The sequence below is a fragment of the Heloderma suspectum genome, chromosome 3, assembly GCF_057233095.1.
Source record: "Heloderma suspectum isolate Gila_16-S chromosome 3, 16-S_ref, whole genome shotgun sequence".
Classification (NCBI taxonomy): Eukaryota; Metazoa; Chordata; class Lepidosauria; order Squamata; family Helodermatidae; genus Heloderma; species Heloderma suspectum.
In genome coordinates this window covers 267704882-267826777 of record NC_139460.1, presented here as the reverse complement: position 1 = coordinate 267826777, position 121896 = coordinate 267704882, and the positions used below count along the sequence as shown (strand labels likewise).

Below are 121896 nucleotides of genomic sequence, written 5' to 3'. Positions count from 1 at the left end.
TGCCCCCTCTTTAATGAGCTTCCGTCGTGCATTAAAAACGTTGTTGTTCAGGCAGGCATTTGGGGTGGGTTAGGGTATTTTAGAAAATGTTTTTATTGTAGAATTTTATTGTTTTAAACTGTTTTTATTGTATGTTGTACATCGCCCAGAGTGGCTGGGTGACCAGCCAGATGGGCGATTAATAAAGTTAATAATAAATAAATAAATAAAATAAAATAAAATAAAAGCATGCCCCAGCCAGCCAGGCTGGGGTAACCTGCCCCAAAGGCACTGTGTTTGCAGCACTATGGACAGCTCCTAGTGAGAAACAAGGTGCAATCCCATTCACATTTAGGCAGAAAGAAGTCCTACATCTCACAGCATTCCCCAGCCAGCATGTTGTTGGACTTCTTTCTGTCTAAACCATACAATAGTAGGGTTGGAAGGGGCCTACAAGATCATCAAGTCCAACCCCCTCCTTAGTGCAGGAATCGAAGTCAAAGCACCCCTGGCAGATGGCTGTCTAGCCTCGTCTTGAATGCCTCCAGTGCGGGAGAGCCCACTACCTCCCTAGGTCATTGGTTCCATTGTCATATTGCTCTAACAAGTCAGGACATTTTTCCTGATCTTCAGCCGGAATCTGGCTTCCTGTAACTTGAGCCCATTATTCCGTGGCCGGCACTCTGGGATGATCGAGAAGAGATCCTGCCTTCCTCTCTGTGGCAACCTTTCAAGTACTTGAAGAGCGCTATCCTATCTCCTCTCAGTCTTCTCAAGGCTAAACATGCCCAGTTCGCCTTCACTCTGACAAAGACCTCTGCCTCCAGTCCACCCTTCTGAAGTGCCACCCTCTTTGCCTGGAGAAGGTAGACCCTTAAAGATGGCCATGTCTCCCTGTGGCCTCCAATCTGGCGTGCTCACTGGGCAGACACAGCAGTGTGAGAGGCATGTGACTCCTTCGGCTCAGGGGAACATATCCAAGAGGGTCCCAGCTCCAGTTCTATGGATTCTGGCTCTCTTCAGGTGCCCAACCACCAGCTCCAGGCTCTGTGGGCTCCTGACAACTACAGTGTCAGGAGCCCAGTCCAGTTCCCCAGTACAGCTGCCTCGAACTTGACTGGTTCACCCTCCATCTCTGAGCTTGAGGTTGGGGCCATGATACCACATAGCTAACGATACTGATGACCCAGCAGCCTGATTCTGTTATCTGTTCTGTTCAGTGAGAGTTCTGATGCACACACAAAGCTTTCCCACCCACGCTAGATTCCCCATTTGTTTCAATGGAGGGAGACAATCTGCAGATACATTCATTTTTGTTCATGCATCAGCTCCCTCTGTTGAAGTGAATGGGATCCGTGCATGTAGGACTCCCACACGTGCATGCTAAAGTCTTGCTGGTGCGTGAATCTCCATTTCAGTGGATGAAGGTGAATGGTGTGTGCAAATAAATTCACTTGCAAATAAGCTCCCACCGCTTAAACAAATGTCTGCATCAGCACACTCTGAATTGTGATTAAACAAATTATTTATTCACTGAAATATTTAGAGCATGGCATTTGGACCCCAAGGAAGCTTACAAAACATGGGTTAAAAATGATCAATTTAAAAATCCTTAAAAAACAACAGGATCAACAACCAAGATGATAAGAATCAACAGAGTGGGGACAAAAAGCAGACCCCAAAGTGTAGTGGAACAAACAGGTCTTAACAATAAAGAGGGGGCAAATCAGGGCCCCTTGGGTAGACTATCCCATCACCTAGGTGCTGGAGCTAAAAAATCCTTTTCCTGTGTCCCCGCTGGCAGCACTCCTGATGGCACAGAGATGCAGGGCAGCACTTCCACTGATGACCACATATCCTAGTCCCAAAGCAGCTACCTAGTCTGCTCAAAATCACTCTGAGCTGCTCAAAAAGCAGCTGGGGTTAGCATTTTGGAACAAATGGCTGGGAAGGAAAGGGTTAAACATTTCCTCTCTCGCTCAGCACACTGCTGGCTTATATCATCATCCCAGAAAGTTTGCAGGTTGCTCAGATGTTTTGGCCTTCAACTTCCATCATCCCTCACCATTAGCTATGCAGGTTAGGGCTGATGGGAGTTGTAGGCCAAAACATCTGGAGGGCCACAAGTTGCCCATCCCTGTTCTAGATGGTGCCCACTACCTTTACAGATAATTTCACAAGCATTTTCCTAATCGCAAATGGTGCAGGTCCATGTTGTTATGTACCATACCACTAATTCAATCCGTGCAAAAGTTATTAGAAGAGACTGCTTTCTATGTCTGCTGAAAATGCCATCACTGAAATGTTTTCACTTCTGCATTTGCTCTTGACAGCAGCGCTCCCATTCATTGTATTCCTGATATTCATTTTAATACTTGGGACTTCTGGTATTTTAGTCCAATGGTGCTAATGTTAATGGAATCTGAGCTTATGCCTCATGTTAGTCACTGCTTCTCAATAAAATGCTCTGCTTCACCAAGTGTTGGTCTATCAGTGCCAGAGATTCCATTGCTGCTGCTGTTATTTATAGACAGGAGAATCGTACAATAAGCTTTGCATTACTAGTAGGAGAGCAGCCAAGGTTTCTTCAAAGATTTAATTCTATATATTAATCAGTAGCAAAGTAGCTTGATTACTGTTTATTCCTAGTTTAGTGTAGAAACATTCTAGAAGCCTGAGACACATAATCTGGAAAGTTTAATGGAAGATGACAGAACTTCCAGACATGTCTTTAATATAGTTGTGTTGATAAGATGGCCCACAGGACAGGAAACAGTGGTGGTGTATATAATTTTAGCAGGGAGCACTCCATGGAAGCACAGTTGTGTAATTTGGGCACGACATGGACCACTCGAAGAGGGGGTCAGATAACTCCCCATATGTGTTAAAAAACACATGCACCAAACCCTGTAAGCTACCACAAATTAAACTCCGGGAAATGTGGTTTTCAGTAAATGCCACATTACTACATGCTGATTGGTTGGATCCTTCTGTAAATCACAAAGCCACTCCCCCTACCTCAAAATGTTTGCTGCTGCTTCTTTTTTTTTTTAACGGTAGAGCTTTTTCAAAATGTTTATAAACTTTAACAAAATAAAGTACCAAACAAATGTTTGGTGAGATAACCATGCAAACCACTGGAAAACCCCCAACAAATGGCATTCAGTTTAGAGCAAGGTATGCATGTCCTTAAAGGAGTAAAGCTAATAGGGAGACAATCTCAGTCCACAACAGAAAAAGTTGCCCTTCTTCATTGCTCAGTCTGTTCACAGCCTTTTTATTGCACCAGCTTTTGTTGCTTAGAGTAGCCAGGCTTGCAAGTCCCAAATCAGACACTTAAAATGTTACCCATGAGGCAAATTCCAACCATCCTGCCCAGAGCCACATTCACAAAGGGAGCCTAATGCATGACTTGGCCCAGCCATGGATAAAGTGACAGTCTCCCAGGAATTATTTCCATTATTACAGTGGCACATTTTTTACCCACAGCAATTGTGGGAAATCCTTCTGGGAGACTGCAGGATCACACATCATGTTCTTTAATCCCAGCCTCTGGACCCGTGTCCTTCCTTGGGCCAATTGGAGGAAGAGGTTTGACCCAGCCTAGAAGGTCCAGGAAGATCCCTCCATCCCTGTGTGCTGTGGAGGCACAATGCCTCGCTAGCGGTTCTTCTTGTTTGGGGCGCCAGCTTGCCGAGTGCCGATCATACAGCTGGACCTTTAAGCCTTGGATTCCCATTTGGCCCAGTTCTCTACCTGTGTATCAGCAGAACTGAAACTGTGCACATAAGGGCAGTACTTACACAGTTCAAGAAAGGGTGGGCAGGCATGGACCCCAAACCTAACCACACGGAGGCTCCGGTAGACCAGCTGACTGCCAGGCAGTGTCACATTTATATCATATATCAACCACAGCATAATGTTGTTTTTGTTCCCAAGAGAGAAATGCGGCCTCCTACTTGGGTTTCCCCCAGTCCCCTACAGCTAAATGTGCTTTTTGCAAAGGATAAACAAACACAGGCACAATTGCTGGAAAGAGCTCACGCTGGCTGAGAGCCACCTCTTCCTCCCTGCATCAGTGGCTGGAGCCCTTTCCGCCACAGACTTAGCAAGCAAAGCTATGCTAGGGAGAGGGTGCCAGTGAGGGAGCGATGAGTGTTTTGAAGGCCCTTTAATATATGTGCTTTAACGTATTTGGGCCAGACAAGTTAAAAGGCTCACACCACGCAAAATGATTAAGGGGGGGGGGCATTCATAGTAGGCCCAATGGTGAACTTCATAATATTGCAAGACATGCCTGCAGGTGCATGTTTGGGGCGTGCAAGTGTGCAAAACCCTTTCAGTACTGGGGTGCTCACCTTCGCCACAGGGATGTGAGACATGCTGCAAACCTCTGTCCGGTGTTGTGTGCAATGGCCTAAGATGCCGCCCTTTAAGCTCAAAGCAAAAACGCAAGCAGGAGCAGAGGCCCTGAGCTGAGACGACTCATGCTAGGGGAAACGCTCTGGAAGTAGCTTCTGGGGCGAGTGACCCAAAGCACTCTTACCAACAGACAACTGGACTCAACAGCCAGCTCAGCCTTCCCCAGCCTGGCGCTCCCACCCCGACCCCCGGTGTGTTGGCCTACAGCTCCCCTAAGTAGAGCTGGCTGGAGGACGATGGGAGATGCAGTCCGACACATCGGGAGGGCCCCAGGCTGGGGAAGGCCGAGCTTAGCATTTGGGCAACAATCGGAAGCAAGCCAGAAGGGCCGCTTTCTCACCTGCTCCCAGTTATTATTATTATCAGACGGTCTGATGAATCCCGTCCGGATATGCGGGGCAAAAATGCACAAGCCCCCAGCATGCAGCGCGGCCACCAGATCCGCCCTCTCTGTGGCCCGCCCGGGCAGAAGCAGGCGCCTCTTGGCAAGCTGCCGTCGCTGCCCCTTTAAAAATCCAGGGACGCGCTGCCGGGATGGCCGTGACGAGCAGATGCTCTCCAATTACAGCCCGCTCTCCCCACGAATGGCTCGGCGTGCGGCGGCGAGGAAGGGGGGAGAGGGCGGCGGCAACAAGTGCGGCGCGCAGCCCGCGAGTCCCCGCTGCTGCACCCGCGCTCCGCGCAGGGTGTGGCGAGGCGGCGGCGCGCGCGTGCCCGGGGCTGGAGGAACTTGGGGCGGGCCAGCCAGCAAGGGGGGCCCCGCGGAGCTCCGCCCAGGGAGGGCGCCTTCGTCCTCAGACCGGGTAGGAAGGGGACATGGGCCCGCGGCACGGTGGGCGAGGTGTGGCGCGAGGGAGGGGGGGCGCGAGGGGGGCGCGCTGAGCGCCCTGCGAGAAGCGCAGCAGCCCCCAGCCTCTGGCGTGCGCAGGCCGGTTTCTGCCATCGGAGGGCGCAACGGCGGGACCTCCGGGAAGAAGCCAGCGCAGGCGGGGTGCTGCCGCTCGATTTAGTGTCATATTTACACCCTCCCGGAGGAAAATTCGAAAGAGCGGCGCCCCCTCGGGGGGGGGGGCATAGAGCGGGCCGGCCGGCCCATCGACGTTATGACTCGTGTACCTTTAAGAGGTGGGGGAAAGGCGGCTTGTCGTGTCAGGGGACTCCCGGGCTTGGAAAAGCTGCGCCCGGCCAGAATTCTCTCGCCTGCACAGCTCTTAACGGTGAAGGAGCCTGGATGGGGAGAACTTCATCCCAGGCAGTCGGGGGTATGGGGAGGCGGGGAGTAGGAGGAGGGATTCTCGCAAGGGTGGAGAGGACCCCCGCGCCGCCGCCCTCGCTCTGCCGGCTTGATAAGGCTCCCTCGATCGCAACAGCCCGGCAGTGGCTGAGATGCACAGCCGCGCGCCCCTCGGCCCGGACTCCCAAACCCGAAATTGATGATTTCAGCCGATCTTTGAAAGGGCATATTTCAATACCACGGACTTCAACTGGTTTACTAGTCATTCCCTTTCCCTGGGGAACTCTGGGGATTGTAGTTCCGTCAGCGTGGGCTAGGGTTCGGTGACAGAATTCTGTGTAACCTCAGCAGACTACAATTCCCAGGATGTTTTGAAGGGAGCTATGGCAGTTAAACTGGTATAAAAACCATACAAGTTTGTAGATGGATTTTCATCCCCCAGAATGGCAGGGCAAGGCTGATCGACAAATGAATAAACAAGAGCCAGTGTGGTGTAGTGGCGAGAGTGTTGGACTGGGAGCCGGGAGATCCGGGTTCTAGTCCCCACTCAGCCATGGAAGCTCACTGGGTGACTTTGGGCCAGTCACAGACTATCAGCCCAACCCACCTCACAGGGTTGTTGTTGTTAGGCTAAAATGGAAGGATTATGTAAGCCGCCTTGGGTTCCTGAAAGAGGAAAAAAGGCGGGATATAAATGTAATAAAATAAATAAACAACTGTAAAAGCAGCCGTGCATACCGTTGCTGTTGCTTACTGTGTGGAGTGTTCTGCCATTTTCGTCGCATCCATTTTCTCAACAACTCTGTGGAGTAGGTGATATAGAGCTGGAATAAGCCCCCCCCCCCCTTTCCTGGTACCTGAGGGCCTCGGTGGGTGTTACAGCAAGGTAACCTCAATGGCCTTTTGTGTTGTTGTTGAGGGGGAAGGCTGTGTATGCACCCCCGATCCAATTCAGAGGCCGCTTCAGGGCTTCCAAGGTGGGCCTGATTCGGCTCAGGCTGATTCGGGGGGCCTCCGACTCGCTTCAACCTATGAAGCTGAAGCGGGATTCAGACATCAGAATCCTGCTTCGGCCCCACAACACACCACCCAGCCCCCAGTTCGGGGGGTCGAGCCACCACTGCTGCCAGTTCTGCTGGGGGAGCCGGCACCAGGGGAGGCGCCGCTGCTGCTGGGGAAGCCGCTGCCAGCTCTTAAGCCCTCTGGTGCCGGCCAGCAGCTGTCTTGTTGTTCCGGGGATGGGAAGAGCCATTTTTAAAATGGCTCCCCTCCTCCAGAAGAACAAGATAGCTGCTGGTGCATGGCCGTAGGACCCAGGTAAGGAGCTGGGTGGCAGGAGTGGTGGTGGTGTGGCAGCTGGGCTTCCGGATTGTGCCAAAGTGCGCTGAAGCACTTCAGAGCAACCCTCTTCGCTTCGGGCTGCTTCGGCGCCCCTCTGCCTGGCTCCAAGGCTGAGCTGGCTGTTGAGTCCAGTTGTCTGTTGGTAAGAGTGCTTTGGGTCACTCTCCTTGGAGGTAGCCTGAAGTGATCCGCTTCAACTCAGAGCTCAGACTTCGGGCTGTAGCGGTGCACAGCCCTGGAAAAATGCTTTTGGAGGAAGTGGTTTAAAACGGAGAAGTAGCAGAGGGAGGAGGTACTTGACCCCGTTCCCACCCCTCACTTCACTCCAAATTGCACCTCCAGATGCTCCCCCCCCCCATGGGCTTACACATGTATCTTTATGCTCACAAGAATTATTTTGAACCTCGGGGAAGAGGGGGGAAAGCACCTTGGAATGGCAATTTGAAGTCAAGTATTATGAAGTGGGGAAAAAACCCTTCCCTCCCATGGACTGTCCACACTAAGGGCAAAACTGGATGTTACAAGGAAAAGGCATGATTGCCAAGCCTTGTGTATTTCTCGTAACAGTAATCCTCCCCTGCCACCCCATATGATGAGTCTCCCCTGTAAGTGTGGCCCTCTCCAATAATTGTAGAACATTTCCCCCACAGCTGTGCTCCAAAACTGATAAAGCACCCCTTCCTCCTCTGCCCCCATGTAAGTGTCACAGCTGCATCCGTATTATCTTAGCCAATGTGGATTTGGGAACATGTATTTGCCAAGGGGACACGTGCTAACTTTGGCCCCCGTTTGTTTCCTCCCACATTGGAGTTTGAACTAGGGAGAGAGGCAGGGAGGGACAAGAGGAAAGCTAACTGTCAGGGCTTTGTTGCATATGTTTGCTGGTTACATTTAGTTAGGTCCTCTGACTGTGTATGATTGTTGGTGCTAGGCCAGCCGTCATGTGCTGAATGAGCTTAAACATCTTCCCGTTGTCTGCCCCTCTAGAGGATGCTTGCCCACCTTTCTCCACTCTGAAAGAGAAGAGGAATGAGTGAATGGCTGGGCCACACCTGAGCTCACTGCAGGCCAACCGCCAGCTGTCCGAAGAACGCATTGTGGGAATTCCCAGTTCAAACCAGTGCAAGGAAGACTCCCTTTCTTTGCTTTAGCAGCCATGCAGGACTGCAGACGGCTGATTAGATGACCAGCATGTTTCTGGCAGCCGAGGTATCTTGGCCTGTGCTATGGTTGTGGTCTCAAGCTCTCTTCTGCCTCCTCTTCTGCACCCCTTCCGGTTGTTGCACCTCCTGCCCTGAGCAGTGTCAATGTACCAACTACTCGGGAGCAACAGCTGTCCTGTGCAGTGCCAGCAACCTGGAAGAGATTCCCAAGGATATTCCCAAAGACACCATGTTCCTGAAGCTGGATGCAAACAAAATCACTGCCGTCCCCAACAGCACCTTCAGGCACCTCGCCCACTTGCAAGAGATAGACCTCTCCAAAAATGCCATTGAGAAGATTGACTCGGCAGCGTTCAAAGGGGTTGCCGATGGCCTGAGATTACTTGATCTCTCTGGCAACCATATTCAGAGGATCCCAAAGGAAGCCCTGGTCAACTTGAATGCCATGATCCGCCTATCCAACAACCCCTGGCATTGTGAATGTACTTTGCAGGAAGTCTTGTGGAAAGTGAAACTAGACCCTGAGTCGGTCAATGAGATCACCTGCCAAACGTCGGTACAAGAGGAGTATGCTGGCAAACCCCTGCTCCATATCCTTGATTCAGGCATCAACTTTTGCAACATGCACCAGAAAACCACCGATGTTGCCATGTTTGTTACCATGTTCAGCTGGTTTACCTTGGTCATTAGCTATGTGGTGTACTACGTTCGGCACAACCAAGAGGACACAAAGAAGCACCTTGAATACCTGAAATCACTGCCTAGCACAAGGGTTCCTAAAGAGACCATCAGCACAATCCTGTAGCCAGCCAGGAATGCTGACCCTCAGCTGGACATCCAGTTTTGTAAAGGAGAGAATGTTGGATGGGATCTGGAACTTCTTATTTCCTACTAGTCTGCAAGGACTTTTCTAATTTTTTTTAAACAAAGTGTTTAGTAGAAAGGGAAAACTTTGTTGCTGGTGGTGTTGGTGTTTATAAACGTAGAGGTTCCCCATGTTCTGTGTTCTGTTATGAACAGTGGGGTCCCAGCAGAAACAAGAGAGCTTGTTAAGAGATAAAGAGAGATCCGCTTTCCAGGAGAACATTTGGACAGTGTACGGTTGATTGTGGACACAGAAGTTTACAATCAGGACTTAACTCGGAGAGATCTAAAAGCCCCTGAATGGAACCACCAACATCTTGACAAAGACGCTCATGATCTCAATAGGAAGTATGTACATGGTTGACTTTTGCGCGATACTTTGAGCTACTGCAAAAACACTCTCAGGAGTTTTCAGAACCATACAAAATCCTGCCTCCAAATTCGTAAATTTTGCAAGCATGCACACACATAGTTTGGTGTAATTTAACATGATGTGTGTGTGGTGGGGAGGGCTGCTGCAACTCTGAAGAGGATATGTACTTCTCTTGGACTTGTCCTCTACACTGTATCTGAAGCCCACCTCTTCACTCTGTTACTAACCTGCGTTCAGTACCACCACCATTACAGTGGGCATAGAAAAGGACCGAAAAGGATAACTTGAGCATATATTATATAGTGAGCAATGCTGAACGGGTTTCATCCTAGGTAAGGGGGGAGAGGAAGCATGAGAGTGAAATTGCCTATTTTGAAATATGCTTAGTTCTCATATTGTGAACTCACCCCTTCCTCAAGAACTGGTCATAAGATGTACTGGGGCTGGAGTTCGATAAAGCTGAAAAATGGCACACGAACTCTATGTATAACTACAGTTAAAAAAGAATATAGCAGTGGCAACTCCCAAAGCCCAACGTCTTTCTAGCTGATAAAAAAATCCTAAGTGACTGACAGCTCCCTTCAGGGTTTGAAAATAAATAAATAAAATAAGAAATGTTTAATGAAGGAGTAAACGTTAAGAGAAAGACATAAAATTCCAAATGATTTCTTTAACTAGCTTTCAGAATCAGGATGTCAGCTGCCACAGATTCCCTGTGTATGATATTATCACAGTTGACAACTTTCCAACCCTTGCTGACCTTTTTGAAAAATGGGTATAAATGCATGTTCTCCACCCATCCTATTTTGATAGTGTTTGTGGAGATTCGGGATGTCTACACAGAGCATTTAATTAAATAGTGCTCTAACAAATAACAGCAAAAGCCAGGGATAGCACAATGCCAGAAGAACAGTCTCTCCTGGACACTGAAAAGGACAGTAGCTCAGGGCCTTTTTCAGATGATCATTTTTATAGCACAGTTTACACACCTTTGCTATTCATTTGTGGTGTGGGGTGCACATGTCTTCCTTCAGGGTAGCATTTGGGCTGTCAGGATATCACTCAATCCAATACTGAAACTGCTACATTCTGATGCTTGGGAAAATATTATTCTTCCTCCACCCCCACTGAGCGCACACACATTGCTATTGTGAGGTTCATGTAGCATGTGGTTGCTTATCACAGATAGAGCTCTTGGCTGTGACATCACTCACGAAGAGCTACACAAATGCCTGAATCATTTTGTAAACTTAAAAAGTGGTGGCTGTGCATTCAGCCCAAGGGCCCCCAGCACCGGATCCATTTCCCAGGGCCTCGAGTATCCATTGGCACCAATGGAAGGTGTTTGTGTGAATTGCTCATGAAAAACCTACCAGCTACTCTCCTTTTTTTTGGCATATTTTCATACCATTGCAACTAACTAAAATGGAAGAGGAAGTACTGATTTGGGATGATCTAGGGCAGGGTGCAAAGTAATTGAAGATTTGGATGAGAAATTAATTGGCTGGCTTTGCCTTCTGTGAAGTTTAAATAAATAAACCCTAGTAATTATTTCTGAATTTGCCTATATAGATATAAATTAGTATATGCAAATTTTATGTAGATTTATGGCCTGTGAGCCTGGGCCACAATTTTTCTAAGTGCCTAGTAACACCTCTGACTGGAGTGCTCATCCAGGGCTACTTTAAAAAAAAAAGTTTTAAAAGCAGAAAGGTTATCCTCTTGCTCTCCTATTTCAAAAACATCTTTTTATTATCTGTAAAATTTAAGTGCTGTAAAAAGTTTTTTAAAAAAAACACAGCCTCTGTTTGCAGGCTTACAATCTAATAGACCTTTTACAAAAAGAAAAAGGGATGGGGAGGGAACAGGAGAACAAGCAAATTTCGGGCACTCATTCTCCTCCCATGGCATATTTCCTCCATGGGGATTATACTGCCCAACCTGTGGGCTAGGAAATGCTATTGTTACTACAAGCCCTGCAAGCTGCTCCAGGCATATTCCGCTTCCTACTGCGCCTATATCCTCCTATAGAACCTACTCCTCCATTGCCCCCTGCTGGGCTTGGCAAGGAGTAGAGCCCCTTTTAGCCTGGGCTGAGCAAACTGGATTGTATTAGTTTAACCCCACTATAGTATTAATGACATGGTGATGCTTCCAGATGAGGCTTTTATCGTGCTATCACTTTGCCTCATTCACAAAATGTTATGGTGGGTCTAGACGTTGTCATCTTCCGGTTGTAACTGTCCTGTGTTCTCCCATGACTTCCATCTTTTTTCTTTCCTCAAAAAAAAACCTGCTGAGGGAAAGATGGAATAGCTGTCTTTTGATTGGTCACACTAGAAGCCCCCCATCTGGAAGCACCCCTGCAGTATTTTTCTTGTTTGGGAGTGTATTAATTCCAAGGACAAGTAGAGGCTAGTTATATTCAGAGAAGTCAATGAGTAGTAGAGGATTAATATAGCAGAGGAGAGGGGGACATTTGCAAAGAAACAGTGCAAGGAGGGTGGTGGTACAGCAGAATATGTGGTGAGGAGCATTGCTAGGACAAAGGCCTGTCTGATGATGTAGGAGCTGTGACTGTATATCAGATGCTTTGGAATGGGTTTATATCTCTCATTCTCATGCCCTGTAGCCTTCATAGTAAACACATCCCAAGCACTGTGTAATGTTGCTTTTGTTTCTTGCCTCCAACAAGAGTCCTTATTCACCCATTACCATAGCACCCAAGACATTTTTGGAACATGCATGGAAATGGTGGCATAAAGATAGGCCATAGCTGGTTGGGCTGGTGAGTGCCAGTCCCAGCTTCCTGTCTCTTCTCCCAGCTGGCTCCCCACCTTGCTTGCCATTGCTTATTCTAGTCCTTAGAGCAGCCTTTTCCAACCTTGGGTCCCCCAGATGATGTTGGACTACAACTCCTATCACATCTGGTCATTGAATGTGCTGCTTTGGGTGATGGGGCTTGAAGTCCAACATCTAGGGACCCAAGGTTAGGAAAGACTGCCCTAGAGGCAGTGGTCCCTCCATCCTTTGGGAAATGTACCTCTGCCTGCAGCCTCATCTACCCCCTTTTCTCCGAACTCTATTGCTTCATCATCAGCCTTCCCAAAACTCTTGCCCTCCAAATGTTTTGGACTTCAACTCCCATAAGCTCCTGCCAGCATGGCCAATGGCCAGGAATTCTGGAGGTTATATTCCAAAATACCTGGAAGGCACCAGATTAGGGAAGACTGCTCTACATCCTTCCTTTTTGGGGGTGGCATTGGTATTCTGAAGATGGAAGAGTTCCATGTGACTTGGTTGCCATGAACAGATGTGGTTAGTTTTGGATTGGCTGCTGGTATGGACCTCCTCGGGGTAGAGGACCTATTAGAGTGGTCCACCCCAGGTGCCTGAAGAATCAAAGTGGTTTCCTGAATGCCCTTGGGGAGTTTCCTACTCCATTTGTCAGCAGTATGGTCAAAACCTTAGCTGATCTGCAGAATATGGAAACAGCTCGGACCATTGACACTACCACTCCTTAGCACCTTCTCCCTCCTTGTGGAGCCAAAGTTGAGGGCAATGAAAGGGGAGGGACATTGGCTAGAGCACTGCTGGAGAAGAACATAGGATGACTCTGACCAAACACGGATGAAAGGCCATTTAAAATCCCATACTGTGGTGGTGAGGGCAGCCACCTGTGTCTCCCAAGGCCAACCCAAGACATTTTGTCACCGGAGGCAAACGACAAGATGGTGTGCACACACACACGCATTCTGGGTTCAGAAGTCAACTGTAGTTGAAGCTTACTTCAACACAGGTCTTCTTACATTCATGTTCTTATGTTTTTACAAACATAAAATTGGATCTAACCTAAGCATCCCCAGTAGCCACATAATGTGGAACTAGGACTTAGGGCAATTGGAGCTGTGTCCGTTCATGTATTTCAGTTGGGATGGTGTTGAATACACCAACAAATAAGCCTTGAAACAGAACTAAATTTCTGGACTGGCACAAGTCACTCTGCTGGTTTTATTGGGGATTACTTTCAATATTGCAAATAGCCACCCAACAATAAATAATTCCATCTCCATATAACAAATGTGATTTGTCAATAGTATCAATTTATACAATATAAACACAATTATTTATAGACAATGACAAAATCCTTTGCAACAACAAGTAGAAAATATTATTTGAGGGTTATTCATGACAGTAAGGATTGAGAAAGCACCAATGACGCTGGGGTGGAGTGTATTACACAGATCCATATGACAAGGGATTAATAGTCTTTCCCAGCCATTAACCCACAAGTGCTGTTTTCCTAAAGCCTAAACATAAAGTCATTAAACATTTGGTTTTCCATTCCTTGTAGTTATGCTGCAAAATTGGAATACCTGAGCATACCCCAAATACCTGAGCACAGATCATAGGCACTTTGTAGGTACAGGGCCTTCACTACAGCCCACTGACCTAAGGACTTGTTGGAGTGACATCCTGTGTGTCTATGGTTTATATGTCATGCAGTCTGCTGTGACCCCAGCACTTTGTACTAACTAGGTAACTAAGCTCCTAATTTGCTCAGCAAGGCTCAGCTGTTTCCCCTTGAAATCCTGAGATCCAAAGCCATAAATAATTTCTAAGCTAATTTGAGAGCTGCAACACTTTACAAAAGCCAGATAAGCAGCTGGGTCTTTGTAGTTCCACAAAACCCACACCCTACAGCATCTCATGTTCTGAGGAACCTTCTTTCAGTTCTTCTGGCATCTTTAGCAGGGCTCCAGCTCTTTTCATAAAGTCTCTGACAGTGGAGTGAACTGCAAGCAAATGAGTTGGACTATGCAAAAAATGGTGCACGCCCATGCTCTTCCCATGAAGTGATGGTAGCAGAGGCATCCATACATCTGGGGTCTGAAAGGAGTCATCACAAATGCTTGTCTTTGTTCCATATTTCTGAGGTTTGGACCAGTAGCCCATAATATGGGCTTCCACTGTCCTGCTCCAGTGGCAAAACATCCTCAACTTTATACACAGATGTGTGGATTACATTAACAGCTCTTTAGTGTGTGCATGTGGTGGGGGAATGAACCAAGGTCCCTGTACTCATTAGCATCAAAGACCAGTTCTAATGTATATTCCTAGCCCATTCCCGGACCACTATAGTAGAAAAAGGGCTTAAAATCTAACCCCCAACAGCCTATCACTCAGCCTAGTGGCACTTATCCTAAGGCATCTATGGCATCCATTGCAGTGACTCCAAGGTACGTCATTCCTCATTCTAGACCTGAGTGGCCAGCGCTGTTATTCCCAGGTTGAGGCTTGCCCCCAGTTTGCAGCAAATCAAAGCATCTCTTTCCAGGTCAAAAGGTTTTCAGTTTCAGCACCTTGGAGAGTGGTTCTCTTGCACTCGAATACATGAGGTATGAGCCAGCTGTAGTGTTGAAAGCTTCCCAGTCCCTACAGCCTAACGTAGGAAGATGGTGAACTGCTACAAAGCCTTCATATCCTTGCCATCTGCAATAGAGACAAAAAGAGTAACTCAATGCCCATGATTTCCAACCCCACAGGATCTGATTCTCTCTCTCTCTTCCACCACCTTCAAATAGTTTTATCTCTGACCCAGTAAAATCTCTTGTGTGGAAATGCACCAAAGAGAAACACATTTAGCAGAAGCGCAGACAGCCTACAAATATAGATATTGGGCATGTCCTCATACCCATATCAATGTCACATTTGACGATGCTGCTGCTATCATACCCTAAGGTGACACTGAAGCCAGCCTTTTCCAGACTTGGGTCCCCAGTTCTTGTTGGCCTACAACTCCCATCAACCCCAGCCAACATGGCCAATGGTCAAGGATGATGGGAGTTGTAGGCCAACAACACCTCGGGATCCGAGGTTGGGAAAGACTGTCTAAAACCTTTATTGCTTGATTGATTTGATTTGTGCCCCACCTTTTCACCAAGAAAATGGGACTCAAGGCAGCAACAATTATAGGAACCAAAATTTTAAAATAAAAACTTCCTTAAAACAATTAGAAAACAAATACATTAAAAATGCAGTTAAAAACATAACAATAACAGAAAAAATCAGCATCCAACCCAACAGAGCAGCTTACATGCCAAAAGGCCTGCTTAACTAAAACATATTTCCTGCCGGCAGAAGGTCAGCAGAGAGGAAGCCACCCTAGCCTCCTTTGGCAGGCAGGTCCATAGCCTGGGAGCAGCCACTGAGAAGGTTCTTTTAGGTAGAGACTCACAGAACCTAGTGCTATTGTCTTCTGATGACTCAGAAGGAAAGGATGATGTTCCATGGCCATGAATTGGGAATAGTACACTAATGTTATAAAGGGAAGGAACCACAACCCCAAGGAAAAAGGACAATGCATTGAGTAGCTATTGAGCCACGTTTCCCTGATGGTGGACGACTACTCATTTTGGTGAAGAGTGTGGTACCTTAGGAAGTAGGATTGCCGTTAGTTGAGATAGGAAGGAATAGTCCAGCCTTTACGTCAGCCTTCCCCACCCTGGTGCCCTCCAGTTGTTTTGGGCTACACCTCCCATCATCCATGACCATTGGCCATGCTGGCTGAGACTGGTGGGAGTTGCGGTCCAAAACATCTGGAGGGCACCAGGGTGGGAACGGCAGCCTTAGGTCTACCACTGGAAGAAAATCCAAGCAGGTGAGAGATCAGTATGAAGTATGAGAAAAGCTCAGATAGCGTTGGACATGAACCAGGGAGATCTCAGCCATAAAGCTCACATTCAGCCTGATCCTGTGGATGTTTACTCAGAAGTAAGAGCTACTGAGTTCAGTGGGCATAGGATTCAGCCCAAGTGACCATGGGCATGCCACTATTTCTTGGCTAAAACCACCTCACAGGGCTATTGGTAGAATAAAATGGAGTAGCCCCATGTTTGCTCCATTGTGCTTCACAGAAAAAGAATGGGACACAAAGGTGATTTTAAAAGAAGTAAATATGTCCATCAACGTGAGTTCTAATCCATCTGTGGACACATACAACTGCTAGGACTATGCATGCAATCATGGTGATCAGGAAATCAGCAATTATACAGCTTAGCTGGTTTGGCAGGGGAGAAATTTGGGGGCTTAATCCAGCCCTTTGCTTCCTCTCCTGAACAGGTGATAGATGCAATGGCTGATTTTCTGATGAGGGCTAAGCATGCATAGCCCTGGTCACTGGATTAGGTGACGAACTGCATGTGCAGCAGCCATCTGTGTACATGAATCTGTGTGCAGAGGCCTGCTTCTGCATATGGATACCCCCTCCCTGGAACAGTATAATGAAATCCAGAATCCACTGATGCAAGTAAGAGCCTCTCTCCCTGACATTGTGCATCATCCATGTTCGTCTTTTTGATTGTGTTATCAAAAAAGGAAACTAGATTGGTCTGACTTATCCCCCAGAAATGGAGAAAAGCAAATACAATATATAAATTTTTAAAGGGAGAAGAAGTAAAACTGAGGGAATTACAGGTGAGTCAGCTTGGCTCCGATACTTAGGAAGATACTGGAGAAAACAACGAAACAACAACAACAACAAAAAGATGGGTTGGATCCAGATGGAGTCATACTTAGAGTAGACCCACTGAATCAGTGGAACTACAGTTAGCTGTAACTAACTTAGATCCTATTGGTTTTGATGGGTGTACATCAAGTATGACTAAATCTGGATCCGACCCAATGCATATATTCCTAGAGCAAAACTGAGTGATTATTAACAGCCAACATGGCTTTATTAAGAATAAATTATGCCAGACTAACCTAGTTTCCTTCTTCGATCAAGGCTTAACAGAGAAGGGGAGCAACATTTTACAAGGCTTTTGGACAAAATCAAAATGTCCTCCCTGAAAAGCTTCTGGAACATGGACGGTGATGGGGGTGGGATAATATGGGTACTCAATTAGCTGGGAAATTAAACTCAAAAGACAAATTAACTAATCAATAGAGGAATCTAGTGGCATTGTAGACAGATCATTTCTGCATCTGATGCTTTTCACTATCTTTGGGCTGGCTCACAGATGTACTTCCCTTGATTACTCAACAATGAATGTGTGAATAGATTCTATTGGGAAATATTGCATTTGAGGTGAAGTGAGCAGGTGATAAGAAAGTGCCGTCTGTGGTGTTTGATCTGTGATAGGCATTCACACATGCAAATCATCACTTGACACTGCATTTGACACTACCTAGTTCTTAGTTAATGATTTGCAAGAGTGAACCTCTCAAGAGTGATTTGTACAATTCATGGAGTATACAAAAGGAGAAGGTCTTGGTCAGGGAAGTTTCAAGAATAGGGAATCTTTGGACTACAGCTAGTCACCTCATTTCATCCCTTCCAATGATTCTGTCATCTGCCATTCAATGGCAAGAGCAGAGGCTGAAGGCATAGTAATTCCATTATATGTTTTCTACCCTGTATTGGTTACCTTCATAAGATATCCTAACAGAAGATACCACAGTGACAGTAGAGGTTAACCCATCCTACCTTCTGAACAAAGCGACTAGCCATCTCTCTCATTTTTATTTGCAATAAAAAGGTACAGGTATGAATCAAGCTATGATAACCCAGGAGTTTTGTTCCACACTTTTTACCTGTAAATAATACTGTTTACAGAGAAGGTCACTCCATCATAGGAATTCGCTACCACCAAAAAATGATCTTCTCCCACTGAAAAGAACTCCCAGTCCAGAGCACTGCAGCAGAAAGCAGCCAAACATGAAGAGAGCGCAACAAACCTAGAATCACTGGCAAATACATCCTATTTCCATTTAGCTTTCGAACAGAAGGGTTTTTTTTATCATTTTCCAAACGTAGTGTAATTTCAGAAAAGTGAGCATTCTTGTCTTTCTACTATACATTTCTACTGGCAAGAGCAATTTAAGAAAGTATTCTAGGATATTCAAATCTTATAATTTGTAAAAGAATCAAAAGATTTCTGAAGACAAAAACACATCCCTTCCTCTATCAGAGTAATACAGTGTCGGTGTTTTGAGCAATACAGAAAAGAGGCACCTGTAAGTAAGAATATCTTGGAACTTGACAAACAACTGTGCAGTGATGTTAAGCTCATAGATGGAAGAATTGATGGCAAAGTCGTTGTCTGGGGCAACAGGGCTGCTGTCATAGCTGTGACTGTTTGCCACAGCAAGGAAGACTCTGTCTCGGATGTGAAAAACCTCCCAGTCGGCAGCACCAAAAGTCTGGACAAAAAGAGAAAGCAAAAAGAAAAGCCTTGCAGAAAATGAGTAACAACTGCAGAAGGATGTATCTCATCTGACCCAATACAATGTACTGAATATATGGAGGAGACTTCTACATAATTTCTCTTCCCTCTCAGAAAAGCAATTCAGCATAAGCACCAGTCTGCACACACAGGCTGAGCGTCAGTTTCTATTAAGAGCATGTACAAATAGTATGATTTCTGTTAATAAACCTTTGGCTATGAAGAGTACAGACATCTTCTTTTCAAACTGCATTTCCATTACTGAGAAAACTGATTTTACTGGCATTTGAACCACAAATCATAACTGCTCGCCTACCTGATTCTTCTCTCCTGAAAAGGGCTACCAGCACAACTACTGGTGAGGTGGTAATAAGGTGATTGTGAGACCATTGCAGGCACACATTGGCATATTAGACAGTGTCTGGGTTTGCACAACATGTTAACCCACACTCAGTGGTTGAATGTGGGTTGTGGTTGAACCATGGGTTAGCGTGTTGTCTGAACCCACGACATTTTCTGTGGAGTGGCTTGTTCACTATGCAGAGTGGCTTATTCTTCTTGAACAAGCCACCTTGAGAATCCATGGTTTGTTGTTGGGTTGTTCAGGGTGGTTAACAAGACACACTGCATGGTGAACAAGCCACCATGTGGAAAATGTCCTGGGTTCAGACAGCATGCTAATCCATTGTTCAACAGCCTACACTCAGCCACTGAGTGTGGGTTAGCATGTTGTGTGAACAACCCCTGTGACTTCTACTCATGATAAGGAAAGAAATTCCAACCCAACCCCTCCCCCCTGCATACACACAAGCATACACCAAATGCCTTATCCATTTCTGGAGGATTGATCGGTTGTTTAGCAGTGAGTGTTTCCCTACCTTTCCACATAAATGTTCAGGTAGCCTTTTAAAAGGGACACTCCACAGAAATTAGGAAGAACTACCCCTTTCCCTTGCCACCCCCATTGAAGAACACTTTCTTTTTAACTGAAGTAATGACTTCTTCCTCTCCAGCACTAGAAGAAACATATCCTCATTATTTTTTTTAAGGAAGAAAGAAGCTTTTCTCCAGCAGCAAGGCTTGTACGTATGTTTGAATGGTTGTCACATGGTATTGTTCCAGAGCCAGGCCTAGCAGTTTCTCTCATGGTTCCTAATTTAAAAAGCCATCCCAACAAGTTAGTGTGTCCACTCTCTTGGTTTTTATGCAGAAATCCATATGCGTAGGGTTCGCAGTTATGAGGAAAGCAAAGCCACATTCCACTCTGCAAAGCCACATTCTACTCTGTTTCCCTCAAAGCTGGATTCTACTCGAAATATTGCTAGGAAAACGTAAGGCAAATGCTTCTTTTTACTCTCTGTTTCATGCAGAAGAAGAGCCATGCTGGATCTGACCAAAGGCCTATCTAATCCAGCATTGTGTTTGCACAGTGGCCAACCAGCCCATGGAAGACCACAAGCAGGACATGAGTACAACAGTCGCCATTTCCCTGCACATGTTTCCAACAACTGGCATACAGAAGCATATTGCCCCTGATACTGGAGGTAATAGCCATCTGGACTAGTAGCCATGGATAGCCTTATCCCCCATGAATTTATCTCATTCCATTTTAAAGCCATCCAAGTTGGTGGCCATCACTACATCATGTGCTAAATGCTCTACATTCCCATGCATTGGGTTCACTAGGCATTATCCTAGTAGCAACTCATCACTAGGGATGGATGTATCTCAGGCCCACCCTTAACTACCAGCGCAATTTCCAAGCATGCATTAAATACCAAGGGTACCAAGAACCCATCTAGTTACATAGCTCATGTGCAAATAGACTTACATTTGCTGAACTACAATGATTTCAGGTTTTATTTATGCAGGGAGTAATCCTATGGCTGCTAGTCAGTAGCTAGATGGCCATAGGATATGTGGTTTTCCAGGAACCAACCTCAGAACCCACTCTCTGAGGTTGGTTCCTGGAGAACAGACCTTCCCTCCCTTCTATGCTGCCTCGCAGGCAGTGTGGAACAGCCCCGCACTCCGTGCTCGGAAGAGGAGTGCGGAGTGGCCAAAACAGGGCATTCTGGGAATGTTCCGGGGCAGGGGACGCAGAAATGCCGGTACGGCACATCCTATGTATTGTCCGGCAGCATCCTCCCCTGCTCCACCTTCCCACGGCTAGACAGCTGAACTTGGCTGTCTAGCCACAAATACTGGGCACGAGAAGTGCGGAGGGAATTATCCCCTCTGTGTTTCTCCTGCCCTGCATTGGATAAGCTGTCGCCTCTGAGTTCAGAGGCAGCCGCCAATCCCCATAGGATTGCACCCACAATTAATGTATAGCCTGCCTTTCTGCCAAAGAAATTGTGCTCAAGGCAGCTAACAATAAAATGTAGACTAAAAAGAAAAAAACTTAATTAAAACATAATGTAAAAACAAATTAAAAACACACACACAATAAATGAAATAAAGAGCACTAATGAATTAAACCTCCTTTCAGCAACGGACCAGCTTATATGCCAAAAGCCTAATACAATACAAATGTCTTTACCTGTTGGCAGAAGGACAACAAAGAGGGGGCTAATCTAGCCATTCTTAACCTCATTGATACAACTGGAGGGAGGCTTGTTAACCACTCCGCATGTACTGGTTGTGTGCTGGGGGGATTAGCATACTTACCCTTGGCAGCCTGGCTTCGTGTGTCAGGCAAACCTGGCCAGGGTGGCTGTTGCCATGATTAACAAGCTACCCAACACCCATGGGATGTTGTAGGGTTCTGGGGTAGCTTGTTACTCACGGCAACAAGCCACCTTGGCCGGGTTTGCATGACATGATGCTAATCCCCCTGGCACTTGACTGGCATGTGTGGTGGGGGAAATAAGCCACCATGGCTTATTTCTCCTGCCGTGATCATGCAAACAGGCCCATTGGGTCAAAAATCCATGTAGTTTCTTCAGGAAAGCTCCCTGACCTGGGTATTCAAGTCCTTTAGGCTTCTGTTCATGTATCTTGCTTGACTGAAAAATCCATGCACATTTTTAACACTGATAAAATGTATTTCAAGTGTGTTCCTTCAAACGGAATCATTCCAAAAGCAGCACCATAGAGAAAAAGCAGGGCCAGGATCAATTTTTGGCTGTAGGTGATGAACTGCAGCAGTCTCTCGTATGACCTTACACACACACACACACACACACACACACAGAACCACCAGCAGCCAAGTGGCTACTTCATGCTGTTGTGGCAGCTATCTTTACCCAGCCCCAACAGGTCCTCCTCACCACTTGCCTGAGCCTGCATGTCACAGAAATGGTGAGGTACCCTGCCCGCCCCCCCCCCCGAGGGGAAGACATGGCCAAAATTGCCCTCTTAGGGCCACTGGGATGAGCGCTGCAGAATGGCAAGCCTAGAACAGCTGTGGCAACTAGAATGTACTATAGCACAGCTGCCAACTCCATCTTAGTTGCCAGGGCACCTGGGATGTGCCTCAGTGGTACCACAGCTTCAGGCAGCCCTGTGGGGGTTCACAGGAAGAGCAGAGATTGTGCTTGGCAGGTCTGGGAGGCATACGGCCAAGAAGGATACTGCTGAGACCACTGGAAATGAGTGCATGTTAAGTGGCAGTAAATCCTTTCATCTGATCTGTGGCTTGAGGTACAGGCTCATCCTGACCAGGGACATTGCTAAGCTCTTAAAAGATCCAGGGGACAGGCCCATAACACAAATTTGCATCCATCCATCCATCCATCCATCCATCTTTATAATATATCCAAGTCTAAGTGCACCTGTAATGTGTGTGTGTGTGTCTGTGGTGTGTGTCCGTGTGGTGTGTGTCCGTGTGGTGTGCTTGTGTGTGTATAGATTACATACATACATAAGAAGTGTGCACTGACCCCCCCCACACACACTTCAACTCAGACCCCGATTCAGCATTTTGGAAAACATCCCGCTTCTGCTCAGGCCAATTTGTAGTCAGACTACTTCAGCTCAGCACCAAACCTGAGTCAAGGTTTGGAAAAATGAGTCTTTATGCTTCCTGTTGACTACCATTAGAGTTGTTTTGAAAAACTGTAACTTTATCTCTTGGTCAGAACTGGATGATAATTTCAGGTATAGTAGCCCCCTAGAAGGGGATTACACCTGCCCAATGTCAGAAAAATAGGTGCAGGGTTTATATTTTGATTTTCTTTTAAAGGGAACTGCCAATAAAAAATTTATTACTTGGAAGAATTGGATACACATTTCAGGATTCATTGCCCCATCAGAGGAGATCATGTCTCCAAATTTCAGAATGATAGCCACAAGGCTTTTGTGCAAGGGTGGGCTTGACATTTTGAGGTCTCCAAAAAAGGACATACTAATCTCCTTATTTTCCTTGTGGACCATTGTTCTGAAAATTACAGACAGCCTAGAGTTGTCCCTAAGTAAAAAACCAGCAAAGTTTCAGAAGGATGAGTGCAGCAGTTCATGTGGAAGGGGAGTTCTCCAGTTTGGGGGAGGGAGTGATTTGCTTTCCCTTCATCCCTTTCCCAATAGTTTTGGGGTAAATTTGTATGAAAATGCATAGGTCATCAGAAGTGTCTCCCAGGCAAGAAACCTGCAAAGTTTCTGAAGGATATACATACATGCAAATTTAGAATGACTGCAATTTATTTACATTTCACCAATATTAGCAGCAGGGGAACATGGGTGGGAAGGTGCTATTGCACTCATGTTCTACTTGTGGGTTTCACATGGGCATCTGATTGGCCGCTGTGTGAACAGAATGCTGGACTAGATGGACCTTGGTCTGATGCAGCATGACTCCTCTTATGTTCTTAAATAGAGAGTGCCTCTGAGCATGTGCAGAATGCTTTTCTTTCACCACTAAGCACTTACATTCTCCCCCTACCAATTCTATTCCCCTCCATGCAACCATCCCTCCTCATCCTACCATCCTCCAGCAACTCTTCATAAAAACGGATGTCTTGTTTTGTGCAACTCCTCTCTACCTCCTCCTTCTTATGCACAAGCTCTCATTGTATCTTCCTCCCCATAACTTCATTTGTGCCAAGACTTCACCAGGATTCAGCCAATGAGTCTGTTTTCAAAACCAGGGCTAAGTTATGGAGAAACTCTGAGCATGTACTAAGTGCCTTTCCCTCACTATTGAAGCTAGAGTTCATGCAAAAATAAAAAAACCCCAAACCCACAAATGACAAAATATGCACAGGACTGAGCTGAAAGGGTAGTCAATTCATTACGTGGAATTGGGTAGGCACTGTATTAAGCCTGCAGTACCATGCTCACAACTCAGGACTTATTTCTGAGTAAACATCCAGAACATCAAAGTGCAAACGTCCCTGCAAAAGTAACTTATGCTGAAATCCTATGCACACTTTCCTGAAGGTAAACCTCATTAAACATAATGGGGCTTCTGAGTAGGCATACATAGGATTGTATAAACGAGCAGTATTTATCTCCCCGCCACTTAAAAAACAAAACAAAAACTCCTATAATTATTAAAGCTTTCTGTTCATAGGAACATAGGAATAGGGATGTATGAAAGTCACTGACCTTTTTGAAGGGTGACATTTGCGGTGGGGGGAGACGCTCCGTCCCTTCCCCCGAAATTCTCTCCGGCCAGCTCCGCTCCATGGAGATTCCATGGAGCCGCCGGCTGGGGCCGCCCACAGCCGGACATCCGGCTGCTGGGCAGCCTGAGGGGCGCAAATGGCGGCAGCCGTAGCTGCCGCCATTTGCGTCCCTGTATTTTGCCATGATAGGCTACATAAATATTTACGTAGCCTATCATGGCAAAAAACCAAAACAAAACAGCGAACGCAAATGGCGGCGGCTACGGCAGCCACCATTTGCGTTCCCTTTTTTTTTGCTGTGATAGGTTACGTAAATATTTACGTAGCCTATTATGGCAAAAAAAAAAAAAAGGGAACGCAAATGGCAGCCACTACCATTTTACTTAATGGTATTTACGTAGGCTATCACGGCCAAAAAAAAAAAAGGGAATGCAAATGGCGGCTGCCGTAGCCACCGCCATTTACGTTCCCTTTTTTTTGCTGTGATATGCTACGTAAATACTTATGCAGCCTATCAGGTCTTCCGCAGGGACGCAAATGGCGTCCCTGCGTTAGCTGTGATAGGCTACGTAAGTATTTACGTAGCCTATCACAGCTATAGTGATGAACCGATTGGCGGCCGTGGCCGCGGCCGCGGCCACCATTCGCAAGTCAGCACGAACAGCAGCAGGTAGGTGTCTCGTTTTGGGCGCCTTTAGCAGGGCGGGGTGGGGTGGGGTGGCTTTGTTCCGCCACAGATTTCGGGGGGCTGAATGCACTGGTATTTGGCCTCACTGAGATCCATGGTGGAATTCACTGACATCCCTACATAGGAAGCTGCCTTGTACTGTGTCAGACCCTGGGTCCATCTAGCGCAGTATTGTTGACACTGACTGGCGGCAGCGGCTCTCCAGGGTTTCAGGCAGGATTCTTTCCTAGCCCTCCTGGGGATGCCGGGGATTGAACCTGGGACCTTCTGCATGCCAAGCTAGTGCTCTGCTACTGAGCTACAACCCTTCCTATTTCTGGATAATGGCAACTGACAAACAAAACAGCTCCAGATTTGTTTCTCTGCAACCATGTGAACCCACTTTTCTCAAAGGCTTGAGTGAGAAGGAGAAAAACCAACCCTCTTGTCTCTTTGTATAAAGTGAAATACAGTTCAGAGCTTCTCTTGCCGACCAAAGAGAATTCTCTTTAAGAATTCCCCAAGATATGCTGTGGGTGGAATAAAGAAGAGAAAGAAAGAAAAGGATAGGGGAGGGAAGAAGAATGGTGACGGGAAATGGGGGGGGGGGAGAGAGAGAATTCCCTAAGCCAAGTGGCTCCTTTCAGAGAGATAGTACTTTTCTGTGGAGGGTTTGTAAGGATTACACGTACTTAAATGAGCTTTATGAGGTGAGGTGGCTGAGGGCTTTTTCTAGCTTTTTTAAAACTGTAGAACCTGTTTAAAAGCCCCAGCAGTTTCTCTGTCATGACACCACATAGTCCTAACCCTCCTTTTGAAATAATTTGAGTCCTACAGCTATTTAGGAGAAATTAAAGTGGAGGGGGAGAACCAAGTTTGTGGAGGCTGATTGGATCCTTTGCTGTATTGAAGCTACTAAACTTCTGTAGAAGCCAAAGGTTCCACTTTGGGGCAGTAAAATCAGGTGCTGTGTGAAATACCAGTATTTCACATGGAGCTCTTTCTTCCCTTCCTTCTCCCTCTTCAAAATTTCATTGCAGGCAAGCTCCCAACAGTGGGCATGTAAGAGCAGAAAAGTAGGGGGAGAGAGGTTTTTTGCACCTAAAAAACCTGCACTAGAGATTAGGGATAGTGACCTCCTAATGGTCACTGATTAGGATTTCTAATCCCCTGTGTAGCTTGGCAGTTTTTATTTTTTGTTTTAATCTTTGAGAAAAGAACATTTACGCATGGCTAGCACAAAAGCCACTGGACCTAACTGTCTGAAATTTGGCTGGTTCAGTCAGCTCCATAGGGGCTGCCAGATCTCCAAATTCCATGCATGTATGTGGAAGCACAAAAAATATATAGCTCTTTGCTTTGAAATTTCCTTGAAAATAGCAAATTTTACCTGTGACTAACATAAAAGACAGTGCACCTAACTGCTGAAAATGGGCAGGTTCAATCAGCTCCATGGGGGCTACCAGGTCTCCAAATGTCATGTATTTATCTTATAAAAGAAAAAAGTTATGGCCGTTTCTGTTTTCCAATGCAAGTCCATGGGAAAATGTAAAAAAAAAAAAAATGAAATGGCAATTAGGACAGCTCAAAAGATCTGGGGCACTGCTCAAAAAAAAAAAGATCCGGGGCCCATGCCCAGGTGGGCACTCTCCTAATAATGCCCCTTATCCTGACACATGGGGAATGGCAGCAGAGTACAGGAGCCTGGTCCTGGCAGGTGACAGGTGACAAGGTGGGTTTCTGAGGTGAGCCAGTGCCTTAGACTTTAAAAGAAGCTGCTGCCATCCCATCAAAGCCTTATTCCTTAACTGGCTGCCTGAGACAGCTGGTCTCTCTTAGCCTTAGAACTCTTTAGCAAAGATGATGCAGAAAGCACCATGTTTCCTGGTGGTTCATGGGTCCTCACCAGATGCTGGACCATGCTGACTGTTCATGATGGGCCTGGAAAAGCGCTGCATTGGAAGAGGCCCAAATGGCCAACCTTTCAAGTGTTTAGAACATGCTTTTATTTTACATCATTTGCATCTTCCTCCCCATCACCCTGCCCCCGCCAGCATGAACAATCTCTTATGTTGCAGATTCCAACAGAACTATTAAATTTTTATTATTATTATTTGCTACTACCAATTTGCATACTCAAAGTGATGCTGTTGATCTGCACTAAGACTAAAAATAAAAATAGCATGACCCCTTGCTTGTCTTTTGCAGTCCCATTAAAGCAGGGTGTTGAATCTTAGGCCCAGGGGCCAAATCCAACCCACCTGAAGTCCCAGTCCAGCCCTTTGGGGTTCCCCGGATGGCCATGCCCCCTTCCCCTGGCCCCACCCCCTTTCCCCCAACCACTGATCATTTGGTGGTTTCCCAGCTATTGTGCCGTCGTTTCCCCATTCTAAAAGGTTGAAATGCCTTTTCTAAGGCTTAGTTACTGTCAGTAGGAGCTTTAAACTACAATATTTTGGCCCCGCCCCTTTTGTCTTCAGCCCCGCCCACCACTGGACTGCAATCCCTGAGAGCTTCTCTGAAACTGTATTTGGTCCTTGGGCCGAAAGAGGTTCGAGAACCCTTGAATTAAAGTCAATGGCCCTGCGCCAGCCATAATACCACATGTGTTTGTGCACATGTGGGCTAAAGCTATGTACAGTGACTCAAGACAGTGTGTGAGGGTGTACATTCCCATCCAAATTAAGAGATGTGGACCTTTAACTGCACTATGCAAGGGCAAAAGACAAGGCATTGGATGATCCAGCTCCTTATCTGTTGCTCTGTAATCACGTCTGCATGAACAGGTAGCATTACCTGTGTGCAACAGCCTCTGGTGCCAACACATATGTACAAGAAATCAAATCATTGGATATATATCATTTTTCTTTATTTAATTAAGTAATGTATTAAAATGTTTGTGCCTGACAGGGACCCCAAGGTGATATACAAACTTTCAAACTATCTCATATAAAACAAACTAATTGAGGACAGAACCATCTTTACAACATACCAGAGAGTGGAATTAATCTCATTTTAAAACCATCAAAAGCCAAACAGAACAAAAACATTTTAATGGCCCACTGAAAGCTTAGCAGAGATGGGGCCAATCTGACCTACTTAGTGAGGGAATTTCACAAGCAGGTTGCTGCCACAGAAAAGGCCCTGTCCTGTGCTCCCACCAACCTAGTCTCTCTTGGTGGTGGGACATACAACAGGGCCTCTGAAGAAAATCATAGTAGTAGCAGCATCCAGTGCAGATTTGTGGATCCAGAGCTGTTGTCTTATGTGTACAAACCAGGCCTGCCCTTCACACAGGCACACACTCCTATATACTGTGGATACAAATTGATTGCTTGATCAGATCAAGATATCTTGCCCAAGCATTCAGACAAGTTGAATTCATTTTCCCATTATTGTACCTTACCAAGATTGACTGGAAGAGATGGAAGGATCCACTGAGCCAAATGTAGATGTGGGAGTAGATTTTGGTGGATGTTCCATTAAATGTGTTGGCCACCACCAGGAAGGAATAAGGCCCAATACTGAAAAATTCCCAGTCGTAGGCTCCTGAGGTAGGAATGGTCTGGTTGGCTTCAAAAAGCCCCGTCCTGGAGTTCCACCTGTATATGACACTGTCTATATTGTGGTTATCCCCTGGGAAAGAATAAGGAAAGAATGGCATGTACAAAAATGGTATATAAAGATGGTAAAACAAGATGAGATGGGGAATGTTCAGGCGACAGGAATGAGATTGACTTTACAGATGTCAAGGATTTACCTTATCTAGTTTGAGTTGCTGGCATTTGCCTGGCCAGGAAGTTGTCAGAGCTTTTTACAGGGTTTTGTCTAGATTTGGACCATATAAAGAAACAAGAAGGTGCTAACAATTCAAATCGTCTTCACATGTAATGCTAGACTATGGCATAGTGCAGCCTTTCCCAACCTGGTGCTCTCCTGATGTGCTGAACTACACTTCCCATCAACCCAGCCAGTATGGCCAATGGCCATGCTGGCTGGGGTTGATGGGAACTGTAGTCCAGCACATTGGGAGGGTGCCAGGTTGAGGAAGGCTGGTTTAGTATTACATGAATAAGCCTGTACAAGTCTGCGGGTCTTGTATTCTTCCCTCCCCTTTCCTCCTCTGGCTGTGTGCAAAGAGGAGATTAGAAGCTTTTACTTCTGCGTTTAAACTAAACAGGGTCCCCTGTTACCTCTGAATGTGATGGAACTCTGAGTAGCTTAAACTGTGGTTTGTTCAAACTATAGTTTCTGGTCCTGGCTTGCTCACTAGTTTAGCCGTAGTTTAAACTAACTAGAGTTCCCCAAGTTCTGATATAACAAGGAACTCTGGTAAATCTAAAAGTGTAAGTAAAAGCTTCCAATCTCCTTCTTGCAACTGTGACAGAGAAAAAGAGGGGAGTGGGGAGAGTGCAAACCAGAGGCTTGTTCATTGAACTCTAAACCATAGCTCAGTGTTACGTCCAAACCGGGCCAATGTGGAGCAAAGGGTTCTGAAGTGAAGGACTGCACTCTGTAGATTTCAGTTCTTTGTGAGTTTTTCTAGTTTCTACTGGCAGCAGCTTTAAAGACCAGGGGAAGGGGCAAACGTGGACTATCTGCTCCTTCTTAGCTGCTGTTCTCTTTTATCTCTTTTATATTCTTTTAAACTGTTGTATATTTTATATCTTAATATTTTAATATGTGCTTGGGAGGACTATTGGACAACTCAGGGGGTGGGGGAGGTGCCACCATAACTGTGGTCACGGGCAGGGGGAGGTATGGCGTTGGGGGATTAACAGGCCAGCTGAGGAGAAGAGGGGCTAGACACCTTACAGCTGTCCCCTCTTCTGGTTCTTCCCCCAACCTGATGGTTCCTGGCAGCCTTACCAGTCTGCCCTCGGGTCTGGTGCTGCTGCTGCTGAATGCCAGATCGGCCCAAAATAAGACCTCCCTCATCCATGATTTGATTGTGGATGAGGGGGCTGACCTGGCATGTATTACTGAGACCTGGGTGGGGGAACTGGGAGGGGTCACTCTCTCCCAGCTGTGCCCTGCTGGGTACTCAGTGCAGCACCAACACCAACTTGAGGGTTGGGGAGGGGGGGTTGCCGTGGTCTATAGGAATTCAATCTCCCTCTCCAGGCTTCCTGCTCATTCGAGTACAGATCTTGAGTGTCTGTACCTTGTGTTGGGTACCCGGGACAGATTAGGGATTCTGTTGGTGTACCGCCCACCCCGCTGCCCATCGGACTCCCTGCCTGAGCTGACGGAGGTGGTCTCGGACTTGGTGTTGAGGACCCCCAGGATGATGGTCCTGGGGGATCTCAACTTCCATGCCGAGGCCGCTGTATCTGGGGCGGCTCAGGACTTCATGGCCGCCATGACAACCATGGGGCTGTCCCAACATGTCATCGGCCCAACGCATATAAAAGGACACACGCTTGATCTGGTTTTCTCGACTGGGCAGGAGGATGGTGATCTGAAAGTGGAGGAATTAACATCTGTCCCTTTCTCATGGTCAGATCACTTCCTGCTGAGGTTTAGACTTCTGGCGGCCTTTTCCCTCTGTAAGGGTGGGGGACCTATTAAAATGGTCCGCCCCCGGAGATTAATGGATTCCGATGGATTCCAGAGGGCTCTGGGGGATTTTCCTGCTGGTATGGCTGGTGCTCCTGTCGAAGCCCAGGTCGCTCTGTGGAATGCAGAGATGACTCGGGCGGTTGACACGATCGCACCCAAGCGTCCTCTCCCTCTGAGCAGAGCCCGGCCAGCTCCTTGGTATACACCTGAGCTGAGGGCAATGAAGCAAGAGGGGAGATGGCTAGAACGCAGGTGGAGGAAAACTTGTGCTGAGTCTGACCGAACACAGGTAAGAGCCCACTATCGAGCCTACTCTGTGGCGGTGAGGGTGGCAAAGAGGCAGTTCTTTTCCACCAGCATTGCATCTTCTCAGTGTCGTCCGGCGGAGCTTTTCCGAGTGGTTCGCGGCCTGTTACATTCTGGGCCAGGGAGAGAGAGGGTGGAACCCTCGGTAGCATGCTGTGACGAGTTTGCGCAGCACTTTGAGGATAAAGTCGCTCAGATTCGTCATGAATTGGACACCACCATTAATGCAGTTCCATTGGTAGAGGCGTTCAGAGCACCATCTGGTCCAGTTTTATTGGATGAGTTTCAGTTACTGAGGCCTGAGGATGTGGACAAGGTGCTTGGCCAAGTCCGATCGACCACTTGTGTGCTTGACCCTTGCCCTTCATGGCTTATTAAATCAAACAAGGAGGGGTTGTCCGGCTGGGTCCAGGAGGTTGTAAATTCCTCCTTGAGAGAGGGAGTGGTGCCTGCTGCTTTAAAAGAGGCGGTAATTAGACCACTCCTGAAAAAGCCTAACCTGGACCCAGAGGATGTTAACAATTATAGGCCAGTGGCCAACATCCCCTTCCTGGGCAAGGTGCTTGAGCGGGTGGTTGTAGGACAGCTCCAGGCACTGTTGAATGAAACGGATTATCTAGATCCATGTCAATCGGGCTTCAGGCCTGGTTTTGGAACGGAAACTGCCTTGGTCGCCCTGTGGGATGACCTCTGCCGGGAGAGGGACAGGGGGAGTGCGACCCTGTTGATTCTCCTAGACCTCTCAGCGGTTTTCGATACCATCGACCATGGTATCCTTCTGGATAGGTTGTCTGGGTTGGGAGTTGGAGGCACTGCACTACAGTGGTTCCGCTCCTACTTGGATGGCCGATTCCAGAAGGTGGTGCTGGGGGATTATTGCTCTGTGCCATGGCAATTGTGCCATGGGGTTCCACAGGGCTCTATTCTATCCCCCATGCTGTTTAACATCTACATGAAACCGCTGGGGGAGGTTATCCGGAGGTGTGGGCTGAGGTGCCATCAATATGCGGATGACACCCAGCTCTACCTCTCTTTCTCATCAAAACCAGGTGAGGCAGTGGCTGTTCTGAACCAGTGCCTGGGCACGGTAATGGACTGGATGAGTGCTAATAAACTGAAACTCAATCCAGACAAGACGGAGGTACTGTTAGTGGGTGGTTCGTCTGCCCGGCTAGGTGATATTCAACCTGTTCTGGAGGGGGTTGCACTCCCCCTAAAGGATCAGGTTCGTAGTTTGGGGGTGCTCTTGGATCCAGAACTGTCACTTGAGGCACAGGTGAACTCAGTGGCACAGAGCACTTTTTATCAGCTTAGGCTGGTATACCAACTACGCCCTTATCTGGACAGAGATAGCCTAGCTACAGTTATCCATGCTCTGATAACTTCTCGTCTGGATTACTGCAATGCGTTATACGTGGGGCTGCCTTTGAAAACGGTCCGGAAACTTCAGCTGGTCCAAAACAGGGCAGCAAGATTGTGAACAGGGACTGGCCTGCGAGCTCATATTACGCCAGTACTTTTCCAGCTGCACTGGCTGCCAGTCCATTTCCGGGCCCGATTCAAAGTGCTGGTGTTAACATTCAAAGCCCTTAACGGCTTGGGGCCAGGTTACCTGAAGGATCGCCTCCTCCCATATGTGTCTGCCCGGACCTTAAGATCATCATCAGCGGCCCTTCTCCGTGAGCCCCTGACAAAGGAAGTGAGGCGGGTGGCTACTAGGAGGAGGGCTTTTTCTGTTGTGGCAACCCGGCTCTGGAATGAGCTCCCTAGTGAGGTTCGCCTGGCGCCTACATTGTACTCCTTTCGGCGCCAGGTGAAGACCTTTTTATTTTCCCAGGCATTTTAGCTTCCTAAATTTTTTATCTTTGCTGTTTTAAATCTGTATTTTAAACTCCTGTACTGCAGCTAGGTTTTATTGTGGTTGTATTGTTATATTGTGGTTTTAATGTTCTATATATTTTAAATTGTTTTATTGTGTGTTGTTTGGTTTTAGTTTTTGTGAACCGCCCAGAGAGCTTCGGCTATTGGGTGGTATAGAAATGAAATAAATAATAAATAAATAAATAAATAAATAAATAAATACTGCTTCTGTGTTTAACTTACTGCACAATGGATCACAGTAGCTGGCTGAGCTTTTGTGAGACTTTTGAAATTAGGTTTTTAAAAAATAAACACTGATTTTAAAAGGGAAAAAAGTTCAGCTCAGCTCAGCAGAAGGTTTAAATCAGGGTAGGCAACCTGGTCGCCCTCCAGACATTTTGGACTGCAGTTCCCACAGTCACTTACCATTGGCCACGCTGGTTGGGACTCATGGGAGTTGCAGTCCAAAATAACTAGAGGACATTATGGGCAGTATCTAGTGCTGCCTGTGCACATTGTGCTGCCTGATCACATTGTGCCAGCAGGACCCACTCCCAGCACAGCAGGAAGCTCACACTCATTTCTGGAATGGGGCAGGTCAGCAGAGCTCCCTTCTGCTATCCAGTGGAGACTGATGGCTCCGATGTCAGTGGGGCAGTGAATCTGCTCTGGGATTCAGTCAGAGCCAGTCAGAATTCTAAAGGAACTATCCAAAGTGTGAAGCAGAAGCACCTTGGATAGCTCTTTAGAGTTCTGACTGGTTCTGACTGAAACCCGGACCAGATTTACTGCCCCACTGACATTGGAGCCACCAGCCTCCACTGCTGCTACCTCCACTGACCTGTTCTGTTCCGGAAATGAGCATTTTGGCTTGTTTCTGGTTGTGTTAGGAAGTGCTCATGGGTCCTGTTGGCACATGGGCAGCACTGGATTCTGCCCCAGATTGCCTACCCCTGGTTTAATTCATATTCCTCCATCTTCCTCCTCCCCAACCTTTTTGCAAAAGCAAGGGGGAGAACCCAGTAAGAAAATGACTGATATGACATAATTTAAGTTCATATCATCCATTATTATTAAAGCCAAGACCAAGAACATTGATGACACTTTCTTCCCACACAACACTTGTAACGTGAGTAAGAACTAAAGTAATTTAGAAATGGCTGTATGGGGGGGAATCAGTTCGGGGTGAGACCAGCAGGGAAAGGAAGCTAAGGAGTATCTGACTACTTTCAGTTTAGTATATAGTTTGATGGTAGCACATTAAGGGCACAATCCTATTTAGATAGGCAGCTGCCTCTGAACTCAGAGGCGACCGCCTATCCAAAGCAGGGCAGGAGAAGCACAGAGGGGATCATTCCCTCCATGTGTCTCCTGCCCTGCTTTTTCTGCTAGACAGCCAATTGTGGCTGTCTAGCCGCAGGAGCACGGAGCAAGGAAGGAGGCTGCTGCATGACACGTTGGATGTGTTGTACAGGCAGCTACGATTTCCCCACCCCGGAACGCTCCCCGGAACGCCCCTTTCCAGCCCCTCCGTGCCCCTCTTGCGAGTGCAGAGGACAGGGCTGTTCCACGCTGCCTCGGAGGCAGTGCGGAATTGCAAGGAGGTCGGTTTTCCGGGAACCAACCTCGGAGTGCAGGCTCTGAGGTTGGTTCCTGGAAAACAGCATATCCTATGGCCGTCTAGCCGCTCACTAGCGGCCACAGGATTGCTCCTTAAGTAAAGTTTGTTCCCTCTAAATCAGAGTCTGTGGTTCATTTTATAATCTTGCAAATACTACAACACTGAATAGAAAAGTGAGTGTAACCACATATTTCTTTCCAGAAGAAATGACTGTTCTAATGGGCTCCACTGGGTGGCAGTATATGGCCATTTCATGGACGCTCAGAATGTCCTGTTTCCCACAAAAGTCCAATGTCTGAAGATGATTATGGTTCCCAAAAAGCTTTCAAGAGATTCCACTACCTGTCAAAGCAACTTTAAAAGGCAATTAGACCAATCCACGGAGGATACGTCTATCAATGGCTATTAGTCATGATAGTAATACACTTACCCTCCAGGATCAGGGTACAAAGCAGCTGAATGCCAGTTGCTGGGGAACAGCAGCAGGAGAAGACGATTGCCCTCACATGCTGCTTGTGGCTTTTCCAGAGGTATCTGGTTGGCCACTGTCGGAAACAGGAGGCTGGACTAGGCAGACCTTTGGTCTGATCCAGCAGGGCTCTTCTTATTTTCTTAATTTGAACCTAGATGCCCACAACCTGAAACTACAAGCCAGATTTTCAACAAAACTTTAACTCCCGATTTGTTTGTGGGAATTTGAGAATCAACTGACGGTTTTCAAAGCCTGGACTGAGGAGGCCTAGTGTCAGGGGTCGGACTTACTGGGGACTTGTTGATGCCCACACCTTACCAGAGGCCCACTGCTGGCCTCCAGAGTGTGTCTCTTAACATGTAGTTTGTTTGACACACAAAGGGATCAGCAGATAGCTGCCAGCAACTAAATATGTAGAACATGGGTGCAGAACTACTTTGGGGCAGGGGGAAGGTAGCATAATGGAACCACATCTTGCACACACTTCAGACGTGGATTTGAAAAGTCTAGTGTGAAATGAAAGGAAGCATCCATTCCTGCGCAAATGTGATCCGTTGTTAAAAACCCACTACAAATCCATTAAGTTCTATTGACTTAAAGGTGGCACAGGGCAACACTATACTTGACCTTACCTGCTAACCACCCTTGGGAGTGTGGAGGGTGGGGGGGATAGTTTTTCTCTCCCTGCTATGGTCCCTACAAAAATTGCCTCTCCAAGGCTGCCATTTTCATTTCAAGGGAAGCCTCCAATCAGTGGAGTGTTGATTAGAATAAGAAAGGCAAAAATACCAATTCCTTGAAATGCCCCTCTTGGTTGAAGAGCTACTCTTAGTTGCGTCATAACGTGTGCTTTGCTGGATCAGACCAAGGATCCATCAAATACAGTATCTTGTTTCCTAAAGGAACCAACCAGATGCTTCCAGGAAGCCACAAGCAGGACATGAAGGCAACAAACCTCCCATACTTTTTCTCCCCAGCAGCTGATATTCAGTGGCTTTAATAAACTACATCTGCCTCCCCCAACTTGGGGCCCTCCAGATGTGTTGAGTACAACTCCCATCGTCCTCATCAATGCTGACTGGGGTGATGGGAATTGTAGTCCAACACATCTGGAGGGCCCCAGGTTGCGGGAGGCTGAACTACATTAACAAGCCTGTCCTACACAAATTTATCTAAGCCCCTGTTAAAGCTAGCAGCCATCAGCACATCTTGCGGCAGTGAATTCTGTTAATTAATTACGGGATTATTACAAGTTAATTATGTGTCATGTGTAGTATTTTCTTTTGCCTGTCCTGAATCTCCTCTCCCTAGGTTCACTGGGCAATCTCAAATTCTAGCATTATTTGTGGAGTGGGGGGAACATTCCTCTCTCTCCACCTTCACCACACCATGCATAATTTTTTATGAACTTTTTAATTTCAACAAAGAACGGGCCCAGGGCTTAAGCTTGTCTGGAAACTGCATCCTCTCAAATGGAAACACTACTCCTAATCTAGGGAGTAGATTTTTGTACGCAGGTATGGCAGGGTTCACGTACCTTTCATCAGCTTCATTACAGTCTAGCTACTTTGGGTCCTCCATAGGGTGGAGAAAAGCAGGATACAAATTCAGTAAATAAATGACAGGCATTAATTTACCAAGAGCAGCTTTTCCCTTATAACTGCTCCTCCATGCCAGACATGCATCTGTTGACTTTACAAACATCAAGCAGGTGTTACAGGCACAGAGCCAATGTCAAGAAAGAAGGTGCAACCCAGATGGTTTGTCCAGTGACAAGGAAAGGGGTTTTGCTGATCAGCGTCATTGCCCATCATCATCTAGGTACCTTTCCTGTGATTAGCCACTGCGAGAAAAGCCTCTCCATCAATGATGAATGCTTCCCAGTCCCGAGCACTGTATGTGGTGATCCTCTGGTACACAATGAATTTCTCTTTTCTGTAGTTCCACTTGTAAATTACAGAAAACTCCTGGCCCCTTTCATCCTGTTCAAAATTAGCTACTGCAAGGAAAATCTGAAACATAAGAAGCCACAACAGCTCAGTCTCTCTTCTGGCACAGAATGATCAAGAGCACAGAGTTTGTTGGCTTCATCCTCAACAGGATATGAATTTGTTTTGTGATAACAGGCTGAAGGATGCTTACATATAGCGATATCAGTTCTTTCTAAGTCTATAGTATCACCCTTCATACTCTCCCATCACCAGTCGCCATGCACAAATGAGATCAACCAGAACTGCAGCAAACAGGGGGCGGGGGGAGCATATCATCTGCATGCAGGGTGAGGAAGGAGCTCATGCCTAGGGAAGGGGAGAAATTAGTTTGCTTTGCATTTTAATGCGAAATTACCCAATTTTGCACTTTTGAACCACTATGTGAACTGAAACTCAGTTATCCTTTGAAATTTGCATTTCTCCAAATTTTGCAATTGAGTTCTCCACTCAAAACATATGTACAAAAATGTGTATATTAGGGGAAAGTGTGAACAAATGTGCATGCATTTGTGAAAACTGCTTGCAAAAAATGTGTGCCTCGGGCAAAATTGCATACAAAATGCATGCATTAGGAGAAATGGAGACAAAAATGTATACATATTTTCATGCAAACTTAAAAAAAAATTCTCAAAGTTCGGGACGAACTGAAATTAAGATTGGAAAAATTGCCAATGTTTGGGATGAACCGAATTTACGATGGGGAAAATTAGAAATTACACCTTGTGTCATATCCCATCGTAGTGACACTATATTCCTCTTGTGGATTGTGATATATCGTAGCACACCCAATGGCATCTGTTGCAGTGTGGATAATACTGATAAAATACCAATAAAAAGCACTAGTGTGGATCTAGCCTAAGAGAAACAAAAACTGACAGATTCGTCCATCACTCGTTATGCCTCCCTTAGCTGAAAATATGAACCAAGCAGTGGTGGCTGGTGAGGTGGTTCACCTGATGAAACTGCCTGCAGCCACTGCATGGTGATCAAGTGAGGAAGGGAATCCCCATTCATACCTTTAAGCACCAGGAGGTGTCATGCCAGACCTGGGCCAGGATGACTCTTCAAATGAAGACCCTGATATTGCAGAGTCCCAAGACCCCATGAGACCCTACAGCTACCCCAGGCACCTCCTGCATCTCCAGAGGCCCTTCAGCAATGGTAGACCTCAAGGAACCCATAGATGGGACCCCTGATGAATGTACCCCACCCATGGAGTCAGAGGAAGAGGCCAAGCAACCACCTGGCCCCACAGAGCACCAGCAGTGCAGATGTAGATGGCCTCCTGGCAGCAAAGTGCTTGCCTTAGGGCCCAGGAAAGCTATGTTCCCTGGGAGTACGAGGAATCCCCAAGAGTAGGGGATTCCTCAGGAGCAGGAAGTCATGAAGGCTGGGTTAACTGCTTGCAGCTGGGGCTCTGGAAGAGCAGGCTACAGAAGCTTCTGATCTAGCCATTGGTGGAATGACACAGGTCCTGTGCACTCCACCTATGTGCTCAGTACAGGGGGGGATGGTGGAGGTGGCAGCAGATGCTGAATTCAGCATCAGGTAAGCACATGGCTGCTGCCTGGATGGCTGCCCTGGCACAGACACAGACTGCTGATGTCAGCAGGGGCAGCTCTCCAGGCAGCAACTGTATGCTTGCATGGTGCTGGATGCAGCACCACTTCCCACCACTCCCATCTCCAGCTCCCAGGGCTGAAAAGGATGGATGGGAATTCTCCCTGCTCAGTAGTATGCAGCAGTTGCCGGCCGTTTCATCTAGCAGACTACCTTGTGGGGTGCCAGTGTCAGCAGGTGAGGCTTTTTCCAAGGAGATAAAGTGACAGAAAAAGATGTCACTTGCTTAACTTCGGCCACTGTTAAAGGTACAGGAGCGCTCCTAGGAAAAAAAGTTGGTAAACCCAGCAACCCACCTGGCATTCCTGCTGTACTTAGGTTACCTGAAAGACCGCCTTCTCCAAGACAAGCCTGCCTGGTTCTTAAGATCTTCTGGAGAGGACCTTCTTTCGAGACCACTGCTTTCAGAGGCACATTTGGTTGTGATGCGAGAGAGGGCCTTCTCGGTGCCTGCTCCCAGGCTGTGGAACTCCCTGCTAAGGGAAGCTAGGTTTGCTCCCTCTCTGCTGTGCCTCCACTGGTAGGCAAAGGCCGCTTTATCCAAGCAGACCTTTGGCCTGTAAGTGGGTCTGTGGGTTGGGCGCTGTTTTTATTCTGTTGTTGCTGTGCTTTTATTGTATTTTAATGCATTTTATTATTTTATTAATGTTTTTATTATTGATTTGTAAGCTGCTTTGAGTGCCATTTTTTCTTGATAGAAAGGCAGGGTATAAATCATATTAATCTATAGTTTATTACAAAAATCTTGCAATCCTGCTCTTCAGTCAAAGAGTTTTCAGAGTGGTTCACACTAGTTAAAATTATAGCAGTAACAATGAAACCAATACTACATTCATAACAACCAGCAGCCTCCTCATCAAGCAATAACAACCATCTGACCTAAACACTCATAAGATCTAAAAGGCCTGGGCAAATAAAAAACATTTTTTATGTGGCGCCAAAAGCCTATCAAACCCAGGACTAGGTGAGCTGCCCTGCACAGGGTATTCCATAACCCGGGTGCCACAACCAAAAAAGTCCTATCCCCAGTCACCAGCTGCCTCACAGCTAAGGGCAGGTTAATGCAAGATCTAATGCAGATCAGGGAAATGGTAGAGAAAGCACAATTTGCAGAATCCACATAGTGGAAAGATGTACAACACTCAACAGAACATGATACCTTTTCCTGTTGCTGTTACCTCTGATGGAATAAAATACTGAAATTGGAGGCACCAGAAACAGAGAGGTTGAAATCCTATGCACCTTTATTTGGGAGTGAGCCAACTTGGTTAATTTATTTCCAAGGAAACATGCATGGGAACAGGCTGTAAGAACACAGTTCAGAGACCTGTGAAGTCAACAGCAAAATTCCGATTGATTTTAGTGGTGCTGAATGGCGTTATGTATTATCTTGTTATCAGGTGTAGAGTGACTAATTTTCTAGCACTCATCTAAAGGATATGTTGGGCCATTATTCAATTATTATTTCAGCACAGTTCATAATATTCCTGTGATCCAGATGTCTGGAACCAAAAGCAGAGAAAGGGGCTGTTTGCCACTGAGGCACAGAAATACGGACCTCCCCACTCAGAGCCTTTGTTATTCGAACAGGCCACCCTGTTCCTGCCTTTAATAAAATACAGACTGCTGAACATCTGCAAGCCAAACATGCCAATGGGCTTTTTTTAGAAGGGTTGGGAATAGGCCCTGCTGTCAGGATTCCTTTAGCCCCCACTTTACTTCTAAGCTCAAACATTCACAGAGGAGAGGCTTCAATCTACAACTTTTAATCTATTACTTCACAGGGTCATACAGATGCAAATTCGCAGTGACTCTCGTTCTACCAAGGAATGCCTTCAGGAGATTCAAAAGGAAGTTATGAAAGTTGTCCGCCATTTGAAGAGGGAGGCGGTCTGATTAGCCTAACTTAAGCAGGGGAGGTCCCTCTCTTCTCATGAGGCCTCTAAGCGCAGCTTTTCACACAAGGCCAATCGAGTAGACCATCTACGTTCCACCCCTGCCTTCTCTCTCTTTGCTCTGTGCCTGCGTCTGATGTCTATTAGGTCATGCTCCCCACACCCCGCCTCCTCCTGTTTGCTGCCTCTCACAGGAGTGTGTGTGTGAAGAGGGACCCTCATCCTCAGCTAGCTGGATGTTTGTAACCTGGGAAGCTGGCCTACTCATATCTGGACTAGCCTGGGAAAACACCTCCCCCATGTCTGACAGTTCTCCTTCAGAATCTGAACTGCTATCCCACTCCCTGCGCTCAGAAACACCCCTGACACCTACTGCTCTTGGGAAGACCCTGGTGTTTGGCGGTGTTATTTTGACATACTTCGTGTGTTTTGTACATTAGCCCAATGTTGTAGTTCATTACTTTCTGGGGAAAGAACTGAATGTGTAAAAAAAAAAAAAAAGCTCTCAGAGATTTGGAGAAGTGGGGTAATTTCAGTTATTCCCCCACTCCCCATGACACTAAACAGCTCAAGTCAAGATGCGCACACCCTTCATAGTAACCCTAAAAGCACTGTTCAGATCAGTGGAGGCTGATAGCTCCAATGTCAGTGGGGCGGTGACTCCACTCTGGGTTTCAGTTCTGGCTGAAACTGGAACAGATTCACTGCCCCACTGACATCGGAGCCACTGGCCTCCACTGGTTCAGAAGTCTGTTTGAATGCACGTAGTGGGGGAGGGAGGTTGTGACTGTTTGCGCCAACTAGCCTCATCCCTGCCCGCTACAAGCATTTGGTGCAATGTCGGTCTCTGCGATCAACCCCCCCCCCCAAATAGGTAGAATCTCTGATCACGTGTAGTAAAGCCCACACATATAGTTCGTATGCACAAAAGCTCCTTAGGGAACACAGGAAGCTGCCTTCTACTGAGTCACTGATCCATCTAGCCCAGTATTGTCAAGACTGCCTGGCAGTGGCTCTCCGGGGTTTCAGGCAGGGGTTCTTCCAGCCCCACATGGAGATAATGGGGATTGAACCTGGGACCTTCTGCATGGAAAGCATGCGGCTCCACCACGAAACCACAGCCCCTCCTTCAGACATTACAGCAAACGTTCATATGGGGCTGGGCCAGGAGGTACAAGCCGATGCAGTGCCTCCTCCTCACCCCCATACGTATTCAGATGAACACCTGAATAGGGCTGTGATCTCTAGGAATGATAAAAAATGTCTGGGGTAAAGGGCCTTGCTCCTAGGGCTGCTGGGCTACAGCGTAAGAACCGTCCTAGGGCCACACCAAGCAGATGGGGGCCAGGCCTATCGCTGGCAAGAAATCTGGCTTGCTGTTGCCTGCTCCTAGCAGAGATGGAGGTTGAGAACTGAGGGAGTTCAGAATATGAACCACAGTTCATAAATCACACCCTGTTAGGGGTTGGGCCCAGATCCCTCCAAACTGAGGTCTGGCTAGTAACAGGATTCACCACTGCACCCCACCAGTAGTCTGCCCACCCTGCCAGTCCCCCACCTCCTTAGCAAACAAACAAGTAAATAAAACAACCTACCACTGAGAAAGGGGAGGGGTGAGTGGCAGCAGAAAGGGCTTGCTAGGCAGAGACAAGGGAGATCCCTGCTTGCCGACCTCATTCGTAACTGGAAATGACACACCTGAGGAGTATCATTTCCTCCTGAGGAGTGTTTGATTTGTAGTTTCCTCGGCCTCCTGAACTGAAGCAGGAGAAGCGGTAGACAATACAAATCCCATGCTCCCTGGCCATCACTAAAGCATGAGATGTGTGGTTCTTTCAAGCATTCCCCAGGAAAGCTCAGAAAAAGAATGGCTTCAAGGCCAAGGGGAGCCCACTTGCCCTTTATATACCTTGCTCCTGATAACTAGAGAACTTCAGCTAGTGCACAATGCAGCAGGATGGGTCACTCCATGTTTGGACAGAGCACCAACAGCTGCACTAGCCCCCTATCCTCTTCTGGGCATAATTGCACCTAGAAACAACTGGGGGCCCATAAAAACTTAAAAGGCTGCCTCCTCCCTTAGTTTTCCATAGGAATCTTTCAGACTGACCGGGGAGCACCCTCTTGGGAAGCCCTCTTGGTAGTACTGTCAACGCACCAAATGGAAAAGTGTTGCACAGAGGTGTTTCTGCCCTTTCCCACAGCTTTTGAACATCCTTCCCTTGAGGATTTGACTGAGCACATTGAGGAATGTCATAAGGTCTTCTTCTCTGGGCTGGGACGTGATAGCAGGAGTTATGCATAGAGGTTTATCATTTACTTCTTTTTAAAAAAAATCTGTGTTACCATGAATGTTCAAAATGGAGGATAATTGACATTCAGCAGGGAATTCTGACAAGCTGTAATGATACAGTGCAGGAAGGACTGTTCTATGTGGTGACAGAACATGTAGCTCACTTCTAGGAGGACTGGCCAACAAGGGCCGATCTACATTGCACCTGCCATTGCAATGAATTCGGTGTCCCGTCGGGTTAAACACTCTCGCATTAAAACATGATTATTCACACTCACCTATTTTCCCTGTTGCAGAGCTTCATCGAATGCGCAAGCTCGGTTCACACTCGAGTGCTGTGCTGTTTTCCTGCGTGCTTGTCTGATCTCGGATGCTAAGTGGGGTCGGCCCCGGTCAGTAGTTGGATGGGCCACAGCCTGGGAATCAGGCTTCCTGCATTGAGCAGGGGTTTGTTGTATCCCTTCAAATGAGACTAAGTTTTACCCCCTCCTATCCTTCTCTCCGGATGTTTTTTTTTTAAATTAAGGCGTTATCCTTGCAGAATTGGGTCTTCTCCGCGATGTTTTTTTTTCTGATTCAGGCATGATCTTCGAAGTTTCGAAGTTGTGAAGCTTCACAACTTCGAAGCTTCGAAGATCATGTCTCAATTAGAAAAGAAACATTGCGGAGAAGCCCCGATTCTGCAAGGATAATGCCTTAATTAAAAAAAAAAACATCCAGAGCTTAATTAAAAAAAAAACATCTAGGTTAATTGCTTAGCATCTAGCTGAGCCTTATCTTTACTTTAGGGTAACTGCACATAGTCCCAATTTGGAACAGGATCAACATGCACTAGGAGAGGATGATTAATCTTTCTCCTCCCACCAATTTGCTTCCCAAACTTCTGTTCACCACACACATGGAAAAATTTTTTTTTTTAATTAAAAGCATGCACTGAGTCCAACTGAAAGTGTTTTTTTCTTTTGTAAATCCCCACATGGAGAGTTGAAATTTCAGGTAGCAAATGGGCAAGGGGGAAGGTTTAATCCTCCCTTCCCTGCATGCTGGCCCCAGTACGATTTGGGGCCACACGCAGTTAGTAAAGACAAAGATAAGACTCAGCTACATGCTGCGCAAGTAACACAACATGTAGTTTGATCATGTGTGTGTTATGAGTGTGTATTTGAGATATGCTGGCTGGGGGGATGCTGGGAGTTGTGGACATTTTCTATCTAAATATGCATAGGGTTGTGCCCTAAGTGTTTTAATACTTCTTTGTGGCTGTGAATAACCTGGCGTTGGATTGTTTCAGTTGGAGGTTTAATTTGGGGGATGGGTCACATAGGTTTTTTCCCTGGTTTATATGTGATGACAGGCTGACTGGGAAAGGGTGTGCACGCACGCATGTATGTGACACCTTGCCACATACATAATCATGAATTTCTAATGGCACGTTTGTTCTATCCCTTTTCTGGAAGATCATGTATTTTATGCAAACAACTACTTGGTTTCCAGTGGTGCTGTAGCATGAAACATAAAGCTCAAGATACTTGGTTAAGCTAAAATGTCTGCAAGCTGCTTCACATTTGACATAGTATCATCGCTACACTGGAGTTGGATCAATGTTGGAGGTGTGCAGACATGTGCTCCCTGGGTTTGGGGACACATTTCTCCCTTTCCCACTTTGTACGTTCATTGCCACAAGCACTGGTCAAATACTGGTGTACTCTCGATGTTAGATAAAGTGTTTTACACACACAGTCCAGAATTAGCATAAAGATACAGCATCATATTTACCTCTGAGGTTTTTTACATTCTCTGGAGGCAGAAGAAAACATCCTGAGGCAGGAGATTGTACATATGCCTCATCTTGAGATCATGTGCATTTAATCTGTGAGCTAAAGCATCCCAGATGGGATCACCCCTGGTGGTGGCAAATCCTGAAAACCAACAGCTGAAGTAAAATCTCTTTTGCTCATTTCACAGGAGTTCTGCTGTCAAAATGCCTCCCACATGGAGTTCTTCCAAATTAGGGAGGCAATAAAAAGAAAAACTCCACTCTTAAACTCGGTTTGGATATCGTCAACAACCAGGGGTTCAAACTCCTGGGTGTTCGTCGCCCAAAAACCCACAATCAGACATCACCATTAACAACCCATGGATGGAGCACGGGTTGGAACCCAGACTACACACTAACTCTCACTGCATTTTCAACACAGGTGTTAACTGTGAGTTGTTGACAATGTGCAAACCAGGTTCTTCCTATCCTGTCACAGTGCTATCTCTCATTTTGATTTTTAGATAGCAGTTTATTTCAGGGAGAATTTAAAAAATGAATGATTTTTTAAAAATTAAACCTCAGATTAAAAAACCATAATTGGATTTTTCACATTTAAATCAGATTTTTAATTTTTTCAAAGGTAAATACTAAGGTTCTTTTATATACTAACTAGGATAATATGAAATAATCTGAATATAACCATGTTAGCCCCACAGTTCCAATCTCTAAACTGAATCAATGCCATTGCCATGTACAGAGTGGAACAGAAAGGAGCAATACTGGAAAGAAGAGAAGAGAAAATTGTCCTCTGTACAGAGTCCTATGCTCCCATACTAAGGCTGCAATCTTATACACACTTACCTGGGAGTAAGTCCCCTTGAACTCAATGGGACATCTCAGTAGACATGTATAGGATTGCATTGTTAGCTTCACAAACTGTCATGGGTGCTGGTCATAAGAAAGACCCCTATATAGAGAGAAATATTTTAAAAACATTCCCTCTCTAGGTTTAAAAAAGGAGTGTGTGCAAAATGTATACAGTGTGAAAAAGAGATGCAAGGTCTGGTTTTAAGAGTGAAACAATAGTGTAAATAAAACTCCATTTAGATGTAAATTAAGATGGTTTAGTAGTCAGATCTGCATCTCTCTTTCTCTCTCTCTCTCTCTCAACACACACACAGATACAGACACACACATATATACATACATACATATGTATCAATGGGCAACCTGCTTTGATCAATTATTTAAACTGGCCTTTTTTTCTTGCTGATTTCAATGTCTTAAAAATATGTTGATATAAAACTTGCCAATTTCTTTCTCTTTCTGATTTAAAACTTTTTTCTTGCCTTGATTTAAATCAGTCCAACATGGTTTATTTTGGAATAGGTGATTTGGAAGCAGATAAGAGTATTTCTGCAATGTTTAAACCTCAATACTGCCCCAGTATGAGCCTAGAGCAGCTGGAGCTCAGCTTCAACAACAACAAACCATGGGTTCTCAAGGTGGCTTGTTCAAGAAAAATAAGCCACACTGCATGGTTAACAAGCCACCTTGCAGAAAATGTCCTGGGTTCAGACAACGTGCTAACCCATGGTTCAACGAACAACCCACGGTTCAACAACAACCCACACTCAACCACTGAGTGTGGGTTAGCATGTTTTGCACACCCAGCCAATGATGGCATCATAGATGGGATGGGAGCTGGTCAAGATCTCCCCTCAGGAACCCCTCCAATCAGTGGAGGCTGGTGGCTCCAATTTCAGTTGGTCTGTGCATCCGCTCTGGGTTTCAGAACTGTTCAGAACTCTAAAGAAGCTATCTAAGGCCCTATCTAATCATTTTGGGGATTAGTTCAGCATCTTGGATAGCTCCTTTAGCGTTCTGACTGAAACCCAGAGCAGAGTCACAGCCCCACTGACATCGGAGCCACCAGCCCCCACTGGTTCCAGTTCTGTGATTCTTGCCTGTAAGTACATCGGTGGGCAACTTGTGGCCCTCCAGATATTTTGGCCTACAATTCCCATCAGCCCTAGCCAGCATAGCCAATGATGAGGGATAATGGGAGTGGTAATCCAAAACTTCTGAAAGGCTGCAAGTTGCCCACCCCTGCTTTATATCCTGTGGTGCGCAAAGAGGTCAGCTATCCAAACATGGTGAGAGAATGCCTGAAAAGAGGCCAAAGGCATCCTTTTGGTATAATGTGCATGGTCAGAAAGATATCAGCGATGCCAGTTCTCTGCCTTTAGCAAGCTGCCATTACGTCTGTCCGCTTAACTGTGTAACAGGCTAGTGAAGCCTACAATCCTAATTGCTCTGTTCATGCATATGGTAGTGCCATAATTCTCTAATGAACAGTCTGAGACCATAGGCTTTAGCTGCATCTGATCAGTAGGCTCTTGCTTATGAAAGCGCATGCCACAATACATTTGTTAGCTTTTAATGTGACACAACACTCTTTGGACATCTCTACACCAGCCTAAAATCCTGCATTTAAAATGGGGCTTTCTGCTTCCATTTTAAATGCAGGATCACAACGACTCCCTCTTTCACCCGCTTCCTTTCCCCCCTCCCCTTTCCCCCTCCTCCCCATATCTGAGTCTTCCATTATCTTTCATTGATCTCACTCCTCTTCTTGCCACTTTTCCTCTTTTCACAGAGGGAACTCAAGCAGAACACAACTGGGTAAGTTGATAGCTCATTATCTGCAATCTATTTAAAAATGGAACAAAAGGGCATTTAGTGCAGGAGACGCCCTGGAGATTCACGGCGTCATGTAAACAGCCTGCAAACTTCCATGAAGGAGCAATCTCAATCGCAGGATAAAAGCTCCATGTGAAGAAAGCCTTTGTTGTTTTTGCTGCTAGTGATTAATAGGGCTATTCTGCTAGACTTCAGTTGGGATCAGACAGGGTGCACATGTCAATTTTTTTCTGAACTAACTTTTTAAAATATCCCCCCACCCTTCAAATCCCCAAATCTCAGTTCAAAAAGTTCAAAAAGCAGTCTGAAGATCAGGTAGAACAGAGTTTTCCCAAAGTGGAAAATTACCAGCATGTGCTTGCTTTGCCCCCCCCCCCCGACTTTTATTTATTTTGAATATTTATAGGTCTCTTCCGCAAATGCTCTCGGAATGACTTACAATAAAATAATAAAATCACTGTTGAAACAATAATTCATGCAAACCACAATAAAACACAACACAGTGGTGTAATTAAATAAAACAAAAGCCAGCTCTGAACCAAACTGATGCTGCATTTCTATACACACTTCCCTAGAGTAAACCCCACTGAAATCAATGGGACTTATTTCTGAGTAGACATCTACAGAATTGCTTTCTGATATGAGCCTCCCAACCTATTAAGCCCCCACTTGGCTTCATGGACAAGTGGGGATTTGAACTTGGAGCTCCCCAGTCCTGAAACTCTGGAATGATCTTCAAATACAACAAGAGTTCTTCTTAGCTGAGTTCTCATTGTTTTAAAATGCAAGGCCTAATGTTTTGTGTGTTTCTGGAAATTATCTCAAAGTGTTTATCACTGGGACAGCTCTGCTGCTGCTATCGACCGAATCTGTAATTTTATTGTCTGTTTTATAATTCATTTTTGAGGCAGTCTTTTATTTTTTTTGTAGACCACATTAAATGATAGGAAAGGCATGATTTTAAAATGTTACAAATAAGTAAATGATACTTAGCAGTTTGGAATTTCTGGATGCACCTTGACAAGAGTGGAAATTTCTGAGACCATAAGTGGTTCAGGGTGGGGGTGGGGAGAAGCAGGTGTTTGCATGGCCCTTTGGGTCCCAGCTTTTGTGATTTAACAGTGTATCAAATAATACTGGAAAATAATTTACAATTTACCTTTTTCCCAATAGTGAAAAATTTCCAGGATTGGGCTTGGTACGTGGGGAGATTTTGGTAAGCCACAAATTTCTCATCTGTCCATTTGTAGATGGCTGAGCCACGAGGAGTATACCGATTAGCAGTAGCTGCAAAGAGTCCCACCTTGGGGATGATGAAGATCTCAATGCCCATGGTTTCAGAATTTGTAACTAAACTCTGATATTCTTCTACATAGTCCAACCTTTCTTCGACTAGAAAAGCGACAGACAGCAGGGGCAATCAGTTGTCACTTACAAGGACATTCTGTAAGCATGATAATCCAGTAGCCTTGAGTATTCCCGAAACTGACTTTTGCATTCCACTCCTGCTCCCTTCTGTGAGCCTGTTTCTTGAGATCGGTATATGCTCCAAATTCCCTCCCAATCTGTCCCCCAAACCTACCTTCACTGGTCATACCCAAACTTACCTCCCATGTTTAAATATAGCCACTCCTCTCACATTCTTGTAAGTCACCTTAAAAACCTGGTTTGAGCCAGTGAATCCCTTCCTCCTTGACAAATGCCTTCAGTCAAAACATGGGACAGTTTCTTGTCTGTCTCTACACTGGCAAAGAAATTGGAGGACTAACTACCTATAGTATGTAGTGTAATCCTCTGACGTATTGACCAAACGATATTCGTCTTATACCACTTTAACTGTCAGGGGTTTCCCTAGAGAATCCTGGATATTGTAGTTTGTTACAGAACTGAGAATATTCTGTAAGAGATCCCTTCCCTCCTGCCCATCCCCACCCCTGCCGCCACATAGAAATGCAATTTCCAAAGTTCTCTGGGAAGAGGAATGGCTCTTAAACCAGTATAATGGTAGTGTAAATATGCCTTCTGTATATAATAATAATAATAATAATAATAATAGTAGTCATTTATGTACATGGCACTTTACAAAATAGAGGTAGGATAGGTCCAAGCCCCAAGGGGCTTACAATCAAAACACAGCTGTGTTGGACTGCAACTCCCATAATTCCCACCCAGCATGGCCAATTATGGATGTCAGAGCAATCTGCAACAGGACCAAAAGAGTTTGGATTTTCATGAATCCAACCTGTGGATTCCGCAGTGGACCGGCTTCTCCCCTGTTGGGTGGATTCTGTGGACTTGCAGGCCAGTTTTCTAACTTTCTCAAATTTTGTGCAAATTTCTTAGAAAAATACCCAAAATAAAAAAAAAGCTGCCCCAAAATGCACATTTCCCCCCACAGGCTGAAGCGTGAAATGTGCATTTGGGGGGAATTTGCATATTTTTGCACATGCAAATTTAATCTGCGCCAATTAGGAAGCAAAAAAACCCCAATTCCCTGGATGGGCAGATGACAGAGCAAAAGGCGCCTGACAATCTGCGAAACACAGATGGAACAGATTTTACACAATCCATACATCCCTACAGCCAATGGGATTTGTAGGCCAATGCTAGCCGGAAATTGTGGGAGTTGCTGTCCAGTACATTTGGAAGGCACTAGATTGGGGAAGGCTACAATAAGGTATAACGACTAGAAGGATGATCCAAAGGCTTCCAGGACTAGGGTTTCAGGGTCAACACCTCTCTTCTACTCTCAGTCACAAAATTTACCTCCACTGCTGAGCTATTAAAAGCACCAAACAACTACAATTCAGAAGTGCCCACAAAGCATTTACCTTCTAGCATGGGAATCCACACACTCCCATTACAGACATACAGTCCTTTCTGAGCAGCATTAAACCAGAACTGGCCACTTTCACTCTTAGTGCAGGGAGGGCGGGACCCCAAAGTCACCTTCATGTCTGCTTCTAAATAATAACAAAAAACATGAGCAGCAGATAAATACTTGCTCTGGTACCATAAGAAATGTAATTTTATTATATATATATATAGAGAGAGAGAGAGAGAGCGAGAGAGAGAGAGCGCATTATAACAAGATTGTGGCAAACAATTGAAACAACTCTGAATGTACTGAATAGATGACAACTGTTTTTTTAAGTGCATCTTCTTCCTCTGCTTGTGATCTTCTACACATACAATTGGATCCAGATGGAAGGAGCAATCCTATGGCCCCTAGACAGCATCTCAGGGGCCATAGGATATTTTGGATTCCCCAATCCAAAATCAGAGCTCCGACCCCCTCCCCCTCGCATCCAGTGCACAAAGATCCATGCCAGCTGCTCTTCAAGCTTGGAAACCTGACCTCAGAGAAGGGGAGAAGGGGGTGTTCTGGTGGGCAGGAAAGGGAGGAGACTAGAGAGGCCAGGATACAAGCTATCCTGAGGCCTCTCCAACTTCCTTCCCTCCCCCTCTTCAGTGCAGAAGAACGGAGGGGGGGCAAAGTTTGCTTCTGCCGCTCCTCCCACCTTGCATAGGATGATCATAAGCCTCCGAGGTTGGGAGCTTACGATCATTGAGGGTGCAACCCATAGGATTGCCCCCTTAGTCATGTTTACAATAGACAGACTGAAATTAATGGGACAAGTTTGTCATGACTAATTTGATTTCGATGGGTCTACTACTCTATTATGACTAAGTCTGGATCCAACCATATAGTTCCCCTGCCTCATTTGCTGCTGGGCAAGTATGGTATTCATAGGAGAAGCCAATGAGTTTAGCCATCTCAGTAAGTTTAGCCACTGCAGTTACACAAATCCCCTAGATCTGTTATTTGACTGTTGCTGGTCTTTTGAGTGTCAGTAAGTAATAATTCCCCTTCATGGATCACTGCCTTGTTGTGGCGAAGGGGCTTGCGTAACTCAGTGAAGCCATAAGCTATGCCATGCAGGGCCACCCAAGAAGGACAGGTCATGGTGGAGAGTTCTGACAAAATGTGGTCCACTGGAGAAGGAAATGGCAACCCACTCCAGTATTCTTGCCAAGAAAACCACATGGAACGTATCACAAGGATAAAAGATATGAAGCCAGAAGATGAGCCCCTCAGGTCAGAAGGTGTCCAATATACTACTGGGGAAGAGCAGAGGGTATTTCCAAGTAGCGCCAGAAAGAGTGAAGCGGCTGGGCCAAAGCCGAAAGGACACTCAGCTGTGGGTGTGTCTGGTGGTGAAAAGAAAATCTGATGCTGTAAAGAACAATATCGTTTAGGAATCTGGAATGTAAGATCAATGAATCAAGGTAAGCTGGAGGTGGTCAAACAGGAGATGGCAAGACTGAACATCGACATCTTGGGAATCAGCGAACTCAAATGGACAAGCATGGGCGAATTTAATTCAGGTGACCATTATATCTACTACTGTGGGCAAGAATCCCTTAGAAGAAATGGAGTAGCACTCATAGTCAATAAAAAGGTGGGAAAAGCAGTACTGGGGTACAATCTCAAAAACGATAGAATGATCTCAGTACGAATCCAAGGCAAACCATTCAACATCACAGTAATTCAAGTCTATGCCCCAACCACTGAGGCTGAGGAAGCTGAGGTTGATCAGTTCTATGAAGACCTACAACACCTTCTAGAACTAACTCCAAAAAAAGATGTCCTCTTCATCATAGGGGATTGATGAAGACAAGAAATAACTGGGATAACAGACAAGCATGGCCTTGGTATACAAAATGAAGCAGGACAAAGGCTAATAGAGTTTTGCCAAGAGAACACGCTGATCATAGCAAACACTCTTTTCCAACAGCACAAGAGGCGACTCTACACATGGACATCACCAGATGGTCAATATCGAAATCAGATTGATTATGTACTTTGCAGCCAAAGATGGAGAAGCTCTATACAGTCAGTAAAAACAAGACCTGGAGCTGACTGTGGCTCAGATCATGAGCTGCTTCTTGCAAAATTTCGGCTTAAATTGAAGAACGTCGGGAAAACCATGAAACCATTCAGGTATGACCTAAATCATATCCCTTATGAATATACAGTGGAGGTGAGGAATAGATTTAAGGGATTAGACCTGATAGACAGAGTGCCTGAGGAACTATGGACAGAGGTCCGTAACATTGTTCAGGAGGCAGCAACGAAATCCATCCCAAAGAAAAAGAAATGCAAGAAAGCCAAGTGGTTGTCTGATGAGGCTTTACAAGTAGCTGAGGAAAGAAGGGAAGCGAAAAGCAAAGGAGAAAGGGGAAGATATATCCAACTGAATGCAGAGTTCCAGAGAATAGCAAGGAGAAACAAGAAGGCCTTCTTAAATGAACAATGCAAAGAAATCAAGGAAAACAATAGAATGGGAAAGACTAGAGATCTTTTCAAGAAAATCGGAGATCTCAAGGGAACGTTTTGTGCAAAGACAGGCATGATAAAGGACAAAGAAGGCAGGGACCTAACAGAAGCAGATGAGATTAAGAAGAGGTGGAAAGAATACACAGAAGAACTATACAGGAAAGATCTTATACACAGAAGAACTATACAGGAATGATCTTATGTCCCTGATAGCCATGATAGTGCGGTCACTGAACTTGAGCCAGACATCCTCGAGAGTGAAGTCAAGCGGGCCTTAGGAAGCATTACTAACAACAAAGCTAGCAGAGATGACAGTATTCCAGCTGAGCTATTTAAAATCCTAAAAGATGATGCTGTTAAAGTGCTGCACTCAATATACCAACAAATTTGGAACACTCAACAGTGGCCACAAGACTGGAAAAGGTCAGTTTACATTCCAATTCCAAAGAAGAGTAATGCCAAAGAGTGTTCAAACTACCGTACAATTGCGCTCATTTCACATGCCAGCAAGGTTATGCTCAAAATCCTACAAGCTAGGCTTCAGCAGTATGTGAACCGAGAACTACTGGAAGTACAAGCTGGGTTCCAAAGAGGCAGAGGAACTAGAGATCAAATCGCCAACATTTGCTGGATCATGGAGAAAGCAAGAGAATCCCAGAAAAGCGTCTATTTCTGCTTCATTGACTACGCTAAAGCCTTTGATTGTGTGGATCACAACAAACTGTGGCAAATTCTTAAAGAGATGGGAGTACCAGACCACCTTACCTGTCTCCTGAGAAACCTGTACGAGGGTCAAGAAGCAACAGTAAGAACCAGACATGGAACAACCGAGTGGTTCAAAATTGGGAAAGGAGTACAACAAGGCTGCATATTGTCACCCTGCTTATTTAACTTATATGCAGAGTACATCATGAGAAACGCTGGGTTGGATGAATCACAGGTCGGAATTAAGATTGCTGGGAGAATTATCAACAACCTCAGATACGCAGACGATACCACCCTAATGGCAGAAAGCGAAAAGGATCTAAAGAGCCTCTTGTTGAGGGCGAAAGTGGAGAGTTCAAAAGCTGGTTTGAAACTCAACATTAAAAAAACTAAGATCATGGCATCTGGCCCTATCACTTCCTGGCATATGGAAGGGGAAGAAATGGAAGCAGTGACAGATTTTATTTTCTTGGGCTCCAAGATCACCACTGACGGTGACTGTAGCCATGAAATTAAAAGACGCTTGCTCCTTGGGAGGAAAGCTATGGCAAACCTAGACAGCATAGTAAGAAGCAGAGACATCACCTTGCCGACAAAGGTCCGTCTAATCAAAGCTATGGTTTTCCCAGTAGTAATGTATGGCTGTGAGAGCTGGACTATAAGGAAGGCTGAGCGCCGAAGAATTGATGCTTTCGAACTGTGGTGCTGGAGAAGACTCTTACAAGTCCCCTGGACTGCAAAGAGGTCAAATCAGTCAATTCTAAAGGAAATCAACCCTGAGTGCTCCTTGGAAGGACAGATACTGAAGCTGAAGCTCAAATATTTTGGCCACCTAACGCGAAGAGAAAACTCCCTGGAAAAGACCCTGATGCTGGGAAAGATTGAAGGCAAAAGGAGAAGGGGACGGCAGAGGATGAGATGGCTAGATAGCATCACCGATGCAATGAATATGAACTTGAGCACACTCCGGGAGAAAGCGCAGGACAGGAAGGCCTGGAGTGCTATGGTCCATGGGGTCACGAAGAGTCGGACACGACTTAACGACTGAACAACAACAACAACAAAAGTAATAATTGGTGTGAAGTTCATCTCTATAAAAGCAATTTAGCTGATGAGAACTAGGCTTTTGTTCCCTCAATGAAATGTGGAGGACTCCATTCTATTGAGGCGAGGAAACACTGGCATAATTTCTTCTGATTTTCATATGGTACAATAACAGATTTTGAGGAAAATCTGTGGCCACCGGCCACCCACCACACAGCACTCTGTAATTCTCATCCAACTAGTTGTGACCACATCCTACCAAAAGCAACAGGACATATTCAGTTGTGACTATTTTAAGAACCATTGATTTCAATAAAGCTTAAGCATGACTAACTTTACTTGGATTGGGGCCTCTGTGTGACTTAGTGTGGACTGGGGTTTTAGAGATGAGGCCTACTCTCTGCTCTCAGTCTGCTGATTGTCGTTCTACCTCCCTCTAGTCCAACTGTCCCCAAAAGCTGCTCCCCCAGATATTTTGGATTCAGCTTCTTCCATCACTTCCAGCCAGCGTGGCTAATATACAGGAATACTGGGAGTTGTCTGGAGATTGGCTTTTGGAGTGCTAACACATTTTGGGAGGAGTGAATCAGAGAAAACCAAGTGAAAATGAACTGTAATTTATGGTAAGCTTGTGCCAGTTAAACTTGGGGGAAACAAACATTGTAAATGCATTTGTGTTTTCTCTTTCAGAATTTCTACTTTCAATACAGCACTGGAGTTTTCTCCTAGAAGACCTATCTCACTCACAACCTAGAAATATAATTGGCTATTTTGCCTTATTGACCCGTACACCATTGAAAATTCATTTATTCAGGAAGTGAAACAATCTTTTAACGGTATCAGTTATCAGAGTTTGTTATCGGCATTTATCATGTACCTTAGGAATTGTCTGTAGGAGTTCCTGATGAAGAGTATGCATAGTTGAAATGGAAATATAACGGTGTTCTGTAAAGTGATATGATTATGACTGATACAGTTGTTATGACTTTGATGTGATTGTTATAAGTGGTATATAGACATTGGAAAAATTCACTCACTTTATAATTTGATATGTACCATCAAGTGCTCTGTTTGTCATATAGGTTTATAAATGTTTTATAAAATTATCTCATTAGTCTAGTGCAGTTCTGTTAGATCTCTTGCAGCTTATGTGGTTGTTTGAGCTGTTATTGGGGTCTTTGTCTTTTCCGTTTTGCAGACAAGCAGAGTAAGCTTGTATTGCTGTTCATCAAAATATAAGCAGAGAACTTATTCATGCCATATATTTTTGGACTTGACAGCAATTATACGTTTTATGTGTATCAGGCAAAGCTTGGTGACTACAAGGAATGCACAGAAGAAAGGTTCATTAACTTCAAGAAATTAGTCTCTAAATGTAATTGAAGGAAGAGGAAAATTAATTAGAATAGTATTGTAAGAAAAAAGTGAAATTCTACCCTTCCTGTGCTGCAACCCCATTAGCCTGGGTTTACTCTGACTCCAGGCTCACTATTGGACAATTTGACTCAACTGACTTTTTTACCTAGTGCACCACCTGAAATGAATCTCCAGCTTGCTAATATAAGGACTGTTGTGTTTCTCTGTACTTCTGCTCTGTGCTGACTCAGAGTCTTGGATGAAATACACAGAATCTGTGTATTTCATCCAAGGCAAGAGGCAGAGCAGAGTTACAGCAGCCCTTGGGTTTTCAGAAATGGAGATCAGCCATCGCTTCTTTATTCCAAAATGCATTACATGATGTAATCTGATGCTTGCAACACCTACCACTGACTAATTCATTCAGGCTGCAAATCTCCACTTTCAGATTGGGTCTATCTAAACTGCAGACATCATGACCACAACATCTGGTCAAATGTTTTGACTTTTCTGTTTCTTTCCCCACTCCTTGCTTTTTGACAAATTCTGGATAATTCGAAAGCTTACACATTTTTGTGGAATTTTGGTTGGTCCTAATAAAGATATTGACCAACTGTGGATGGGGGGGGGGGCGGGTCCTCATGGATTAGCACAGCTATCTTTTAAAAAAACCAGACACTATGGGGCTGTTCACGTGACACAGCAGCCATGATGAGTCTGTGGCACGTGTGGAGTGCATGCGGATGCCATTTTGAATATGCAGACCCCATTCAGGGGTTGTCATGTTGTGCAAACCTGGCAAGCATGGGTTATGTGAGGGTTATACAACCCTCACATAAGCCATTGTCTGTTTTAGGACTATGTGAGAGTTGTTTAACTTTTTCATAACCCACATTCACCTGGTTCATATGACATGACAATCCCCGATGAGCAGGAGTTGGGTATGCAAGATAGATGGCTCCAGCAGATGCCCTGGCTCATCATAGGTTAAATAGTGAGCCATGGTGTGTCATCTGAACCCAGTCACAGAGTAACTACAACATTGCTCTCCTCTATTTTTTTCTAATACAAGCTGATGAACCATCTCAAAAACTATGTTCCATTTTACTGACCGTAAGGGTATTTCAGCAGCTCATTGTCCACTGGTTTCACAGGGAGATCCTGCAGAATTTGGGGAATGGAGAGCACTGCTAGATTAAAGTTCATGCCAGTGCACATCCGTGAGGTAGCATCAGATCCTGGCAACAGGACTAGCTGCCTTAACAAGCCCTGAAAAAGAGAGGAAGAAAGACTAGGGAATCATGTCTATCATGGTTATTCAGGGGCAATGGTTGCTGATGGGTTTATACTACATTTCATTTCTATAAATAAAAAAAGAGGTGCTGGGGCTTAAGCCTCCCTGAAAACTATACCCTCTGACCTTGAAGACCAGGCTCCTAACTCCAGAGGTGTGGGAATTAATTGTGGCTCAGCAGCCCTGAGTCATGTTCTATTTTGGGGAGATTTTCATGTTTCTGAACTGACTTTCTTATTGAAGCTTCCAAGGAAGCTCCTTTTTGTGAGAGGTCTTCTGGTTAAGACATTTTGGAGGATTTACATCAGATAACTCCTTGGAAGAGATATTCAAGAGACCAGAGGGTGTTTTTTTTAGCTTCCTTCCATGAGAAAATCTGCTCAGGTGGTTCTGATGAAACAATAACATGGGATATAATCCGGAGATCTCATCATCTCAGACCCAGCTCGCAGTTGAGATTCAGTATACATGTGCAGTTTGTATGAATGATTTCGGCTACAGCATGTGTTATTTTCACATGTTTTTAATGTATCATTGTAATACATTGTACTGTTATTTTCTAATAGTAATAAAACTCTCTTTGCTCACTTGCTACAGGTTCTATTGACTTTGTGGTTTTCTCTAGCTAATTGTGGTTTTTCAGTGAGGGGAGAAACCACTCTTCACATGGTCAGAGGCATCCTCTTCTTACTGCTTCATGTGTTTGAGTGCTAATCTCTGCTACTGAAAACAGATTCTGGGGCTGAGCTTATAGGTTCCAGGGCTGAACCTCAGCCAGAATTAAGCCCTGTGTTTGCATTTTCCTTTATCCTTGGTGTGATCAAAGGAACAGCTTCTTGCCAATGTGTACATGATGTTTAAACAAGTATAATACAGGGCAAATAGCTACTACCCTTTCATGCATGTTCAGGGCAATGTTCAGGAAACTGTGAAGTGATAACAATGGTTTCATTTCTGTTGCCCTAACTATTGCTGACTACATCACAATGCAGATGTGGATCAAAGCAAAGGTTCATGAACAAGAATTCTGGGCCTTCAGGAAAGGGCTGATATTAAGGTGCATTTGCACCTGCCTTTTCAAACAACAGTTCCACCCATATTAACAATGGTTTGTCATAAAATGCTTCACTTCTGTTATGTTTGTGCTGCTGTTTTGGCAGGGATTAAACTATTAATGGAGTTAATGTGGTAGAAAACTACTGTTAATTAATGTTACTACTGTAACAGAAAAATGGGGACTCTGCCATATTCCTTTGAATTAAGAATTCAAAGGAATATGGCATATTTAATATTTAATATTTAAAGGAATATTTAAGAATTAAGAACCAAGAATTCAGAACCAGTGCCAGTTCCAAGTTTTGGAGGGGCTTTGGGCAAGAGACCCCTATCTCAGTCATTCTACCTTCTCACCACCATTGTCACTTGCTGGCTTGACAGGCAGAGAGCCAGTGAGCAAGTAGGCAGTGTCATCTACTGCTCCTCCTTCTCACCACTGCTGTTGTCTGGGCCATAGCAAGAGGCAGGTAAACAAGGCAGGTGAACAGGAGGAGCAACTCCATGGCACTCTTGTCAGTGGGACCCTGCTGGGATGTGGACCCTCAACAGGTGCCCGACCATGCCTACCCTTGATGCCAGCTCTGGGTCTAACTACACGTTACATGCATTAAGTGTGTAATAAAAGCTGACAGCTTCTCCTAGGAAAAAAGGAGCATTCAAAGCAAGGTTAGAAAAGGTGTGTGTGTGTGTGTGTGTGTCTGTGTGTGTATGGTTTTCCTCCATTCCAAAGAGCCTTTCAGCCATCCCACCCGCTTTTATAGGATTCCAAAACCCCATGGGGTGGGGCGGGGCGGGGGGAGAGAAGTGGTTGAGGGAAGATTTGGAACAACAGAGTAGTGGTTAGGAAAGGGTCCCACACATGCTATCCCCCCCAACACACACACACACACACACACACACACACCTCTTCTAAATTCTCCTCCTAATGCTGCCACTAGGGGAAAAAAACATGGAATAAAGAACCAGGAACTAGAAGACAACTTTAGCCTCATTAGAAAAGTTGCTGTTGGGCTTTTCTCACACTGCATAATGTGAGAAAACAGTGGTTGGACTAGGTAACCTTTGAGGTCCCTTCAACCTCTACAATTCTATGACTATTAAATGAACAACTATTAAACCACTTAATGGTATAGATACACCCTCAGGGTCAGTTGGCCAGAAACATCGGTGCTTCTGAGGATTGATCGTGTCTCGTCTCAGGGCCAGCCCAAGACATATTGCTGCCTGAGGCAAAGAACAAGATGGTACTCCCTCCCAGTCCATGTACAAAAGCTCACTGGGATGGCGATTGAATCTTTTTTCAGCACTGGTGATGGGACAGTGTCCAGCACACCTGAAGGCAGCAGGCTAGCTTAGGGGGCACAGGGCAGGCTGTGTGATGCACAGTGTGCTTCTCCCACGTCTTGCTGCCACTGCCCAGCATCTGTCACCTGAAGTGGCCACCTCACTCTGCCTAACGGTAGGGCTGGCCCTGAGGAAAGGAAACACAAAGAGGAGGAAGAGATGCCCGCCGCATCCTGGGCTTCCAAAATGTGTCCCTGTATGCTGTGTGTCCACCCATCTGTCTAGAACACTTGCTTTCCCTGTGGTTCTCATTCACCTGGCAAAACATCATAAAACTTTTGTGTACGTAACCTGATCCTTTTTAAAAAAAAAATGTCTTTCCTGCACTAGAGTTTATCTCCAAATTTACTCCCAGCATCTTAGATACAATTTCCCAGACTCCCACCCCATCTTCCTACTATCTGCCCCCCCCCCAGCCATTTCTAGCACTCCCCTAAAACACCTCTTTCAGCCACCCATCCTGTGCACACACCCAACACCCTCAGTGCAAATAGTTTGGCTTTATACTATGTTTACGTTTGAGATGTATGCTTCAGGCTGTTTTGTCATAATCTGAATTTAATAAATCATTTGTAAGTGCAAGATGACAATCAGTCTAAATCACTTCAGCTAATGTCTTCTTCCCTACCTGTTTGTTCTACCTGTTCTTGCAAAGGTTCTGCCTGAGTAAGATTTTTTTTCCAATAAAACATTATTAAAAATGAATGGTCACTGACCTCTGACTACCACAAATCACTCACAGTGGAAAAGGCATTTTCTTGTGAAGAAGTATTTGGAAAAACAAATAACCTTTTCTGGGACACAAAAGAACTTGGTTGTGTACAAACCTGTTTTATCTGCTGTGTAATTCCATATGGGATCTGATATCAGATTCAGAATGCCAGTTTTGGAGAAACCCAGCTCACGGTTCACAAAACACCATCAAAGCTTTGTTCAGGAAGGTGAAAGTATGTCCACCGTACTATATCACTGTGCTGGTATTTTCACCTACAGTGATCCTATTATTGAATTTATTCCTCCTAAGGTTTCCAATTTATTTCCCTCATTGCCTGCCTCTTTTTTATCTGCTAGCAGAAGTTGATTATTATGTTACTTATAACTCAGCTTTGCATGCGACAGCAGCTGAGAAAATTAGAGACAAGTTTCTTAAATCTATTGCTACAGACTGTTAATGTGGCCAGTTGGTATAGAGTTATGACATTAAAAATGAAGCTAAGGTTCTTCATCTACTGATTGATTTATATGGTATAGCTTGTATTTGTTGTGTGAAAACTCACCTTGACATGTTTTTCTGTGTTACATTTTCCTCTCTGTATATGTTTCACAGTGTCTTGAGCCTCTTTTTGACATATGTTTGTCTCATAGCCTTTACTTTATCCTTTCTGTGGGTTTTATAATTGAGATTAGCCAAAAGGAAGACACTTCGCACCAGTTTGTAAACTACACTGGTTGTTAGGCCATTTCCAGGCATAATTCAAAGTGCTGAAGCTTAACTTCTAAAGTTTGAAATGGTTTGAGAGCCGGATATCTAAAAGATGGCTTCTCCGCATATGAGCCTGTCTGAGTACTAAGATCATCATTGGAGGCCATTCCTGAAAGTCCCCTGCCTTCTGGGTGATAACTAAAGAAAAGGCCTTTTCAGTTCTTCTGGTACCCCACATATGCTATGCCCTCCCCAGAGAGCCTCACCTGGTGCCAAATTTGATGTTGTTTCAGCACCAGGCAAAGTCCCTTTTCTTTACTCAGGCTTTCTAGCATGCCAGATGAGTTTAGAGCTTTTCTATACAAGGCATTTATTTTGCGCTCATTGTTCTTTACTCACAATTGTTTAAGGGTTCTTTAGAAACATTGTGACCCTCCAGTTTCACTTATGTTTTCTAAGAGCACTTTCACGGATATTTTTAGAATGGAGAAAATGCAGTATTATTCATGAAAGCAAAACAAAATGTATTTTCCTACTTGTGTAACTGCATTATTCTTCTATAGCACAGCGCCACCTAGAGGTTATGTATCAGAAAAGCAGGAAAGGAAAAGCTCTTTCTGTAGAGCTCAGTTCTCAATTCTGTGACAAAACCGAAAGTAGATACAGTGGATTAACATCCTCATGTAGAAAAGCTCAATATCTGATTATGTTCATTGGTTGCTGCTAGTTTTTCCCACTCTGTGTGAGGTTGTAATGTTCTGTCAATGGTTAATTGATATTGTTTTTATCATTCATATATATATATATATATATATATATATATGAATGATCATATATATATTACACAGCTGTGAGCCACATAGAAAGGTTTCAAGGAAATAATAAAATATCCAAGGATTGCTGAATTCTATTGATTATCAGCATTCCACCAGGTTTTCTGATAGCCCCAGTTTATTTATTTATTACATTTCTATGCTGCCCAATAGCCAAAGCTCTCTATGGAGCAGTTTGCACATAATGGCAAATTGTGGGTTAAGTGGCCTACGATTTGCTGCGCAGGAGTAAAGTAAGTGTGCTACCTCCCACACGCTCCTCACTTCCACTTTTAATCAACAACCTATGATCACCTGGGTCATAGGTTGCTGAGTGTGATGTGTGAACGTGGACCACTGGGTTGTTTGGGGCTAAACAACCCAGCAATTAACTCAACAACAAACCTACACAAACCTAGCCCCTAAACAACCCAGCGCTCTATGTTTGCACATCACACTCACAATCTACGACCTGGCTGATTGTAGGCTGTTGAGTAAAAGCAGAAGTGACTGACACACTGCAGCAGGGCACCCAGTCTCTCCCACCAGTACAGAGGAAATTGCAGGTTAATTAACCTGTGATTTGCCATTACATGCAAACTGGGTCTATATGTTCTCTTCTAACGTCAGCTACTCGGACTCACCTATCTTGCCTTTGAGGTTTCTTCATATGTCTTTTTTATGTTATTTTTTCTTTTGATTGGCTCTCCTGTGTCTTTGCTCATTATCAACTTCCATCTCACCCTCAAATTGAGGATGTGGCACTTTCAGATCATCCTCCCTAAAGGCTGAGTTATCTCAGACCAGATGCTTCTTGGCTCCTGTTGGTTTTCTTTCATAAGTCCGTTTAAAAGAAGGAGAAAGAGAATTTTATCTTTCACTCAATCCTGCTTCCCAGGCCCAACCGCACACCATATTCTGTATCTGTTGCAATGTCTGCTCAGGAAGTCTGCTGTTCCGTCCAACAAAATGGCTAACAGTTATCACCGGTGACCCAGAAATGAACAGAAGCTGTTCCATGTATGAAGCTTATCTGAAAATGCCACAAGGGAAAGAGGGAGCCAAAGCATTCCTAGTGGATTAGTACCACGGTTTCCATTGGTGTGATTCATTCTCTTAGGGTCTGTTCTGCACAGCACAGTCAGTTTGATCTTGTGCAGAGCTGAGCTTTGTACATTCCCAGGAGCTTTATGAGGCCTGATCAAAACACAGGGGAAAGGTCTTGTACTTCACCTGGTGGAAGTTTCCCTTTACAGTGCTGCCCCAATGCACTTAGTGAAATTTTCCTGCATATAAAATTCTTAACATCACAGGAACCCTCTCAGGGTCTGGGCCTAGAAACCCAGTATCTGTTCTTCTGGGTACTGCTGTGCTTGAGTTCAAGGTCTTCCAGCTTAATCGGACCAACACCGTTTTTATTTAAGCCACGCGCCATTTTAAGCCGGCTTGTCTGTTGGAATGTGTGTGTGTGTCCAGATCCTAAAACATGCAAGTCCCCTGCACATGTTCAGCGCATGCATTGAGTGAACACATGAAGAGTGAAGTGGCACTGCACCGACTCCCCCTGCCCTCTGCGTCTACTGGCCCTGTCCCAGATTTCCATACCTTCAGTAGGAGGTATGAACTGGTCTTCTAGGCGCACGCAGCTGCATGTGCATAGATTATTCCATGCAATCAGGTTCCTTTCATGCCCTCCACTGAACGTGCAGAGGTCAGGGCTAGTGGGTATGCTTCCACTTCACAGTCCATGTGTTTAGTAAAAGCATGTACCAAAAACTAGGAAAGTGGTGGAGAGTGAAATGCCATGCTTGGTTGGAAGGGCTATCTGGAACCCTGAAGAGCAGCACTCCTGCTAGGAGGAAGGATACACTGCAACATTTTGTTGCAGGCCCCAGTCATATCTACACCAGACTTAAGGCACAGTCATATGCATGTTTAGACAGAAAGAAGTACTACAGCTCCCAGCATTCCCCAGCCAACATGGCTGGCTGGCTGGGGAATGCTGGGATTTGTAGGACTTTTTTTCTGTCTAAACATGCATTGGATTGCACCCTTAAACTGGTTTAATAGCAATTCCGTCTCCATGGAAAGTATATCTGGAAGGTATATTTCCGTAAGGGGGACTAGGAATTTCTAACAAGGAACGCTCAGCATCCTCAAGAAACTATAGTCCTCAAGACCATCCGGGGAAAAGCCACGAGAGTAAAGAGATCTGTCTCTGTAGTCCAGTCCAGATCTGCCCCTCCCCCCCCAGGGCAGCAGAGTCACCTCATTGCGCACTGGATGGTTATAATGATCTCTTCAACTCAGTCAACTATCAGAAGTTATACTCACAGTAAAGAAACCTTTTCTTCTCCTTCTGCTCCCTACATAAAAGCGGGATCCAGTCACAGTCAAGGACGTGGGGAAAGGGGCATCCACAATCCTAAAGTGGAAGAAACGGGAAGCACATGTGAAACCAGGAAGCTAAGGTAATCATCACTGGTAACAGCAGAGGCAAAACCAGGGCTAAACTGTTCTGATTAGAAGTACACCTTGGATGAAACGGTCTGGAGAGCTTTTAGCTGAGCTGGGCTTCAAAAGCCAACAAAAGTTTCAGTGCCCTGTTGGTTCTGTATCTCTAAGGCAACCTTCCCCAACCTGGTGCTCTCCAGATGTGTTGGATGCTCATGCTGTCTGGGGATGATGGGAGTTGCAGTTTAACATATCTGGAGGGCAACAGGTTGGGGAAGGCTGGTCTAAGATGTTTCTGCCTGGCCCCTGCCTAACAAACTTTGTTTCTCTGTTGTTTCTGCAACCGGTATGGAGAAATCATAGAATCATAGGGTTGGAAGGGGCCTACAAGACCATCGAGTCCAACCCCCTGCTCAATGCAGGAAGCCTGATTCCCAGGCGGTCTCCCATCCAAGTACTAACCAGGGCTGACCCTGCTTAGCTTCCGAGATCAGACGAGATCAAATGTCTCAGTGTGTGAATGTGCCATGTGCAATTCACCTTGACCACTACAACAGACTTATGGCTCCCATAAGTGTTGCATCTTGACAGTGACCCACCACATCTGCAAGTATACTCTCATAAGGTTGGCTCCACTGTTAGTCCTACTTAGAGCATACCCATTGAAATGAATGGGATTTAAGTTAGTCATGACTAACCTAAGTCCCATTCATTTCAATGGGCCCATTCTAAGTAGGGCTAACACTGGATTCAACCCATTGTCTAGGAGCCTGACTAGATTGCAAAGCATTGTAATGCTTCTCTTTGGACACAGAGGAGGTTCACTGCCTTATTGCATTTTCTGGAGAGACCCTGTGCTGTGTAGGTGACAAGAGCTCTCACACATTGACCATAGCCTTCAGTGTTCCCAGTTCTGGGGTGTGCTGGTTGCCATGCTGCCCCATCCCAGGGATGGTGGTGGTGGTTAAATTACCCCTGAATTGTACGTGCTTCACATACACATCTGTGGGGATGCTGCAGTCCACAGTGAGAGAGAAGGAGTCTTTAGATACTGCCAGTACCAGTGTGTGCCACTGATTGTCTGCCAAAAACACATCCCGGAAGGTGACCCGCGTCTGCCAGCTGTTGGACAGCTCTCTGCTCCAGAAGAGGAAGTGAAGTTTATTCCGTGAATATCGGAGTCCGAGCAGCAGAGTGTCACTGTTTTCCTCCAAAATTGTGAAGATGTACTCATTTCTCTGAAAAACACAGTTACGTCTGTTAGACGGAAAGGCATTGTTTTCTTTTACCAGCTTGTAACTTGGTAAAGTACTTTTAAAAAATACTTTCATTCCAGTATTCAGAAGAATAGTAAAGTTCCTAAAAGAAAAAGAAACTTGGATGGATGTTTTTAGAAAACTATGCATGTTTTTGGATGGATGTTTTTAGAAAACTGGGCATTCCGGTTGTCTGCATGTGGATGGCTTTGGGCACATATGTTACTGGGGTTCAGTTCTACATCTGTGCCATAGCAGCAATGATAATTCACTTCTTATCCAGTTCTACATGTGTGCAATAGGAGGACCAATGACCATTCACTTCTTATCAAGCTGTCTCATCTACATACATCTTCCTAATACATTTTCAGGGAGGGAAGATGGGACTTGGATGTTTCAGCTTTTTAGAGGGGTATCCATGTTAGTCTGGTGCAGCAAAAACAACAGAGTCTCGTGGCACCTTAGAGCAGCCTTCCTCAGTCTGGTGCCCTCCAGATATGTAGGACTACAATTCTCATAATTCCCATCCAGCATGGCCATTGCTGGCTGAGAATTACAGGAGTTGCAGTCCAATTCATTTGGAGGTCACCAGGTTGGGGAAGGCCGCCAGACAGAGTCTAATAAATTTGTTAGTGTTTATGGTGCCACAAGACCCTGTTTTGTTCTGGTTTTTTAATAAGATACGCTACACAGGATTGGACTATATGCACGTTCACTATGCATGAATGGTCTTGTAAATGCATATAGTTGCATGAGGAGTCCTTGAAGACAACTTGGCCCCAAAGGAGCTGATACTTATGGGCCAACAAGTGCTAGTCGTTCCCCTGCCAACAGCAGGCCCTATCTACCATTCACTCCAATCTCCATGTTGCTGTTGGGAGTTGGCTGCATAAGTATATGACAAGAAAAAAGTAATCACAAATAACCTGTAAATGAATGTGTTATATAATGTAGGCATAACATCGTGAGTAGTAACAGTGGTAGACATAGAGTAGCTACTCATGCACCCTGAGGTCAAAGCCTCAGAATTCCTGGATTTGAAAAATACAGAATGATAGCCACTCATGGCCAGTACTGGCCATGAGTGGTTGGGGTGCTTCCAAATGAGGCTTTTATCACACCATTACCCTGCCTCATCCATGGTATTTTATGGGGGATATACATGATGTCATCTTCCACTCATAACCCCCCCCCCCATTTTCTCACCACTTCTTCCTTCCTTTTCTTTACAGAAGAAAATATATTAGATAAAAAAAGATGGAATAGCTGCACAATGCCTTCTGGCTATTAGCACTACAATCCCTCATCTGGTACCGTTAGCCAGAGTGGACCCACTGAAATCAATCAGACTTAACTTAGTCATGGTTTCAATGGGTCTACTCTGACTAAGTCTGGATTTAACCTATCAACTGTTGAAGGCAAGGGTGGTGGTGGGGAGGAAGGGATCAAGATCCCCAAGGTTTTAAGGTGATCCCCAGGGTTTTAAGTGTTGCCTGACACTTGGAGGTGTCCTGTCCTCCTTCAAGTCCACCCCTCCCCAAGTCAGCAGCAACTGATTTTAAAGGTAATAAGAACATAAGAAGAGCCATGCTGGATCAGACCAAAGGTCCATCTAGTCCAGCATTCTGTTCACACAGTGGCCAACCAGCTGTCAACCGAGAACCTACAAGCAGGGCAGGAGCACAACAACACCCTCCCACCCATGTTCCCCAGCATCTGGTGTACATAGGCTCACTGCCTCTAGTACTGGTAATCTAGGGTCCACCCCTTTTTCACTCCCTTTCACAGTAACCACAGCTACCTTTGATAGCTGTCAAATGTAGCTGCTGTGAATGGGGATCTTCACCCCTTTTGCTCACCTGTCAACTGTCAAAGGCAACATGGGGGGGGGGGGAGTCAAGGTCCCCACAGTTTTAAGTTGATCCCAGAGCCAGCAGGAGGACTGAGGGGGAAGGAGGGGGAGAACAACCCATGGTGAGCCCAATCTTCTCTCAGGCTCACCATGGGTTGTTCTGGTGACAACCCACATTGCGCAGCTAATTTTGCATGGTGGGTTGTCATGTGGTGCAAAGTCACCCAGTGTAGAGGTTTGAGCTACCAAGGCCAGAGCACTTCTTAAGGTAGAATGAAAGTCACTTTCCAAATTACAGTTTCCATTCATGGGAGTGTTCCTCTAAGCCCATCCCACAATGAAAATGTACCTGAGTTCAATAGCGAGTCAGATAAGATGTGCTTTTCAGGAAGGCAGTTTATACACCTCTACACGCAGTACTATAGTAATAATACAAATAACTTTGATCAGTTCTGGTAGCTAATGTGCTAATAGTAAATTACTAGTACAAACAGGACTTTGTACCACATTCTTCGTAGGTCATCCACTTCTTTGAAATTTAAAATACACATTAGCAAAGCAAAGCCATTACTGATTCCCTATCTTACAGCAATTCCTTATGGAGCTGGTATAGAAGACAACGAGATGAGGACATCATGAAAGATGTTATTGGAAAGTCACGATCCTACTGGCCCTCAGCAACAGCTCTGAGGGCTAAACTTTGATCCCATCTTAATGTTTCAAGGGATTCAGATCCCAGCCTTTGGTTGCATGCTTGCAAAGTCAGATCCACTATGGGTTTATTCAGCCAGGCCATACAGCTCAGGGCTTTCCAAAAGAGCTGAAACAAACAGGGCTCTTTCAGTGAACAAATTCATTTCACAAATGCTAGCCCTTTGGATTGAAATATACCCTCTTGAAACTTTTCATCATTTCATAACAGGACACTTTGGCTTTTCCCCTAATTCCTGGTGGTTTCAGGGGGCCATGTTATTCATGTGGTTAATGCACTTTATCACATGATAGCCTGGTCACTTGAAGCTTTGATTACATAGTGAACCACTTTCTTGTGCAGTGCAATCCTATATGTGTCTACTTATCCCCATGGAGTTCAATGTGACTTATTCCAAGGTGAGTATAGGATTGCGGCCTTACAGTACAATCCTATACATGCCTATGCAGAAGTCCCATTGATTTGGATATAGGATTACAGCCTTAATCTAATTACACCAGCTTTAAGAAAGAATGGATGGATTAGGAGATTGCCTGATTCTACCTTCTTTTTAATAGCTATGAATTTAAAAAATCCTATCCATGTATGTGTTTTCACGATCCATTAAAGGAAAAGATAACTGCGAAATCCCAGTATGTTTTTCAAAGTTCTGTTTTTAAAGGATGTAATTTTAAAATTCAGTTCCTTCAATTAAAATTATATCTTGTCCTCTGTGACAGTTTTCTATCTTTACTTAAAGCACTGAAAATTAAATTGTGTAGTCTGCATAAATATCTTTAAATACTATCACACATCTGAGTCCGTTGGCGTCCAAGTAAATACGCTTACAATTGTTTCAGTCACAATTTACAGTATGAAATAGTTAAATAGTTGCATTATTTTGCAGAGTTTGCCACTTAATAAGAATATTAAATCCAGGTTTATAAAATGAATTCACCACATCAACTATGATCTACTGATGTGATTCTGCTCTAATGTAAAAATCCACCATATCCTTACCTTGGATTGCACATGGAATGCTTTTATGGTGAACACAATGGAGAATTCCTCTGGGAAAAGGTCACAGTAAATGAAAATCCGTGATGCTGGAAAGCTGAGGAAGCGAGGGCGCATTGCAGAGAACTGGAAGCCCCGTGCTCCTTGTATTTGGATCATCCGCATCCCACTCTTCACCCCGTTCATGGGAATCACTTCGGAGAGAAGATCCAAAGGGCGCAGATCTATGCCAGAGAAAGCGCAAAGCCATATTACTGAAGCTGGGGGAGCACAGCAGAGTGCTCTAAAGACTTTACTGAAAGATGGTGACAGGCCATCCACCTACTCCACCAAAGCAGCTTCCAGATGGACTAAAAATAATGGAAAGAACTGATTAGTTGGCAGCACACACTGGATAAAGAATAATCCCTGGGTTGTCTTACCAAACAGAGATCAGGTCATTGAAATAAAATTGGAAAGGATATTAAGTTGAAAATGGACCATCACGTCCTACTGCTACCCCTTATCTATGGTTGACAGATATCCCTTGTTCTAAAGGATGTCCTTTCTTTTAAAAGATGAACCATTATTCTAGATTATCCTAGCACCCCAGGAAATAATGGCCCTTCTTATTTCAGAAATTTCAGCTCTCTTGAACATAGTGAACAAATTCCTTCATTAGCCACCAGAACTTGAGGGCAGCATCCCTTGATTTGGAACTTTTGGTTTAGCATCCTGAATGTCATCCCTGCACAGAACAGGACCTGCTGTACCTGAGCAATGATGGCAAGCTGCTTCCAGGACAAACAGACATCAACTCTTGGGTATTTTCAGGCTTATTGTACTAAAAAGAAGCAGTGCAATAAGAACATTTGTGGTGGTGACTTCGTTATACTACATAATCATCAGCAGTATAGGTGCTCCTGAGGAATAATCACATATGATTTGGAACTAAAAAGGGCCCCTTCCCCTCCCCTCAAAATATCTAAGGCCGGTTCTCCAATGTCTTTATGCAATGTCTCTATGCAAAAAAAGGACACATAGAGGAAGTGGAAAGAAGGCCAAGTAACAAAGGAAGAGTACAGGCAGGTAGCACAGAATTGCAGGGATGGCGTTGTTAGATAAAAATAGTCCTTGCTTTCGGTTTAGAAGGAAAGGATGCCAGGCAGGCAGCAGTGGATCCAACACTATTTTATTGAAACGTTTTGCAAAACGGGTGCAGAGCAGTCTGGACCTCGAGACACGTGTGCAAAAGCCTTTTATACCATATTGCTTCTATTGTTCTTACCAGTAACCAATGAAACAGTTAGTACATCGGCACACCAAGTCAATAGCTAATAAACAGTCAGTATCAGCTTACCAAACTGTTAGTCATGAGCACGTCAGTATGATTTTCTTTTTGCTCTGCCTACATTTTTCGCCACTCGGGCTTTTATGTAACTTGAGACGCCAACAGTTACGGAGTCTCTTTTTCTAACAGCGTCAGGAAGGCTAACGCTGAGAACGAGCTGAGGTTAGCGAGGGATGCTAAAAGCAACAAAAAGGCTTTCTTCAGCTACGTGCATAGTAAAAGGCAGAGGAAAGAAATGGTTGTTCAGCTATTAAATAAGGATGGCAAAACGATAACAGATGACAAAGAAAAGGCAGAGGTGCTCAATTCCTACTTTGGCTCAGTCTTCTCCCAAAAGAGGGTCTATGACCCCACTGGCAAAGGCGAAGTACAGGCTGAAGGGGCAGGATTGCAGCTTGGAATCGATAGGCATATGGTCAAGGAACACCTAATTACTTTGAATGACTTCAAATCTCCAGGGCCAGATGAACTGCATCCTAGAGTAATAAAGGAACTGGCAGAAGAACTCTCAGAACCACTGTCTATTCTCTTTGAGAAATCATGGAGGACGGAGGAAGTGCCAGATGACTGGAGGAGGGCTAATGTTGTCCCTATCTTCAAAAAGGGTAAAAAGGAGGAACCTGGGAACTACAGACCAGTCAGTCTGACATCCATCCCTGGGAAAATTCTGGAGCAGATGATAAAGCAATCCATCTGGAAGCACCTTGAAAACAATGCAGTGATTACTCGAAGCCAACATGGATTTGTCAACAACAAGTCCTGCCAGACAAATCTGATCTCATTTTTTGATCAAGTAACCTCCCTTGTGGACCGTGGGAATGCTGTAGACATCATATACCTTGACTTCAGCAAAGCTTTCGACAAAGTGCCCCATGATATCCTGATGAGCAAATTAGCTCAAAGTGGTCTAGATGAAACAACGATCTGGTGGATCCACAGTTGGCTACAGAATCGGACTCAAAGAGTGCTTATCAATGGGACCTTCTCAGACTGAGGAGAGGTAACAAGTGAGGTACCGCAGGGCTCAGTCCTGGGCCCAGTGCTCTTCAACATTTCTATTAATGACTTGGAGGAGCAGGTGCAGGGAATGCTGATAAAATTTGCAGATGACACAAAATTGGGCGGGATAGCTAATACTTTGGAAGACAGAAACAAAATTCAAAGTGATCTGGATAGACTGAAGCGCTGGGCAGAAAACAACAGAATGACATTTAATAGGGATCAATGCCAAGTTCTGCACCTAGGAAAAAGAAACCAAATGCACAGTTACAAGATGGGGGATACGTGGCTCAACAACACTACAAGCGAGAAGGATCTTGGAATTGTTGTCAATCACAAGCTGAATATGAGCCAACAATGTAATGTGGCTGCAAAAAAGGCCAATGCTCTTTTGGGCTGCATTAATAGAAGCATAGCTTCCAAATCGCGTGAAGTACTAGTTCCTCTCTACTCAGCACTGGTTAGGCCTCATCTGGAGTACTGTATCCAGTTCTGGGTGCCACACTTTAAGAAGGATGCAGACAAGCTGGAGAGGTTTCAGAGGAGGGCAACAAAAATGATCAGGGGACTGGAAACAAAGTGCTATGAGGAGAGACTGAAAGAACTGGGCATGTTTAGCCTTGAGAAGAGAAGACTGAGGGGAGATATGATAGCGCTCTTCAAGGACTTGAAAGGTTGTCACAGAGAGGAAGGCCAGGATCTCTTCTCAGTCATCCCAGAGTGCAGGACATGGAATAATGAGCTCAAGTTACAGGAAGGCAGATTCCAGGCTGGCTGAACATCAGGAAAAATGTCCTGACTGTTAGAGCAATACGACAATGGAACCAATTACCTAGGGAGGTGGTGGGCTCTCCCACACTGGAGGCATTTATCAGGGTGGAAACTGAGCCCATAGAGCCCCAAAGCAGTTCTGAATCTGAGGAGGAACAGCTATCCGGGGGGGAGGAGCCAGCTCATCCCTCAGAGGCACAGCAGCTGGCAGAGATTCCTTCTGCTGGCATTCCTGAGTTTGATAGTGATCCTAGCAGTGAGAAAGTGTGAGAGCGAGGCTTGCTAGATGCTCGACACAGACACAGAGAGCGATGAGCGATGGAGGGTGCAGAAAGGAGGCGTAGAGCCCATTTGGCGCGCAAGCAATGGCCGCCTCCCATGGACCCAAGGAAAAGAGGGAGGATCTCTCCCTAGCCCATAAGTTCTGGGTCTTCAAGTGACTCTCTTTCAAACGGGGATCAACTGCCTATTCGAAGCTTAGGCCACTCTGCTGTTCCTTGCTTTAGTCGCTGATGATTAGCATCTGAAAGAGTCATTAAGTTGTAAAAGGATTAAAGCTTTGAAAAGAATCCTTTCATCTGTGTCTTGAGTTGGCTACTGGAGTCTACTGAAAGAGGCCGCCAGGGAGCTCCTGACAGCGTTCAAGACAAGGCTGGACAGCCATCTGTCAGGGATGCTCTGACTTGGAATCCTGCATTGAGCAGGGGGTTGGACTGGATGGCCTTGTAGGCCCCTTCCAACCCTACTATTCTATGATTCTATGATTCTAATGTATTTCATTGCCAATATTTCTTGCAGCTTGCACATGATTTTTAAGACATCCATATACAATTTTCCTGCAATTAAAACCTGTTGCTCAATATTACATTCCAACGACCAGCCCCCTTTTGGCCTCTGCTATATGATTGTTTGCACAAGCTACGGTGTATACACCAGGTTCCAATGGCCTCATTCTCCTCAGCCAGCCACACCAACACTACTTCTAGGCTGTCCTCTCATCCTCACTGCAAATATCATCAGAGCTTCCCAAGTGATTCACAGAAGAGATAAACCACAAGTTATCATTGGCAATCAACTGTTCTCCTCAGTTTCTATAGCTATCCAGGACTTTTCTGGTCCAGTTTTTGTTCTTTTCCATCCTTGTTCCATCTCCTGTCTTTTGGGCCACCTAGGGCCCATCTACATGGGGCTTTTACTCCAGTTCTACTCTTCCCCCAAGTCAGTCATGTCAGCTGATGCATGCCGCTCCCTGTAGCTAGCTCTGCGTTTCTTGCCCTAAATTGGGTTTTTTTCCCAAGCTCATTTTGTGTCAGATTTTCCTGTCACTCACAGTGGCTTCAGTGCCATTCAGGAGTCCGTGTGAATTCAGCTGGCTTCGGCACAGGCTGGTGGAAGCAGTGCTAACTGGCAGAAAGGAAAGTTGCATGGGGCAGGGGGAGAGCAGAGGGCTAAACATGTCTACCCAGAAGTGACTCATTGCCTTCAATTCCACTTTGCCAAGTAGGAGCAGCCCTGCTGCTTGGAAACTGCGCTGTTGCGAACGTGGGCTCAGTCTCTGGCTCTCACTTTAAATATTGATTGAGTCCAGCCCTGCTGTTTTGAAGCTGTGCTGCTATGAAGGAACACAGCGAAGGAACGGTGGTGGACGCCTGTTGATTCGTAGCTGTGTAGCTTAGAAAGGGCAGACGATTTTCGTGAACGTCTACTAAGAAGCACTTCATTGAGCCCATGTGGGAGGGGGGAAGCCTGTTGATTGGGCAGTTAATACACATCAAGGACAACGTGCTAGTTGCTCTCCCCCCTCGCTGGCTCCGTGCTCTCTGCTCTCAGCGCCTCTTGCGCTCCCGCTCATTCTGCTCAGTCTCCCGGCGGCAGAGGCAGCTACCTGCCCACCTGCCCACCTCATTAATGTGTGGGTATGTGGGGCTTGTCTACTCATAAGCAAGTCCTCCATTGTACTTCGTTGAACACATGAGGGAGGAAGGGAGGGGGAGCAAACCTGCGCTCATTGGCGGCCTCACACCTACGCAATTGATGACGTTCATTCCTACTCCCCCACCCCACCCCACCCCAACAAATGCTGCTTCAGTTCCCGTTTGCAGTTGCTCCACAAAAGTGGAGGAGTACAGCACTGCATGTACCATGGAAATAGCTAATTCGTTTCTGTGAAAATGCAGATTTTGACCAAATCACTTCACAAAACATTTCCGTTTAGATTGACCACTAGCCTGATGAAGAGTTCCAGAAAACCCGAAAGCTTGCCACAATCTTTTGTGGAATTTTGGCTGATCCTAATAAGGTATTGCCAACTGTGGATTTTTATTTATTTATTTGAAATCTTTTTATGCCTCTCTTCAGCCAAAAAGGCTCCCAGAGTGGTATACATATTATCAATTAAACAAGATAGTCCCTGCCTGCAGGCTTACAATAAAAAAAGACAACACAAGGAAAAAGGAATGGGGAGGGAAAAGTGAAACAATAATAATTATTTTAGCAGGCCTGATGGAATGACCCTGCTCTCCCTCTCATCTCCCTCAGTACAGCCTGGTGGAATGGCTGCTGGTGTTTATAACTAAAGATAGTATTATTAAGCATATAAGAAAATATGCCTTGTTGGGGAAGAATCAAGACAGAATCATGAAAGGACAATTGAGTCTCACCAACCTTTTGGAATTCTTTGAGACTATCAACAAACAGTGGAGAGGGATGAACTGGTAGACACTATGTATTTGGACTTCCAAAAAACTTTTGACAAAGTCCCTCACCAAAGGTTCTTTGCAACCATTTCTCCAACTTTTTTTACATCAAGGAAAGTGTGGTATTATTTAGAAATGGTGGAATGAGACTCTCATGTATTTGCACAATTCCGCTATACCACTGCGCCATCTGGTGGCATTTATTTATCCATTTCAGTCGGGCTTCAGGCCTGGGCATGGGACAGAAACGGCCTTGGTCGCCTTGGTGGATGATATGAGGAGGGCTCTGGATAGGGGCGAATGCTCCTTCCTTGTTCTCCTCGATCTCTCAGCGGCTTTTGATACCGTTGACCACGGTATCCTCCTGGACCGCCTGGAGGGGTTGGGCATTGGAGACACCGTATTGCAGTGGTTCCGGTCCTTCCTCTCTGGCAGGTACCAGAGGGTAGCACTGGGAGAGGAGATTTCAGACCCGTGGCCGCTCACTTTTGGGGTGCCACAGGGTTCCATCCTCTCCCCGATGCTGTTTAACATCTATGTGAAGCTGCTGGGGGCTATCATCAGGAGGTTTGGGGTGCGGTGTCATCAATATGCGGATGACACGCAGCTCTACTGCTCATTCACATCTTCATCAAGGTTGGCCGTAGAATCCCTGTCCAAATGTCTGGAGACAGTGAGTGGCTGGATGGGGAGGAATAAGCTGAACCCTGACAAGACTGAGATACTTTTGGTGGGAGACAAGAGGAGGCTGGGGGATGTTGACCTGGTGTTGAATGGGGTACGGCTAGCCTTGAAAGACCAGGTCTGCAGCCTGGGGGTCATTTTATACTCCCAGCTGTCCATGGAGGCTCAGGTGTCAGCTGTGAGCCGGACAGCACTGTACCAACTCCATCTGATACGGTGGCTGCGCCCCTACCTTCCCGACCATCTGCTCCCATCGGTAGTACATGCCCTGGTCTCCTCTCATCTAGACTACTGTAATGAGCTCTACATGGGGTTACCCTTGAAGACGGTTCGGAAGCTGCAGCTGGTACAGAATGCGGCGGCTCGCCTGATTACAGGCAGCCGCCAGCAAGATCACATCACTCCAGTGTTCCTACTCTGTGGAACTCCCTCCCTAGGGAACTCCACCATGCCCCCTCTTTAATGAGCTTCCGCCACGCATTAAAAACGTGGTTGTTCAGGCAGGCATTTGGGGTGGGTTAGGGCATTTTTAGAAATGTGATGTTTTTAATGTAATGTTTTATTGTTTTAAATTGTTCTTGTTGTACATCGTCCAGAGTGGCTGGGTGTCCAGCCAGATGGGCGACTAATAAATTTAATAAATAAATAAATAAATAAATAAATAACATTTCTATGCCACCCAATAGCCAAAGCTTTCTGGGCGGTTCACAAAAATTAAAATGACAAAGTACAGAATAAAAACAGTAAAAAATATAAAAGCTTGAAACTACAGTATAAAAATACAGCCAGAATAAAACCTAGCAGCAATGCAGAGATTTAAAATATAGTAAAACAATTTAAAACAGCAAAGTTAAAAGACTATACTGCTAAAATGCTGAGAAAATAAATGGTCTTCACCTGGTGCCTGAAAGAGTACAATGTGGCTGTGTAATGAAATGTATAGAAAGGCTGAGAAAGACCCCCCACCCCCGAAAAAACACATGTAATGGAGTCAATCTTAATCCTGCAAAGAATCCGGAAGCAGAAGCCTCAGTAAAGGTGTGGGTTAAAAGCCTCATGTAGAAAAGCCCTGAGAACATGTTGGTGGGGGCTGGAGAGGCCATAGATTTTTTTGCAACCTGCCCCCTCCTTTCCCCTCCCCTGCCCGCCCACTGGAATGCCCACTTTCAGACTTCTACGAAGTCTTCCAAGGCTGTTTTATTACCTCAGAAAGCAGGTGCCACAGTTCTTTCCACAGTGGCTGTGAGGAGGAGAGGGAGGGGAGGGAGGAGGTACTGGATTTTGGAGTTCCCCTCCCAAAGTCATAGCAGTCTCAGTGGCTTCAGGAGGGGGACTTCAAAACATTCTATGGTCACTGGGTCTCTCTCCAGGGACCGTAGGATTCCACTCTAAAACATAGCATCATCCATGACTACAGGGATCAAATGGAGTTTACTTTTGCTACCCACAAACCACTTTCTGGGTGGTCATTTGGGGGACACCTGCCCCCCTCTAGGGCTGCAAGGTCCAGCCTTTGCTGTACCACTGGAACCAAGTCTGTGCGATCTCAGTACATATTTGAATATCTCAACCAGGCAGAATCTGACAATGTCAGTATTACTATTTAGATTTGGAATTGAGGCACCAGGGATTTGGCCTAAAGCCTAACTGTCTTTGTTATGCGCATGAACACATTCATGCATGCACTCCCACAAAGATATGCAGCTTCCAAATAATTCACATTATTCAGAGAAGAAAGAAAGCCACATGTGTGGCCCTGGGGAATCACATGGGCTTAAAAGAAAAGTCAGGCAGGATAAGCTGCTTTGACAGAAAACATCTGGTAAGCACAGACCTCAGTCTTGCAGTGCTAGCTAAGCCATGTGCAGCGTCTCTGCAGCGCTTCAAACAAACACCAGCAGCACCAAATTAGGTCCATTTAGCAGCAGGGAAAACACCCACCTTTTGATCTCTTCACAAATATTGTGTTGTGAGGCAACTAAAAATGGATAAACCTTACCTGGAGGCCTCAAATGCTTATGCAGCACCTACATAATTTCTTTCCTTTAAAAAAAGCCACAGTTTAACTGCTATTCTTTGCCTCAGGAGCAAAAAGAAATAGGAATCTTGAGCCAGTACAACCATATCCCCTGATCAAAGTATTAATTAATATGATGGAAGTGATGGCTGTTTCGCAGTTAGATCACTTGCTAGCGGAAGTGACTGTGGTTGCACTCCTAAGCACACGTATTTGGGGGTAAGCCCACTGAATGCAGTGGGACCTACTGAGCAAACATGTGTAGGATTAGGCTATATATAAACTGTCTCCATAGTTAGCCAGTTTTTCTCTTAATTTAAGTGAGAATAAGATACTTTCCCATTCTGCATGCTGAGGAGTTCTGTGTCATTCTAAAAGCTTGCACCCCCCCCATCCCAACTTAATGTTCACTAACAGTGTAATCCTATGCACATCTACTCAGAAATAAGTCACAGTGTTTTCAATTAGCTTATTCCCAGGTAAGTGGGAATAGGTCTGCAACCTTAGTAAATGATTCTTTGCCACCTTAGATATTTTAGTTATAATTAGATATCTCTATAATTAAATTAACTTATATGCAGAGTACATCATGAGAAATGCCGGGTTGGATGAATCAGAGGTCGGAATTAAGATTGATGGGAGAATTATCAACAACCTCCGATATGCAGACAATACCACCCTAATGGCAGAAAGCGAAGAGGATCTAAAGAGCCTCTTGTTGAGGGTGAAAGAGGAGAGTGCAAAAGCTGGTTTGAAACTCAACATTAAAAAAACTAAGATCATGGCATTCGGCCCTATCACTTCCTGGCATATAGAAGGGGAAGAAATGGAAGCAGTGACAGATTTTACTTTCTTGGGCTCCAAGATCACCGCAGATGGTGTCTGTAGCCATGAAATTAAAAGACGCTTGCTCCTTGGGAGGAAAGCTATGGCAAACCTAGACAGCATAGTAAGAAGCAGAGACATCACCTTGCTGACAAAGGTCCGTCTAATCAAAGCTATGGTTTTCCCAGTAGTAATGTATGGCTGTGAGAGCTGGACTATAAGGAAGGCTGAGCGCCGAAGAATTGATGCTTTCGAACTGTGGTGCTGGAGAAGACTCTTACGAGTCCCCTGGACTGCAAGGAGGTCAAATCAGTCCATGCTAAAGGAAATCAACCCTGAGTGCTCATTGGAAGGACAGATACTGAAGCTGAAGCTCCAATATTTTGGCCACCTAATGCGAAGAGAAAACTCTCTGGAAAAGACCCTGATGCTGGGAAAGACTGAAGGCAAAAGGAGAAGGGGGCGGCAGAGGATGAGATGGCTAGTTAGCATCACCGATGCAATGAATATGAACTTGAGCACGCTCTGGGAGAGAGCGCAGGACAGGAAGGCCTGGCGTGCTATGGTCCATGGGGTCACGAAGAGTCAGACACGACTGAACGACTGAACAACAACAACAATAATTAGATATCTCTTGCAAAATAGAAATGCCTCCAATTGATTAATCGTAATTTGTTTGATGCTCTCATTAATTTTGTCATCATCTTCTGTATCCTGAGTTGGTTGGTCAGAGTAACTGGGCTGGACTGCATCCCTCAGCATTAGCTTTTCAGATGCCATATGAATGTGTGGAGGGAAGAGAATAGAGAATGTGCACGTGTTTATTATAAGGTCTGAAAGAACCCCAATATACAGAAAGTACGCACAGAGAGCTCCCTCCACAAGGACACTGAAAAAGCAGGATTCCCAGTGGCATGGAGAGAGCCCTTTGCATCTAGAACTGTACGTGTGAGGCTTCTTTCAGGTCGTATAATGAATGCAGGCTGGGTTGTATGATCCTGTAGATACAACATATGTAGATTTTGAATTACTAAGGGCACAACCCTATGCATGTTTAGTCAGAAAGTTCTCCTACAACTCCCTGCATTCCTCAGCCAGCTAAGCTGGGATTGTAGGGCTTTTTCTGACTAAACATGCAAAGGGTTGTGCCCTAAGATCCAACAGCTCCTTCATATTAGGAGGTTCCTCTACACATTTGTTCTGTAGTAAGACTGATTGAGAGGGAAGGTTAGATCCAAAAGACCGTGAGTGGGGGGGGGGGGACAGCTGGAAGTGCTGTTACACAAACACACAAGTACTTGTGCAGTGCTCTAAGATGTAGGTTCTGGAATAGTTGTCATGCCTGCACAAACAGAAGAACTTCTTTGGCTTTCATTTCTCATACATTTGAGCACAAGGTGTTAAACAACCTTCTGTGCGTAGAATACACCTTCCACATGTAGAAGGACATCTTTGGATTTAACACAGTAACTTTATAAAGTTTATACAGTTATTTGTGACAGGAAAGTTTCACCACATGGTAACTTCTGAGGAAATTAAAAGATAGCTGTGTGTGAGAGAGAGTGAGAGTGTGTGATCATATGTAGAGGACCTGTTACTTTTCTGTGTATAAATAGGTCATATAAAGCCATCCTGAGAATGGCCACTTGACTATATCATCAAAGTCATGGCAGTTATAGCACAAGGGAGAGTAAAGTATGATTTCTGTGGCTGCTCTTTCAAAAGAAAGGGCTTCTCCATACAGAACTTTTATCCTGCTATTGAGACTGGTTACTCACAGAAGTTTGTGGGTCCTTAGATGATGTCATCAACCTCCAGGGCATCTCCTGCACTAAATGACCTTTATTCCCTTTTTTTAAAAAAAAGATTGGAGATAATGAGCTATCAAATTACAGTGGTTGAGTTCCACTTGAGTTTCCTCCGTGAAAAGAGGAAAAGCCGGAATAAGAGGTGCTAGACCACAGGGCCATCTAGTGGCTATATAATGAAACATATCTAAGACTCAGATAAGGCAGAAAATGGGGGGAAGGAAGAGCATGTAAAGGGAGTCTGTCATGAGCCTGCATTTAAAATGGAAGCAGAAAGCCCCATTTTAAATGTGGGCTTTTAGGCTGGGGTAGGGATGCTCGAAATCTCTCCCCTCTAATCTCTTAAGATGTCCGTAGCCACGCAACTTCTAAAACAAATGCAAGATAACTTTTGGTTGGGCTGCTTTTCAACAGCTGTGCATATCGGGGGATTCAGCTCACTGTATTTTGTCTGCATTTTAATTTTTTCATGCTCTAAAACCAAAACATCAGAATGGGATGGAATAAAAATCGAAATCAACTATATCATCGCCATCATCATCATCGAAGTTGCACTGGAATATTGAATCTGTTGTCCTGAAGCCCTGAATGTGATGTTCCTCCTCAACTAGTCAAAACGATTTCACTTTCTCTTCTCAGTGGAAGGGCCGACTGTGGTAGGGTACCACCACAAGTGCTTTGAGCACTTCAGCCATCTGTGGCTTGCAGACTGATCCTCAGAGATGGAAGAGCAGCTCTTCCTCAAACTGATATAAAATGAAAGCCAAAGCAGTCATTCTCAGTTCACCTCCCACATTATACAGGCTCGTGTAATGATTAAAGTCAGCTAGGGATTATACAGAACCTCATTAATGATTACAGAACAGCAGCTGTGGATAACTTGAGAGAAAGTTATGCAGCTTATGCTGCGAAGGCTCTGGCTAGATCCCTCTTTCACTTTTAACAGAAGGCTGAGCGCCGAAGAATTGATGCTTTCGAACTGTGGTGCTGGAGAAGACTCTTACGAGTCCCCTGGACTGCAAGGAGGTCAAATCAGTCCATCCTAAAGGAAATCAACCCTGAGTGCTCATTGGAAGGACAGATACTGAAGCTGAAGCTCAAATATGTTGGCCACCTAATGCGAAGAGAAAACTCCCTGGAAAAGACCCTGATGCTGGGAAAGATTGAAGGCAAAAGGAGAAGGGGACAGCAGAGGATGAGATGGCTAGGTAGCATCACCGATGCAATGAATATGAACTTGAGCAAACTCCGGAGGACATGAAGTCCTGGCGTGCTATGGTCCATGGGGGCAGCTGTGCAACAACAAGGAGGACAGTCACATCACATAGATCAAGGGAATTGGGGGGGGCAGCATTTTCAAAAGCTCTGAAGTTACACAGGAAAGGCTGGTAAAGCAATTGAGGCTGTAACTCAAGCAGTGGCTCCTGTGGGTCCTGAATGTGATAAAGCAGAGACGGCTGAGGTGAAGTCACACGGCAGCACACGTTTTTAAAAAAATGGGTCCTCACAAACAAATGGAATATGCAGATCAGTCTCTCTGATCTGTATATATGTTATCATCTGTCTAGAAGTGACCAAAAATAAGCCAATGTGTATAAACTGTACTGACTTGCATGCTCAATATTACATGCACGGGAGCACAGAATGCAATGGAAGGTGGGTTTCCTTACCACACGGAGAAAACAACCCTCATGACGCTTAGAAACTAAGTGACGTGGTTAGGTAAAGTGGCAGTTGGCAAGATGATCAAATAGGCAGTGCCACCCAAGCTAACTCCCTTGTTAGATCAGTTAGAGCATTGCTCTTGTTCATGTGTTCTCTGCCCCTTCAGCATTTGTGAGCAACCAACACAAGACTGCACTCACAGTTTTTTCCTCAACTCCCTGCTTTTTGTACCACCCAGCCTGACGAAGAGTTCTGGAGAACTCGAAAGCTTGCATGTTTTGGTGGGATTTTGGTGGGTTCTAATAAAGGTGTTGCCCAACTGTGGATTTTGGATTAATCTCTCTCTCTGTCCTGCCATTTTTAAGTTAATCACCTCTAGTTACAAACGCGTAATGACATATATATATGCCAAGTCATGTTACCGGTTCCTCATGAGTAACTTATAGCTGACTGGGTTGGGCAAGCACAGAGGTAGCCACTGTGGTTTGTATTTTTCATCGTAAGATCCTACATGCTTATTAAGATGAATTCGGGGGGGGGGGGTGTTCCCCACAAGTTTGGTGACACAGAAATCATGATCTGGCTTTTGTGCATCTTCAAGATGATGTCTCAGACACTGGCATGATGCATTTTCACAAAGCAGTGATTTTGTGCTCCTGGTCCCTTCCCCTACCCTCTCTAAACTTTGTTTTTAAACTCTGTAATGGTGCTAATGCGGACCTTTGTAAGAGAGGGCCCATTTGTAAAAAAAGAAAAACAAGGTTCCATAGACTCATCCAAATTAAACACATGAGGTCTATTAGGCCAATTTAAAATGGCTGTTTCCCATGTACCCATAATCATATTAAGAAGTTCAAATAAAGCCACATTACTGAGGGAAGAGGATGTGCTCATCATGTCATATGCAAAAGTATTATTATTATTATTATTATTATTATTATTATTATTATTATTATATCCCGCCTTTTTCCCAATACTGGGACTCAAGGTGGCTTTACAACATTAAAACTTGTACAGTTAAAGTACCAGAAAGTATAGGTTGTATTTATGCAGTACAAAACTACATGTTATTTTAATATCAGGTGCGTGCTGATGTGCAACCCACTCATTGCAGGAGGATGATTTGGCAGCTCTAAAACATAATGACAGAGGCACTTGCCAGGAGTGTTGGGAAAGGTATTTCAGGGCTCTAAAGCACGCTGGAGAGGGCCGGTGTTTGGCACTGTCAGTACACGCAATATGATCCACCTTGCCAGCTATCCATCAGCCCCGTTGTTCCCTGGCTTGCAGAGGAGGCCAACTGCGCCAGGCCCTAAGAGACGGAGGCAGTGCTCCAAAGACACCATCCTTTGATAGGAATTCAGCTCAGCTCTCAGACCTAAGGCTAGTTGGCTGAGTTCTCCTGTTGAAAAGGCTTCAGTTCATTATTTTAAAGAGAAGCTTAGGAAGCTATTGGTGAACTATAGGAAGGTGCATGCATCAGGGCGTCTAAGGCTGCTCCTAGATGGAGGGAGGGGTCCTTGTGCTAACTGCCAGAAGCCACTGTGTAGCTATTCTATCTTTTCTGCCTTAACTGTGGGCATTATTCATTTATTTATTTATTCAGTTTATAACCCGCCTATATACAAATACTCTAGGTGGTGTAAAAAGTTAAAAACAATTTAACAAAAAATCCAACGATAAAAACAACACAGCATAAAAAGAGCATATAACAGTCAACAAAAACTAACAAGAATTCTAAAAAGAGAAGGCCTGCTGGAATAATAGTGTCTTGAATTCCCGCTTAAAAACCTTCAAAGTGGTCAGCAGACACATTTCAACGGGCAGGACATTCTACAACTGAGGGGCAGCAAAGGAAAAGGTCCTCTTGCATGTGGCCGCTAATCACTTCTACATGAGGCTTTTAACCCTCTACTTTACCATGGTTTCTCCTTCGGGATTCTTTGTGGGATTAAGATCGGAACCTTTACCCCTTTTTTCCGGGGTTTTTCTTTCCCTGCCTTTCTATATGTTCCATTACATAACCACTAGGTGGCACTGTAGTACACTGGCGTTTCATTCTGCCATTTCAGGATAATACCATACTTTCCTCAAGCAAAAAAAAAAAAAGCTGCAGAAATGGTTGCAAAGGATGGGGGAGGCCCTGGAGGATGGTGACACTGTGTAAAGTACCCGCAAACTACCATGAGTGAAGAATTACAAGTGCACAATTAACGTCGTCTGTAGAAAGGCTCAGATTTTCTGTGGTACAAAAAAAGATGGAAGAAGCGGTAGGAAAACATGGGAGCGTTCCAAGTGGACAATCTGATCTTGGAAGCTAAGCAGGGTCAGCCCTGGTTAGTACTTGGATGGGAGACTGCCTGGGAATTAGGCTTCCTGCATTGAGCAGGGGGTTGGACTCGATGGTCTTGTAGGCCCTTCCAACCTTATGATTCTATGATGCTGTCTGGATCCTCCATAAAATTCCATGAACGATGCATGGTGATGGCTCCCTAAAAGCCTCATCTGGAAGTAGCTTTCCTCATCTGGAAGCTCTCTTCATGTATCACTCAAACACAGGAATAAGCATAGATAGAAACACACTAATGAACTGGCATTTTGTTGAGAAAAATTGAGGTCAACTAGCAAATATCTTTTAGAGGGAAGCTGAAAAGATATTAGATTCTAATAATTACAATAACTGATACAATATACCAGATGGCAGTATCAAGTGTATTTAGATTAAAATTATAGGGTTGATCCAAACTTAGTCATAGTTAGATTTAGACCCATTGACTAACTTAAGTCCCACTGATTTCAAAGGGGCTACTCACTTTAAGTATGGTCTGGATCCAGCCTACAGTATGTATAACTGGTCTTATAAACTCTTAAGCACATGATTCTGTTGCTACATACACACACACACACACACACACACATGGGGTGGGGAGAAAGTGAGTGTTGAACTCTTTGGAAAACTTCCCCCACCCCACCCCACCCCACCCCAATTCAGTCATATCATGCATGCTTCTGAAGTCCATCTGCACATTGTTTCATTTGAAATTTTAATGCACTCATACAGGACGATGGAGATCTCTGTACAGCCCACGTTGTTCCTGAAATATCTGCACAGCTGAATTTCTACTTTCAGAATGGGAGTAGCCCAACAGAGAATGTGCTTCCTGTTCTAGGGAACACTTCTCATGCTACCAGTTATGTGCTTTAGGACCAGACCAGTTGACAGTTGTCTGCTGCATAAACAAGCCCCAAGAAAGGAATCAAGGTACCTGATCACTCAGATTGTACTGAAAGTCCTTCCCAGTTATATTTGTACTTATGGTATGCCTTTGCTTGGCTGAGACATCAGACCTGCCGCTACGCAATTGTTATTTTTAATTGAAAAATGGTAAGATGAAAACAGATTACAGTAAAAATGTAACTCACAGACACACAAATCTCTGTCCAATATGATAATGCTAACACTGCCTGTTCTAATAATTTACAAAGGTTGTCCATTTTTCACATAATGAGACTTGAGGGTGAATTCCGTTTCTCCTTCAACCATAATCCATTATCATATCTATCTCTGCAATCTGTTATTTTAATAAAGCCATTGTGTGATACATGGTGCAAAAAACTGTTTCCAATGCTTGGCAAATTCAATCTTTGCTATTATCAACAAATTCAATATCAGCCATCTAAGATGGGGGGTGATGTTGTTTGTCTAAATTAGTTAACAGCACCATACAGAATCCCTGAGTATATCACAATTCCAGTGATTGGGAATATCACATCCAATAATACACAGATACATAATCTGAAAGGATAACATATGGAAATCAGTGTACCACAATAGTATGCTTAGGTTGGAGAAAGGATTTCCCTGCTTCAATGTACCACGCTGTAAAAAAAATATGTAAACAAAAAAAATCTAATGAATCTGGCAAAGGAAATCTAATCTCTGGTTCGAAATATAAAATTTGCTATGGTATGTCCTTTCCTGCCTCCCCTGTTTACCTATTAAATAACTGCAATTTCCAATAGTTGACATGAGGTTATTTTTTTTAAGGGGAAGATCCAAGCAATATCACTTCCAGGACTGCATAACTGTGGAATTATTTGAGTGCTTTCAGATGACAGAAAAGACCTAGGAAACTAACCATGCCTCCCTAAAGACAGCTCAGTGCCCCCAAAACAATAGCCCAACTATGCAGAGGCACGGGGAGCACAACATACAAGCAAAAAACATTTTTTGCTCTCTTGCTGCAACAGACTAACACAGCTATACGCCCTCCCCTTTTCCAGAATCAATATATTATTCCAGATTAACAACTCCAGGTATGGAATATTCTTTCTTATTGAAGGCTCACTTAGAAGAATGGTTTAGCTATGGTATGCTTAGCAGTGCAGTTTAGCATTTTACACTGTTCAGTTTTTCTTTTTCTTTGGTAAGTTGCAAACTGCCAAACCTTACAAATAGGGTTGTCTCAGATGGATCTAAAGCTGGAAAGAAACAAGGTGTTGTTGTTGTTCAGTCATTCAGTCGTGTCCGACTCTTCGTGACCCCATGGACCATAGCACGCCAGGCCTTCCTGTCCTGCGCTCTCTCCCGCAGTGTGCTCAAGTTCATATTCATTGCATCGGTGATGCTATCAAGCCATCTCATCCTCTGCCGTCCCCTTCTCCTTTTGCCTTCAGTCTTTCCCAGCATCAGGGTCTTTTCCAGAGAGTTTTCTCTTCACATTAGGTGGCCAAAATATTTCAGCTTCAGCTTCAGTATCTGTCCTTCCAATGAGCACTCAGGGTTGCTTTCCGTTAGGATGGACTGATTTGACCTCCTTGCAGTCCAGGGGACTCGTAAGAGTCTTCTCCAGCACCACAGTTCGAAAGCATCAGTTCTTCGGCGCTCAGCCTCCCTTATAGTCCAGCTCTCACAGCCATACATTACTACTGGGAAAACCATAGCTTTGATTAGACGGACCTTTGTTGGCAAGGTGATGTCTCTGCTTCTTACTATGCTGTCTAGGTTTGCCATAGCTTTCCTAAGGTGAGACCCAACCAAAATCACAGGCAGAATAGAAATCATTGCCCATCATTCATCACTAGCTGGTATTCCTGTTTAAGACCTACTTTTAGTTTCAAAGACTAAGGGAGCAATCCTGTGGCCCCTGGACCATCCAATGTGTCATACGGCAGCTTCCTCTCCCGGTCAGCACCCTGCTGCTAGACAGCCAAAAATGGCTGTCTAGCGAAAAATAGCAAGGCAGGAGAGGCGCGGAGGGAAGATTCCCCCCCCTCCCCGTGCCAATCCTGCCTTGCTTTGGATAGGCGGTTGCCTCCTAGTTTGGAGGTGGCCGCCTATCTTGATAGGACTGTGCCCTAAGAATACTTCGCATAATTAAACTACAAGGAGCTTTGAAGAATTTATACATTTGGTTCAGCTGGAAACATGATTGCCCTTCATGAGCAGTGTGCTCATAAATGCAGCTCAGTTGCTCCCACTACAACTGGGAGCAGCTAAGCAAACCATTAAAAAATGAAGCACAGGTTCGTTTACCTACTTCACACATCATGTTGATTGGGTTGTGCATCGGAGCCCTCCAGAACCCTGGCTTATCACGTAGGAGCAGTGGGCTCACACTTGTTTCTCCCACAATAAGCTAGAGAAATAAACCACCAATAAACCATGAGTTATTTCTCTGGCTTGTCAGGAGAGAGACAAGCCAGAGGTCCGGGTTCAGACATCATGTTAACCAAACCACAGATCAAAGTTCCAGGGTTTGTTAAGTTACTCTTGCTTGCAGCAGGAGCAGTCAGGCAGCATATATGAGCATGCTGCTTGTACACGAAAATGTGAGAATCAGGCCAACGAAACTGTATTTCATTTTTCAATTGGTGAAGGGCAAAAAATATGGAGACAACAAAAGGGTTATTTAAATTGTTTAATTATCTAACTTAGGGGCCAGTCCCAAATCTTGGGCACCACTGGATATGTTTGGGTAAATATACAATGAGCCCAAACCCAAGTGTCAGAACAGGTGTGGGCTTGTGAACGGGCATTTCTAGGAGACTAGTGGAGCTCACTGCAGCTTGACCTAGGACAATTCAAAAACATCTCACTACCAGTTACACAGCATTCACATCTGCCAAAAGACATCGGACATTTTTAGATTTGGGGCAAGTATGTCCAGATGTAATTACACTTACAGATAAGCCCCTAGGATGTGTACTTTCATGTGACGTGAAAGTTTTAGATTTAATCATTGTAATGCCACTTGGAATTTTGCATTTCGTTTGTGTTTATACCTGCAGTTTATAGCTAAATATTCCTTTCAGTTACATTTTAATTCACTTCAGCCTTGCCATTATCTATTTCATAAGCAAGGTTAAAGTTACAATCCCTGAAAAACCAGGGAGTTAACAGTGAGGTAGAATTCCACCCCCTGAATAACAGTTTGGATTACCAATTAACAAAGGCAACTTACGTGGAATCATAGAGTTGGAATGGACCTTGGAGATCATCTAGTCCAACTCCTGCTCACTGCTGGCTCTGCAATGCAGGCTGTAGCTACAGATGACACATGGCTATGTAGTCTTTGCTTAAATACATCCAACAAAAGAGAATCCACCGCCTCTCAAGGTCGCCTGTTCCACTGCTTAATACTTCTCATTATTAGGATGTTTCTCTTAATGTTTAGCCAAAATCTGCTCCCCTGCAATTTCCACCAGTCCTGCTGTCTGTAGCAACAGAGAACTCTACTCCATCTTCTGCATGATGGTCTTTCAGATACTTGAAGACCATAACATGTCTCCCTTTAATCTTCTTTTCTCCAGGCTAAACATACTCAGCTCTTTCAACCATTCCGTGTAGGACTTGGTTTCCAGCCCCTTCACCATTCTGGTTGCTCTTCTCTGGACATGCTCCAATTTAGCAATGTCCTTCTTAAAGCGTGGCACCCAGAACTGGACACAATACATCACAGTACAGAAAGCACATCATTTTTTAAAGAAATGAATATAACTCTCAGTTGTACATAGTAATGTGTGATGATTGCACAGGTGGGTTTTTAGCTATGTGCACATACATTATGAAGGTGTCATCACCAAAGCTTCTCAGCATATCTATCCCACATGCCCACAGAAGGAAAATGTGTGCAATTATCATTTCTGATAATCTACATGTGGTTTACACATTAATAGACAGATAGAGGTGCCCTTTTATGTGGGAATGTTTTAACATGTGAAGCAGCAATTACCTCCCAAGAACTACATGCTCATGTCTGAGTTTGCATGCACGCATGCATAAATAAGAAAGGAGGGCAGCACCAAAATTACCCCCCGCAAAGAAAAACCCAGAAGGAGGTGAACCTCAAACTGGTGCCAAGAGAGAATGTATTAATGTAATTCAATTGTCCAAGCCCAATACATTTCAACTAGTGTCTTCATCAGGGGCAACCATAGTGAGGTCTTACGTATCAAAAACGACCTTCTAAAGTATTTTAGTTGTCACAACATTTATTTCAAGTGGCCAACATTCCACCAGCTAAAGAAATTAGAGCGCTCAAACCAATGCCAATTTGAGCCCATGAATATCAGTAGGGCTCAAGGAGAATCTTTTTCCATGGACATATTTAACAGTTCCAAGCTTTGCTACTTCCAAGGGTACTGATTTGAAACATGGCTACTTGGGGGAAAAAATAAAATAAATTGGAGCCGGGGGTGGTGGTCAAAATGTTCTTACTGAATGCTGAGAAAAGTGTCCATCAAATGACTTTCCGGTGCACTTATTAAGGCTGCAATCCTAAACACAAGTACTAGAGAGAAAATCGCATTGAACACAGTGGGACTTACTTCTAGGTAAACATGCAGAAGATTGGGCTGTGTGTCAGTTTTGCTATAGTCATCTGAACATTCTCAAAGAACTGAATAGCTGTGAGAAAAAGAACATTGTTCTCAGAAGCACATCAAAGAACTGAATAGCTGTGAGAGAGAAAAAAAACATTGTTCTCAGAAGCACATTGACATAACTCACTCCTACCCACAACTAGGGAATGTGACAGTCCTGAAAGAAAATTAACCTTTGACTCCGCTAAGGGTGCTCCTAGACACAGCACTACCAGCGCTACCACTCAGAAGGCAGCTATTCTGTCTTTTCTTCCTTAACAGATTTTCTGCTGTAAGAAAAACGATGGAAGAAGTGGTGGGGAGACATGGGAGGGATACAAATGGAAGATGATGATGTTTGGAATCCCCCTCAGAATTGCAGAGATGAGGCAGGGTGATAGCACGATAAAAGCCTCCCCTGGAAGCACCCTATGTGTTATCATGGTGGTTTATACTGGTTGTCCTCTTTACAACATGCAAGTCCCTAGATCTGTTTCTGATGCATCACACTGAAGCACCAGTTCCTATTCTTGCATGATCTGCTTGGGGAATGTTTGCATGCAATGGGTGCTTCCAGAATAGGGTGGGCAAATCTGACCGTTTTGCTTTCTCCCACATTCAGTTTTTTAAAAATCTCAAGTTCTTTCTCCCTTGAAGATGAAGAACTTTGCAAATTTCGGTTAATTCTTACCAAAATTTACCGAAACAAAACACTCATCCATCTGCACCAGCCAAATTCAATAGATACAGCTATTTGTGGCATGGAGAGGTCCATGTCATATCTGTCTGCCATGCAGATGTTAAAGATGAAGAGCCTGACAGAAAAATGAACTGGCAACCCTAATTCAGCACTAACATGGTTAAATATTCAAGGATTCAAAGACAGACTTTTAAGAGCTAAGCGCTCCAAACTCTGGGCCTTGAGGGATGAATCTGTCAGTTTCAATTTCTCCCATATTCAATTTTTGTTTAAATCTCAAGTTCTCTTTGTCCCGAATATGGAAAACTTAGCAAATTTCTTATCAAAGCATGACTAAAAACAGAATGTTCACGCATCCCTATTCCAAACGCACTACTGATCCAAGAGCTACCAATTGCTACCAGCAATTCCATATTTCCCTCCTTAACTCATTTGTTTGTGTTCAGAAAAAAGATAGAAGCAGTGGAAAAGAAGAGATGGATGGGTTCCGAGTGAAAGGTGTCTTCATTTGGAACAGACATACAGACGTAATATTCTGTGGAGGCAGGATGATGGCATGGTAACAGCCTCATCTGGAAGCATCCTAATAGTGACAGTTTTTGCTTTGCTAACAGATTCTTTTCCGCACAAAGGTACTGTGCCGCTTAAATTGAACTTGACATAGAAAAGCCCCAAGCAGTAATTATTTGTGAATTATGCTGGACTCTGTGCCGTTTCTTTGCTGTCACAGTATAACTGACTCATTGAGCAAGAGAAATGACTCCACTTCCAGGACCTTTGCTCTCAGAGCAACCACAGGTTACACAGTGCCAAACCAGGACACATAACCATGCTATCTATGGCATTTTCTTTCCCCTGAACATGAATGGCCTGATAAAGAGGCCAAGTGTTGCTCAAACAATTGCAGATGTCTCTCCTATCTTTTAATTCTGTATCATGGTGCAGTTAAAAGAGCGGGGGGGGGGGAGATTTGGAGTCAGTGTAAGTGACGTTGCCATGAGCTTTGTAACCTAACCGTGCAAATTGATGTGAGGAGGAGAACATTCGATGCAGTGTGGCCAGTCACTCCCTTTTACAAACACCACTATGGATTTGTGCTGAGATGCCCCAGCTCTTACCTGTGCAGTGCTCCCATGACTTTCCTCCTCTGGCCAGGGACTGGTCGATTCCCAAGTGCAGAAGCACAGCCCAAACCAGGAGCAGAGCAGACATCGGGGAACCTTGTCACCAGGTCCATGCAGAGGAACCCTCCCGGTCATCATCTAACCTCCTCATCCTAAACCTCTCCTCAAGGCTTTCTTCAGAGGCTTTACCAAAACATCCTGCAGGGGCTGAGGGCACAGTCAGTGACCCCAGTGCTCCGCAGCTTCTGCTCCTCTTAGAAGTAATAAGTGCCTGGGCTGGTGGCCACAGTCTGATCTCTTTGCCTCTCCCCCTGAGATATTCCTCCCAATGTCACCTCTAAAACCACCAGTCCTGGCTTAGCCTGTGGTTATGATTAGTAGGCTGCTAAAGGTCAGAGGCATTTTCCCAAATGGAGAAGCACAAACATCATCTACAGAGGAAGCTCCAGAATGTGCCTTCTCCTCAGCTGGCTGGTGTCTAGTTGCTGAAATGCTCCATGCTGAAGAAGCGGAGACCTCCCACCACCAGCCACAAAAGTCAGCGAGAGCAGGAGGCTGCGTTTGCAGACATTTAAAGGGAAACTAGCTTGAAAAAGAGGAGGAGGAGTTCTACTGCCTTGGGGAGCCTTTCATCTTTTGCCCAACCCTCTTGAGGTTGAGTTTTCATGTTTAAGCAAAGGAATTTCCCCTCGCCAGCACAGCCTGTGCTCAGAGGAGATGCCAGACAATAAGGAAGAGGAGCTCAGCGCTGTGTGCACCTGAATTCATCATCTACTGTGATGCTGCAAGCCTGGATTAAGATATAGCCATGTGCGTGTATGTGCCTTTGCTTTCCAGCTATATAATTATCTTCCCCCCTGCCCGACCCCTCCTCCCTGTTTTGCAAAAAAGAATTTTAAAATAACTAGACACCACTTCACAGCAGCAACATTATTGCATTTGCAGGAAATAGCTGCCTGTCTAAACCCCAACAAAATGCCATTTGGAATCTATGCACAGAAAACAAAGGAGATGGATGCCAGTTTAAATCAGAGGTATACACTTGGAGGTTGGGCATGTTCTGAACTTCCCTGAGATGAGGAGCTGGTTGTAGGAGTGGAGCAACTCCAGCAGGTCGTCTGGGGTAATGGCCTCGTGAGAAAGAGCTAGAAAACATATGGCTATAGAGGCTCATTAAAACGAAAATCTTCGAATTAGGCACAGAAATGCAAAGTCTCTTTATAATAGCAAGCACCATTCGATTACTGTCACCACAAAAACGTGACTGCTGTTCTGTGACAATGGAGTTAGCATATGAGGCCTGTTTCCCTGCTAGACATGTTCCCAAATGAAAAGCGGATGTCCAGGAAAGGAAGCCAAGTGTCATTTGGTACACAGGGCTCGCAGCTGAAGACCGTGGACCTCATTCTGTGTTTTGTCTCTAGACTGATTACATACCTTTATGGGCTAATCTCATGGTAAACCCTGACAAGGTCAATCTGTTCTTCCAAAGCTTGTCTGGGCTACCTCCTGATTAGTTACTAAGGTCAAAGGCTAGACCCCTCACACTATTCTGGAAACAAATGACTCCATTAATCTCTAGAGTAGGCCACTTTCATCAGACCAATGATTGAAAGGCTTTGTGCCACAAAAAGCAGAACTTTTATAAGGAAATGGTCTGACCATGACAAGCATGATGGAACTACCTTCCCCATCTTCATATTCCCAGTGTGGGACACTAGGGGCGCAATCCTATGGGGAGAGGCGTCCACCTCTGAACTCGGAGGCAACCGCCTATCCAATGTAGGGCAGGAGAAGCATGGAGGGGATCATTCCCTCCATGCTTCTTCTGCCATGCATTTGCGGCTAGACAGCCAATGTCAGCTGTCTAGCCACGGGAAGGTGGAGCGGGGGAGGAGTCTGCCGGACGACATGTAGGATGTGTCGTACCGGCATTTCCACCTTCCTCCGCCCAGAACGCCCCCCCCCCCCCGGAATACCCCATTTTGGCCGCTCCATGCTCCTCTTCTGAGTGGGGAGCGCGGGGCTGTTCCAAGCTGCCTGTGAGGCAGCGCGGAAGGGGGGGGAAGTGTGGACTCCAAGGTCTGTTCCTGGAAAACCACATATCCTATGGCCATCTAGCCACTGACTAGCAGCCATAGGATTGCTCCCTCTGCGTAGCAAGTTACCTGCTGCATACGTCAGAAACGTAACACACTGGGCTTCTCCAAATGGGGCTTTTATCCTGCGATTGAGATTGGTTACTCATGGAAGTTTGAGGGTCCTTTACATGACGTCGTCAACCTCCAGAGCATCTCCCGCATTAAAAGACCTTTATCCCATTTTTTAAAAGATCTGAGATAATGAGCTATCAAATTACAGTGTGTTGAGTTTCCTTGTGAAAAGAGGAAATCTTGTAGGGATGTCAGAGAATTCCGTGATGGATCTCGGTGAGGCCGAATGCCAGTGCATTCGGCCCCCCGAAATACATCGCGGAACGGCCTGCCACCCCCCCGCCCCCCGCGGATCCCCCCCGGGACGAGACTTACCTGGGGCGGATGTTTTGGACAGCGGTGGCTCCAGCGGCGGCTTCGGCGGCAGCTGGTCTTCCAACCGGCTGCCGCCGCCGCCATTTACAGTCTGTGTTTTTTTCTCCCCCCCCCCCCCATAGATGTGATAGACTACGTAAAGACTTACGTAGCCTATCACGTCTGGGTAAAAAACAACAACAACACACGTACACAAATGGCAGCGGCTACGGCCGCCACCATTTGTGTTCCTTATTTTTTGCCGTCTTAGTCTACATAAATATTTATGTAGACTAAGACGAAGACAAGAAAGGGGAACGCAAATAGCGCCCAGTACACTATTTGCGTTCACCTTTCTTGTCTTCGTCTTAGTCTACATAAATATTTACGTAGACTAAGACAGTGAAAAATAAGGAACGCAAATGGTGGCGGTTGTAGCCGCCGCCATTTGCGTACGCATTTTTTTTTTTTTACCCAGAGCCCTCCACGGCTGGAAATCCGGCTGCGGACGGCCCTGGCCTGGGCCTGGCTGGCTGCTCCGCGGAGCCGCCATGGAGCACAGCCGGCCGTCGAGGATTCCGGGGGGGAGGACCGGATTGCCTCCCCCCTGGTCGAGGATTCCGGAGGGAGGGACTGAACGCCTCCCCCCCCCCATGAACAGAATCCACGAAAAGGTGAGTTTCGTACATCCCTAAAATCTTGCAATAAATGGGGCTAGAGCACAGCGCCATCTAGTGGCTGTATAATAAAACATATAGAACATGCAAATAAGGGGAGGGAAGGGGTAGGGGGGAAGGGAAGCGCGTGTCTCTTTTCCCAGGCATTTGACAGCCCATGATGAGTTTTAATCAGTCCTGGATGCGTCTTTAGTTATGAGTATGACTGACTGTTCAAAGTTGTTTTTCGTTATATATTGTTTGTGCATATTGTCTGTATGCTTTTATGTAAATGGCTTTTAAACTTTGAATATTGTGTTTTAATATTTTAACTTCTGTAAACCACCCAGAGAGGTTTGGCTATGGGACAGTATAGAAATGTAATAAAAATACATACATACATACATACATACATACAGGAAGCCCATTTAAAACAGAAGCAGAAAGCCCTGGTAAAGCTGAGGGATTTTAGTCTGGTGTAGAAATGCTCTGGGATATAGGCCCACAGTTATTCTGGCTGCCATAACATTCTGAACTGCATGTAACAAGAGATTTCTTCAGCATGGATGTTGAAGTCCCTCCATGCAATCAAGTTAGTGGCCTAAGGCCACAACCGTGACTGATCTATGCATCATATCCCTATACTTAAACAATCCGAAGATTCACAAAAAGCAGAGGGAGCCATGTTGGCCATAAGAAAAATGTCAAAAGCCATATTGTTGTAATGCTTTTATTAGGCCAACCATCTTGCCTGTTTAAGAGATCTGGAGATCTTGAAAGCTTGCACATTTTTGGCAACCTTTTCGTTGGCCTAAGAAAGGTATTACACTAATGTGAAGATTTGGGGGAAAGGGCCAATATAGCTCATTGCCAGAGCAAAAGCCTCAGGTTCAACCTCCAGCACCTCCAGGCAGGGCTGGGAAACACCCCCTGACTGAAACCCTGGAGAACCACTGCCAAACAGTGTAGGCAATACTGAGCTGGATGGACCAAGGGTCTGACTTGGTACAAGGAACCTTCCTATGCACAGCAGGTTCATCTGCATGTGCTCTTAAATATCTGCAATGAATTCAGAAAATGACCTTTATAATCAATTAATGTATAGCTCTGATATGACAGCATTTTGAAGTATGTTCTTAAGCTTCCTGCTCTTCAATTATATGTGTTGCCCTTCTTTTTGTGAGTTATCCCTTTCGCTGCAATGTCAAAGGGTGTACGTGGCCAATGTGCTGGAACAGCTGTTCCTGCCCCAAACACATCTCACTGTTTGTGCTTTGTTTGGCTCATAGACACAGGGCCAAACTAGATGTGACAGTGTTAAGCCATGTCATTCTTTTCATGTGTCCACCCTGTTCCATATAAAGTGGGAGATAAAAGCAGGGACGGCCCTACAATTAGGTAGAGTGAGGCAGCCACCCCTGGTGGCAGATACGGTGGGGGCAGCAGTGAGGTGTTGGAGGACTGAACTGTGGGCTCCAAAGCCCCAACGATACGGCCGCCATTGCTGTATCGCTGGCTGGACTGACGTACTGCGGACGCAAATGGCATAGCGGACGCCATTTGTGTCCACAGTCTGTCAGTCCAGCCAGCGATACAGCAATGGTGGCCATATTGCTGGGGCTTCAGAGCCAGAAGCAGGCAGGATCCGGCCAGTGAGGGACTTCGTGGGGAGGCGGAGGTAGGAAATCCGATCCTCCACGGACTTTGGGGGGCCAGATTCAATATAATCCGGCCTCATTGGGGTCCGTGGAGGATTTCTCCGATATCCCTAGCTCCATCACATCTACTAACTTTGGCCCACAGAGAAGGACAGCACTGCATCCAGAACCCCAATCTATTTTTCTTTCTTACTCATTTTCCTACAGTTGACATGCTCCTAGGGATGCTTCTTTCCCCCTCATTCTGCCCTCTTGTGCCTTTAAATCAGGGTGTAGAACCTCAAGCTTTAGGGCCAAATCCAGCCCTCCAGGGTTCCACCAATGGCCATGCCCCCTTCCCCTAGCCCCACCTCCTTTCTCCCAGCCTCCAATTGTTTGGTGGTTTCCTGGCTTTTGTGCAATTCCCACCCCCCACTCTTATTCTAAAAGGTTGACATGCCTCTCCTAAAGCCTCTCCTAAGGCTTAGTTACTGGCAGTAAGAACTTTAAGCTACAGTTTGCTGACATTTTTGGTATTTTGGCCCCTCTGCCTTTGGCCTTGACTACCATCGGAATGCGGCCCCCAAGAGTTTCTCTGAACTTGAATTCAGCCCTCAGGCTAAGGCAGGTTCAGCACCCCTGCTTCAAACACTATATGAGTGGCAGAGAGATAACAAGCGCGGCGTTTCTCATCACTGTGTCCCCATATTGTGAAACAGCCATAACTGTCATATCTCTGCCTGTGGTGTACCTTTTAAACTTTGCTTTTTAAATCATTTACAGTGACAGACAAACAAACAAACAAACAAACACATCAATTTTAAATCTAGTTGTTGACAGGGTACTATATTTAGGGTTGGATTCAGATTTACGCTGGATCAACTGTGCTGTCAGTTATGAAATCCCCCGTCACCTCCTTCCTACAGCAGCCCCTCCAGCCCCCTGAAACTGTTACAGCGAGAGTTGGGAGACCCTGCCGAATGGGTTGAGCTGTGGTATGGGGTGTGGAAATGTAGAGGCACAGAAACACGGGAGAGTGGAGGGCGGGTAGTTGGCAATCCTGGGACTCAGCAATGACAGGAAATTGCAAATTGTATTTTTTTATAAATGGTTTTTTAATCCGCCCAATAACAAACGTTCTGCGGGTGGATTACAAAACACCCCCCCAAAATAATAAAAGACAATGCCAAAGACAACAACCAGCACAGAAATAATATAAAATACATAGAACCAGTTATAAAATCTATATAGCCAACTATAACTCAGATGGATTGACTCTCTGGATGTGGAACATCTCTATGCCTTGACTTATTCCCCATCCTAAATTCTGTTTTCCCATTAATCTGAAACAGCAACATGTGTGGCTTCAGACATCACTGAATTCTCGCTACATTAATATCTTTTAGCAAACTGCATTAGGATCCAAAGGCAAATCTTGCAAATAAATCCCAGCAAAGGACTTGCAACACAGACACAAATGGTAATTATTAATGTGTTGGATATTCAGAGCTAGGCATCTCTCCGGAACAAATCTTCCAAGTCTCTGGATGTGGCTGTGCAATGTGTATTTCAAATTTCAGTTGTGGTTTGGGATTCCATAGCTCTTCAAGTTGTGATGGTGGCTTTGCTTGGGAGAGAAGATGTATAAATCAAGAATGAAGCTCATGGGAGAGAACTTTACAATGGGATGGGAGTGAAAGCATGGGGCAACCTCCCCAACTTGGTGCCCTACTGATGTGTGGGAGGACAACGCCTATCATCCCCCCACTAGCATGGCCAAGGGGATTATGGGAGTTGAAGTCCAACAAATCTGGAGGCGCTAGGTTGCGGGAGGCTAGCATAGGGCAACCAGAAGCTGGGAAATAAGTGCTGAGATTTAGACCCTTATTTTCTTTGTTTCTTTGTCTGTTCCCCTGTAGGAGCTTTCAAGTGTTAATATATCCTCCATCTAATGTTGGACATTGTGCAAGAATATAGCTGAGTAGCCTGAGAATCACAGAAGAGCCTTGAGGATGTTGTACTTCCATAAAAATAAGAGCAACTCTGGAAATTAAAATCGCGGTATGGAGAAGGAAAAGACTAGAGATGAGCAAAATCCCCAAAATCTGATCTGGAATTAATCCAGATTTCCCAGACAAAATTGGCAGACATCCCCTGGACATCAAAAACAACATTAATAATAATCCAGATTCCAAATTAGGTCCAGATTGCTGTATGCCAGGGCCTGGAGACCTCAGACATTATTGTGGCTTTCCCACCATGAATGGAGCTCTTCCACTTCATGTTACTGACTGGAGGTGGGGGAGGAGATGGCCAGCAGGAATCTATTCACAGCATGACGGCCATGGGAACTCTCGCCCTCACAGAACTCCATCACCCAGCTTTTCCAAGTGTACCTTGAGGGCACCAGGGTACCCAAGGCATCACAAATGCTTGCTCCTTTCATGCGCAAATGGCATTCTATTGGAAGTTCTTCCTGACCTTGGTAAGTAACATGAACTGGGAGGGTGATAAATTGGCCCCATTCACATTGTGAATGCCTTGGATGCTTCCACATGTTCACAAATATCAAGAACCAGGGATTATTGGACCTACAGATCACATCATTCCCAGTTTCTCTGGACTTCTCTGGATTTATCTGTAAGTGGAAAATTGCAAAGGAAGTCAACAGTCAAATTTGATTTCAAAAGAGGAAACTTTCCTTAAATGAGGGGACTGATAAAACGAAAGCTGAAAGGGAATGTTAAAGAGAGTCAGTGTTTTGTTAAAATTTATAATAAAAAATTGGAAAAAAAGAGACAGTCAAATCTCTCCAATATGCTGGGTGTGGGGGATTACTCAAAATCACAATAGAAACTCATCTAGAATGTATCCCACAGGTCAAGAAAGGTAACACCTAGTCCAAGAGGTTACCAGTATGGTTAATGAGCAGTGTCAAGTAAGCTGCTAAAGAAAAGAAGGCTTCTTTCAGAAACTGGAAGTCTTGCCCAAATGAGAACAAAAAGGAACACAAACTTGCACAAAGGCAAGGCAAGCAGACAATAAGAGATGCAAAAGAGGTTTTTGAGAGCAAATCATTAATAACATTAAGACCAACAATAAAAAAAGTCTTTAAATACATCGGAAGCAGGAAACCAGGTAGGGAGGCCATTGGGCCATTGAATGACAATGGAGTTAAAGAAGTATTAAAGAAGGATGAAGAGACTGCAGAGAAGATAAATGAATTATTCGTTACTGTCTTCACTGCAGAAAATGTGGGGCAGCAACCCATGAAGGAACAGATATTTTCAGGAGGGGAGTCTGAGGGCAGTAATGCCAGAAAATATCCAGTATGACATTCTCAACAGGGAGCTTTTGTGGGCAAAGTTACATGAAACATTTGTGCCTAAAAGCTTCATCACAGCACAGCAGCCAGTATGGTCCCCAATGGGGGAAAAAAAAATGAACCTATTTAAAGATTCTGCTGAATACAAGACAACATTCAAGAGCAAAATTAAAGACCTTTGAGAAGACAGAAACCTGCCTTTACGTTCTTTACAGGAAATGACAGACATAATATAAAAGAAGATGCGCAGGAAATTTTTCAGCTGCGGCATGAGCGTAATTTCACAATATGAATGACAGGCATGCATGCCAGCAATCTGAATGCTGGCTCAGCTCTCAGTCTTTTCTCCCCCCATATTTTGGGTGGGCTGTCTGCCTTAAAAAAAAAAAGGAAAAAAAAGTAAGTGCCACATGTACATTTCTAAAATGTAATGTGTCCAACTTAAATGTGTCAAGGTACTCTAACCATTGCTGGAATAAGACAGTCAGTGCGGCTACGTGACTTATTTGTGGCTTACATCTTGAACTGATTGAAGTGTCCAGTTCAATTTTTCTATTCATTTATTCCTATTCCCTAGTGCCCAAAGGAGCTTTAGAAATAAACCCGTTAGCTACAAGTTGCGCATGGTTTAAGTAATTGTTCCCTATAAAATCCCAATGAAATAAAAATACAGCTTGTCTTTCTAACGAAGGGGCTCGTTGTTTTCAATGCATGCGTGTTTGGGGATAAAAGCATCAACATTCTGATGCCTGCAAGAAAGAAACATGACCAGGAAGTTTGCTACAGCAGTGTCAGTGTACCAACACCTTGGGCAAGGGAGCAGTACAAATTTGTAATGCATCCCTTGCCTGACTTGAAAAATTGGAGGATTGACTGGGGTCCTGTAGCTTCTTTTAGTTCCCTCTGTTTAAGCTCCTGTTTCTGGCTGCCTAATTCCTAGTCAGACATGGCAACATGGACAAAACAGTCTATTTCCAGTCCATGTCAGTTTTGCATGTGTTCAATTGTAAGTCTGTTCTACCCAGTTTTTGCATCAGTGTGTAAATAAGAAAAAATGCATAGAAATCTGCATTGATTTTCATACACAAATTTCACTAACGTATGGATTTTCTATGCAATTTTCCCCAGTATAAGCATATTGTATGCAGCTTTCTCTAATAAGTGCAATCGGCTTTGTATACTACTTCCCCAAATAATATACACATTTCTGCAAGCAATTTTTGAGCCAAGAACTGCATCATAACATTTGGAGAAGTGTGCGGTACAATGGATATCTGTGTCAGACTAATTTCTCTCTCCAGATATAATGGTGAAGTGCTTGCTTGTAAAATGTGCTTTCTATAACAACGATTTTGTTTGTACGAAAACAACTTTTCTAATGTACTTGAACAATCCAAAGGAAAAGATGAGTGGTCAGCTGAAATGGTGATTGTGGTGATGATGCCACCATATGGTGACACCTTAAATGTGATTACTGTTCATCTGAATGCTCTGGACCATCATGGACAGGTGTGAGATGTAGTTCATCACATATTACCCACTGCTGCTAACTTTGTTCAGGCAGGGCCTGATCATTTGACAGCGTCGACATAGGTGTGAACAGTGGAAACTGCACAGTGCAGCAGTGCAATTATGCAAATGGCACTGGGAAATTCATCATCTGGGGGGCAACTGTGAAATAGGGTGGGAAGAGTTCAGATGGACAAAAACCTGCCCCCGCTCACATAGGAGATAAATAAAAATTAGGGAGTCATAGACTCTAGTGCTGTGCTGAAAATTTCTCCCACATTTTTTTTCAACCATTCTCATTCAATATGATAGAAAATAAATTGCTTTCGAAAGAAATTCAAAGGAGAAGAAATTTCGGAGAAATTCTCATGGGTTGGGTTTGGGGTTCTTGTCTTTCCTTTACTTATGAGGTGGATATGGAGTGTGTGTGATTGTCCTGTCTTTCATTGTACAATAATCTCTGTGGCAGCCTGTAGCCTCCTCAGCTTCCCACACTTCAATTAAAGCCATCATGAAGAAGACAACATGAGGCCATTCCTCCCATGGGGCTTTGTCAGCGCAGGAAGTGCAGGTGGCCTGGGAGGCTGCAGAGCAATGGAAAGATGTGTAATACAGACAGAAAACACACACAGCAGCCTCGGGCACCTTGCAGTGATTAGGTAAACCCAAACCCCAAAAGAAATTACAAAATTCTGCCTCAGAAAAGTGGAAGCCTCGACATAGCTGATGCTGTTGCCATTTGCAGGAGTAGTGAAATAAAGCAAAAAAAAAAAAAAGAACTTAGGAAAAAAGAAAGAACCTGTGCTACAACCCCTGACAACAGTGAGCCCTGTCTGTGAGAACCTGTTGGAGAATTTCTGCTCCCCTAGGAGAAATTTGGTGAAATTGTTCCCACAATTTCTCTGCCCACAAATACTCTGAAGAATTTTGAGAGGCCATTGTGCTTAAATAAAATGGCTCTAAATCTAACAGCCATTGTTTACCTGCCCATCTGCCAGTCACTTCCTTAAATAAAATGGCAGCTTTCAGGGTTATCAGGCAGGCCTTGTTCCTCTTGCCTGACAATTTGTAACTCCTGTCATTTTGGCAGCTTCCTGAAAGCAGTTTGCAATGTGTATTATTTGCCTTTGACCTCACTTGGAATCTGTCTTGAAGAGCAACAAATACAGCTCCTGAGGCCAAATACGAGACTATAAAAGCTTGCTTTTCAGTCTTACTCTTGTTTGCACAAAGGATTGCATAAATGCCAATACATGCTCCTCGCCCCTTTTTTTCTACAGCAGACTTCATATAATGATTTATACAGTGAGACAAAGATTTATGAAAGATATGGTGTAATCCGTGTCAAGAGAGTGGAAAATATGACAAATGCCCAAGTATCTAGTCTGACAGACACTGTAGGGCAATTAATTTGAAAATATATGATGGAAAGTTCCGGTTACCTTTGTGGATGGAAAGTTCAGTATTAATCAGGAATCGATTGGGTTAATAAACAATGTGCCTTGTTCTTATTTTGCCTTTGCAGATGGTAGGAAATGGCTTGCAAGCTGCAAACTGATCAATACTGATCTCACTACTCCATAACACTGTCCTTCACTCTTTAATTGCCCTCTGATATATATGTAGCTTCTCATCTTGAAAAAAGATGACTAAAGTATACATGTGGAGCTGAATTGGGACCCTGCATTAAATCTTTCTCTTTTCTTTCAAGATATGTGCAATAAACAAGCAAACAAAAAGAGTGGAGTGGGGGAGAAAAGCATTCTGAGAAAGTGGATAGGGAGGAGTTTTTCTCACTCTCTCGTAATATTAGAACCTGAGGTCATCCCATGAAGCTGATTGGTGGGAGATTCAGGACAGAGAAATGAAGGATTTCTTCACACAACGCATAGTTAAACTATAGAATTTGCTACTGCAAGATGTAGTGATGGCCACCAATGTGTGTTGCCACATTGCCACAGTCCAAAGGGGATTGGACAGATTCATGGATGATAAGGCTATCAATGGCTACTAGTCCTGATGACTATATGCCACCCCAAGTATCAGAGGCAGTATGCCTATGTATACCAGTTGCCAGGAAACATGAGCAGGAGGGTGCTCTTGTGCTCATGTGGGCTTGTCTTAGAGCCAAACTACACATTACACTAATCATGTAGACTGTTGCTGAAGGCTAGCTTTTAATTTACTGTAGTGTAAGCACATGTGACCCTGATTTAGATCACGGTCATCATCAGGAAGGGGGGATTTTGGAGGGAAATTATATGGGGAAGGTTTAATCCTTCCCTCTTGGTACATGGTAGTCCCAATCCGAATTGGGGCTGCATGTGATTACATTAAAGTAAATAAAAAGCTAAACCTCAGCTACACGCTATGTTATTAGTGTAACGTGTAGTTTCGCTCATAGGCATCTGGTTGGCCATTATGGGAACAGAATCCTGAACTAAATCAACATTTGCTCTGAGCCAGTATAGCTCTTCTTATGCTCTTAACTGACAGGAGAAGCTATACTGGGCAGCTGTGAAGCAATACCAACACAAAAGAGGTATCATGCTGTGCTGGATGTTGTAGCAGATTTCTTTATGAGTACCACACCACCCATGGTGACCACACCAATTCTCTTGATTTCCATTTGGATGAGACTCCATCTATCCTCAGTTTCACTCTCAACATTAACCCACTGTGTATGTGGCACAAACCACAGGAGGCTTATGCTTAATTGTTCATGAGGGGAGCGCCAGGTGGGGTTTGTTGCACATGGAGGCAGGTGAAGGGGTCAGGAAAGCAATTCTCCAATGTAACTTTGCATGCATTCTCACCACAAAACGGGGGTGGGATGGGTGGGGGAGGAAGGTTAAACACTGCAGAAGTATCAAAGAGCTAAAGAAGAAGAAAACAAGTGGTTATCAGAGAAGAAGCTGGCATCACCTTCCTTTTTATAGACCACATTTGATTCACATCAAATGGAATGCGCCTTTGAACCTAATAGGGCTGCGCGACTGTAAACAGAGGCCTCTGCTCCCCCAAATCAGAAGATAAATAGACAGGGTTAGCTGTGTGTGATGATGAGCAAGCCCTTGATCGTACCCTGAGCTCTGGTGTGCTTTTTCTTGCTTGCTTGCTTTTTAGCTGTAATTATATCCCTTCGTCAGTGAGCCACAGTACCTCAGCTCTTCCCCACTTTCCAGGCCTTTGAAGTCAGAACTTTCAGAAATTATGCGGAGGACGCGCAGGCATTTTTGCGCTCTTAATTGCAGTGTGTTTGGCAGGAGGGAAAAGGAGGCTTCATCCAGAATTCCTGACCTAAATTACCATTCATCTTTTCCTACCACCTCTCCAGAGCTGAAGCCTGTGGTTTCATTTGGATTCAATTACTATTCCCCACCGTTCTACAGATTCATTTAAGCAATGTGTTCTGTTGCACTACCCTAGCTGAAAACTCTCCAACCACCTACTAACTACAAGAGGGGCGTAGCAGAAAAATCTGCCGCCTCCACGTCAAGCACAATAGGCATATTCCACTGCCTTTTCCATGAACCCACATGTTGTGCTTAATATCAGTGGAAGCATTTTATTTTAAACAAGAGCACTAGCACAATATGCCTTTTGAGAATAAGGCTGCTTCCAATCATTTATCTTCTGCTGTAAGCGACATGCAGAACTGTAATTGACAGGGCCGGCCCAAAACGTTTTCCCACCTGAGGCAAAGCACAAGTTTGTGCCCCCCCCTCCCCATACAGAATTTTACTGGACTGGCAGATGAATCCTATTTCAACAGACAGCATCCTCCACCACACCTGAGGACAGCAGGCTAGCTTAGAGGATTCAAGGGGAACAGTGGGTGGCTACTGCTGCTGTCCCACCACTAGCATCTGCCGCCTGAAATGGTTCTCTCATTCTCCCTCGTGATAGGGTCAGTCTTAGCAATTGACTTTGCACACTTTGGGGAGTGTAGAGGTTTTTATATGTGTACATGCTGCTCTGTTCCATCTGTACTAGAAAGTGTGACATACCTATGGGTGAAGAATGGGCAATTCACCTAAGCATGACATTTTAAACAAAATTTTTTTAGTCATTTAAAAAAAAAACTTTGAAAAAACCTGGCATTATGGAATTTTTTAAATCTCAACGCTATTGAGGAATTACTTCAACACTGTAAAACAAAAGTAGAAGAAAAGATAAAATTAAAGTGGGGAAACAATAAATATGGTGATATAATGTTGCTGACTTGAAAAGCACCATTATTTAAAACATACATTTAAAAATTGGTCCTGAAATGTTTTGTTTTCATTACAATAATATTGCACAAATATTGTAACAATGAATCATAAAAACAAAAAGTGCAGAGTAAAAGACAGATTTTAAAAACTGGACAAAATGGTAGAGACTGGAAAGGTAGTAGTGAAGGTGTACCAAGGTATACACATGCACAGATACACACAGAAATACCACTCACACACACACACACACACACCACTCACAGACATTCACATACCACTCACTCTCACCCAGCAACGGATCTTGGTCTTGCAGCGACAGGATCTGTTCTATGTCCCAGGCCTTTTCTACACAAGGCATTTATTGTGCGCTCGTCATTGCCTACTCACGGTTGTTTATGAGTTCTGTAGACAACATCGTGACCCTCCAGTCTTGCTTCTGCACTTTTGGCAAGGTTTTTTAGAGCAGAGAATATGCGGCATTTAATTGTGAAAGTGAAAGAAAGTGCGATTTCCTCTTCTGTATTTGTGCTATTCTGCTGTGCCACTTAGAAGTTAGGTAGTGGAAAAGCAGGAAAGGAAACACTCTTTGTGTAGTCCTCGGATCTCAATTCTGCGATGAAACTGAAAGTAGATGCAGCAGGTTAACAGACAATTAACAGCCTCCTGTAGAAAAACTCACATAAACAAGGTATTGAAACCCCTTCCCTACCCAATCACCAAAAACAGAGAAAAACACTCTAGGAGTGGTTCTATGCTTCTTGCCATATAAACTTCATTCCTAAAGTGTCCCCAGAGCATCCTAGGAAGCTGATGGAACCTTCAAGCACTGCTTCCTAGATTGCTCCAGGGACACTCTAGGTATGAGGCTTCTATGGCAGGAGATAGAGCTTGTCTCTAGAGCATTGCTTTTCTTTCCTCCTAGCAGATGCTAGGGGTCTGGGAGCCACTAGACAATGTTGCACCCCTGATATAGATGGAGGCAACAGGCAGATGTGCTTTGTGACCATTATCACCATTTTTTTTCCTAACAAGGAAAGTGTCGTATTTTTTTCTGAATGGCCTCTATTGTTGTTCAGTCGTTCAGTTGTGTCCGCCTCTTTGTGACCCCATGGACCATAGCACGCCAGGCCTTCCTGTCCTGCGCTCTCTCCCGGAGCGTGCTCAAGTTCATATTCGTTGCATCGGTGATGCTATCTAGCCATCTCATCCTCTGCCGTCCCCTTCTCCTTTTGCCTTCAGTCTTTCCCAGCATCAGGGTCTTTTCCAGAGAGTTTTCTCTTCGCATTAGGTGGCCAAAATATTTCAGCTTCAGCTTCAGTATCTGTCCTTCCAATGAGCACTCAGGGTTGATTTCCTTTAGGACGGACTGATTTGACCTCCTTGCAGTCCAGGGGACTCATAAGAGTCTTCTCCAGCATCACAGTTCGAAAGCATCAATTCTTCGGCGCTCAGCCTTCCTTATAGTCCAGCTCTCACAGCCATACATTACTACTGGGAAAACCATAGCTTTGATTAGACGGACCTTTGTCGGCAAGGTGATGTCTCTGCTTCTTTCTATGCTGTCTAGGTTTGCCATAGCTTTCCTCCCAAGGAGCAAGCGTCTTTTAATTTCATGGCTACAGTCACCATCTGCGGTGATCTTGGAGCCCAAGAAAGTAAAATCTGTCACTGCTTCCATTTCTTCCCCTTCTATATGCCAGGAAGTGATAGGGCCAAATGCCATGATCTTAGTTTTTTTAATGTTGAGTTTCAAACCAGCTTTTGCACTCTCCTCTTTCACCCTCAACTAGAGGCTCTTTAGATCCTCTTCGCTTTCTGCCATTAGGGTGGTATCATCTGCATATTGGAGGTAGTTGATAATTCTCCCAGCAATCTTAATTCCGACCTCTGATTCATCCAACCCGGCATTTCTCATGATGTACTCTGCATATAAGTTAAATAAGCAGGGTGACAGTATGCAGCCTTGTCATACTCCTTTCCCAATTTTGAACCACTCGGTTGTTCCATGTCTGGTTCTTACTGTTGCTTCTTGACCTTCGTACAGGTTTCTCAGGAGACAGGTAAGGTGGTCTGGTACTCCCATCACTTTAAGAATTTGCCACAGTTTGTTGTGATCCACACAATCAAAGGCTTTAGCATAGTCAATGAAGCAGAAATAGACGTTTTTCTGGAATTCTCTTGCTTTCTCCATGATCCAGCGAATGTTGGCGATTTGATCTCTAGTTCCTCTGCCTCTTCGAAACCCAGCTTGTCCTTCCGGTAGTTCTCGGTTCGCTTACTGCTGAAGCCTAGCTTGTAGGATTTTGAGCATCACCTTGCTGGCATGTGAAATGAGCGCAATTGTGAGGTAGTTTGAACACTCTTTGGCGTTGCCCTTCTTTGGAATTGGAATGTTGCCCTTTTCCAGTCTTGCGGCCATTGTTAAGTGTTCCAGATTTGTTGGCATATTGAATGCAGCACTTTAACAGCATCATCTTTTAGGATTTTAAATAGCTCAGCTGGAATACTGTCATCTCCACTAGCTTTGTTGTTAGTAATGCTTCCTAAGGCCCACTTGACTTCACTCTCTAGGATGTCTGGCTCAAGTTCAGTGGCCGCACTATCATGGCTATCAGGGACATTCAGATCTTTCCTGTATAGTTCTTCTGTGTATTCTTGCCACCTCTTCTTAATCTCATCTGCTTCTGTTAGGTCCCTGCCTTCTTTGTCCTTTATCATGCCCGTCTTTGCACAAAACGTTCCCTTGAGTCATATAATTGCACAATTAGTCTCATGTAATTGTGCAATTCCGCTATACCACAGCACAGCCTAGTAGTTGTATAATGGAACATATAGAAAGGCAGAGAAAGAAAACCCCCAGGGAAAAAATGTGTAAAGGAGCCAATCTTAATCCCAAAAAAAATCCAAACGCAGAAGCCTTGGTAAAAGTGTGAGTTAGAAGCTTCATGTAGAAAAGCCCCATGCCTCTTAAAAAAGGTGGAAGAGCAGCACTAAGGCAATGTAAACCTGTAGAGCTTGTGTTGCTGTACTGTTCTTTCTTTTTAAAAAGTTGGATTTTCTCCAGTCTGAGAGAAGACAGAAGAAGCATGGGGAAAATATAGGAGAACAACAATTTGATGGTGACAACATGTAGATGCCCTATAAAAACTGAGTGAACAAACTGTGGCTGTTCCACAGCAAATGCTTAGTGTAGAAACACTGAGGTTGGCAGGCTACAACTTGAGAACTATCCTCTCTCTTTGACAACTTCACAGCTGCCAAAGAGGATGAAGCCATAGGGCTTCACTGGGGATTTTCCTGCCCAAATATATTGATCCTGATATTTCTTTTCTAAACAGAAAATGGTACCTCCACCCTGTTACTCTAAGGGCGATGTGGAAGTTCCTTCCTTCCTTGCAGCCAAAGCAATTCTCTCTCTTAATTTCTTTTCATGAAAACTTACAAATAGGGTCTTTCATGCTTCTAGCTTACCATAAATTTATTTATTGACTTTCAGGGCATGGCAGCACATGATCCATCTGTTTACTCAGATTCAGGAATTAAGGGAGAGGTCTGACATGGTCTTTTATATTTGGCTGAATGCTCTGGGCTGGGCAGAACAAAGCTATTGGGAGGATGTTTTCAAACATGGCCTTAATAGCTTGTGTTCAGTGGAGCCTACTTTCCAAATAAGGCTACAATCCTAGGCACATTTACCCAGGAGCAAGCCCAATGGAATATAGTGGGGCTTGTCTGGGATTGTGCTGTAAGTGCATATGGGCTTACTAAGAACTATGCCCCATTAAATTCCAGTATAAGGATCATGAGGGTTACGTCCTTGTGAATGTTATTGAGGTACACATCATGGGGAGAAGCCAGTTTAAAATTAAATGTACATACACCAGCCAATATAGGCTCTCCATGCCTACTACAAAGATGGAAAATGCAAAAACAAAACAAATAACAACAGCAAGACAACTGTGTGTGCATTGTTTGTGAAAACCGTTAAGGCTGTTTTCATTCATTCATTCTCCCTCTGAGGTCTGTTGCAAAGCCAAAAGCTCCGTCTTGCTTTTAGGCAGTGTTTTGAAGGGTAGCCTGTACATTGCTAGTTGTGGCATATTCTTTTTTGTAAGTGCATCCAGCATCTGTGACACATAGACATATTTAATACATTTTAAAAATGTAATTAGAAAGATGACATGGTGTGTTCATTGAAAACAGCAGCAGAAGCCTGGTGACGATGACAAGTGTGAAAAGCCACCATTACTGTTGTTCAGATGAAAGCCATCAGTGCGAGTCTCTGACATTTGCCAGGGCCCAGATTTCATGAAACCATATATGAATGGAACCACTTTTCCTGAAAGATATATGATCCTGGGGGAAATGAAGACATTCGGCACGTACATCATGGGTTGCTCGATCCTCTGGAGGGATGGACTTACCCGTGCCTGGCCTTGTCAGGTGCTTGCCGAGCCTCCACCGCCCCCCCCCCCACTTGCGGTGCTTCTGGGAAGGGAATGTCGTGGAAATGGCAGCTTGGCGAGTGGGGTCCGGGGGGGCAGGTGTGGGGGTCTGCCAGACTGCACCCCCCAGACCCTCACACCATCCCTACTTAATCCTAAAAGACAGTTATGGCATTGCCATTAAAATGGTCAATTATATTAATTTCTGCCATGAGAACTGGTTATTAACAAATGTACTATGGTGTTTTGCTGTAATATATGTTTTAGGCAATACCAGATAAGGGAGGAAATGTTAAATGAGAGCCAATTTATGTATTACCTCCGTGGTATGGTGGCCACTGCAAACCAGCTACTTCATCTTGTTGGGAATATGGCAACCTCATCTGCAAGTTACAGGAAGGGGGCAGTGTTGCAGTTAGTTAATTCATGGGAATTTGGGGCATAGCTAGGCTTAGGATCTCTATAGCCTACAGTGTGGTTTCCCGCTCCTCCCCTTGCCTCCCCGCCCTTTTCTCTGTCCTCCTCCATTGCTGGAAGCAGTTGTGTTTGCACGCTCTCTTGCCAGTGTTATAGAACACAAAGAAATGGACTGAACAAACTTTGTTTGAAACTCTGTGCTTTATCTGCATGTATCTGCAAGAATATTGTGAGTAAACCATTTTACTTTTTCTTCACTGAAGAAGGGTATGGCCTCTTTTTTTAGCCTTGTGTGCATGTGGGACTGGTAAACACTCATTCTGTTCTGCTGATGGGTTTTTTTCTCTGCTAACTGCCTTCCTAACAGGAGCCAGCAATACCAAGTATTTTCCATCGCATCTGTGGCTCCTCTGAGGCACAGCTGATGTAGGCATGTTCGTATCACATCAATAGCCAGTTCACATGCAGACACTCCCCACACTAAGTTCCTGCCTCTCCCTCCATTGGCAGATGGACTTGTATGTCACCTGTGCAGCAGAGCTGCTGCTTTTGCATGGTCAGGTCCCAATCCACATGGGTAATATGCAAGATGGAAGGATGATGTGATTACTTTCTCCCTGAGTCAGTGGCTGGTGCAGTCATACGAGAAGTAAGGCCTTACCAAGATGTCCATCTAGCTCAGGATGATCAAGTACACTGACGGGCAGTGGCTGTCCGGGGTTTCAAATGGGAGTCTCCCCAAGCCTTGCCTGTAGATGCTAAGGGTTGAACTAGGGACAACCTGCATGCAAAACATGTGTTCTGCAACTGAGCTGCCCGCCCAAATCTTTAAAATGAACCAGAAAGTTCCTTTGCTGTGGCTTCGTTCATTGGGTGCATTCAGATGATCATGAGGGCTAATGGCGGTGGCGAGCCATGCTGCAGGGAGCGGGAGGGGAACCATGAGCAGCCCTCCCCCCACATGACCACTGAACTATGCTGGGCAGCATGGTTTACTTACCACACGGTAGCCACACCCCTCCGATATCCTCCCTCTGCAGCAGCCATGCATCCCAGCGGCCACCACGGCGGAAATGGGCCCATGCCAGCCGAGCCTATGCTGCATGGCAGATCTTGGCCATAGAGATCTGCTGAGTGGAACAGAACACTGGTGGTGTTTCTGGCCGCTGTAGGTGGCTGTCTCCTGGCTGCTTGAATTAGTCCACGGGAGCTCCTCACACAACACGGTAACCCACCACGGGGCCCTTTACCCCTCCTGCACAGCGTGGGTTCTGAGGGTGGGTAACTAACCCCTCATGGGTGGGGAGAACACTCCCCCCACCATAACATGTTAACCCCTCATGGGTCACTCCCAGAACTTACCCACCATGGCTTAGAGTGTCGCATGAACCCAGTCACAGGCTATAAACACTGAAAGGCAGGAGCGCGCTAGTTTCTCAAAAAACGAATGGGCAGAATAGTAGCTTCATGTTTTGCCATGTACCTCGGGTTCTACAGGGGATAGAGACCTGCTTTTTCTTTTAAATGAAAGCTGGGAATCTGGAACTTACGGTTCATCCAGGGGAGGGCATCTGCTCCCTTGCCTTCCTCCTCAGATGCCTATGGCCAGGGCTGCCCCAAAATGTTTTGCTGCCTGAGGCAAAGGACAAGACACCCCCACCCCGGTCTGCCATTCCACGTGCAGAAGCTGGTAGTTGAATCTTATTTTGATATTGGTAATGGCATAGCACGTCCCTGAGGGCAGCAGGCTAGCTTAGGGGGCACAGTGCAGGCCACGTAGTCCATATAGCTCTGTCTTCCAACAGCTTCCTGCCCCCCAGTATCTGCCACATGAAGGGGTCGCCTCACTCTGCCTCATGGTAGGGCCGGTCCTGCCCTGCCTATGGCTATGGCCTTTCTCTGTAGTCACAGAACAAGAGATCCCTATGGCATTCCTGTAGTGGGGGAGCCAGCAATGTCAGAGGAGCTTTGTAGCAGCAACCATGTCACAAAGGTAATGGATGAATCAGCCCCAGTACTCAGCAAGCCCCTTCATGGATCACTGCCTTGTTGTGGCGAAGGGGCTTGCGTAACTCAGTGAAGCCATAAGCTATGCCGTACAGGGCCACCCAAGACAGACAGGTCATGGCGGAGAGTTTTGTGCAAAGATGGGCATGCTAAAGGACAAAGAAGGCAGGGACCTAACAGAAGCAGATGAGATTAAGAAGAGGTGGAAAGAATACACAGAAGAACTATACAGGAAAGATCTTAATGTCCCTGATAGCCATGATAGTGCGGTCACTGAACTTGAGCTGGACATCCTAGAGAGTGAAGTCAAGTGGGCCTTAGGAAGCATTAGTAACAACAAAGCTAGCGGAGATGACAGTATTCCAGCTGAGCTATTTAAAATCCTAAAAGATGATGCTGTTAAAGTGCTGTATTCAATATGCCAACAAATTTGGAACAATGGCCGCAAGACTGGAAAAGGTCAGTTTACATTCCAATTCCAAAGAAGGGCAACGCCAAAGAGTGTTCAAACTACCGCACAATTGCGCTCATTTCACATGCCAGCAAGGTGATGCTCAAAATCCTACAAGCTAGGCTTCAGCAGTATGCGAGCCAAGAACTACCGGAAGTACAAGCTGGGTGGGTTTCGAAGAGGCAGAGGAACTAGAGATCAAATCGCCAACATTCGCTGCATCATGGAGAAAGCAAGAGAATTCCAGAAAAACGTCTATTTCTGCTTCATTGACTACGCTAAAGCCTTTGATTGTGTGGATCACAACAAACTGTGGCAAATTCTTAAAGAGATGGGAGTACCAGACCACCTTACCTGTCTCCTGAGAAACCTGTACGAGGGTCAAGAAGCAACAGTAAGAACCAGACATGGAACAACCGAGTGGTTCAAAATTGGGAAAGGAGTACGACAAGGCTGCATATTGTCACCCTGCTTATTTAACTTATATGCAGAGTACATCATGAGAAATGCCGGGCTGGATGAATCACAGGTCGGAATTAAGATTGCTGGGAGAATTATCAGCAACCTCCGACATGCAGACGATACCACCCTAATGGCAGAAAGCGAAGAGGATCTAAAGAGCCTCCTGTTGAGGGTGAAAGAGGAGAGTGCAAAAGCTGGTTTGAAAGTCAACATGAAAAAAAGGAAGATCATGGCATCTGGCCCCATCACTTCCTGGCATATGGAAGGGGAAGAAATGGAAGCAGTGACAGATTTTACTTTCTTGGGCTCCAAGATCACCGCAGACAGTGACTGTAGCCATGAAATTAAAAGACGCTTGCTTCTTGGGAGGAAAGCTATGGCAAACCTAGTCAGCATAGTAAGAAGCAGAGACATCACCTTGCCGACAAAGGTCCATCTAATCAAAGCTATGGTTTTCCCAGTAGTAATGTATGGCTGTGAGAGCTGGACTATAAGGAAGGCTGAGCGCCGAAGAATTGATGCTTTCGAACTGTGGTGCTGGAGAAGACTCTTACGAGTCCCCTGGACTGCATGGAGGTCAAATCAGTCAATCCTAAAGGAAATCAACCCTGAGTGCTCATTGGAAGGACAGATAGTGAAGCTGAAGCTGAAATATTTTGGCCACCTAATGCGAAGAGAAAACTCTCTGGAAAAGACCCTGATGCTGGGAAAGACTGAAGGCAAAAGGAGAAGGGGACGGCAGAGGATGAGATGGCTAGATAGCATCACGGATGCAATGAATATGAACTTGAGCACGCTCCGGGAGAGAGCACAGGACAGGAAGGCCTGGCGTGCTATGGTCCATGGGGTCACGAAGAGTCGGACATGACTGAACGACAACAACAACTACTCAGCAAGCGGGGCAAGCTGGCCAGGAAGCCAAAAGAATAGAATAGCTAACCCACCATTGGCAACCACAGTTTCTGAATATTGAGTTCATCAGGATGTCAACCTCTTTAATATACCCTAAGCTCGTGTGTGTCCCTGTTATCTCGAAACAGTACACTGAGAATTCCTCCTAACTGACTGGTGTCTGGATTAAGCCAGTCTTTCTCCTTATCCTTTTTCCTCTTCCCTCCCCATTCTTTTTTCTTTGTGTGTCGTGTCATTTTAGGTCATAAGCCCGTAGGCAGGGGCTGTCTTGTTTAACGAATTATACATAAGTCTCTCCAGGAACATTTTTGGCAGAGGAGCAGGATAAAAATATTTTAAATAGATAAATAAATTCCAAAGTGCCTTTTCCAGAGCAGTTAACAGCCCTAGGTCTCAAACTCAGTATCTTTCTCTCCCTTTGGTAGCTGTATCTGTCAAGGGAGGTTCTCTCAAATACTTTGGCACTGAATCTGGTTATTCCCACCGGCCTGCTGGGCCCTAGTGCCCATCTTCAGACAGGGTGCTGGGATTCTGTCAGATGGAACTAGCAGCATCCCTTCTGAGGGCTGCTGGTTGGGACCTGCCATTGTTTCTATAAGGCAATTTGAAAAAGCTGCTGTCACCAGCAATAAACTATGTCTTGACAGGTAAATAGCTTGTAAAAAACATTGTTGATGCTTCATATTATGCGTGTCTAAACACTGGGTCTCTCTGCTTCCAGATTGTTACAATGTCATATCTATCAACACAACAATTATGGGCATTTACCTTCTAGCTCTCTACTGGTTTTTACCAAGGCTTACTGCCATATTCTTCCCATATATAGGATGCTTACAGGGTGTTCCCGGGTATTAATTGCTAGTTTAACAAACGCAGGGGAAATAGCACACAGTCAGGTTTAGGGGGCAAATTCATTTTTGGCATCATTCCACAGCTGATTCCAGTTTGGACTGTTTCCTCAGAATACTGACACACCTCCAGAGAGGGAAAAGAGCTGCCCAGTATTTTCCCATGAATGTTCCGCCACCCCATTAAACAATAGCTTTTCTGAAACTGGAAACTCTTATTCACTTCCCACCTCCATTCAGCAGCAAGAAAATAGCTCAGTTCAGAGCTATTTTATTTATTTTTCTTATGTTCAATTCACGTTTTAGTTCACTTTAGTTCACTGCAATTTGAAAAGTGGGAAATAAAACTTGGCACGTGTGTGTATGTTTCAATATAATGGCTTGAACCCAACCGTATCCTACCAGTGGAATAGAAACTGCTGGCATGGCAGAAGGGATTTCCCCTCCCCCTGTGCCCCTCCCCAGATATGTTCTGTAGTGTCTGGAGACTCCCTGGAGCAGATTTAGGGGACACATGGGGGACTGCCGGGGGAAGGGGAGCATGGGGAAATCTGCTTGTGCAACATTGGGTTTAAGCTGCTGTCTCCCCATTTAGTAAACCTTAGTCAATTAATCATGGTAGTTTCAGCTACTTGATTAATCACGCGGTTAAGAGTGGTATATTTTTGCATATTAGAAAAAATAGTTCTGAAGAAAAAAGCATACTTTGTTTTAACGTGATATATGCATAGTCTTTGATTATAAGATGAAGGACACAGTATGTTTGATCTTCTGACTGCTCCTGAACCTTTCCCAGTTTGGCTCACAAAGGGATGTGTATGAACACTTGGAGCATACTGTAAATTATTGAAACACTTGGAGGATAAAATGGTTGCATCCCCCTCGACATAGATGCTGCTGTTTTTTCAGTTCAGTCTAGGAAACTGGACAGGTTTCAGTTGTTATGGTCTGACAACTTGGACAAGGTGCTTAGAGGGTATGACCTACTGCTTGTTTCCTTCACCCTTGCCCTTGCCCTTGCCCTTCTTGGCTTGTATCTGATGATACGACTGGCTGGGACTAATCCTTCACTTTGGGAGGGTGTGGTTCTGGCCACCTGGAAACAGGCAGTTCTGCAGCCACTCCTGAAGAGATCCTCCTTGGACCCTGAGGATCTTAATCCAGAAATGCACAATCCAAGGATTTAAGGAGGGGCATCCTATGGTCAAAGAGACAAGAGAGTTGAATGACTTTAGAAGAACTGTGCACAAATGGCTTCTTGAAATCTTCTATCCTATTTGTGGGTAGAGAAATTGCAGGCACAATTTCACCGAATTTCTCCAGCGGGTGGAGAAATTCTCCACAGTTTCTCACAGATAGGGTTCACCATTGGCAGGGGGTGTAGCACAGCTTCTTTCTTTCTTCCGTAATGGGTTTTTTTTTTTGGTGGGGGTGGGGTTGTGCTGCCACTCCAAGTGTCAACAGCATCAACTATGTTGGCAGGCTTTTCCCCATTTTGCATCCACCATAATGCAGGTGTGAGGGGGGCAGTGTTGTGTCGAGCTCCAGGAAAGAGGTGGAGCTAGTCCTGTGCCAAAATCTGTCCTCCAATTTCCAGAAAGTTTATTCCCCTATGAAAGAGGCTTTCATTGTTCTGCCTCATTTTCAGGGTGTCTTGTAATTTATTTTTGTGGTGTTTTTGAATTTACATAATCCCAGGTGCTGTGTGTGTTTTCTGTGTACTACATATTTCTACATTGCTCTGCAGGTTCCAGGGCTGCCTGCACTTCCTGATCTGAAAAAGCCCTATGAGAAGAATTACTTCATTATGTCTTCCCCTGGGCTTTAATTGAAGCCGAGGAGGCTATAGGCTACCGGGGAGTTGATTGTACAACGACTGAAAGACAGGACACTTGTGCACACTCATTGCTACTTCCTAAGTAAGGTAAGCATAAGAACGTAAGAAGAGCCATACTGGATCAAGCCAAAGGTCCATCTAGTCCAGCATTCGGTTCACACAGTGGCCAAGCAGCTGCCTGTGGGAAACACACAGATAGGACAGGAGTGCAAAAGCATGCTCCCCCTCATGTTCCCCAGCAACTGGTGTATGTAGGCATACTGCCTCTGGCACTGGAGGTAGAATATAGCCATCAGGACTAGTATCCATTGAAACACAAGAAACCTGAACCCAACCAATGAGAATTTCTCTGAAATTTTCTTCTTGTTTGAATTTCTTTTCAAAAGCAATTTATTTTCTATCCAGTTGAATGACAATGGTAAAAAAATGTGGAAGAAGTTTTCAGCACAGCACTAACTTTAACTCCTATCAGCTGGTTGCAAATATTCCTTTCCTTGGCAAGGTTCTTGAGCGGACCGTAATAGTGCACCATCAGATGAGACTGATTATCCAGATCCATTTAATTTAGTTTCAGACCTAGTTTTGCCGCCAAAATTGCTGTGGTCAGCCTGATGGATTACCATTGCTAGGAGAAGAATGGAGGAATGTCACGCTGCTAATTTTCTTGGACCTATCACAGCAGAGGTCCCCAACACAGCACCCACACAGCTCTTTGTTCCCTGCCCCATTTAAAACACATTATTTTAATAAAGAATTGAAAAATGTTAGGGCGCCAGGTTCTCCTTCCTGTTCCTGAACCTGCTGCTGATCAACTGTTCAGTGGGCTGGAAGAAAAAAGCAACTAAGAGGTGCTGGGAGAGAAACAGCAAGATAAATGGGTGAGTGGGAAAGGAAGAGCAAGGCTAAGGGCTAGGAAGGGAGAGAAAGGCTGCCTTTACACTAAAGAAAACCCCCGCAGTCCTCCCGTTCTGGAGCCTTTCCATGTTATCACAGGCTCCCAGACAGTGACCACATGATTGCTGAGAAGGAAAGCTTTTAATTTTCAAGGTTCCATAAAACACAATGAAACAGCGCCATCTAGTGGCTGTTTCAACCGCATTACATTCCGACTTTAAAAAATGGTTCATTAGTTCCAGATCTTTCTGGAGCGAAATAACCAGGAAATTGGAGAAGGAAATGGCAACCCACTCCAGTATTCTTGCCAAGAAAACCCCATGGAACGTATCACAAGGCTATTTATTTATTTATTATTAAATTTATTAATCGCCCATCTGGCTGGTCACCCAGCCACTCTGTGCGATGTACAACATACAATAAAAACAGTTTAAAACAATAAAATTCTACAGTAAAAACATTTTCTAAAATACCCTAACCCACCCCAAATGCCTGCCTGAACAGCCACGTTTTTAATGCATGACGGAAGCTCATTAAAGAGGGGGCATGACGGAGTTCCCTAGGGAGGGAGTTCCATATCTAAAAGATATGACGCCGGAAGATGAGCCCCTCAGGTCGGAATGTATCCAATATACTACTGGGGAAGAGCAGAGGGTATTTCCAAGTAGCGCCAGAAAGAGTGAAGCGGCTGGGCCAAAGCTGTGGACACTCAGCTGTGGATGTGTCTGGTGGTGAAAAGAAAACCCAATGCTGTAAAGAACAATATTGTTTAGGAACCTGGAATGTCAGATCAATGAATCAAGGTAAGCTGCAGGTGGTCAAACATGAGATGGCAAGATTGAACATCGACATCTTGGGAATCAGCGAACTAAAATGGACAGGCATGGGCGAATTTAATTCAGGTGACCATCATATCTACTATTGTGGGCAAGAATCCCTTAGAAGAAATGGAGTAGCACTCATAGTCAACAAAAGGGTGGGAAAAGCAGTACTGGGGTACAATCTTAAAAATGATAGAATGATCTCAGTACGAATCCAAGGCAAACCATTCAACATCACAGTAATTCAAGTCTATGCCCCAACCACTGATGCCGAAGAAGCTGAGGTTGATCGGTTCTATGAAGACCTACAAGACCTTCTAGAACTAACACCAAAAAAAGATGTCCTCTTCAGCATAGGGGATTGGAATGCTAAAGTAGGAAGTCAAGAAATCACCGGGATAACAGGCAGGCATGGCCTTGGTGTACAAAATGAAGCAGGACAAAAGCTAATAGAGTTTTGCCAAGAGAACACGCTGATCATAGCAAACACTCTTTTCTAACAGCACAAGAGATGACTCTACACATGGACATCACCAGATGGTCAATATCGAAATCAGATTGATTATGTCCTTTGCAGCCAAAGATGGAGAAGCTCCATACAGTCAGTAAAAACAAGACCTGGAGCTGACTGTGGCTCAGATCATGAGCTGCTTCTTGCAAAATTTCGGCTTAAATTGAAGAACGTAGGGAAAACCACTAAACCATTCAGATGTGACCTAAATCATATTCCTTATGAATATACAGTGGAGGTGAGGAATAGATTTCAGGGATTAGACCTGATAGACAGAGTGCCTGAGGAACTATGGACGGACGTCCGTAACATTGTTCAGGAGGCAGCAACGAAATCCATCCCAAAGAAAAAGAAATGCAAGAAAGCCAAGTGGCTGTCTGATGAGGCTTTACAAGTAGCTGAGGAAAGAAGGGAAGCGAAAAGCAAGGGAGAAAGGGGAAGATATATCCAACTGAATGCAGAGTTCCAGAGAATAGCAAGGAGAGACAAGAAGGCCTTCTTAAATGAACAATGCAAAGAAATCGAGGAAAACAACAGAATGGGAAAGACTAGAGATCTCTTCAAGAAAATTGGAGATCTCAAGGGAACATTTTGTGCAAAGACGACGGGCATGATAAAGGACAAAGAAGGCAGGGACCTAACAGAAGCAGATGAGATTAAGAAGAGGTGGAAAGAATACACAGAAGAACTATACAGGAAAGATCTTAATATCCTTGATAGCCATGATAGTGTGGTCACTGAACTTGAGCCGGACAACCTCGAGAGTGAAGTCAAGTGGGCCTTAGGAAGCATTAGTAACAACAAAGCTAGCGGAGATGACAGTATGCCAGCTGAGCTATTTAAAATCCTAAAAGATGATGCTGTTAAAGTGCTGCACTCAATATGCCAACAAATTTGGAACACTCAACAATGGCCGCAAGACTGGAAAAGGTCAGTTTACATTCCAATTCCAAAGAAGGGCAACGCCAAAGAGTGTTCAAACTACCGCACAATTGCGCTCATTTCACGTGCCAGCAAGGTGATGCTCAAAATCCTACAAGCTAGGCTTCAGCAGTATGCGAATCGAGAACTACCGGAAGTACAAGCTGGGTTTCGAAGAGGCAGAGGAAATAAGAGATCAAATCACCAACATTCGCCGGATCATGGAGAAAGCAAGAGAATTCCAGAAAAACGTCTATTTCTGCTTCATTGACTATGCTAAAGCCTTTGATTGTGTGGATCACAACAAACTGTGGCAAATTCTTAAAGTGATGGGAGTACCAGACCACCTTACCTGTCTCCTGAGAAATCTGTATGAGGGTCAAGAAGCAACAGTAAGAACCAGACATGGAACAACCGATTGGTTCAAAATTGGGAAAGGAGTACGACAAGGCTGCATATTGTCACCCTGCTTATTTAACTTATATGCAGAGTACATCATGAGAAATGCTGGGTTGGATGAATCAGAGATCGGAATTAAGATTGCTGGGAGAATTATCAACAACCTCTGATATGCAGACGATACCACCCTAATGGCAGAAAGCGAAGAGGATCTAAAGAGCCTCTTTTTGAGGGTGAAAGAGGAGAGTGCAAAAGCTGGTTTGAAACTCAACATTAAAAAAACTAAGATCATGGCATCTGGGCCTATCACTTCCTGGCATATAGAAGGGGAAGAAATGGAAGCAGTGACAGATTTTACTTTCTTGGGCTCCAAGATCACCGCAGACGGTGACTGTAGCCATGAAATTAAAAGACGCTTGCTTCTTGGGAGGAAAGCTATGGCAAACCTAGACAGCATAGAAAGAAGCAGAGACATCACCTTGCCAACAAAGGTCCGTCTAATCAAAGCTATGGTTTTCCCAGTAGTAATGTATGGCTGTGAGAGCTGGACTATAAGGAAGGCTGAGCGCCGAAGAATTGATGCTTTCGAACTGTGGTGCTGGAGAAGACTCTTACGAGTCCCCTGGACTGCAAGGAGGTCAAATCCGTCAATCGTAAAGGAAATCAACCCTGAGTGCTCATTGGAAGGACAGACACTGAAGCTGAAGCTGAAATATTTTGGCCACCTAATGCGTAGAGAAAACTCTCTGGAAAAGACCCTGATGCTGGGAAAGACTGAAGGCAAAAGGAGAAGGGGATGGCAGAGGATGAGATGGCTAGATAGCATCACCGATGCAATGAATATGAACTTGAGCACGCTCCGGGAGAGAGCGCAGGACAGGAAGGCCTGGCGTGCTATGGTCCATGGGGTCACGAAGAGTCGGACACGACTGAACGACTGAACAACAACAAACCAGGAAATACCTCTGGAGGATAATGACGTCATGAAAGGACCTGCAAACTTCTGTGAGTGAGCAATCTCAATAGCAGGATAAATGCTCCGTTAGAAGGAGCCCAAAACAGAAGGCTAGGGATGGGGAAGGGAGAGAAATAGTGAGGAAAGGGGTTGGGGGAGAGAAATAGCGAGACTAGAGGCTAGGAGTAGGGAGAGAGAGATGCGCGCAAAGGGGAAAGGTCTGTGTGGACGGAAGGAGATTGGGTAGGCCAGGAAGCAACTCTTCCTATTTCCCCCTCCCAGCCTCTAGCCTCGCTCTTTCTCTTCCCTGCACCACCTCTTGACTAGTGAGGCCACCACGGCAGCCATTATGTGAGTAGCAACATCCTCCATGGGAGCCATTTTGTGGTGATGCCCACAGCAGTTTCTCAAATTCCCAAATGTGCCCATGAATCCAAAAGTTTTGGGGACCCTTGTGTCACAGGCTTTCAGTACCATTGACCATAGTATCCTTCTGAATTGCCAGGACTTTGTGGCAGACGTTCAGCAGAATGAGCAGGAGAGGCCTCATATGAAGCTGTGATGGCTTACCACATTTTGAAGTAGATGAAGTAATACACATTACCATTTAAAGACACAGACACCCCACCACCACTGGTAAGCTCATTAAGTTTAGAGTCTAAAATTACCTAATTGCACTAGTGGGTATGGTGTTACGGCAATTCCACTCCTACCTAGATGGCCAGTTCTAGAAGGTGGTGCTGTGTGATTGCTGCTTGGCCCCATGGCTTCTGCATTAGAGGGCCCTGCAGGGTTCTACCTTATCTCCCATGCTATTTAATAGCTACATAAATGAGATTATCCTATGATTTGGAAGTGAGGTGCCTTCAGTATACTTTGTAACCAATTCAGGTGAGGCAATAGAAGTTTGGCGTATGGGATGGACTGAATGAGGAGGGCCAGCAAACCAAAGCTCACTCTTGACAAGATGGAGGTGCTGTAGGTAAGTGGTTCATCTACTCAGTAAAGTGCTGTTTTCGTAGTTCTGTATGTACTTGTATTCCCTCATAAAAGATCAGCTCCATACTTTGGGGTGGTGATAGATCCTGCACTGTCACTGGAGGCAAAAGTGACTTTCAT

At 44.9% G+C, this 121896-nt stretch overlaps 2 protein-coding genes across 3 annotated transcripts; one reads left to right on the top strand and one right to left on the bottom strand.

Annotated features, from left to right (window-relative positions):
- The first annotated feature begins 3037 nt into the window (after positions 1–3037).
- On the top strand, positions 3038–12627 carry LRRC3 (leucine rich repeat containing 3). 2 transcript variants are annotated; one of them, XM_084846890.1, is made up of 2 exons: positions 3038–5204; positions 7964–12627. In XM_084846890.1, exon 2 carries the CDS (start codon positions 8159–8161, stop codon positions 8942–8944), a length of 786 nt encoding a protein of 261 aa, XP_084703016.1. In that variant the 5' UTR covers positions 3038–5204; positions 7964–8158; the 3' UTR covers positions 8945–12627. The 2 variants fall into 2 exon arrangements, with proteins under 2 accessions (XP_084703016.1, XP_084703017.1); XM_084846891.1 differs by having other exon boundaries at positions 3038–5526.
- Positions 12583–91134, bottom strand: TSPEAR (thrombospondin type laminin G domain and EAR repeats). The gene is made up of 12 exons (XM_084846889.1): positions 91041–91134; positions 68568–68788; positions 64748–64986; positions 63629–63719; positions 56478–56634; positions 49751–49882; positions 48079–48311; positions 36484–36670; positions 28244–28473; positions 18393–18580; positions 17972–18073; positions 12583–14869 (listed from the first exon to the last, which is right to left on the bottom strand). Exons 1-12 carry the CDS (start codon positions 91132–91134, stop codon positions 14716–14718), a joined length of 2028 nt encoding a protein of 675 aa, XP_084703015.1. The 3' UTR covers positions 12583–14715.
- Positions 91135–121896: the final 30762 nt, after the last annotated feature.

What these genes read in the sequence shown, in the direction of transcription:
- LRRC3 (XM_084846890.1), top strand. Translation starts at nt 8,159, where the DNA reads ATGACCAGCATGTTTCTGGCAGCCGAGGTATCTTGGCCTGTGCTATGG.
- TSPEAR (XM_084846889.1), bottom strand. Translation starts at nt 91,134, where the DNA reads ATGTCTGCTCTGCTCCTGGTTTGGGCTGTGCTTCTGCACTTGGGAATC. An exon ending in GTGGATTCCCATGCTAGAAG is followed by an intron (nt 48,312 to 49,750) that starts GTAAATGCTTTG and finishes TCGCTTTTCTAG; the next exon opens with TCGAAGAAAGGTTGGACTAT. An exon ending in GTAAACAGTATTATTTACAG is followed by an intron (nt 14,870 to 17,971) that starts GTAAAAAGTGTG and finishes TCTCTATTGCAG; the next exon opens with ATGGCAAGGATATGAAGGCT.